The sequence below is a fragment of the Rutilus rutilus genome (genome assembly GCF_951802725.1).
Source record: "Rutilus rutilus genome assembly, chromosome: 15".
NCBI classification, from domain to species: Eukaryota; Metazoa; Chordata; class Actinopteri; order Cypriniformes; family Leuciscidae; genus Rutilus; species Rutilus rutilus.
Window position 1 is genome coordinate 7,074,503 of NC_140220.1, and position 144,179 is coordinate 7,218,681.

A 144,179-nucleotide genomic window follows, 5' to 3' on the forward strand; every position below is an offset into this window, starting at 1 on the left:
ACGCAACTACCACTTTCAAACTGCAGAAAAGTAGGAACATTCATTCAACATATAACAAATAGTTTACTCAACAGCCAAGAGGTCATGCCGTGATGTATCGATCTTCTACTAGTCGCACGTCTTCACGTGATGCAAATACGATCCCAAAAACTATGGGACACAGTCAAATGCGAAACTTTCTGACGCATTCACATGCGTATGAATGGAAGTCAAGGGAATGAAAAGTGAAGTGTGACCGGAAAAAGCCATTATATTCCCTGCTTTCCATAATGATCAATTCAGACCAATCAACAAATTTGCAGTTTTTACTCCAGGATATCAACCAATAAAACACATGAATTCACACCTGGGAACATTGCAAATTCATTTGAATGTAGTTCATGTACAGTATATTACAGTAACTCTAACTCTGAATATCCTTTCTTTTTAAATCCCAGACATGATCAGTTCAGTGCTATGTCGAAATAAACTAAATGTCAAGTAATGAGCTTTAATATTCATGTAATACCCTGATACCCTGTCTTGTTTTTTCACAGTAACATTTGATGCCCTTTCATTTTGGTTCAGATGAAGCTTTTTTATTTTTATTTAATCAAGGTATGTTAAGGACACATTTAAATGTTTTGACACCAAATATTCTGTCCTTTCTCTCCTCCTTTAATCTCTGAAAGGCTGTCCGTCTTTAACAATGACGTTTCGTATGAGTGTGAGCAGTGGCTTGTTGGATTGATCCGGAAAGGGCCTCGTGAAGCCTCCGTAGCGCTTGTCAGGTGGTGCGTTCCAGCGGAAGTGGGTCATGCGATACTTCATAACAGGGAGGTTTACAAACATTGACTGAGATTCAATTTACATTCACATTCTATACATAAATACATAAAAAAAAAAAAAAAAAAAAAGTAGGCCTAGTTGTAGGGGAGTAGGATGTTATATTATGAAACCAAAATCTTCTAATAAAATATACAAAAATCTTGCTTTAGGACTTTATCACTCTTAACATCTCTAAATATATTACAAATTCCTCTTTAAACACCACTAATCTTGGGGGAGTTTTGAAAAATGTACATTTATGAATGTAAAATTTGAATAAAAGTAACAAATTATTTAATACGTATGATATCTTTTTGTCTTTAAATAACATGCCAAATTTAACAATTTCCCATGAGAGGATCAGTCTTACAGGTAATCTTTGGTGGATCCAACAAAATGCATCATTCCAGAATGTTTGTACCAAATTACACTGTAAAAACAAGTGTTCAACTGTTTCTATCTCCAGATTGCATAATTGGCAAATATTAGAATAACCAGCATTAAATCTTATTCTTAAAAATTCTTTTGCAGGATAAAAATGATTCATAATTTTAAAATGTACCTCTTTACATTTAGGATTGACAGGGAATGTAAGAAAATTTGTTCTAATTTCAGTCACTTTTTTCTTATCAAAATGACTAAATATATAAGATCTCTTTACTGGTCCTGGATAACAACGTTGTAATAAACAATTTTTATCAGTAAAGTTAACATTTTCTATCATAAGATCAGGCAATTTGGGAGTTATTGTTGAATATTTTACCAAAATGTATCATCTGCAATGGGATACCCTTAATAATTTTATCATACATTTTAGTGGAGCAACTTACAATATATTTACCACGAATATCATCATAACTCAATATATTCCCTAAGTCATTCATAACATGTGTTAGTGACCATATGCCTTTCTTCCACCAATCATCAATAAATATAGATTTTCTATTCACCACAATACACCTGTTGTTCCAGATAGACATGTTATGTGGGCTAAAATTGTGTTTAAAAATCAGTTTCCAGTATAGTAGACCTTGTTGATGGAAAGCAGAAAGTTTTATGGGGAGTTTAGACAATTCAAAATCACATTGTAACAGAAATCTAATACCACCACATTTTTTGAAAATAGCTGTAGGCTATTGTTGTTTGTCAAAGATTGTAACCACTTAAGTTTTATGACCCCATTCATAATATCAAAGTCAATTGAAAAAAGAACTGAACATAGAACAAGAGAACACAAAATTCTGTAACAGGAAAACCTGTATATGGCAATGTAAGTGCCATCTCCAAAACCTGGAGTTTTCAGGGAATTGAGAAAATACAATTCACGCAATTTTGGCTTCATGATCTGAAAAAATGTTTTCACCCTGTGTTGGTTGTTAGGAAACGCATAATATCAAGGAAAATATGCCACTGATTTCAGTTTGCACAACAATTGGTATTGTATGTTTATATATCGCAACATTAAAGCAGACTCACACACAGCATCCAATGCCCTGGCACCCAAGATGGGAAGACCACAGCATCCTTGCTCATAATTTCAGGCTACATGTATATTAAAAAAATATTTTATAGTATGTTTAATGTTTAAAGACATTACAAATGTCAGTGATCCTTACAGGTAAGTGGTCCATGGGATGTGCACAAATTGGTGGCTGGCAACCATGTCACTATGGCATGGCTGTCAACTGGATAGATGTCCACATTCTGTTATGAATTGAACAAAATGAATTTATTTATGCTCTCAAACTTTGAGGTTAAACCTGGGAGAGTGCAATCTGTTGCAGCACACTGTCACGATCCACACACACAGGAAACGAGAGATCCAGTTTGCAGTATTTATTGGGGTAATCCGTACTCACAAAACCAGTCCAGGCAAAAGGTCAAAATCCAAAAAACAAGAACAAAACAGGAACCAGGCAGACACAAACGTCAGAAGTGGTGTGATATGTTACAAGGACTCAGTGACAAACACTGACACAAACAGGATATATATACACAGACACTAACAAGGTGAGGGGAAACAGCTGAGTGCAATGATGATGGGGAACACCTGAGTGCAATGATCAGTGGTAGCCAGACAGGATGACGGGAAACGTAGTTCATGATGTGAGTGACACCGGGGAAGGAGGACATCTAGTGGACACCCGGGGAACACAAACCCAACACTGTGACACACACAGAAGCAGGAATTCAGCACCTGTGTGAAAAATAGCAACATTTAGCTACTTTGAAATGGACATTATTTTATTTATTATGATTTTAAGTTTTGATTCATGTTTTTGTCTGTTTCTTACATTTCCTTCCACCTCACAAAGGTTTGTCAGTGTTATTAAAGGGATAGTTCACTTTGAAATTAATTTTTGGTATGTTTTAGCTTACCTCAAAGGCATCCAAGATGTAGGTGTCTTTTTTTCCGGAGTAGTTTCAATTTTGATATTTTTAGGTCAAACCGTTCTTGTCTGTAAGTCATATAATGCAGGTCTATGGTCACTGTCTCAAAACAGCATGCACAAAGTCCAAATTAAAACAATTCCCCATCGTCCAAATTAAACAATTCCCCATCGTCCAAATTAAACAATTCCCCATCGTAAGTACACATTGATGGCTTAAGACACGAAACGAGCGGTTTGTGTGAGAAAACGAACAGTATTTATATAGTTTTTGTCCTCTTGTAAACACACACACCCAAATGATCAGAGGACGCGGGTGCTTCGGTCTGCGCAAGCGCCGGAAAGCGACGGAAAAGGTCAGAGGGCGCGGGCGCTTCGATCTGCGCAAGCGCCGGAAATTATCTCTCGCGCGTGTACGTCACTCAAGAGCTGTGTCCCAAAAGGTGTGTTCGACATCGCCTGCGGCTGGATGCAACCGATCGGCGAGAGTAGCCACGTGCAGGCGGGGAGGAGCTGCAAACGGAGACGTGAAGTCGGACACTTTCTGGTTCCCGTAGTGACCGCTTACGTGGTGTTTGCATACTTTACCACAGCTACAGTGAAATAAATGCAATATTTGCCAAATAATACACAGATGTTTCAGAGACATTTTCATTCAATACTTTATGTACTGCTTCACAGCGTCTGTTTGAACAAGAATAAAGTTCAACATAAGCTACTGTCAATGAAGTGTAGTCTACGTTTTTTAAGCAGTTTTAATTTGATAAACATGACACAATATAACATGACAATGACATGAAAAGAGTGTTCACTGTTATAATAAACTGATTTGAGAGCTTTAGAGGAACTAAAGGTGTTCGAATAAACACGAAACACACGTGATCATTGTCATGCGGTGAATCCGGCCAATCGTGGAACAGCTGTGTCGTCATCAGCCCTCGTGCAGCCGACAGCTGCTCTTGAGAAGCTGCGCTGGCTGAGTTCTCCGGCTACTCTCGAATTGCTCTCGCGGTACTTTGATGGCATACGTCACAGTCACGTGGCGTCGGCGCTGGATCAAGTCGGACAAAATTTCTAACCGGCATGCACTGCTTTAAGTCAGCTGCCGATCGGTCTGCGCAGAGCTGCATGAAGTCAAACAAGCCTATAGTGAAGGCTGCATCCTTCGAAGTCCGTATTTGAAGGCCGATTGGCCGCGTTTGAAGGCCGATTGCATCATAGCGGCGCGACGAAGACTGTCCCAATTCAAACACTGCACGCTTCGAAGGCCGCATTCGAAGGCAGATTGCGTCACAGCAGTGCTAAGAAGGCTGTCCCAATTCAAACTCTGCACGCTAGGAAGGACGATTGCGTCACCGCGGCGCGACGAAGGCTGCCCCAGTTTGGTATGTCATTCAAATGCGCACTTCATTTCTCTGACAAACGAAGGATACAAAAATGGACACTTCGCGGCCTGCCCTTCCCCAGAATTCATAGCGCGCCGGTGACAACCAGATATAAACGGTGACGACACAAGTTTATTCCAAAAAAATGGCGGGTGTCGGTAGTGTGGTGGCTGAGGAATTCACATATAAATGTAAGTATTGTGTTTTAATTCATTAAAATAGCTAGCGAAACAAGTGTTAAAAACGTGATTATGTACCAAGCACTGAACCCTCTGTGTGAAAACAATCAACTGAGTTAAATGAAGCAAATATTAAATTTAATATTAACAAAATGCTTTTCTTGCTTGTTTTGTTTCTAGTATAAATATATAAAAAAATATTATATTATGAAGCATTTACTAGAGCAAACGTTATTGTATTGTTTTATGTAAAAATAGTGAGTTTTTGCTTAAAATAAGCAAAATAATCTGCCAAATGGGGTAAGAAAAATAATCTTGTTTTCAGTTTGATTTAAGATTATTTTGCTTAACCCATTAGCAGATTATTTTATTGTTTTAAGCAATAACTCGCCTAATTTTAAGTTATTTTCCCCCCAAACAAGAAATGTTTTACTTGTCTAGTAAATGCTTCTTGATTTAAAAATTTTCCGATGTTTGAAATAGAAACAAGACAAAATATTAAGTAAGAAAACCCAGGGGTGTTTCTTAAAAAATCTGAACTTAAACTAAAAAAACTGCAGCTTCATTTATCAGGTGGTCTGAGGCAAAACCTGTTGTAATTCTTTTTGTTTCAGGGACCAAGGAGCAGACAGCTCAGTTCATTAAATTAAGGGCCGAAAATGATCACTTATTTACAGGGGCCAAAAACTCGGCCAGTGTGGCTTGGAGGTAAAACTCATAAAGTCATTAACCATTTGTAATATTTCCACTTGCTGCCTCTTGTATGCAAAAATTAGCCCTCACTCTATACAAAGCCCACAGCAATGAGACAACAACTAGTTAAGGCAATAGTCTTTCACTTAATTGTTTTATGTAGTTTTTTTTGTCTACAAACGTTTTAAGCAAACTTGAGGATCCAGTAATATAATTTCTGGAGTATTTTGTATGTACTGCTGTGTGATTGATTGATTTATTTATTTTTTCTAATGTTAAGATTGCAATCCTGTCTTAATATTTTTCATAAGTCTTTCATTTTTCTCCTTTTTTTAGGAAAATTCTGGAGAAAATGGACCTGCTGGGGAAGGTCACTCCCTTGCAGGCCAAAAGAAAATGGGACAACTTAAAAAAAAAATACAAAGTAAGCAAGTTAATTGACACATCTTTGCTGAAATGTATTGTGGTGTTCTTGTTGTTAACACGTATGGTGTATTTGCTCTGCCTTAGGATTGCAAGTGTCCTGGGACGGGTGAGGGGGAAATCCACTGCTGAAACTTGGCCGTGGTTTGTCCTCATGGATGAGGTTTTGGGACAGAGGCCTTCCAACAACCCCCCTGTCCTAATTGCCTCCCTCCCTGAGGACACACCAGGGCCAAGTTTGGCAGCCCCGGCAGCAGCCCCAGCAGCACCGGCAGCCTCAGCAGCCCCGGCAGCCAGAAAAAGAAGCCATGACGAGCTCATTGAGCTAATGAGGGAGGACATGAGGTTTCAGAGGGAAACGGAGGAGAGGAGAGCACAAGAAAGCAGGGAGAGAATGGACAGACTTTTTTCTCTCCTTGAGAGAATGGTTGAAAAATATTTAAATTTGTTTTAAGCTATTTTGGTATTTATTTTTTGTCACTTATTTTTACATGAATCTATTTATAATTTATGTAATTTATGTACACTGTTTGTGTTAAGTTAAAACCTATATGGAATTTAAGTTATTTGTAAATGAGGCAAGGCAATTTTTGTACATTGTTTATTTTTGTAATACGTTTTACATAGGGAATAAAAAAAAACATTTGGAAATAAAACAATTGTTCTGGGGGGTATTCCAGAAAGCTTGGTTAACTTACCATTTGGTAAATCATAACCTCTGGGTTGATTTACCCCAAACCCGCATACCATGAGTATGTCGGTTCCAAAACACCTGAGAAGAGTTAGTTTAATCAACCTCCTATTGGTAACCCAGAGTTAATGCGCGCACACCGCGAGTACATAAAGACATTTTCAATGGATCACCGATTTCAGGAGTCACCATGGAAACCCAGGGAGAAAAAAAGCGAGCTACATATTTCGGTGAAACTGAGTTGGAGGTTTTAATGCTTGCTTATTAAGACTATAAGCCCATTATAAAAAAAAAATATATAAAAAAAACCAATACTGCTGCATCAGCAAAAGAAAGAGAGTTGGTTTGGCAAAAAATAACGGACTGAGTAAATGCGTGAGCTTATAAAATTATAAATGGGCTATTTCCCCCTTTCATTGTGACGCAAAAATTCTTTGGGGCATGTAGTAAAAATAGACAAGTATTTACTTGGCCTCCATGCATTTCTTAATATTACAGTAGTAATGCACATAATTGGCTAGTATGTTGGCTTCTTGTTTTATCAGGTGTAATCCTTCTGGAGCCAGAAGAAGTGTGAGCTAAGTCAAAATGAAACACAAAAACATTCTCCAGCAATGTAATTTAGTATTTAATGTAGCCTAATTTAGTTTTCTATGTAGCCAATAGAAAGAAGGCTGAGGCCCGTAAAACAGGTGGGGGTCCACCTCCACCTTCCCTCACCCCAGCTGCCCAGGAGCTGGCACTGTCCCTTAATAAAGGGCGACCTGTGGTCGATGGGATTCCAGGGGCAGTTCATCGGACTCAGCTACCAAGACAAGTGGCTTAGTAAAATGTAGGTGTACCATATTAATACTTATGATTTATTGATGTTTTCACTGTTTTTGTCAGTGTTTTAATAAAGAAAATCATCAACATTGTCACCATTTTAAATAGGCATTTTGAATGCATTTTACAGTCATTGATTCACTTGTGCAGTATATGCATGCTGCTTTGACTGCATATGCTGTGTACTGTAATCGTATTACTAGTACTCTTAGATGTTCCTAATGTCCTTCTTTATTAGTTGTATTTGTTTAAGAATATACATTGAGTATTGAATATGCATGATTATGTTATTGGTTTAATTATCTTGCAGTTGCTGATGACCACATTGTATTATTGGATCCTCCTGCAACACCACACTCTGTCACAGTTGTATTGTCTTTAGGTTTCTGTTTGCTAGACCAAGCATTCCTTATTTTCACTGTAGGCTGACGATGAAGAGACCACTTCTGCTGTGACAGAAACAGAAAATGTGGGGAGGCCCATAGAGGTATGATGCATAGAATGCATTCCCCCTTTTTTGCATAAGAGAATAAATAAATCGTCATTGTCATTTTACAGAATATGGCAGGAGATTTTAATACAGATGAGGGTCCATACTTCCACACAGAATCTTAGCAGTGTAAGAAATGTTCCTTCCTCATTTAAATATTTGGTCTGTGTTTGTATTACAGACTTTATCAGTCATGTTTAATTATTCTGTCTTTCTAGTTGCCTGCCAAAGAGCTGTATAAGGTCCACCTTCAAAAGTAAATCAGAAAAAGTGACATGGAGATGGACCTTATACAGCTTCAAATGGAGGAGAAAAGGCTTAACCTAAAAAAGGCCAGACTTGAATTGCTGGAGCACCAGCTTAAGGTGGGAAACAGTATGTAAACATTAATCTGTCATTTGTTGTTGAATGAAATCTAAAGAAATAAATACAAATGTATTTTGTTACAGGAAATAAAGAAACAATGAACAACACTTGACTGTTAACTGGTTTTAATTAAAGTGATTTTGGCAAATCATGTCTCGTACCACCCTGCATCTCTTTGGTCTACTGGGTTCACTGGGGGTTCCTCTTGGCCATCTTCATCAAGAGAAGGGGGGGCCCTCTCACCTCTCAGTGTGGCAATGTTGTGAAGAACAACACAAGCAGCTGTGATGTCACATGCCCTTTCTGGGCTGACCCTGAGCCCACGTAGGCACTGAAACCTTGCCTTCAGGATGCCTATGGTCATTTCCACCTTGACCCGTGTTCTGCTGTGGGCCAGGTTGAATTGTGCCTGTGGTCCAGGCTCAGGTTCAGGGTAGGGTGTCATCATATAGGGCAGACAAGGGTACCCTCTGTCCCCCAGCAAGTAACCATTGAAGTGTCCTATAAAGGTAGTTAAAGTGTATAATTGCATTAAAAAAAAACATTGTGTAAGGCAAAACATACCCTGTTGAAATTTGTGGCACAATGATGACTCCCTAAACATTCTGGCATCATGTACAGACCCTGGCCATTTGGCTTCAACATTAGGGGTTGCATCACATATTATCTAGTTAGTGGGGACCAGTAATGAGGGTGATTTAATGGTTTAAACACCCAAACATTTACCACCCAAAAAATCTATTGTCATCTGCACATTGATGCTATGGATTGACTTCCTATTAGTCTCCTTCATTGACTGAAGGAGCTTTAATGGGAATGTGGGTTCCATCAATGCACCCAATCACATTTGGGAACCCTGAAATTGAAAGTTATATAATTAGAAACATTTAAAATTATTGTGACTGTATACAGTATGAATAGATTAAGTAGTGCTATGTAACTGAAATGGTCTTTCATAGAATATCATAGAATGGACAAACCCACCACTCTGTGGAATTCCTCTTTAATGACCCTCAGTGGTTTATGGCCAGGGAACTGCACAAAAGTGTGTAGGAACCGTTTGAGTGCAATGCATACTGTACGAACAGCCCTACACACAGTTGCCTTTCCCACATGCTCTGCATCGCCTATTGTATACAAAAAACTCCCCGTCGCAAAAAAAGTTAAATAAATGGAGTTAAATATTTAACTCCATTATCTTTGTTTAATAAATTAACGATTCTTTTGAAAAACGGTAAATATTCATTTGGATACGAAAACACATCGATACGTGGTCGTATCACCCTCACGGCGGAAAAGATTTCGTATTATCTGTGCTTCCACATCCACTGGATCGTCTTCAAAAGGGCACGCCATGCTCCGTCACCTCTCTGAAACAAACTAACCCTGGAACATAACCTGCTACCGAGCAGGTTATCTTCAGAGAGTAAGTTCCTATGGTTACATACATACCCAGAAAGTTACCTCTGTTTTTGGAACCGAAAGTTGAGGTTATCCACTAACTTACCCTTAAACTTACCCGGGTATGTCACATAACCTGCTTTCTGGAATACCCCCCTGGACATTGACGACTTGTATACATTTTTTTTATAATTGTAAAATATTTACAACAGGAAAACTATTCAAATTAATGGTACATCAGATCTGAAAAAAAGAAAAGAAAAAAAAAGTACGCTTTCAGCTGAACAGGGAGACCCTGGTAGTGTTGCTGGACCAGGATGGGCTCCACAATAGAGACCCTGGTAAGGCCTCCTGCTGGTGGGACATCATCTGGGATGGTCTCCAGAGTGTTTGACTGCATCTTTCCACTGTCCACTGCATTGTATACCAACAGGTTTGCAGGGTTGACTCAATCGACGGCTGCCATCTCACTGAGATATTTTCAGAAAGAGGGAAGAGTAAAATATAAACTCACATCCTCAAATCAAACCATAAAATATTTCAACATACAACAACATTCAACTTTTTTCCTTATGCATTTTAAGTTTACAATTCTCTTACTTGCCTGTTACAAATAGTCGTGGTCAATTGGTACCTCCTCCAGGGCAGACAGCTGGTCACGCCACGGAGCACCACTGACTGTCTCCAAACCGTGCTCCCCCTCATCCTCCGCATCATCCTCCTCATGCTCATCCTCCGGGGCCATGATGTCACCAACCCCAAGGCAGATGTTATGGAGGATGGCACAGGCTGTGATGACCTGAAATGGAATTAAAGAATTTATTTTTTATTTTTTACAGACTGAGTTTATTATTTTGCAGTATTTTTAATTCACTTACGTGAGGTACAAAGGTGTGGTGCACCTCCAGCGCTTGCAGGAAGATGGCCCTGAACCTGGTCTTCATCATCCCAAAAGCACGCTCTATAATGGAGCGTGCCCTGGAATGATGGAGATTAAAGCGCTGGGCTCCCACACCTCGTACTGGCCTCTTGTAGGGAGTGATGAGGGGGAGTGGGTGTTGGAGACACGGGTACCCTCCGTCTGCGAGGATGAAGTGCCCTGGAGGAGGGTACACTGACCTCCTGTACAGTGGGCTGTACCGGAGCACTCGTGCGTCATGCACTGACCCCGGCCAGCCCACGTAGGTGTCAATGAAGCGGCCCTGATGGTCACAAACAGCCTGCAGGATGATGGACGGGAACAGTTTCCTGTTCCTGTAGCACTGACCATCAGGGCCGCTTGGAGGCTTGATGCGGACATGGCAGCCGTCGATTGCTCCTGCAGCTTTCAAGAAAGCCCTGTGTCTTGCCAGCCCTGCAAACCCACGGCAAACTGCCTCCAGGTCTTCTGGGGTGTTGGGGAGGTGAATGACTCGGTGGCGAATGGCCACCACCTCCTCAGCAACCCGGTGGACAATGCGGTGGACAGTGGAACGAGGCATGTCAAATGCTCTGGAGACGACCCTGTAGGATGTACCACATGCCAGCCAGAAGAGAAACACCAGGGTCTCTATTGTGGAACCCCATCCGTGTTGCCGGTCACTTCTCAACAGGTCCAGCAGCACTCTCAGGGCCTCCCTGCTCAGCCGAAAATCAGGTCGAGTGTCTTCCATCTCATTAAAAAACCTGTTCAGCACTGGAACGTCCAGATTTATTCTGCAGTACAGGGGTCTGGTCTTAATTAGGGAAAGAAGGAAAAGAGAAATGGTGTACCACATTGGGGAAAAACTTCTAGTCATATTTAAAACCTTGCTTAAGTAAATGTGTTATTTTGTATATTCTAATGCATCAAGAGTAAAAGTAAAGGTATGTATTCTGCAGAAGTTTTTTTGTAGTATTGCTGTCCTGTGAGGGGAAAAACGTACTTCAGTATGTGAATGTTTAACAAATGTAGTTCCTTACAGTCCACCATCACATTAATAAACAAATTGTTGCTAACTAACTTATGGAGGTCTTGTTACCTAGCAACTGTGACAGCTGCAAATGACTAGTTGCAGTAATGTGTATCCTACATTTTTTTTTATTGTTGTTTTTTTCAATGTTTAATCTGTGCAAAAACAAAACAGTGTTTAAAATCCTGTCAAAATATGTTCACCATGGTCAAGAGAATAAACTATATAAAATTGAATCTTGGTAAGATTTAAGTCAACATTCAAACCGTTTTGTGTATTTTGTATTTTCATATGTATCATTCGATTATTCAAGTAAGTTGAACCAATAATTAGATAACTAACTTACATTTAAAAGTGTAATCCGTCAATTAAGGACGCAGCAAACCAGTTAAATTTACCTGGCCATGGTCTTGGCAAAGCCTGAGATACATCACCCGGCTGAATGAATCCCCACCATCTCCTCCAGTAACATATAAAAAATAAAAATAAAAATGAGCAATTCTGGCTCCATATTTACTCGTTTCAATTTGAAATTTCACTAATGTCATGTAGGATGGCAGCTCTCCTCTCGCACCGTTTGATAGGCGGTAATTGAGGACACCTGGTGGCTCAATTAGATATCGAATGAAGGCTACATTCGGAGCCTCCTTCGAAGGCCAAGTAGGCTGCATCGTTCGAAGTCTGCAGCCTTCGAACGATGCAGCCTTCACTTTGGGACACAGCTATTGTTTACTATTAGACATTCTCTGGTAGTATGAAGCTGCAGACTCGGAGCCTGCTGCATCTACAGTCCCGCACCCAGAGTCCCGCATTCTCAGACCCCTCGTTTTTCGAGACAGCGCCTCCTATCAAATTAGATCGGATAAACATGTGAAGAACGTGAGTATCGTCAATTTTATTTAGCGAATCATACCTCATTCGGTTTCTTTTTTAATCAAACTACTTTATAGCTCATCGATACACCAACATATGAATAGTCCATTTGATATTTGTAAAGATAGTTTGTAACAAAATTTGAGCCGTTAATGTATGTTTTTTCGCCTCTTTTACTTAAATTAGTTCTTATAAAACGTAAGTATTAAAATGAATCAAGTTGTTGCCAGCCATTTCCTCCGTGGCCCGACTTATTATCACCCTAGATATGCTTGTAATTTGCATTTGCAAAAAAATATTATTTATTATTACACAATATTTTTGACAATGGCATTCATCTCCCAGATAGCAGGCAGACGTCGATTCAACGTTGATTCTTAGTTGTAAAGGTTAGTATCAATCATCAATCAAATTTCAACGTTGGATCAATCTTTACTATTTATTACGTTGAAAATAAAACATTGATTCAATGTTGAAATGCGGTTGAATGGCGTGTCTGACGTTGATTCAACGTTAATTCGATGAGCAAAGTGATGTTGTTTCAATGTCAGGAGAGACGTCGTTTCCATGTTGGTTCAATGTCAGTTTGCTATCTGGGCTTTTATTTTAGTGAAGTCGAGGAATTTGACAGAGTGATTGCAAAAATAATTAAAAAAGAAGGAACATTCGCCTACCAGAAATTATTTTACCTTATTATGCATTTACATTAGCCTACATTTTACATTTATTCATTTAGCAGACGCTTTTATCCAAAGCGACTTATAAATGAGGAGTTATTAATTTATTAAAATTTTATAGAGTTTTTTTTTATGCAATTGAAGAAGAAAAGTAAAGTCACTAACACAATTCTTTCCTTCTTTTTTCTTTGCTTTGTCCTGTTTACAGCAAGATGATGTTTAGGTGATCGTTAAATAAAGTATAGAATTGTTTATTATTGGTGATTTGTCTATTCTTATTTGAGTTTTGCTTCGCATTCAAAATATCAAAAAACAGGTTTTGTAATGTTAGCATGGTATAATGTTAATTACACCATTATAGGTTGAACTGAAAGAAAAATTGGAATTTGAAAAAAAAAAAAAGTGGAACCAATTGCCTGGATTTATAAAAATAAGAAGCAAACCGACAATATAATTATGGAGGCGTCCGAGCGGCACGCATTGCACGTGAACTGGAGCGCGGTGACGTGCAACACAGACGCGTCTCAATGGCAACCGGACACATCTCGCTAACAACAAACGTCAACAAATTAGTTCAGAGTCAGACACAATTATATCGTAATCGTACCATAAACAAAGACATGCCAGCGAACTCCAGCAAAATCGTCGACGGGACTCCCAAGAAGATGAGTAACAAGGATGGTGAGTACATGATATTCTTTATTCTTTTGGCTATGGTACCGCCGTGCGGTGTCGTAGACATGCAAATAATATCTCATTTCGTTATTCATGATTTGTGAGTTTGTGTGACGCGGTCCTCCGGTCTATTTTTTTTTATACTGACTAGTATAGTATAGCTCCAAAAGTCGGTCACTTAGAAGACTGAACCCAGCTTCATCTTGACCTGCTTGATTTGTGAATTTTTTCACGGCAAAGCTCATGTCCATAAGCGGTTTGGTATGTCCACTAGACAGGAAGTTGGAAAATAGCCGTTCTTTCACGTTTAACATCAATTTATAATAAATCAGAATGGGTAATTTAAACACTCAGGGAAGGGTTAACTGACCCAAACTGAACTGTGGAACCTTTCACAAATCAGAGTGGGCCATTTAAACACTCAGGGAAGGTTTAACTGACCCAAACTAAACTGTGAAAGTTTTCACAAATCAGAATGGTTATTTTAAACACTCAGGGAAGGGTTAACTGACCCAAACTAAACTGTGAAAGTTTTCACAAATCAGAATGGTTATTTTAAACACTCAGGGAAGGGTTAACTGACCCAAACTGACCTGTGGAACCTTTCACAAATCAGAATGGTTATTTTAAACACTCAGTGAAGGGTTAACTGACCCAAACTGAACTGTGAAACCTTTCACAAATCAGAATGGTTCATTTAAACACTTGGGGATGGGTTAACTGGCCCAAACTGAACTGGGGAACCTTTCACAAATCAGAATGGGACATCTTAAGACTCAGGGAAGGGTTAACTGGTCCAAACTGACCTGTGGAACCTTTCACAAATCAGAGTGGTTATTTTAAACACTCAGGGAAGGGTTACCTGACCCAAACTGACCTGTGGAACCTTTTACAAATCAGAATGGTTATTTTAAACACCCAGGGAAGGGTTAACTGACCCAAACTGACCTGTGGAACCTTTCACAAATCAGAATGGTTATTTTAAACACTCAGGGAAGGGTTAACTGACCCAAACTGACCTGTGGAACCTTTCACAAATCAGAGTGGGCCATTTAAACACTCAGGGAAGGGTTAACTGACCCAAACTGACATGTGGAACCTTTCACAAATCAGAATGGTTATTTTAAACACTCAGGGAAGGGTTAACTGACCCAAACTGACCTGTTTAACCTTTCACAAATCAGAATGGTTATTTTAAACACCCAGGGAAGGGTTAACTGACCCAAACTGACCTGTGGAACCTTTCACAAATCAGAATGGTTATTTTAAACACTCAGGGAAGGGTTAACTGACCCAAACTGACCTGTGGAACCTTTCACAAATCAGAGTGGGCCATTTAAACACTCAGGGAAGGGTTAACTGACCCAAACTGACATGTGGAACCTTTCACAAATCAGAATGGTTATTTTAAACACTCAGGGAAGGGTTAACTGACCCAAACTGACCTGTTTAACCTTTCACAAATCAGAATGGTTATTTTAAACACCCAGGGAAGGGTTAACTGAGCCAATCTGACCTGTGGAACCTTTCACAAATCAGAATGGTTATTTTAAACACTCAGGGAAGGGTTAACTGACCCAAACTGACCTGTGGAACCTTTCACAAATCAGAATGGTTATTTTAAACACTCAGGGAAGGGTTAACTGACCCAAACTGACCTGTGGAACCTTTCACAAATCAGAGTGGGCCATTTAAACACTAAGGGAAGGGTTAACTGGCCCAAACTGCACTGTAAATGTTTTCACAAATCAAGCTCAATATAAAACAAGTGTTTTTGTAAACCAGCGGTCTGTGTGTTTATTATAAATTGATGTTAAACGTGAAAGAACGGCTATTTTCCAACTTCCTGTCTAGTGTACATACCAAACCACTTATGGACATGAGCTTTGCTGTGAAAAAATTCACAAATCAAGCAGGTCAAGATGAAGCTGGGTTCAGTCTTCTAAGTGACCGACTTTTGGAGCTATACGCAATTTAAAAATAAAAGTCAGTATAAAAAAAAATAGACCGGAGGACCGCGTCACACAAATTCACAAATCATGAATAACGAAATGAGATATTATTTGCATGTCTACGACACCGCACGGCGGTACCATAGACAAAATAATAAAGAATATCAAACCGCAAAACATACCGCCCAGCGTTACTCGTCGTAATTGCATTTTTACTAGTAGGAATTCAATTAACGTTAGAGAGCTCTACAAATCAATTCTTACTAGTAGCAATTACAATTAGAGAGCTCTGCAATTATACATATCTTTAATTCGTTTTTTACTAGTTTATTTAGAAATAACTTTTATATTGATTCAATGGATTAATTGCATTTTGAAAGACAGACGTTCCTGTAATTTATAGATAGATGTTGTGGACAATCAAGAGTGCATAGATAAATGTCTTGATAAATGAAATGTCAAGTTGTAAGAGGAAGCGATTGTTGGCTTTGTTAAAATGGAATTGTGCTCCTTAACAGCTAGCAAGAAGAGGAACCGTGTGAAGGTGGAGGGAAAAAAAGAAGAGAAGGCGAAGCAGTGCCGGACACAGCAACAGCAACTGAGAGGGAGGCGAGCACAGGTAAAACTTCACATCTCTGTCATTAAGTTATAGGCCTATCTCTGCCTTGTCTCTAAGCTTCTAATTGTAATGTGTTTCTCAGGTTTGACATAGATTATTTCACCTGTTGGTGTTCCTATTGTGAATGTAGGCAGCTGATACCAGCTCTCAGTGATGAGTTGGGTCCCTGCTGTGATAACAGTGACTTTCTCAAATGTTTACAGAACAAGTGGGAACCCAGTGTGCCTGTATATTTCTCTATTGCTGTTCTATTACAAGATAGAAAGTCTAAGGCCTTAAATAACAGTACAGCAAACCCAACTAATCTAGTGCCTATTACACGTCAAACTAAGATTGCTGTGGGGACAAAAAGTGTGTCTAGTATGAGTGCGTGTGATGGTAAGACTGTTAAGTTTTAGTTAGCACTTTTAAACATTCGCTCACTTAAAAATAAATCACTTCTAGTCAACGACTTAATAACCACAAACAACTTTCTTCTCAAATATTATAAACTGCAATTTAAAGGAGACATATCATGCTTTTAAATCGTTCCTTTTTACATATAAATCATACATTTGTGGTCTATATAAAGCGGAACTGCAATGCTTGGGTCTGAATTCCTCATTATTATAGCTCCACAGGCCCCTTTTCTACCCCTTTTCTGATGTGCGTCTGAGAGCAACTCGTTTTGGTGCGGTCTTTTTAAATGCAAATGAGACACTTCATACCCCGCCCCCTCTCCAGGTTGCAGAGGTGACACTCGGTTCAACTCCACCCCATTCGGCCATTTTTGTAGTTTGATAGCAGGGATTCTGAGCAGAACCAGGAAATATGAACATATCACACCAGTCCTCAGGTCTTTACACTGGCTCCCACTCCCAGTTAGATTTAGAATTGATTTTAAAGTATTATTACTGGTATATAAATCACACAATGGCCTAGGACCTCAATACATTGCAGATATGCTCACTGAATATAAACCCAACAGATCACTCAGATCATTAGGATCATATCAGCTAGAAATACCAAGGGTTCACTCTAAGCATGGTGAGTCTGCTTTTAGCTATTATGCCAGCCGCAACTGGAACCAGCTTCCAGAAGGGATCAGATGTGCTCCTACAGTAGTCACATTCAAATCCAGACTGTTTTAATTATTCTTATTTCTTTTTATTATTTTAATTTCTTCTATGTAAAGCACTTTGAATTGCCATTGTGTATGAAATGTGCTATATAAATAAACCTTAACTTGCCTTGAATTGTGGTTTTGTTTTGAAGGAGATTGATACAACGGTTCCAAACTATGAAAAACTTAAGATGATCACAGATTTCAGAGCAAGTTTGGACTTTCAACCACTAACCACGACAGATTTGGTAGGTAATTAATAGGTTCTATTAATAAAGAAATATCTGGGTAATATTTAATAAAAAAAAAATTTTGGAGCTTATATGAAATTTTCTTTAAAAAAACAAAACAAACATTACCATCTTATATTTTTCCATATTTTCTTTATGATGGTAATTGTTATTTAATTTATTATTCATTGTTTTATTTTTATTATGATGATTATTTATTCCTCAAATTTTCTCTATTTTTACAGCCGGACAAGCTGTATTTGAGATTCACATTTTAATGATGATGATGATAATAACAGTAATCCTGAAAACAAAATTACAATGTTTCATATTATTATAAAAATCTATTAATAAGAAAAAAAGATAACCTTCAATATTTTATAATTCAGTCTTGGGTTTGTTCGTTTGTTTGTCTTTTCTACTTTGTAAAACGTAATTCATGTTTCGACAGACTGAAGATCACAGAATATCTGTTAGTGTTAGGAAACGACCCTTCAATACAAAAGGTAATTCCTCAGAAAGGACTATTGGTGTTCTTTAATTTTTTTTAAATAAGATATACCTTTTTTAAATTTTTTGATTGACTTATGTATTTTGTCATTTATTTCTCATTTGTGCTGTAGAGCTGAAATTAAAGGACATAGATGTGATCACTATTCCAAGAAAAGATTATGTCATGGTTCATGAACCGAAACACAAGGTGGACCTGACTCCGTTCTTAGAGAACCATACATTCCACTTCGATTATGCCTTTGATGAAAGTGCAACGAATGAAATGGTTTACAGGTACAGGATCATTTATTGCTCATTGAACAAGAATATTTCTCAATTTAATTGATCATTGTCAGAGGAAATTAACTTTTATCTGCTCTCTCCAAAGGTCTACTGCAAGACCTCTAGTGGAAACCATATTTGAAGGAGGAATGGCCACATGCTTTGCTTACGGGCAAACAGGGAGTGGAAAGACATTTGTAAGAAGTGTTTATTTAATATAATTGAGGCCCTGTTTACACGAGAACGCTCCCGGGTGAAAACGTAAAAATATTTTATCAGATGTGCCTTTCGTTTAGACGCCGACGGCGTTTTTGGGGCTTAAAAACGCAAAAAAGTGAAACCACCCTCCAGAGTGGAAATCTTAAAAACGCTCCACCGTCGCGTTTCCGTCTAAACGGTAAAAACGCAAAAGTCTGCTAGACAGTGAAGGCACCGATCAGTGCTTCACATTGCCACCTAGCCGCCTGGAGTGCATACTACATTGAATTTCACACACTTTTGCGTCACCGTATGCACGCAGATTTCCCCCACATAACGCTCGTCTAAACGCAGAATAAAAAGTGATCACTTTTGCGTTTTCTCTTCAGATCGTTTCCGTGTAAACGTAGCCTGAGATTTAAAAAAAACCTGTTTGGATAGTTGCTATAGAAAATACCACAAATACCTGTACTGCTCATTTTATATATATTGCTTTTTGTTTTAGACCATGGCTGGAGATTTATCAGGAAAGAACCAGGATTGCTCTAAAGGAATCTATGCATTAGCTGGTAATTGATGTTTATTTGGTCCTGTAATTTATTTATCTTGTAAGTTCATTCAAACAACTCATTTATATTTGTGTTGTGCACACAGCTGAAGATGTTTTTCTAATGCTGAAGACACCAAAATATGAGAAGCTGGATCTTCAGGTTTACGCAACGTTCTCTGAAATTTACAATGAAAAGGCAAGTGGCTCTGAGTTACATTCGCTTTCCGTTAATTGAAAATGTGTACCATTTTAGGAATTGTATGCATTTGCTAGATAGATAGCAGAAAACTGATGACTCATGGCTGTGATGTGAACTAAAGCCTATTTTTTATAAAGGACAATTAGTTTAAAGTCTTTGTCTTCTTAGGCATTTGATCTGTTGAATCGGAGGATTATGCTGAGTGTGCTAGAAGATAAAAAGAAGCAGGTGCACGTTGTTGGGCTTAAGGAATGTGAGGTCAAATGCACTGAGGACATCCTCAAACTCATTAAAATGGGAAACAGCTGCAGGTAATACTCGCTGGGTAAAGCAATTAACATGTACACTGAATTCTAAAATATGAATATCTCTAAATCGTTTCCAAAATACAATTCATGATCTTTGGTGTGTAATTGGTCCTGAATTTCTTTCCTATTTACCATTTCAGGGCAACAGGTCAAAACGCAGCAAATGCCCACTCGTCCCGGAGCCACGCGGTCTTTCAAATAATTCTACGAAGGAAGGGCAAGATGCATGGCAAATTCTCTCTCATTGATCTGGCGGGTAATGAGCGTGCAGCGGACACGTCCACCGCTAATCAGCAGACTCAGAGGGAGGGAGCCAAAATCAACCAGAGTCTGTTGGCTCTAAAGGTCAGCGCCTTAAAAATACCACACCAGAGCAAACTCTAGAGCAGCCTTTCTCAAAGTGGGTGCCGCGGCACACTGGGGTGCCCCCTGACTGTGTCAGGGGTGCCGCCAAAAAAATTCGTAGGTAAAAAAAAAAAAAAAAAAAAAATTATTCGGACATTTCATATATAAATATATTTGAATTTACATAAATACATTCTTCTTCTTTTTAACCCTTTCGCACGTACGACCACACCGGTGTGATCAGTCTAGGCTGGTCCCTGGAGCACCGGTGTGATTAGAACGGTCAGTGCATGACGTGATCAACTGCTAAATTCAAATGTGCTTTCGCGCGTTGGCTGGCGCTGAGCCAGAGACAGGCGCGCTCAGCTGTCATATATCACAACTTTTCAGTGTTTTCATCCACATAATGTTTGTTTTAGGTTTCAGACATAAGTACTAAAAAACAATACATTTAGAGTTTGTAAAATACACACTGATGTCAAAGGAAGAGGCAATAATAATCCTTTCCATTATAATTAGTTTTATTCATATCAGATACACATTGTGTAAGTAACTTTAAAGTTTACTCTGTTCTTCTCCCAGTTCACCTGCCACTTACTTTTATGTATTTCGGGAGAAGTGGATGAATTCACTTGTTGTAAATCCAACAGATCCGATTCTCTGAACTGCATCTGCGGCACAAACTAACATGGCGGCGCCCATCGCGCATACAGCTCAACTAACGTGATCGTTATAAAGGTGTTCAAAAAACAAAACACTTCCACTTGCATATATTTGACAATCGGAATATCAGATATTTCATGCCATATCTAACAAATTTGTGAATATTTTGAATAAAAAAGGAAAAATGACATAAAAGCAGATCATCATTCATTCAGCTCTGTTGTTGCTGCGGTGTGTCACGTGACAGGCAATGACGCGTCACCATGGAAACCATAAAGTGACGCATTCTGAATAACGGTCACCTTGAAAAACTCACGCTGGGGGGTCAGCCAGAATATTTTAAATTTACGTGTGAAAGGGTTAAACATATGAACGGATTAATAAAATTGTAAATTCATTTTATATATATATATATATATATATATATATATATATATATATATATATATTTGCATTACATTTAGGTTATGCAGTGTTTTTAAATTATATTTTACACTGGGGTGCCTTGAGATTTTATGCACTTTTGAAAGGTGCCCTGACGGAAAAAAGTTTGAGAAAGGCTGTTCTAATACATTAAGTATCCTTTTCAAGACAGTTTAGATGTCTTTAGAGCTTTTCGATTGTTTTGTATTGAAGTTAGAGAGTCATAAAAAATCTTCAGATCAGTGGAAAATAGTCTTACATTTGGTACAGTCGATATACATTTTCTTTTATGTATATGATATTTTCCAAATAGAATAAGAAGTTTAATTATATTATCCATTTCCAATAAACCAGAATCACAATCCATAAACAAGACCATTACATCAGTTATTGTGACAAACTTATAAAATAACTCAAAAAGAAACCAAGAAACTTGGGACCAAAATAATTTAGTATAATTACAACTGAAAAATAAGTGTACAATTGTTTCATTTTCTTCTTTACAGAAACTGCATAATGGCAAAAACCCTTCTTTAAACGTACTAATAAAATCATTACATGGATAGTATCTGTTTATTATTTTAAAGTGAGTTTCTTTGACTATTACACTCTTAACCCGAATTAGTTGACTTTACTCGCAAATCGCGTGGAAACCCGTTGCCCTATACCACTTTAGTTTTTACACAAGCTGAAACTAAACATGTTGAGTGGTATTAACATTCATATCAATCATATGGAAAGACCCAGACAATAAGAGATTAAACAGATGAAATGAGGTGCTGATGACTAGTGGTCGACCGATATATCGGCCTCTGCGATATATCGGCCGATATTTGGAATTTTTTAGATATCGGCATTGGCCGATAAATCTTTCCGTTTGGCCGATATATTTCAAAACAGTTTGTGACTGCATTAGCGCTTTTTTCCACTGACACAAACAGAGCTAGCGTGAATGAACTGAATACACTCGCTCTGCTCCGCCCAGCACCATTAGACAAGCCACTCAGAAGTGAAGCAGACGTCTGACAGACACAGTAAATGACCAATCAGCATTCGCTTTCTAACCTGACGCTACACTGTGTTCACAAAAACAATCCGGCGTGCAGCAGAGTCTATTCAAACAGTACTGTGATATGTCAGATCCGCAGCCCAGCGGTAGCTCCAGTGGGGGTCACAGATGTGATATAAACGAATTCAAACAAAACTGAAAATATTTGACCTCGCAAACAGTCAAAAATCCTGTGACTGGCTGTTCCTCAGATATGCGCGTTGTTCTCGGGTTACGTTTAAACTAGACGCTGTTTTCCAACTGACTCGCGTGCACGGAAAAGCTGGGTCACGTGCACGGAAAAGCTGGGTCGCGTGCACTACAGATCAGTGGTCACGTGAGGTGGATGAGAGGAGTACTAGTATCTTTAAAAAGGTACTAGTACCTAAAGAATAAGCATCTAAAGAATATGCACTAGTATCTAAAGAATAAGCACTTGTAGCTAATGAATAAGTACTAGTACTTAATGGAATAGATACTAGTGTCTAAAAAATAAGTACTAGTAGCATGAAAATAGAGACTAGTCGGTTTAAATGATTAAATGTTAAAACGGCTTGCCATATTTTGACTAGGCAAAACTGAATTACAGATATCTGCAACACATATCCAGTCTAGCTGTTAAATGTTAAAATGGCTTGCCATATAGAACCAGAGCCCATCTACGGAGAGCCTTGGCACTTCCTATTAGCCCCATTGTATCGATCTTGGTTGCAGTTCCATTAGAATTCCACTGGAGGTGATCGCGGGCGAGTGCAGAATGAATGGGAGTCAATGGGGCTAGACGACTAAATGTGTCTCTTTCACCCGATTGCCGTTGAGAAATCTCAGATTTGATTGTAGGTTTTGCAAGTTCAACATGGGTTATAGGTCGAAAGTTGAATGAACGAGTACTTATGTCCTTTCGATTTCTTACAGAGTGGTTGTTGCCCATAACACGCTAGCATTCTGCTAATGACGTCAGCATTCTGACGTCATTGACATTTTAAAAGACTTTTTAAACCAAATAAGAGACTCTAAAAAATCTAACACCCAGCAATGTGTAATTTCTTTGCATCTCCTTTCGAATACAACATTCAAATTACTAGACAAAAAATTATATCCTGAGAAAAGTGGATTTTGAGGGTTTTTCGCCATAGACCTCCATTCATTCTGCACTCGCCTGCGAGCGCCCCCGCATGGACAGAGACGTGTTACTGCAGCCAGTCCAGAAACTGGAAGTAAGCAGAGAGTGCCAATTCTCTTCCTATTAGACATTCTCTGATAGAACGCAAGCAGAGCCCGTCTACGGAGAGCCTGTCCACTCCCTATTAAGCCCTATTGTACCGAATTTTGGTTGTAGTACCACCAGAGTTCCACTGGGGGGCGCTCGCCATGAGTGCAAAATGAATGGGAGTTAATGGGGCTAGACGGCTAAATTTGTCTCTTTCACCCGATTGCCGTTGAGAAATCTCAGATGTGATTGTAGATTTTGCAAGTTCAACATGGGTTTTAGGTCGAAAGTTGAATGAACGACTCGAAGTACTTATGTCGTTTTGATTTCTTACAGGTTGAGTTGTTGTTGCCCATAACACGCTAGCATTCTGCTAATGACGTCAGCATTCTGACGTCATTGACATTTTGAAAGACTTTTTTAAAGCAAATAAGTGACTCTAAAAAATCTAACACCCAGCAATGTGTAATTTCTTTGCATCTCCTTTCGAATACAACATTCAAATTACTAGACAAAAAATTATATCCTGAGAAAAGTGGATTTTGAGGGGTATACCGCCATTGACCTCCATTCATTCTGCACTCGTCCTGTGAGCGCCCTCATATGGAATCAGAGTGGAACTGCAACCAGTTCAGAAGCCGGAAGTGTAGTGAGAGTGAAACTTCTCGCCATATTAGACATTCTCTGACGCAAGTTTATTTCGTCTTCTTCCTCGTCGAATTTCTCTCGCTCTACATACGTCGTCTGGTTTGAATTGAAACGATTGGCTATGAGCTACGTACAGGCGCATTTGATAGACATTCGTAGCGTCCAATAAACGGCTCTGGGCATTCGTAAACCACGCTTCAAATACGAGAAAATGAACATGTGGTTCCCAGACCACGTCTCAATGAGAAAGAGGTCTGACGTTAGCCAGGCTAGTAGTCAGTAGTGTCTTTCTTTACCCCAGAAGTAGACTGCTGCCGTCCTTAGTATTAGTATGCATTTGCTATACGAGTATTCCCTTGAAATGAATCTGAATTGTAGCTCTTGCCCCGATTATATCACTGTAAACGCTCAGTAGTTCTGTAAATACATCTCACATTTCTTCAGCAATGAATTTAATGTCTGTGAGAATGTTAATTTTTGGGCTGTGACGTGTCAAAGTTAGTCATTTGTTATAATACCTCTGCAGTTTATGTCTCATTTCTGGTGTAACTGTAGTCAAATATCAGTCACAATGTATGTTTCTTTTTCTAATGAATTAAAGTTTTCCTTATGAAATGTTTGTGGTTAAACTGCAAATAGACAATAAAACGTTTTCGATAGATTGCAGTGTGCTCATTGGAAATGTTTTCCCACAAAACTCGAGTTGTTTTAAACTGACTGTTATAAACTGTTATTTTACACTGTTTTTAGCATCTGAAGTTAGGGGTGCTGAAACTTTGGAGTTTGCCAGTGACCTTGCGCTGCGCCTTGTTTTCTTGCTCAAAGGATTTCCTTTCATCGTTCAGCAAACGCAATCATATAATTCATTTCGAGCTCAAATCGAGATTTCTTATTTTAGATTACAGGATTTTTTTTTCTCAGGAGAAACAACAGAGAACCAGAAAATATAAGTAAAAGTCTCCATTTGCTGTCCAGGAGAAACCAGATATGATTTTTGATCATATAAAATGTCATTTGTGATTCATTATCTGTTTTATAAGAAACTCTGTCTTTATTTAAAGGGGTACTTCACCGCTGGCAAAATGAGCTTTCAATAGAGCTTAACTGAATATACAGTAGAAAGGCAGAATTATTTTTTTTAAATCAGTGCTACCTGTTTAGAGAAATGGAGAAAAAAAGTCTGTAGTCTTCCCTTTTGCCAGATAGGTAGGAAAACTTCAACACCCATAATGCACAGGGCCACTCCCGCCAGTCTGCTATGGATACACTTACCAGTCAAATACCACCTTGCTTTCACCCAAAGATTGTGTCATTAATTACTCTCCCTCATGTCGTTCCAAACCAGTAAGACTTTCATTCATCTTCAGAACTCAGATGAAGATCTTTTTGATGAAATCTGAAAGCTTTCTGATCCCTCCATTGACAGCTACGCAACTACCACTTTCAAACTGCAGAAAAGTAGGAACATGAATTCAACATATAACAAATAGTTTACTCAACAGCCAAGAGGTCATGCCGTGATGTATCGATCTTCTACTAGTCGCACGTCTTCACGTGATGCAAATACGCATTTCAGAGTTCTCCCAAATTTGAACTTTTCATAGCTTGCGTTTGCGGTCTGACACATTCATATGCGTATGAATGGAAGTCAAGGGAATGAAAAGTTAAGTGTGACTGTCCCTTTGTGACCGGAAAAAGCCATTATATTCCCTGCTTTCCATAATGATCAATTCAGACCAATCAATAAATTTGCAGTTTTTACTCCAGGATATTAACCAATAAAACACATGAATTCACAGCTGGGAACATTGCAAATTCATTTTAATGTAGTTCATGTACAGTATATTACAGTAAAACTAACTAACCAGCATTTCTGAATATCCTTTCTTTTTAAATCCCAGACATGATCAGTTCAGTGCTATGTCGAAATAAACTAAATGTCAAGTAATGAGCTTTAATTTTCCTGTGAAATACCCTGATTTAAATATCTAAGTGATTTCGCCAGTCTTGTTTCTCTTCATTTTGTTTTTTTCACAGTAACATTTGATGCGCTTTCATTTTGGTTCAGATGAATCTTTTTTAATTTATTTAATCAAGGTATGTTAAGGACACATTTAAATGTTTTGACACCAAATATTCTGTCCTTTCTCTCCTCCTTTAATCTCTGAAAGGCTGTCCGTCTTTAACAATGACGTTTCGTATGAGTGTGAGCAGTGGCTTGTTGGATTGATCCGGAAAGGGCCTCGTGAAGCCTCCGTAGCGCTTGTCAGGTGGTGCGTTCCAGCGGAAGTGGGTCATGCGATACTTCCCGTTGTTCTTTACATTGTTCCTGTTTTGAACATTGAGCGTGCCGCCCTGCCCTCGCTCCACCCGGACGCTTTCCACCAACTCCTCTGGTTCCACCGCCTCCTCCTCCAGAGCGCTGTTAGTAAAGACTTTGACGGGTCGACGCTTGCGGCCCATGGGTTTGCCCCAGCGGAAATGCTCCATGGAGTAAGACCTCCTCTCGTCATTGTGAGGGGTTTCTCCATTGGGGTCTTGAAGCGCGATAGAGTCAGGAGACAGAGCAGAAAAGAGCAGGCCCAAACTGAGACTCTCTTCCTCAACCTCTTCTTCACTGTTCGGCTGTTCAGATGAAGACACTCTTCCGTAATTGGAGGACTCTTTCGCAGATCTGCACTGCCTGACACACTGCTGCACAGTACAAGAGGACATACACACATTAAACATGGATGCAGATTTTGTTAAAGGGATAGTTCACCAAAAAAAATTTAAATTAGCCCATGATTTACTCACCCTCAAGCCATCCTAGATGTATATGACTTTCTTCTTTCAGACGAATACAATCAGAGTTATATTAAAAAATGTCCTGGCTCTTCCAAGCTTTATAATGGCAGTGAATGGCTGTTTCTGTCCATAAAAGTGCATCTATCCATCATAAAAGAACTCCACACGGCTCCGGGGGTTAATAAAGGCCTTCTGAAGCGATGCGTTTGTGTAAGAAAAATATTCATATTTAAAACTTTATGAAGTAAAATAACTAGCTTCGGGCCACATGAACATACGGATTCGACTATGCTGATATTTACGCTACAACGCTACTTCTGACGTCAAGTAGATTGCGTATGGCCGTTTGGCCGAAAGCTAGAATTTTACATTGTAACGTGTTAAATATGAATATTTATCTTACACAAACGCATCGGTTCGCTTCAGAAGGCCTATATTAACCCCCTGGAGCTGTGTGGGGCACTTTTATGTTGGATAGATGCACTTTTATGGACTTCAAAACAGAAGTCATTCACTGCCATTATAAAGCTTGTAAGAGCCAGGGCATTTTTTAAATAACTCTGATTGTATTTGTCTGAAAGAAGAATGTCATACACACAGGATGACTTGAGGGTGAGTAAATCATGAGCTAATTTTAATTTTTGGGTGAAATATTCCTTTAACAAACATTTCTACATTGTACAAAGCTTAACAGGTTATTAGTTCATTTGCATTCAAATAGTTTCTTTTGAATCTTTTTGTATGTATTCATCATACCATATTTGGGTGAATCTCATAAAACTTAAGACTCTATTGGGAAAAAAAATAAAGTAAGTCTCATTACCCTACTGTTTAAAAAAATATGATTTTTAATTTGTGTTCATTCATTCATTATTTAAAGTATACCTTTTATGCTGATTTATTTAAAATATATTGTGTTTATTTAGTTTGTACTGTAAAAGTATAAAAGTAAAAATATGAGAATCACCATTGAGAATAATCACAAAAAAAATTACACAAACACGCATATGCATATTTATATATTTCTTGAGCAGCAAATCAGCATATTAGAATGAATTCTGAAGGATCATGTGACTGAAGACTGGAGTAATTATGCTGAAAATTCAGCTTTGCATCACAGGAATAAATTGCATTTTAAAATACATTGAAACAGAAAACAGTTATTTCACAAAGTTTTACTGTATTTTGAATCAAAGCAGCCTTGGTTAGCATAAGAGTAACCGCTCCAAACAGTGAGTGTCTATCTTTAAAGTCGTGTTATTAATGCCTTTAACTGCATCTTACCAATTTTTGCTCATTAGATTTAAGGCCCACGCAGTCTGTCAAATCCAGGCAGCGGCCGTCTACATACGGGCTGTGAAAACACAAGACCGCTGCAGCCAAAAGCCAGGAAGGACAGAGCATCTGAAAACGAGGAGCAAGACAAGATCTCATCAGTTCTTCCATCCCTCAGGTATCATTCGCATGACTCAGAATGGAAAGCTGAAAAGAAAATGGCTGAGACTGAGATAGATAGATATATAAAGTCAAGGACGAGTTTCATTGCTCAGGTATTTATCTTGAATGTCCTTTGATTTGATTGTGCTGAATGGATCACATGGCCTCCCCATCATCTGTGCACTGAAGAGTCACTGAATCACAATGATGGCGTGTGGGCAGGTCGCATATACGCTTACGAGAAACGGATGTCTAATTTATATATGTCCAAAATGTTCTGTGATTGCCGACATTGACTTTGACTGTTCAGGGTGCTTAAAAGAAAGAAGAGAAATGAACTTACAGACTTTTATCTATTCATTTGTACCTGGTCTTTTATGGCTAACCATAGAGCTGAAGAGCTTTTTGTGATGACGTCACGGCTGTGAGAAAGTGGTCCATTAATATCACACTACAACGTCAACAGCAGTGTTGGGTCAAGGAAAGGAAAGTGCTGAAATAAACCAGCTTCAGTTGGCAGACTCTTGCCATTTTTGAGACTCATTGCTAAGATTGTCCATGAAAGTCCACAAAATATTTTTTTGGAAAGGATGATGACTCAGTTTTTGTCTGAAAACACTCCAGAATTAGAGTTTAAAAGCCTCTCATGATCCTGTTATATATTACATTATTTCACAGGGGAAGAAAAAGGTCTATGAATATTCTCTAGAAACCAGAAAAGTGGATCAAGCTATCAAATACTTATTTTTATTTATTTTTTATTACATTATTAGATATTGCTTGATGATTCACCCTGGTCAACCACATCCTCACTTGCATGGGATCCACATCAAATTAATTTGTATCATTATATATAGAATGATTAAATGTAATATATTACTCGTGTTATATATACATTTCTTTCAAAATTGTGTGTAAAAACAATTAGATTTAAGCAGATTTTTTTTTCTTGAAACATTTTTTGTCAATGAAATTCAACTGAGGAATACTAATAACTAAAAAATAATCTTAAAACATAATGTTAACACTTTACAATAATGTTTCATAAGTTAACATTATTAACTACATTAGTTAACATGAACTGCTCTTCTACAGCATTTATTAATCTTCGTTCATTTCAACATTTACTAATACATTGTTAAAATCAAAAGTTGCATTTATTAACATAATATTAATGTTCTATTACTAACATGAACAAACTATGATGAGCTGTGTTTTTATTAACTAACATTACCAAAGATTAACAAATACAGTAACAAATGTATTGCTCATGGTTAGTTCATGTTAGTTAATACATTAACTAATGTTAACCAATGAAATCTTATTGTAAAGTCTTACCAATAATAATAAAATGAATGAAGTTATTTCCAATAAAATAAGTCATTCTCAAGATCATCAAATATTCAATAGTTGTTGTCTTTAATTTGAATCCCCAGTCATGCATACTGTTTCATTTACTTTGAATCACATTCCTCAAAAAAATGTGGATTATGTTATTTAACATTTAAAAAGATGTAGTTCATAAATAATAGCTTTATAAGCAGATGCAGTAGTAATCAATGATTTAATCATACTAATTCCATATTCTTACCTTTCTAAATGTGTAGATGAGTTGAAGCTCTGAATCTTCTCTTTTGACTCTTCTTTGGGTCTCCAGCCCTTATCGCGCTCACCTCCACTGCTCTCGGTTTGCACTTTTTCCCTGGCGTCTGTGAATGACTCTCTCTCTCTCTCCCTATCTCTCTCGTTGTCTTATTTTCTGAATGAGCTCTGTTCTCTTATATACTCTCAGGTGCATGGCAAGCCCTGAAGGCTGGAAGATGATCAGGTGGGACTCTGCTGAGGTGAGTGAGGGGGTGGATGCACTGGGGAAATTACGTATAATAAAAACCTTTCCTACTTTTTGTTCATCTTTATACCTCTGTTTTTGACACATTAGAACATCCGCAGGAAGTGGCATGTGTTTTATGGATGCTGCGGTTCTGTGTATGTGTGCCATTTGAGACACCTGGAGACTAATGGGACACTGTTTTAGTCAAAATGAACTCTCAGATTGGACAGGAAATTAAGGCAAATGACGTCATTTCAGATCAAAAGATTCCTTGTCAGCGTCTAAGCAGCGTGCAAATCGATCAGGCTGACCAGATGTGCATTATCCAAGACCAACCATTTTTCTAACTTAATTTCTCATCTCTTTGTTGTTTCTTTTCTCAATGAAGCCTATTTATGCCCCAAGGTTCATTAGCAGCAAATGTAATTACTATTGGAGGAAAGGTAATGTTGTGTTGTCGTGGTAACGCATGATAAATCAATTACTCCCTTTTCACTCTAACATTAGTACTCCGAAAGAGGAGGAGGAGAAATAAAAACAGCATCTTAGCATTTTTCAAGGAAATACTCGACATTTAATAAATGAAGGATGATAATAAAGAGCTTTTAAGTACAAATGTAAACACAAACTTTGAAACAAAAGAAATGTTAACTAATATCAAAATACGAAAAATAGTTCAGTCAAGTACTTAAATAACAAAACAAACAAAAAAACTAAATAATTTAATTGTTAATAATAAACAATTATAAAAATATACAGACAAATTCTAAAAAAAGAATACAAATAACAAAAAAGTATACATAAAATAAAATGTAATTCAAAATATTAACAATAGTAATGTAATAGTATATATGAATCTGAAATTACACTGACATGTAGAGAATGTTTTGAATTTGAAATTTAATTATAAAACTTAATAGTCAAAAACACATACATATATAGTTATATATAATAGCCTATATTGTGTGCGTGTGTGTGTGTGTGTGTGGTTTAAAAAAATGAATAAAAAAATTCTGTGAAATTTATTGAGTTCAGAAATTCAGTAAAATTGTACTTATATTGCATACAATTCATGTACAATAATATTATGTATTATTGCACTTATTATGTTCATTGTTGTAAAGTCATTTTCATGCGACATCAGTAGCTGTATTAGTATCAGTGATACTGGCCTTCATTCATAAAAAGATGCCATTAAACAAGTATATACTGTCTTTGTGTTGTTTCAACATTCATTTGAAGATTAATGTGTTTTTTTAATCATTAAACGTTTTACAGCAAAAAGTCCACAACCCGTAGGTCGTTTTTACAATTATAAATTAAATGGCCGTCTACATCCTAAAAAAGTCTAAACTATCAATCAGAGGACAAAGGATCATCATGTTGATCATTTAGATGCCTTATAAGTGTTATTAAATATGATACAGTAGGCTTTATATGGTTAAGTATACTGATGGTGTACATTGAGTGTATGTATATTAATTGTGTATGTGTATTAATATTTTGAATACACAATACCATCTAAATGCTTTTTCCTAGTAAAAAATAATTTGCCGTATTAATTGTTTGTCCGTCTGAGGTGATTTTTCAGACCTCAGCATATAGAGTAAGGATAGTGTGAGTTGCTGTTGTTCAGTGCCTGGATTGTCTCTCCTCCCTTTATTCTAAACAGGAATCCAATTACACCGGATTACAAGGATAAGATGCCAACTCTGTAACACATAGGGTGTAGAGAGAGAGAGGATGGCAGCATACGTCTATATTTCCTCAGAAGACAAACAAAACATCTCCAACTATTGAAGCAGGTAAAGATGAAGTCTTGTAACCGTTTCCCTGTAGAGCTAGCTTGCATAATCTCTTCCGATGACATCTTTTGTAAAATGTTGCCGCTGCACGTAGCTGATCGTAACTGTGTCAGCAGAGCTTTAACAGCTCTCTAAATAGTTTGAGAAATCTCTCATGTGAGATGGTGTGAATCATGAGTCGTGGTGCCATGATAAATCAAATGCCCTCCAAACAAACATTTACTCTTTTTAGAATTTACACTTGTAATCAAAATGTCAGTTCAGAGACGTATGATGCTTTATCAATATGATTCATTCTCAGTGTTATTCTTTTATTTATACTGCAGGACATGAGTTTAGTGGCTCTCAGGCATTGCTCTGTAATATGGTTTGGCATATTCAGCATTTCTGTGTTGGATCTAGTGCACTAGGCTTGGGTCAGAGCCACAAGGTGCTTTGGTAGACGTGATACTTTAACATTAAAAGGTCTGCTTAAGGTGTTGGTAAAGTATGGGTCAGCTCAAGTCATGAGCTTACCTCCTGTGGTAGTATGACAGGAAAGATTGAATACATGTATGCATTGATTTTGTTTTTGTATATAGATTATATATGACTGTGCAACTAAGTTCCTTAGTGAAACAAAAGATTGTTTTCTACATTTAGCATATACAGTAGCCCCATAATGTATTTGTATACTTAAAGCCACACTAAAAAATGGGGGAATTGTATTGCATATATAACAAAACATAAAATACAGCCTATATATACACACTACCCTTCGAAAGTTTTTTAATGTTTTTAAAAGAAGTCTTTTATGCTCACCAGGGCTGCATTTATTTGATTAAAAATACAGTAAAAACTTTTATTGTGGAATATTGTGAAAAATTATTACAATTTAAAATAATGATTTTCTTATTTGAATATTATACAAAATGTAATTTATTCCTGTGATGCAAAGCTGAATTTTCAGCATCATTACTCCAGTCTTAAGTGTCACATGATCCTTCAGAAATAAGAAATGTTTCTTGAGCAGCAAATCAGCATATTTGTATGATTTCTAAAATCATGTGACACTGAAGACTGCAGTAATGATGCTAAAAATTCAGCTTAGCTTTTATAAGTTAAACATTATAAAATAAGGTACAGGAAAGAATAAGGAAACCGTATATTAAAAACTGACTTACAGTATGTAACGTCATTATATGGTACACCTGAACTTATATTTTAATAGAGTGTTGGTCCTTGCTGACATCTTCCACTCTTCGAGGAAAGGTTTAGATGTTGAACATGGCTGTTAGGATTTTCTCTCATTCAGACTCGAGGTCAGGCGCTAATGTGGACTGATAGGTGATTTGAGAATTCAAAGTTCAGCCCTGCGGCTTTGTGCAGTCAACTTATTCCACCCATTGTACATGTTTAAGCTGTTTTTATTAAGAGTTTGACATATTTCTCTAACCGTAATAGATAAGGGTGTTATAGTTTGAAACCAGACGCCTACTTCACCTATTTTTAGCGTGCCCATCCTCTTCGAGGTTAAATACTTTCACTGCTGCTGTGTTCTTGAAGCACATAAAAAAGTGACATGAAAGCACCATAACCTGTGCTTTATTCAGGACAACCAGGCTGACCTCTTATAAGAGCAAGGACATGTTTAAAGATGTGTTTGTGGGATTTAAATTTTATTTCAAATACCACATTGAGATTTTATGACAGATCATGTGCTTTTTTCTCCCTTAAGCCCAAACCCAAGATGGCATCTTCAATACAGTGTGATTTTTGACAGCTGACCTATAGTTCTCTGACAGGGGTGCACTGAGATGTCACACCGTCAAGTGCTTAATGACCTACTGATGTTAAAACAATATAAATGAATGCTTACAAATCTAAGCTTATAACCCAAAGTTATATTTCTTTGAACCCCAGAAGTGGTGAATCACTGTATCTTTATGCAATATAAAAAAGTTAATAAAAAAGTTTGAATAAGAAAGTGGCTGCTAATAATAATTAGATTTTTAAGTTCAAAAGAAATTGTAACTGGTGCTTGCACATGGATTTGCTGCCATAAAACTGAAGTTGACCTGATGATTATTGCAAGATTTCCATGTCTGTGATATTCTTGTCTTTAACTTTATTGATACATAATAAGCAGCCTTCAAATTTGTACAGTGCATGTCAGTTTATCTTGTTGCAGGTTATTTCAAACTTATTTTTTCACTATATATATATATATATATATATATATATATATAATTTTTTTTTTTTTTTTTTTTTTTTTTTTGCTAATAATACAGAAAAAAAAAAAAAAAAAAAATTTTCAGTTAGTTAGTTAATTAGTTACACTCACCGGCCACTTTATTAGGTACATCTTGCTAGTACTGGGTTAGAAACCCTTTTATCTTCTGAACTGCCTTAATTCTTCATGGCACAGATTCAACAAGGTGCTGGAAACTTTCCTCAGAGATTTTGGTCCATATTGAGCCTGAACCGTTGATACAAGACAGGATGGATCCATGCTTTCATGTTGTTTACACCAAATTCTGACCCTCCCATCTGATTGACGCAGTAGAAATCGAGACTCATCAGATCAAGCAATGTTTTTCCAGTCTTCTATTTTCCAATATTGGTGAGCCGGTGTGAATTGTATCCTCAGTGTTCTGTTCACAGCTGACAGGAGTGACACCGGTGTGTGTCTTCTGCTGCTCTAGCTCCTCTGCTTCAAGGTTCAATGTGTTGTGCATTCAGAGATGCTCTTCTGCAGACCTCGGTTGTAACAATAGTTTATTTGAGTTACTGTTCCCTTTCTATCAGCTCAATCCAGTCTGGCCATTCTCCTCTGGCATCAACAAGGCATTTTCACCCACAGAACTTCTGGATATTTTCTCTTTTTTGGACCATTCTCTGTAAACCCTAGAGATGGTTGTGCGTGAAAATCCCTGTAGATCAGCAGTTTATGAAGCACTCAGACCAGCCTATCTGGCACCAACAACCATACCACGTTTAAAGTCACTTAAATCACATTTCGTCCCCATTCTGATGCTTAAACTTCAACAGATCGTCTTGACCATGTCTACATGCCTAAATGAATTGGGTTGCTGCCATGTGATTGGCTGATTAGATATTTGCGTTAACAAGCAGTTGAACAAGTGTAATAAAGTGGCTGGTGAGTGTAGTTTAATGTTTCTGGTTTTGTTTTCAGGTGAATTGCATTGGAAAAGTTGACAACCGAGTCCTAGATCGTGTTCCTGTGTGACAAGCTCTTCCCAAGACTTGAGACTGGAGGTCAGAGAGCTTGTACCCTGGCCTTCTCCCCCAGGGTCCTTCCAACAAGGTGGGAAGGGGGGTCAGCCGAACCGATCACATGGAGGACAGGCTTCTCTCGCCCCTCTTGCTGGCCATGTTGTTTTTGGCAACATGTGGGAGCGATGATGATCACTCAGTGCACATACATCAGGTCAGTACGGCTCAGTGTGGCGAATACAGCAACCAGGTCCTGGAGGACGGCATGTGCCAACTCATGGCCACATTGCCCCAAATGGACGACCAGCGCTGCCCAGACATGTTCCGCTGTACGGATGAGGTTTCATACTGGCTTCATGAGAATGAGGAACGCAAACAGCAGATTCTGGCCCTGCGGGAGACAGTGTCCGAACTTCAGGAGGAGCTTCGCAACCACCGTCATCGTGTCAAAGTGTTAGAACTACAAGTGAGTTCAAGGAACTTTTTATATATATATATATATATATATATATATGTTATGTTTAAAATCATTTAATTATCATTGGGACTGACTGATTCATCATAAGCTGTTGGAGAAATATTATAATTAGAAGAATAAGATGTTTAGAATTATAAACCAGTAATATTTATAATAAGAACAGTTATAAATTACAATATAATTTACTTCTAAATTATAAAATAATTATTTAATTATCCTTAATTATAATTTAGTTTTTTTTTCGTCCTTCTGACTGTTCTTCATCAGAATTCATGGGTACAGCAAAGGAATACAAAGATCAGTATGACCTGTACCTGACTCAGTGCCCTTAATAACCTGTGGGTCAAGCTTTTTCTGATTCACTGATTAAATTCGGAAGCATTTGGTTACATGTGGCCTGACCTGTTCTCGCTTATTCTATTTAAAGGACTTCCCATCTAGACAGTAAGGCAGAGGTGTAAAGAGTATATCTAAAAAACATATTTGAGAAAAAGCAGCGAGAACTTACAGTGAAAATGACTCCATTACAAGTCACCAATTCCAATATCACTTCAGTAAAAGTAATATAGTATCTTATTATAACAATACTTATTTTACTTGTACTAAATGTGCTCAAAATATGCATAAGTTCTCCACACCTAAAGAGCATGCCAGTGAAAAACAAGAAACAGTTTATCTGTGTGAAGAGCAATCACTTATTTATTTTCTAAAATTGAAATAAAACTGAACACCTCAATACTGCAATAAATCAGTATTTTATATAAGAATACAATATATAAGCTCAATACAACAGCCTCTTAAACGTCTACAGACACTCAAGTCTCAGTTAAAGTAAAATGAGGACAGCCATGTCCTCGTCTCATATATGAAAGACCTGCGATTCAGCAACTACCTGTTAATGCACTCACTTTCCGTTAAGTTTTTTGGGTAAGTAAAGGCAAAATGCACGATATAGTACCTTCAATGCCCTGTAGATGGCGATATTGCTTATTTTGTAGCAGAAACAAAAAAGTTAGGTACCATGCAAAATGTAACGAGTAATTGCATTAGTAGTCAGGACATGCAGAGAGTAAAAGTTGCTAACATCTTTGATATCTTAAAGTACAAAGCAGCAAAAAAAGATACTTAAAGGTATACAATGTAACTTTTGGCCCCCTAGAGGTTAAATAACAAAACTGCATGCATTGTAGTTTAAGATTATTGTTTTGGTTGTGCTGCGGCTCTGCGTGACTGTGCGGATGAATAAAACCTTCAGTACTCGGCTTAAGAGATATAACCAGTTTATATGGAAATGATTTCGAGCTGACTAGCTGAAGACGTTACTGTAGCTTTACCCATTAATAGACACGGTACTTCCTAGAACAACAGCAACCATAATGAAATGAACCTTCACAATAGATAATGCTTTACAGTCAACTCTGTTAGAGAGCTACATATGGCAGTTTATAAAATACCTCTCTCACCTGTTGAATAATAACGCCATCTGCTCTTGGATTTTACTACATTTTAAATCCCTCAGTCTTTGCCATCTCGGAAACGCCAAACCAATGTTGATTCTTGTTTTATTACGAGCTCTGTCATGTTCTCTTTTTGCCAGCAGACTCTCCTCTGTTTGACGTTTGTTTAAAACATGTGATTCCCCAGAGGTTTGAGATTTAGCTTTCTCGCTCGATGTGACAACTAACTAACCTATACCGCTCCCACACCATACACACATCAGAGTAGCCGAGCAACTTTTCTCTATTTACGGATATGACGAGACACACACGGGCGAGTGACGCATGTACACAATTTCCCACGAGAACCATCCTGACAGGTCTAAAATATAAACACTTATAATAGCCTTACCATAGTGAATCAGGATAAGACTAAAACACGTTTTGGAAGAAGGATTGATGACTCATTGAATAAAAAAAGTTACAGTGTATCCTTAAGTACAGTAACTAATAACATTTACTCAAGTACTTCACACCACTGCAGTAAGGTACTTTCTAACTGACTTTTACGTGAAAGTTAAATCGAAAATGAATCATGCCACAACTATCGAACAGCATGCAACAAATGGTAGATTATACAAAAAATGACAACAAAAGAAATCGGTCAAAAATGTAGTGTAGTCCAAAATACAGATTATTTTACTGACAAAACTCTGTGTGAAAAAGTTTGTGACTGTGTTTAGGAGTTAAACTAACAAAACGTAGCGATGATACAGCTTAACTTTTTCATTAGTAGCTCAGCTGATTTCAAAACATTGATTTTGCAGTAATTTCCCCGAAGATTCACACATTTTTGAATGTCCTGTTGTACTGCGGATACATCTTTACTGCCTAGCGAGCTGCGGTAATCACACAAACTTAACTTCCGGCTCTCTCATGTTTTCATGCTCTCTTCAATTCATGTCTCATTGAATCAGAGAACCATGGAGTGCCATGTTAATACATGTACATGGATTTCAGTATATTTCAAAGTATCATATATATAAAGCTTTATTGCAGACACAGGTCCATATAGCTTATACCACATAGTACATACCACATAGTAGTACCATGGTACTATACAGTACTTTTTGTAATTCTTTGAAGTTCTTTGGACTACTATGTAAATACCATATTTACATTATGGTATATCATAACTATTCAGTACCATGGTATACTTTAAACTACCATGGTATTACCATCTGATACCTTTATGTGCTTCTGTCGCTCCGGCCAACTCGGCTTGACGTTTTCAGCCTATAGTCTCCTTGACCCGAAGGCTAATGAGATTAACACAGGAGACCTTACCTCTCTCCACGTGCCTTCATTAGTATGCACCCTTAAGCTCTTCATGCTGTTTAAATGAGGGAATGATTCACAGCTCACACCCACACGGCCTGATCCTGTCAGCCTCTCCCTCTCTGCTTTTCACTCCTGGCCTTTCATGCAAACACACACAATACGCTGCAGCCACTTGAGAAGGTCTAATTCTAATGGGAATTGGTCTTCACATCACTTTTTTTGATTGTGAGTCGTGATGTTTGTCTGTTTGGCCTCTCACAGAGTGAAGAGAAGAACCGCAATAGTTCATCTATTGAGCAGCGCCTGCATGAGCTGGAAGATCATTACGCCGAGGCCACGACCCTGTTGCACATCCAGGGCTCCTTGATCTACGACCTCCAGGCCCAGATCCAAAACCTTTCCCTGCTGGTGGAAAAAGTCAGACGTAACCCTGGCTGCATGATCAACATAGTCCGCACCAGCCCTCTGCTCAGCGCTCAGGAAGCCCTGCATCCCGGTAAGCCACATCTGGGAATTTGGAAAAGCTAAATTTTTAAGCTGTATGGTTATCTTATAAAGTTTCAGATAGTTCACCCAAAAAAAAAAATTCTGTCATGATTTACTCACCGTCATGTCATTTCAAACCCATAAGACTTTAATTAATCTTCGGAAAACAAAAAAATATTTGTATATATAATATAATAGATTTCTGTCCCTCCATTGGAAATCTATTGACCCAAAACTCTGGCAGTTCAAAACATTTATAAAGAGATTGTAAGTTTTTGACATTTTCAATCCAAGTCTTCTGAAGAGACATGATGAACAGATTAAATGTAGGCTTTTATTCACAAATAAACATTGATCATTGATCATGCAGAGAGAGCAATGCTTCCCAATATGAAGGCTGCGTCCTAGTAAGGCTGCATATCACGTCATCAAGCTCCCTCAAAGGACGTCTCAATTTGAAGGATCCTTTAAAGGCAGTCTTCGTTTCGCGTCCTTCATTTGGCTTATTTTGAAGGATGCATCAAGTGTATCCCTTGCGTCCTCCAATCACCCACAATCCTTTGCACATATTACAATAAAAAAAAAGAAAAGAATTATCGGAAAATAAAATTACCCTGAGCTTGTCTAGTTTTTAGGTCATAAAGGCGGCATAAGGGCCATTCCGCCAAATGGGTGCCATTTACTTGTATCCATCCATCCATCCATCTTCTTCCGCTTATCCGGGGCCGGGTCGCGGGGGCAGCAGTCTAAGCAGAGATGCCCAGACTTCCCTCTCCCTGGACACTTCCTCCAGCTCTTCCGGGGGGGACACCGAGGCGTTCCCAGGCCAGCCGGGAGACATAGTCTCTCCAGCGTGTTCTAGGTCTTCCCCGGGGTCTCCTCCCAGTGGGACGCGCCCGGAACACCTTCCCGGGAAGGCGTCCAGGAGGCATCCGGAAAAGATGCCCGAGCCACCTTAGCTGACCCCTCTCGATGTGGAGGAGCAGCGGCTCTACTCTGAGCTCCTCCTGAGTGACCGAGCTTCAGTGGCGGTCTTAACATAGAGGCATAGGTAGGCGGCGGCTTGGGGCCCCCTGCCAGCAGTCGTAGTAGGGGGGCCCCCAACCAACCTCAAAAAAAAAAAAAAAGCATCTTATCATCATGAACGCTTCAAAAGCATGGTAAATTGTATTAATATTCTTAAGAAATACGTTGAAAAGTTGAAGTAGTAGTTAAAAAAGCGAAAGATAAACACGCAGTGACAGGAGGACTGGGACGTACAGAAACAGAGACGATATAAAACGAGTCTAAACGTGAAGATGAAACGAAGTTACCCAAGCGGCTCAAATAAAAGAAAAAAGCGAAAAGACGCAGATAAGTATTTGGCAACGCTGCCAAAGATGACAATTTTTTTACGGCTACTGTTGGGGATACAGACAGGAACAACAACGTCCAAAGCGTTGAACATGCCTCTACAGCAGCAGCATCTAACTTAACGTTAGCTGTGAAGTGGCGCTAGGTGAGAATAATGTTAACACACTCACATGGATATACGTGGATTTGCTTGGAGCAAAATGCAACATCACCTCTCCCAAGTTCGCCCCTCTTACGTTACCCCCTTACTATAAATACCGTTTTGGCGCTTGTAAATGTGACGTGACAGATCACTAGCAGCAGGTGAACCGAATCGATCCTCTCTACTAGCTAATAGTGAATAAACACGAATGAACAATGTTGAAAGATATAGTACAACTTACCGAAATGTATATTTCTTATATATCGATCAATCAGTGTTTTTCAACCTTGGAAAGACGTCAATAAAACAGCTGGAGAACAATTATGTCACTTAACGTTACGTTACCTCAGGAAAGCTGTAATATATGTTATAGCATGTTAGTTGGCTAGAAAAAATATTATTTTGCTAAATATGTGTAATATATTACATATTTAGTATATTTTTTTACTTATATTATTAAAATTGTTATTATAATAAAAACACGTTTCATTTGAGTTTAATATATGTTTACAGCATTATGTGAGTTTTTTTTTTTCTTTGGAAAAATTAACGCCTATCTTGCGTACCTAATATTTATCCAAATGAGTCAATATTGAATCAAATCACAAGAATTTAATTGAAATCGTGACATTTGTGTCAAGCAATAAAAAAAACCCCGTAGCTTACCAGAAATTGTACCATGTAAACATTGTAACATGTTTCTGTTTAGTTACTAAAATGTTTTGATATCACAAAACACTTATTGTGATGCTAGATTGTTCTGGTGTTATCTGAAACCGTATTCTCTGTTGGGTGCCATTGTGACTATTAGTTTGTGTAGTGCTACACTTTGTGTGTTCTCTGCTTTTTGGATTAAAGAAAATGTATGCAGGATTTAAAGGGAAAGTTTTTTTTTTTTCCTCTCCAACCTTTACTTCCCTGTAGATTAGCTTTACCTGCCTATCCACCATTCAGTCTGTAAAAAAAAATTTCGTTCTCTTTTAAAGATCGAATGGGGGGGCCCCATACATACTTTCGCCTTGGGCCCCCAATTTGCTAAATCCGCCACTGCCGAGCTTCTCACCCTATCTCTAAGGGATCGCCCAGCCACCCTGCGGAGAAAGCTCATTTCGGCCGCCTGTATCCGGGATCTTGTCCTTTCGGTCATGACCCAAAGCTCATGATCATAGGTGAGAATAGGAACGTAGATTGACCGGTAAATCGAGAGCTTCGCCTTGCGGCTCAGCTCTTTCTTCACCACGACAGACCGGTACATCGACCGCATTACTGCAGAAGCTGCACCGATCCGTCTGTCAATCTCCTGTTCCATCCTTCCCTCACTCGTGAACAAAACCCCAAGATACTTAAACTCCTCCACTTGAGGCAGGAACTCTCCACCAACCTGAAGCGAGCAAGCCACCCTTTTCCGACTGAGGACCATGGCCTTGGATTTGGAGGTGCTGATTCTCATCCCAGCCGCTTCACACTCGGCTGCAAACCGTCCCAGTGCATGCTGAAGGTCCTGGCTTGATGAGGCCAACACGACAACATCATCTGCAAAGAGGAGAGACGAAATCGTGTTGTCACCAAACCTGACACCCCTGGCTGCGCCTAGAAATTCTGTCCATAAAAATTATGAACAGAACCGGCGACCAGAGGCGGACAGAGTACACAGCTTCATTACTTGAGTAAAAGTACAGATACCCCTTGCTAAATTTTAGTACAAGTAAAAGTACAAAGTACAAGTAAAAGTACTAAAAGAACACACCCTCCGATCCCCCTTCTTAAAAAGAGGGACCACCACCCCGGTCTGCCATCCCAGAGGCACTGTCCCCGACCGCCACGCGATGCTGCAGAGGCGTGTCAGCCAAGACAGCCCCACAACATCCAGAGACTTGAGGTACTCAGGGCGGATCTCATCCACCCCCGGTGCCTTGCCACTGAGGAGTTTCTTGACTACCTCGGTGACTTCAGCTTGGGTGATGGACGAGTCCACCTCTGAGCCCTCAGCCTCTGCTTCTTCAATGGAAGACGTGACGGCGGGATTGAGGAGATCCTCGAAGTATTCCTTCCACCGTCCAACAACATCCCCAGTTGAGGTCAACAGCTCCCCACCTCTACTGTAGACAGCGTTGGTAGGGCACTGCTTCCCTCTCCTGAGGCGCCGGACGGTTTGCCAGAATCTCTTCGAGGCCAGCCGATAGTCCTTCTCCATGGCCTCACCGAACTCCTCCCAGGCCCGAGTTTTTGCCTCCACAACCACCCGGGCTGCAGTTCGCTTGGCCTGCCGGTACCCGTCAGCTGCCTCAGGAGTCCCACAAGCCAACCAGGCCCGATAGGACTCCTTCTTCAGCTTGACGGCATCCCTTACTTCCGGTGTCCACCACCGGCTTCGGGGATTGCCGCCTTGACAGGCACCGGAGACCTTACGGCCACAGCTCCGAGCGGCCGCTTCGACAATGGAGGTGGAGAACATGGTCTACTCGGACTCAATATCTCCAGCTTCCCTCGGGATCCGGTCGAATCTCCGCCGGAGGTGGGAGTTGAAGATCTCTCTGACTGGAGACTCGGCCAAACGTTCCCAGCAGACCCTCACAGTACGCTTGGGTCTGCCGAGTCTGTCCAGCTTCGTCCCCCGCCATCGGATCCAACTCACCACCAGGTGGTGATCAGTTGACATCTCCACCCCTCTCTTTACCCGAGTGTCCAAGACATACAGCCGCAGGTCAGATGAAACGACCACAAAATCGATCATCGATACGGCCCTACGGCCTAGGGTGTCCTGGAGCCATGTGCACTGATGGACACCCTTATGCTTGAACATGGTGTTCGTTATGGACAAACTGTAACTAGCACAGAAGTCCAATAACTGAACACCACTCGGGTTCAGATCAGGGGGGCCGTTCCTCCCAATCACGCCCCTCCAGGTGTCACTGTCGCTGCCCACGTGGGCATTGAAGTCCCCCAGTAGAACGATGGAGTCCCCAGTTGGAGCACTTTCCAGCACCCCTCCCAGAGACCCCAAGAAGGCCGGGTACTCTGCACTGCCATTTGGCCCGTAGGCACACACGACAGTGAGAGACCTATCCCCGACCCGTAGGCGCAGGGAAACGACCCTCTAGTTCACCGGGGTGAACTCCAACACATGGCGGCTGAGCTGGGGGGCTATGAGCAAACCCACACCAGCCCGCCGCCTCTCACCATGGACAACTCCAGAGTGGTGAAGAGTCCATCCTCTCTCGAGGAGTGTGGTTCCAGAGCCCAAGCCGTGCGTAGAGGTGATCCCGACTATCTCTAGTCGGAACCTCTCAACCTCACGCACAATCTCAGGCTCCTTCCCCGCCAGCGAGGTGACGTTCCACGTCCCTAGAGCTAGCTTCCGTGTCCAGGGATCGGGTTGTCGAGGCCCCCGCCTTCGACTGCCGCCCAATCCTCTCAGCACCGCCCCCTTATGGTCCCTCCTGCAGGTGGTGAGCCCACGGGAAGGCGGCCCCACGTCGCTCCTTCGGGCTGAGCCCGGCCGGACCCCGTGGGGGGAGGCCCAGCCACCAGGTGCTCGCATACGAGCCCCAACCCCGAGCCTGGCTCCAGGGTGGGGCCCCGGCTGCGCCATACCGGGCGACGTCACGGTCCTCGGTTTAATTTCTCTCATAAGGGGTTTTTGAACCGCTCTTAGTCTGACCCATCGCCTAGGACCTGTTTGCCTTGGGAGACCCTACCAGGGGCATATAGCCCCGGACAACATAGCTCCTAGGGTCATTCGGGTACTCAAACCCCTCCACCACGTTAAGGTGGCAGTTCAAGGAGGGGCCATTTACTTGTAACTCTACCAAATAATTGTATCTTTTTTAAAACTGAATCTAATAACACATATGTTTAACTATTCAAAATATGTATTAGTCCATCTCAGGTAACTTTATTTCAGTTTTTACAAGGTTTTTAAGTGAAGATGCATTTTTCTCAGTCCTGTTACCAAAAAATACCAAAAAGCATGTTTAAAAACATGTCAACTAATTCCTTTGTTTTCCCCTCAAGGACAAGTTTATTTTAAAGAAATTGTTGGTGTCATGTTCAAGAAATTGATATCTGTCATTAAAAAAATCAGTATATGTTTTTTTTTTCCCTTTTAAAGGCGACTCAAACCTCAAGTTTATCTCTTTTTTTTTTTTATAACGCAGTTACTAAATGGGATAAATGATGGACCAAGTGTTTATAGTGGGTTTTGAAAAAAAAAAACTATTAAGTAACAGGAATGAAATTAGGTAACAGGAATGTGTATCCATATGTTTACAGGTTTGACTACACAATGTCCACACTAATATTGTGAAACCTGTTGACCACTGACTAGTGAGCCACACTTCACTGAAAAAAAGTCGATCTAAATGTAGTGTTTTGCACGTTTCTGTGAGGGTTATGTTTAGGGGGTAGGGTTATGAGATAATGAGATATCAACAACCAGAAATAATAATAATACTGAGAAAATATCATTAACCCTCACTAATATAGTGAAACACGTGTGTTTTATGTGTTTTGCAGTGTGAGTTTGTACCTACTTAACTAAATTTTGGGGACAAATTTGCCGGTGTTTGCCGAAACATCGATCAACAAGAACGGTGGGGCTGCTCACTACGCAGTCTTTTTTTGACACTTAGTTCTGTTGTGGGTTTCATTTTGGGCTATGGTCTTAAACTTTTGATGAACAGGCTGTTTGAGTTTAAATGCAGTTTTCAATAAATTGCCAGCTCTCTATTTTTTGTCTCTTGCTGCTGTTTCTTCTTTTGGCATTTCGAAGTAGAAATTACAACCCGGTTACGATCCACCAGCGCAAAATGTTTCCCCCAGTCTTAAGATTTTGTTCAGGAGTGTATCTCTATTTGTGTTTTGGAGATTAACCAATGTCTAATGGGTTTGGATCGACATGAGGGTGAGTAAATGATGACATTTTTGTCCTTTTTTGGGTGAACTATCAAGTTTTTGGCTAGTATAGAATCATGGTGAGTTACTGGCATGAACCAACAGATGGTGACAAATCATAGCACAGTTTATCAGACAGAATCCGAAGTTTAATAAGAACTGAAATCGCTCACATATATCATTGTTTTTGCTTATATTAATGTGTTGTATGTGTTTTTCACTCCAGAGGTGCAGCATGTCAGGAACTGCCCCATTGACTGCGCTTCCATCTACTATAATGGAGTGCGTCGTTCTGGGATCTACACTGTTGTGCCCTCACTGGGGGCCATGCCTGTGGAAGTCTACTGTGATATGGACACAGACAGTACGAAACCACACAACACGGGCAATCATGACTGTCCAGGACTCAACAATAAGGATGAGCCCAGTGCTTTGTGCCAGTTGATGCCATTGGGCCAGTTTTTATGCCTTAATGCAAACCTATTTGAATTTCTGTGGCACATTGACAGTTCTGCAAAAAAAGTATAAAGTGAATGCATTTTGATGATTATGCATAACTTTATATATAGCTATATTATATATATATAGTTTTTTAATGTTAACGAAATTACTAAAAGCTTTTAGTATTTGTTTTTATTTATTTCCAGTAAAAATTTTTTATTGCTTCAACTTAAACTTATTTCAATTCATTATTTCCAAGACAGTTTTTCTAATATCCATTTAGTTTAAAGGACAAGTTCGGTATTTTACACTTAAAGCCCTGTTTACAGATCGTATCTGATGAAATAGAACGGTTAAGATTAAAATTTGGACACATGCTCCTGTCCCGAGAATTTTAGGTTTATTTCGCTTCCCCCCCCACCCCCACAATGGTTGTCTAGGTGCACTGGAACATTCCTTCCTAAAACACATTAAACTTTCGTTTACAAAGACGTGAAACTCACCGAGTGGTCAGGGGTGTTCACTGGTATGCTCACTCAAAAATCGCTGAAAAAGATGCATTCCAATAGGTGTTTTACCATTAGTTATAAAACTGTGGACCTATTTTTCCAAACGTCTCACACCCGTAGATTCTTCCGTTGAGAGCTTGAATAATAGACACTCCAGCCCAGTTGGTGGCGATAATGCACCTTTGCCAATTGCAAGCAAACCACTGGCATTTCATTGAATACACAGAAGAAGCAGAAGAAGAAGCGGCGGAGTAATACCAGAGAATGTCTAATATGGCGAGAAGTTTCACTCTCACTACACTTCCGGCTTCTGAACTGGTTGCAGTTCCACTCTGATTCCATATGAGGGCGCTCACAGGACGAGTGCAGAATGAATGGAGGTCAATGGCGGTATACCCCTCAAAATCCACTTTTCTCAGGATATAATTTTTTGTCTAGTAATTTGAATGTTGTATTCGAAAGGAGATGCAAAGAAATTACACATTGCTGGGTGTTAGATTTTTTAGAGTCACTTATTTGCTTTAAAAAAGTCTTTCAAAATGTCAATGACGTCAGAATGCTGACGTCATTAGCAGAATGCTAGCGTGTTATGGGCAACAACAACTCAACCTGTAAGAAATCAAAACGACATAAGTACTCGTTCATTCAACTTTCGACCTAAAACACATGTTGAACTTGCAAAATCTACAATCACATCTGAGATTTCTCAACGGCAATCGGGTGAAAGAGACAAATTTAGCCGTCTAGCCCCATTGACTCCCATTCATTTTGCACTCATGGCGAGCGCCCCCAGTGGAACTCTGGTGGTACTACAACCAAAATTCGGTACAATAGGGCTTAATAGGGAGTGGACAGGCTCTCCGTAGACGGGCTCTGGTAATACCGTACCTCACACAGCTCTTTCAATACAACTCAATGGAGTTGGACAAAAACTACGATAAAACCTGTTGGAATGCATCTTTTTCAGCGATTTTTGAGTGAGCATACCAGTGAACACCCCTGACCACTCGGTGAGTTTCACGTCTTTGTAAACGAAAGTTTAATGTGTTTTAGGAAGGAATGTTCCAGTGCACCTAGACAACCATTGTGGGGGTGGGGGGGAAAGCGAAATAAACCTAAAATTCTCGGGACAGCAGCATTTGTCCAAAATTTAATCTTAACCGTTCTATTTCATCAGATACGATCTGTAAACAGGGCTTTAAGTGTAAAATACCGAACTTGTCCTTTAAGTTTTCAAATAATATTTAAATTGTATTTTATTAATTTTTTTCAGCTTTATTTCAATTAACAGTTTTTAGTAGTTTTAGTTAACGATAACCGACCTGAGAGATACATTTGTTTTTTGTGCTCGGACCAGTGAAAAAGTTCAAATCTGAACGTTTGCAGTTCACACCCACTAGACTATTAGACCATTTTTTTTTTTGCTAGAAATCTACTGTGGATGAATCATTGTTTTATTTTGACATTGTTTATTGGAAAATTTTGTGACTTACCGCAGCAAATGAAATTCCGGTAATGAACATCTAAATGATTTCCCTTTATATGTCTAATGAGTTTTGTGCTGAAATTGCACCAGTGGGGCATATGAGGAACCTCTCAGAGGCTTAAAATAGCGTGTGCAATCTTTTTTTGATGACCTGCAAAGCACTGTAGTATAATTTCTGTGGTCATAAGATGAAACCTAAATGACCTGGTGTGTCCATTAAACTCATTAAAAAAAAGATTTGATTGTTGAATGCTTGAACTTATACTCATTTTACATTTTCTCCCCAATAAAAGCATTCATTTGATCATTCAAGCACATGCATAATGTATGTCTCAGGTGGCGGTTGGACTGTGATCCAGCGTAGGCAAGATGGCTCCGTGAACTTTGACCGCAGCTGGAAGGAGTATAAGGAAGGCTTTGGAGACCTGCACACCGAATACTGGCTGGGAAATGAGCACATACATGACCTGACCAGCCAGGGAGACTATACGCTCCGTATAGACCTGGAGGACTGGAGCGGGAAACACAAGCACGCTGTTTATCAGAAATTCAGGTGAGGCACATCAATCGCTGACTGACTGGAAGGACTTCAAATGGATGTTCAATAGTGACTAAACATCTGGCCTGGTTACTAGAAACCCTTCAAACCCTCGATGAATATCAGCATTGTGCTTGGGAGCAATCCACATTTTTTCTGTGCGTTTGCAGTGTGGAGGACGAGGCCACTCAGTACCGTGTGCATGTGACGGGCTTCAGCGGGACAGTGGAGGACTCCTTCAGCTGGTACCACGACAAGCAGGGCTTCAGCACACCCGACACGGGCAACATCTGTGCCGAGATCTCCCACGCCGGCTGGTGGTATAACCAGTGTTTCTACGCAAACCTCAATGGCATCTACTACAAGGTATGATGTGGCCTATTGGATATAGACCTGTTGTAGGCTGTTAACCCAGAGGTTGCAGGTTTAAGCCCCAGAAGTGTTAAATCATGAGCTGCTGCTGTTGTCTTTGAGCAAGACAATCGAATGCAATTGCGTTTAAGACCTTGTTTTGATTATGAATAACATTTTTATGCCTCTGTTATGAAATTGTGGAACACTTTTTATGTGTTTTGGCCATTCATTTACACGACAACAGCATTTTGGAGGCCTGAAAACTGAAAAGATTTGCGAATTCGTGAAAACTGTGACGTCAAGCGGATGTGTATTACGTGTTCAATCTTTTGGCGCGGATCTGTGACAACTTTGTCTTCTGTAAGTGAAAAACCGGAGGAAAGGAAAAACTTTTCAGATATACAATAAATATATTACTTTGCTAGAACATACATATCCAGATCATTATTTTCAAAAACATTTCAAACTTGTCGAAACTTGTTTTTCTTTTCTTTTGTGTGTGTGCAAATTTTCAACAAGCTGACATAAAGTCATGATAGTCCACAAAAGTCTGCTCTGTGATATAATTTCCTATTTTATGAAATTCTTGTCACACACACACACACACACACAAAAAAAGAGATAAATAATACAAGATTCTTATGCCAAATATATCAGCATACAAACTCAGGACAATTAAACCAACTTTTTTATCTAAAAAAAATCCCACAATAAATTTTAATTAAGAAATTAATCATCATAAAAGATGTGCATTTAAGTGATTGTCACTTTTTAAATCTATGCATTTATTCAGACAAAGTATTTAGATATCCTCACATTTGAAGCTAAAGGATCTTTGATGATGTCTAAGTGGTGTTTCTGTCATCCTGATCGACAGGGCGGCCGCTACTCTCCGAAGGCGAAGAACCCTCTTGGTCCGGACGGTATCGTTTGGTACACCTGGAAAGATTCTGATTATTACTCTCTGAGGAAGGTCAGCATGATGATCCGACCCAGAACCTTCAGACAGCATCTGTCACCCTGAATCAGGCCCGACCAATGAGCTCGGGCTCATGACGTCAACCAGCCAATCACAGTTCTCAGAGCCACAGCGATGTAGGGATGCATGGATTCTTTCATGGTTATACTGTGAAAAATGTGTGTATGGACTGGTTCATTTCTCTGAATGTACTCATTGTTTACAGCAGGTTTATACCAAAGAGTAAACACTAGTGAAGGACTGCTGCTGAAACAGTAAAGTCAGTGTTTGCCATTCAGTGAGTCTGTGTTACATGCCTATATTTTATATACCCATGGTTTTAACATTTTGTTGACTTATTTTATAAATGTGTATTAAAGTAGATTTCATTTCTGTAGAGTACAATGGGACAAAAGGCCCCTTTTTCTCTCAAAACACTAGATAGCAACAAACACCCCACTGCAGTTTCTTAAACAACTGGGATCACCTTAATGACCCCAAACTTTTTAGTCATTTTGTTTTGAAATATAAAAATATGTTTAAAATATTGCATAATTATGTAGACTCCCCTACATTATCACATTTACTTTGATTGGGGAAAAAAGACTTCATAAAAGGATAAGTTTTTGGGTGAAAAAACAAAAAGCCAGCTCCTAATTGAAGGGGCTGTCAGCTAAAAAAAAAAAAAGCCAAAGACCGAAGCCAAAATCACTGATTTCATTTGTGAAATATAGCCTACCTGCAATAATAATGTAAGTTCCTGATGTACACTCAAACGTACCAAAAGCAAGAAATTATATAGTTATAGTAAAAATTATTGAGTTTATGAAATGCCAAAAGTGATTGCAATAAACGGAAAATTATAACCTTTGTTGGAGTGATTATTTTGAATATGTAGGACTTTTTTATTTATTTCTCTGGTATTATACATTTACATTGCAAAATGATTTCTGTTCTAATGTGAGATTAATAAACCACAAAATCACACAAAAAGGTCTCATTGGTGTGTAAAGCACATTCAGACAAACAGCACATGTTTAGAGACGGCCTCATTCATATTCTCCATAAACACTCAGCTGACTCGCAAGTCTCGGTCTCCAAATAGTCCAGTCATTTTATGAAAAAAGGTTGAACAAATTGCAACAGGAGCAAACTCAACTGATTTTATATCCTCAATATGTCCTGAGTAAGGAAAAAAAAAAAGTCCCGAAGAATCCCATTAGGGGAAAGTTTCGAAAAAGACCCAAATATAGCCTATTCATACGCCTATTCATTCTTTTTCTTACGTGAATTAGGTAAAAATTGTAACCTTTAGATATCACCATGAAAATTACTGAGTTGATTACTTGCATCAAGACAAACAAAAATTGTATTACAAGTTTTTTTTAATTGTTTGTTAACATGGACAAACGGTGCATAATCGAATTATGTATGTGCTAATTTGCATAAATACCACAACAGATCTAAACATTGGGTATAGCCAGGTGAAAATGTCTTGTTGAATCTTGTTGACACATAAATACTTAACGTTAATGTCTGAATGGAACCCATTTAGGCTACCCATGAGCATTAATACATAGAGGCAGGAAGAAGTACTTTAGAAACCAGCCTTTTTATTAATTATTATTGCAGAGATGGGGTTTGGGGATGGGTCCGTGGGACTGTTTCTGGGGATTCACTTTTTATTTTACTTACCTTTTGCCTTCTGCATTCTCCTTACCATTGTCTCCTGTTCTTCCCTCAGACTCGTCCCCCAAAAACAGTCCCACGGACAGCAGCCCCAAACCCCATCTCTTAAAAATGAATAACGGCTGGTTTCTAAAGTACTTCTTCCTGCCTCTATGTATTAATGCTCATGGGTAGCCTAAATGGGTTCCAATAGGACCTTAACATCAAGTATTTTACTCTTATATGTCAACAAGATTCAACAAGACATTTTCACCTGGCTATACCCAATGTTTAGATCTGTTGTGGTATTTATGCAAATTAGCACATACATAATTAGATTATGCACAGTTTGTCCATGTTAACAAACAATTAAAAAAAAATTGTAATACATTTTTTGTTTGTCTTGATGTAAGTAATCAACTCAGTCATTTTCATGGTGATATCTAAAGGTTAACATTTTTACCCTATTCACGTAAGAAAAAGAATGAATAGGTGTATGAATAGGCTATATTTGGGTCTTTTTCGAAACTTTCCCCTAATGGGATTCTTCAGGACTTTTTATTCTTTTTCTTACTCAGGACATATTGAGGATACAAAATCAGTTGAGTTTGCTTCTGTTGCAATTTGTTCAAGGTTGACCCCCATTTTGGCTTAAAATGACTGGACTAAAACCTTGAGAGCCGATTCGCTGTTAACCAACAGCGTTATTAAAGCGTCACTTCGCCGATTTTCAACCCGCTTTGTAATGTTACAATGTCGGTAGTATATGTAAATGAACAATGTTTACTTTCTCTCCGTGTTTCGCCAAGACACCGGAGGACTTTTGGCAGCTTCAGGTCTTTTGTGAAAACTGATTTTTGTACCTGCGCCCACGGACGTCAGATCGACAGAGGGTTATTAATTACGGCGCCCCTAATGGACATGTTGGTGAAAAAAGTGCATTTTGGGTACTCTCTAGCCGTTGAGCGTACACCAGTTGTACACTCGTTATGGCAGTGCATTATGGGATTGAATGAGTGCACTCGATAATGTCCACTATGTTCGGACACCGCTACAAATGCCTGTCCCCTCAAATAATGCCCTATTTAAGGTATAGGTGGCAATTTCGGACTCTGTATGAGTGAGTGTCTCTAAAAATGAATGCTGTGTAAGTAACAAAGACAAAACAACTGCATTGCATAGCATACAAATCAGTATTTATTAAATCATAATCTCAATTGTTTTGTCATTCTGTGTGCAAAAGACTTGCAAACACTGCTATACATATAAAATATACGAACATCTGGAAAACATGCGGAGTATAATTTCACTTTTACAGGATAAGTAATTGGTGATAATTGCACTGAGGTGGAAGCATCAAACGGAGCACCATCTCTGTTTGTAATTTGGCTTTGGGGGAGAGGGAAAAAGAACTAATGGCAATGTCTCTTATGGGGAAAAAGGACCAGCCCTCCTGAAATCACCTCCAGGACCATCTAGTGAAAACGATTGGGTTGTTTTTGGCCAAATACAAACAGGATGATGCATCTCAAAGGCCATAGTAAAGTGCAGTGGATAAAAAGCATGTTGTTTTGAAGGGTCTATACAAAAGAAGGCACAATGAAACAAGGCTTAGCCTCATAGTTCAAACGATGGCACCAGTATATGTTCAGATCACTTGTATAAAAGTAGTACATTACATTATGTCTCTTTCAATGCATGTTCATATTTATCTTATATCAAAACTACAAGGGTCATAACAAAATGTGGAACATCCAAATTAACAACCAGACAACTATAATAATTAAAGCCCCCATATAATATGATTCTTTAGACAATCTGCAGCTGCTGTTTAAAAACACTTGAGCTTGGCCAGTTTTCACGCAGGAACATGCTTTCTGAGACACTATCTTTGGCCTGAGATGGACAGGATATTTTTATGGCACTTATATCACGACACAATTAACAGGAATAGAAAAAACAGAGCAAGAATAATCGTGTAAGAGGAACAGAAAATGAAGGGAGAACGAGGCAGCTTCCGAACGGCCGCTTCACCGTTACATAGTTGTGAACCGACTGTGAGCGTGTCGTAGTTTCTCTGCAATCTGCCAAAACACACACCATATTAATGGCTTTAACATATCCAAACATTATGGACGTTCTGTAACTTTTACTGTCATTTAGACACTTTACCATCTCATAGAATTTGACTTGCTCCTCCAGGTACTGCTGCATCACCCTGTTGTAGTCATAGATACGGTTGTTATGGAAGTGGTTCATCTCCGCTGCAGAGAGGACAGATGTGTTAAAGTCATCATGTAAAAGTTTCCAGCTGTGTGTATAAAGGCTTGATCAAAGACACAACAGATGCCTACAAACACCAGATTGTGTGTTGTGTTGTGTTGGGTTAACACACTTTCTGTCCAATGAATTCACAGGATTTTCTTTCTTTTTAAATAAATTATTATTTGTAGAAAAATACTAAAACATATATCCAGACTGAGATTCACACAAACCCCAAATTACAATAGGGCTAAAAAAAACAAAAACAAAAAGACATTAGAGAAGTAAAGAGAGAAATAATAATAATAATAATAATAATAATAATAATAATAATAATAATAAACAATACTGTTCAAATGTTTTGGGTCATTAATATTTTTTGGAAAGAAAATGAATACATACTAAATTATGGAAGCTTGTTTCCGCCACTGAATAATAAATAAATAATAATTATTGCGACTTTTTATCTCACAATTCTGACTTTTTTTCTCACAATTGCGAGATATGAAGTCAGAATTGTGAGAAATAAAGTCGCAATTGCGAGATATAAAGTCGCAATTCTGAGAAATAAAGTCGCAGTCGGGAGATATAAAGTCAGAATTGCATGATATAAAGTCGCAATTGCGTGTTATAAAGTCAGAATTGTGAGATATAAACTCTTTTTTTCCCTTAGAATTGGACTTTATATCTCACAATTCAGAGAAAAGATGTCAGAATTGCGAGATATAAACTCGCAATTATGTGTTATAAAGTCAGAATTGCGAGATATAAAGTCGCAATTGCGGGAAAAAAACTCGCAACTTTATTTTATTTCTTTTTGCGACTTTATTTCACACAATTCTGACTTTACATCTCGCAATTCTGAGATAAAAAGTCGCAATTATCTTTTAAAATGTTTTATTTTGTGGCGGAAACAAGCTTCCATACTAAATTGAAGTGTGACAGTAAAACATTTATGATTTTACAAAAGATTTCTATTTCAAATAAATGATGTTCTTTTGAACTTTTTATTCATCAAAGAATCCTGAAAGTTTTTTATTACGATTCCCCAAAAAATCGTAAATATTTTTCAACACTGATAATAATAATAATAATTTTTTCTTGAGCAGTAAATCAGCATATTAGAATAATTACTGAAGGGTCATGTGACACTGAAGACTGATGGCAAAACTGAATATTCAGCATCATTACTTACTACTTACTAAATTATATTTGACTACATATACAAACAGAAAATAGTTATTTTACATTGTAATAATATTTCTGTTTTTACTGTATTATTGATCAGATAAATGCAGCCTTGGTGAGCATAAGAGTTTTACAGGATTTATTAAAATATAGGATTTTGTACTGCATTTAACTGTGTATATAAAATATGTAATGCATTCATACAGTAAAATACAGTATAACAATCCATCCACCCATTTTCCACAATTGCAGGTAGTATAATAAAATACAATATACAATAAAAATGTTAAATGTCTGCAATTTTTCCATACATTTGAACTGAGCATATACAGAAAAATGTATATTGAATAAAGAAAAATGTCCTGGTCTGAAAATCACACTGCAGAAATTCCAATATTTCCAGGTTTCCAGGCCCGTGGGAACCCTGTAATTAACTATTAACTCTAGTTTATCTCTATTGAGACTGTTGAAAATTATAGTTTTGTTTCCAGCGTTCTAATATCATTAGAGTAATTATGACTCTCCAACTTGTGAAAACCATTCAGATCACACTTGTTATTAGTTACGTGATTAACTACACCTCAGTTACTATATATACACACACATTTAAAGGTGGTTAGTGTCTAAATGATTTTTGGGATCAGTGCAAGTAAGTCACAATACCTTGCAGAGCGTATGACATGGTGCTGGCACGTTTAGACATGGTGGTCTTATCTGAGGGGCTGATTTTACCGGCGGCCACTAGTTTATCGCCTTCCTTGACCTTCTCTATGGCAGCCTGTGCAAGAGAAAGACGCCCCAAAATGCAGTAAGCCGAATTAATTCTCCAATTTTCTGTGCTCCCATCCTCTTTTCATAGATTCAATGACTGTTCAAACGCCTAGTGAGCTTTCTAAAAGGTCACTTACGCGGTTCTATGATGGTCAGGATGCTCACTAGGTTTTAAAACAGTGTGTCTATAAGAATGAAAAGAGACATGGTGAGCGTAGCAGTTCTTTCATTTACCTTGTGAACTCCAATAGTGTCAGGAAAGCATCCCAGCAGACCTTTGTACTCATTGTTGGTTTCCATGAGGAAGTGAAGGTCTTTCCTAGGCTAGAAAGAGACAGACAAAACTAAATGATTAAAGCAGACAGCGCACAAACACACCCAGGGTCACTTCATTCAACAGCTCACGAAAGGTTTACGTCACTCGAACACGTGTGTATGCGCACACACGGATGCGCTCTTACCGACACGAATTGGAATTCAACTGGAGAAAAACAACCATTACCTGTGAGAGAAAATAGCTAACTAAAACAGTTAATTCCCTTAAAACTAGACTGTAAGTTAACTCAGCATTAAATACAGTTGTAAAAAAGTTCACATTCAGAGGAAGTCAGAAACGCATATAACATTGCATTTGTAGTGTGAACACTAATACACTACAGGTAGTATCTGTCTGTTATTCAGCTGTATTTTTAAACTTCATATCTTTATAGACGTTCCTTAGATCACATGAAGGGTTAAGAGAGCTCTAAAAATATTCAATGTTACACTGGCGCCGCAGGACCACTTACCAGACGAGTCCTTCCAACAATCACAGTTTGGAGGCCAAACAACAACCAAGTATTCATTCATTGCATTTTTCATTCATTGATACAGATGAAGATGAATAGCACAAGGCTAAATGACTGTGGACGGGCCTGAGGCAGAGGCTGAACACTCACACAACTACGGCTTTCTTCACCTATATAGCAGCTTTTAGGGTCCTGATCAACCTGTCTGGGTTTATTTTGAAATGACCATACATATACTACTGTTCAAGAGTTTGGGGTCAGCAAAAAATGTGTTATATATAAAAGATTTGTACTTTTATTCAGCAAGCATGCATTAAAGGGTTAGTTCACACCAAAATTTTTATTCTGTCATCTTTTACTCTCCTTCATGCCGTTGAAAACCCGTAAGACTTTCATTCATCTTCGAAACACAAATGAAGATATTTAATCAAATCTGAGATTGTTGTCCCTCCATTGACAGTCCACAAACTACCACTTTGACACTTCAAAAAGTTAATAAAGAGATCGTAAAAACTAATCCATATGAGTCGAGTGGTTTAGTCCAAATTTTCTGAAGAGACAATCGCTTTATGTGATGAACAGATTGAATTTAGACTTTTATTCACATATAAACATTCATTAATCAACTCATACATCAGTTGTGGTAAACGGAAGCTCAAGCATGTTTGCTTGATGTGCGAGAACCAATGAGGTTCATTCTCATGTTACGCAGCACGTTTGAGCTTCAGCAAGAACCAATGAGGTTCATTCTCGTGTTACGCAGCACATTTGAGCTTCAGCAAGAACCAATGAGGTTCATTCTCGTGTTACGCGGCAGGTTTGAGCTTCAGCAAGAACCAATGAGGTTCATTCTCGTGTTACGCAGCACGTTTGAGCTTCAGCAAGAACCAATGAGGTTCATTCTCGTTACGCGGCACGTTTGAGCTTCCACAAGAACCAATGAGGTTCATTCTCGTGTTACGCGGCACGTTTGAGCTTTAGCAAGAACCAATGAGGTTCATTCTCGTGTTACGCGGCACGTTTGAGCTTCAGCAAGAACCAATGAGGTTCATTCTCGTGTTACGCGGCACGTTTGAGCTTCAGCAAGAACCAATGAGGTTCATTCTCGTGTTACGCAGCACGTTTGAGCTTCAGCAAGAACCAATGAGGTTCATTCTCGTGTTACGCAGCACGTTTGAGCTTTAGCAAGAACCAATGAGGTTCATTCTCGTGTTACGCGGCACGTTTGAGCTTCAGCAAGAACCAATGAGGTTCATTCTCGTGTTACGCGGCACATTTGAGCTTCTGTTTATGTACACTGATCAATGTTTATATGTGAATAAAAGCTTAAATTAAATCTGTTCATCATAAAAAGCGATCAAGTCTCTTCAGAAAATGTGGTCTAACCGCTTGATTCATATCAGTTTTACGATCTCTTTATCTACTATTTGAAGCGACAGTGTCAGTTGCTTAGGCTCTTCATTCTCAAGCAAGATCTTAATTTTTGTTCAGAAGATGAACAAAAGTCTTATAGGTTTGGAACGAAGGTGAGTAAATAATGACAATTAAAATTTTTTGGATGAACTAACCCTTTAAATTGATCCAATGTGATAAAGTCATATAAGTAACAAAATATTTATATTTCAAATAAATGCTGTTCTTTTAAAACTTTCTATTCATCAAAGGATCCTGAAAAAATGTATTGGTTTCCTCAGAAATATTAAGAAGCGCAAATGTTTTCATATTAGAATGATTTCTGAAGGATCATGTGACACTGAAGACTGGAGTAATGATGCTGAAAATTCAGCTTTGACATCACAGGAATACATGACATTTGAATATATATTGAAATAGAAAAGTTATATTAAATTGTAACAATATTTTAAAAAATGTTTTTAGAAATATCACAACCCCAAACTTCTGAACGGTAGTGTAATTTCTTGGTTGCCAAGAATGTTTTGATACATAGACACCAGACAGCTACGTTTCCCCTATCACGTAAGAGGTTAAGATACATAACTTCCTGATAAAAGAGCGAACTGAGACGTTCTACAGTGTTCTATTCAAGGGTTTCAATACCTGCTCCGCCACCATCTGAGCGATCTCTTCGTAGGTCTTTCCTGCAGCCGTCAGCGCGTCTGTGAGCGCAGCCTCTCCTGTGGGTCAAACACAACCACACATTCAGGATAATAAAAACAGATTAAAAGTTGAACATCTAGACTGTAACACAAAGACTGCTGGTTGAATCTCAAGCGAGCTGACGATCCTGCTTCATCACCATAGTGCCCTTGTCTAATCTATCAGGGAGGCAAATTCCTGCAAATAATATACCACTTCTACAAAGTTGCTTGGTACAGGGGGAAAAAAGAAGCTAAATAACATTAACAGGGAACAAGAAGGTGTTTCTCAGAGCTAGACCAGATGGTAAACAGAGAAAAATGTTTACCTCATTGACTATCTTTAGTAAGAGGAACCGAATAGTTTCTGATACCTTCATATCCACTGCTGATGAACACGGAGGACAGGTTTTGGAAAGCTTTGCCAATGCGTTGATATTCCTTTGGAAGGGCTGAGAAAAACAAGCACAACCGGAAATAAGACTAATCAGCCTGAGTATGATATTTCATTTTTGTAAAATCACAATACACTCCATCAGAATATAGTTTGGACAGTAACTATGAAGCATGAACAAAGTACAAAATATCAGAAACTGTCACTTTGTTGAAAAAGAGCCAAATTTCCCTGTTAAATGAAATGTGGAACCATATATATATATATACACACACATTATACAATTAGGGGTGTAATGGTACACAAACATGACGTACCTCGGTTTTTAAGTCACGGTTCGGTACAGCAGGGGGGAGAAAACTAAACAAAATTGCTTCTTTTTTAATTAAACAGTTTTTTTGTTTTTAACAAATGTGTTTATGTGTTTAAATAAATAGCTTAGTTAATTAATAAATTCTATTATAATTCATTTTCTTAAAGATAAAAAAAAAACTATCTTAGCTAATGCTGAAAAATATATGGGGAACCCTTAATTACACATTACTATAATATTAAAGGTTACAATTAACAACAACACCCAAATTATTAAATTCAGTTGCTATTTATTTTTAGATTTAATAATCAACACTCAAATAAAAAAACACGTACTGTAAATTGCACATAAGGCGGGTTTTATATTAACTTCTAAATCTAATTATAGTTAATTTTCTACTGCAATTCATTTTTGAAATATAACCATTTATACAGTGGCTGTCATAACTTGCTTTCATGACAAATGTATTTAAACATACATTAAATAATAAAGACATTACTAACGGATTAAGTAAATATAATGAATAGGCTAATATAGTGCAAATACAAAATGCGTCCGTCTAGAGTTAATTTCTCTAGCGAACTAATCTGCTGTCGACACTAAATGCCTGAGGTAAATGTAATGATACATGAGATAATATTCTCACGCTGTTTTATTGATATCTTTCCGCAATTGAAACACTGGTTGAGAGATGTAAACATACATACATCATCGTCTCTTCTTTTTCTGCGCTTTTTACTGGTAGCAAACAGTGTTGCATTAATGCACACGTCCCATCTGGATTGGAGTGTGGATCGCCTGTGACCGAAAGTATTCGTCCGTGACATCCTTACCGTATGGTTCGGGACGAATACATGTACCACTACACCCCTAATATATATACTAATTTAAAGCATCCTTGCTGAATAAAAGTATTAATTTCTTTAAGAAAAAAATCATAATCTTTCATATACAGAGTGCAACTTTAAAGGTGCTGTATGTAACTTTTTTTATAAAATGAATCCTTTTTTTATTGCCCGTCTGTGAAGGGGTTGTAATCACACATTACAATGATCCACTTTTCGCGTTTTGCTATTACCTCTGAAGGCCAGTATTCCTATTTTTATGTGAAGTCTCCGGGTCGGATTTTCTGCGAAATCCACCGGATGTGACGTGCATGCGCGCTCCCGAGCCTCTCCGTTTTATATATACAGTCTATTGCGACGGCACTGCAGCTAACAACATGGAGTCTGATAACACCAAAAAACGACCTGCCTCCAGCACAACACAGACTCCAACACAAACTCCAAAAAAAAAAAAAAAAAAATTTTTTTATCTGCTGAAGCTCGTCAGGACAAACGTCAATCGGATCGACTCGGGACGAAAACACGGATCAACATTGGCAGAGCGTTTGAATTATGGAGAGTCCTCCGCTTTGTTTTAGGTATAAAAACAGACCCTGAGTTGGCTTTCATCCTTTTGGACAGGTAAGCTAACAATACTTCAAAGCATGTAAAATATATTGTGATTTTGTGCTTTAGTTGGCTCAAGTTAGACATCATTAGTTCGCCAGCTAACGCCGACCATTTGCTAACGTTATCTGATGTGAAAGACTACAGTTGTAACTTTATTGCTTTTCACGAGCACGAGCGCTGTTGTTGCAATCTGAAACATCACCGCTAGAGGCCGCTGGATCCTACATACAGCACCTTTAAGTGTCATAACGAGTTATACTCACGGCCTGTGCAGCGTTTCCAGTGTTCATTTCCTATGTTCAGCAAGTCTTTCACACCGTCGTCCATCGTCTTGGTGAAACGGTTGAACTGCTCACATTTCTGCTCTCTGAAGGCAACAAGACAACATAGATGAACATCACCATCAAGAGGTTGCTCATTATTAGTAGGAAGGCAATCTCAGACAAGCACCAAATCAGCTTCTGGTTGATCATATCAGCTTGAGTTTGTCAAACTTACTACAGATCAAGCTAATAACCCTCTTGGACCGGCTAGAAGCCATCTTAAGCTGGATTTTTCCATCAGTGAAGTGATCCTAAGTTGGGCTGTAAGACTTACACTTCAGTCATGTCAAGGTCTGGCAGTCCCTCAGGCTCTATCGTGGAGAAAACCATGACTCCGACAGTCTCGTCTTTTTCTGCTTTTCTCTTTCCCGTTTTCCAGTCCTGTAATACAGATGTGTAATAAAATACGGCAACAACAACAGCTTTGTCTCAAAACCTACTAAGCAACACATTCAGATTAAAGATGGAAACACACTTACCTTCTCATCTTTGTAGGAGAGAAACAGCTGGAAGACGTCACTGCAGGAGACAACCGGATGCCGGCACATACGCGACATCCAAGCCTGAAGCCTCTCCATACGCATTTTTATAAACTCTTCCTCAAATCGACCTAAAAAAGGGGGCATTAATCAACCTCATTTTAATTTCAAACTTCTTTACAGGGAACAATGGGTAATGAAAAGTGCTCACCTGTCACCTGTTTATCAGGCAAGCAGGGGATTGGAATCGCCGACCCAAATTTATCCAAAAGCCTTTCATATAACCAATCGAAGTGCTTGTATCTGTGATTGACAGGCTTGTTTGTGGTCTGCAAAAGGATGGCATGAGAAAACATCAGCTGGAATGAAGCTATTGATTTAAACATGATTGTTTCTGTACTTACGGTAGGCGTGACTTGGTACTCAATGTAACTCTTGAGGCCGTACATTTTGGTGCCCTTTTTAGGGTCAGCGACAACACAGTCCAGCTGATAGTCTGGATACGCCCACACTGGCCCAACTTCTCCAATCTGAAATACAGTATATACACATATTCATGTCAGATAAGTACTTTAAAGAATACGATACAGTATATACAAGCCTTGATGAAGATATGAATACCATTTTAGAACCATTTTAGTAGCAAGTAAAAAAAAAAAAAGCATTATCAGTCAAAGAAACAATACAATAAATGGCACATTAAATGAGTGACTTACATAAATGGGCAACTTGGTTCCTTTAGCGGCCTGTTTGGACAGCAGGTACAGCTCAGGACCTGATTTGGAGAAGCCAGGGAATCTGCAAAGAGAATATGCGGCTTACCAAGGACAAAGCATGAAATGATCAAAAAATAAAATTGCTAAATTAATAAACCAGTTATTGGAATCCAGAAAGCATACAAGAAAACTGTGAAAAAGCACATCAACTGGAAAACATGTTATACAGTACGATTTTTAAATAAAATAGCAGTGAAAAGTGTTGGGAGTAACACATTACAAGTAATATGCATAATATAATCAGATTACTTTTTGATGTGTTGAGTAAGGTAACTCGTTACATTATAAAGTTTACACATTCATATTGAGTTACTTTTTTTTTATAAAGGACTGCACGTTACTTTACAGTTTGTTTAATTTGCTTAAACATCTTTTAAACTACTTAATTAAAAAGTCTCTTCATAATGTAGTCAGTAATCACTTAGACATGCACTCATGCGTGTGCAGGAACAGACAAAAAGTACAAAAGTAACCAAACACATTACTTTGAACAAAGTAACAGAATTAGTAACTTTTTTAGGTTGTACCGCAATATTGTAAAGCATTACTTTTAAAAGTAACTTTCCCCAACACTGGTAGTCATAGATAGCCTGGAAATCCAGACCTAAATCTAAAAGATTAATGGTCTGGCGTCGACTAATGAAAATCGGCCAGCTCGAGGGGCGGCACCAAGCATGCATTTGAAAATCTCACTGCACGCAATTGGATAACACTACGACCAATCACAACAAGCCCCATACCTTAGCTACCAGCGGAGCTAACTGGTAGATTAGACTCTTGCCGTATCCGGTCGGCAAAACAGCAAAAACGCACTTCTTACAAAGGAACGATTCGAGAGCTGTCTTCTGTTCCTCTTTTAGATAAAAAGCCAAGTCTCGTTCATTGTAGCGGCCAAAGCCGTTTTAAACAACTGGTGTTCATCCATAGCCATCTTGCAATGTTTACTAATGACTTCGACGTCACAGCGCTGTCGTCATCTGTTTAGCTCGCCTCTATATCAGATAACCCGATGTGATTGGTGCAGCTCGGATACAAGGGCATATTTAATGAGCATCATTACTCGACGCCAGAGTAAACTCGCCGAGCAAATTTACCTTGTGCTCTCGCGAGAACTCTGGATTTCCAGAGTAAGTCATAGACAGATATATTGTTCAGGTTGTATTATTGAATGAAATGTGGCTGTTTTGAGATTTTTAGCAATGGGTGATAAACATGCACAAAAACTAAGTTAATTTGAGCAGTTTTGTGTGCATCTTGTTTGCTTTATTATGTGTATTATTATGTGACTCTTGGATGTGTGTCCAATCTATGTGGTGCAATCATCTGACTTACTTATTGAGGGCAATTTTCATGGATGAACCATGAGCTCCGCCTCTGTTCATAGCGCCACCGTCTCCAGCCTCAGATTCAGCATAGCCACCCGATGACTTTACGTCATCCCACTCCTCGTCCCATTCATCGTCTTCTGCACCTATAAACAGTCATTAGACACACTTCAAACATAATTCAAACTAAAAAGCACTGTGAGAACCAGGTGTTAGTAAGCCAAACCCAAGAGTCAGGACAAATCAGACATGCTAACTAACCTTTGACAAAGCTTTATTGGTCTAGTAGTGGAGAAATGATGCCACAGCTGTAAATAATATTCAACAATATTATTGATCTGACTGTACTGACACTGTTGTATGAGAACTGAACTGAGCTGGATGATGACATTTTTTCCAGAATTGCTTTATAGATGAAATTAACTAATCTAATAATTGATGATCTTTACGACGGAACTGAATCAACACTGAACTGACTTTAGCTGACCAACAGCCGAAATGCATAATTGTTCCTGTTTATCACTGTAAAGTCATCATAAACTTTTTATATGATGGATATTCAATATCATAAGATTGAAAGTGTGGGTTTCTGACAACAGTAAAATCTATACACTAAATTAATTTGAAAAGTTTCTAAGTCAGTTTTAATGTGACTATTTAACAACAAAATGTTTCAATATGTTAGTTAGCCACACTGGGGTCTCTAGTTAAAGAATACACAACAAAATTCACAGCAAGAAAAACCCTTAAAAACAAACACTCATACACATACACAAGTGTTGAGCTCATGCAGCTTGTTATTAAAACCCACATCAAAGTCCTTACATGAATTTCATGATTTACCTGAGAGGTCAATAAGACATGGGTAGGGGTATATGTCTTCAGAAAAGAAGGAAAAGATGATTTGTTATGATAAAATAAATCTTTTAAGTTTGTTTTTCATAATAAATATCAGCTCTACATATTCTAAAGTGAACTAATGTGCACTCCATTTAAAACTATTAACCGGATTGTGCAAGCACTGAGGGTAAAAATCAAACCATATTTAATTCCAAGAAAATTTGTTAAGTAATTCGGTGAAAGAGTCATCTTGCTTGTGGTAATAAATCAGTGTTCATGGGGAAACCTCTCCAAAATAAATCTACACACTCTGTTTGTCTTGAAGAAAGTTGAAAAAGCTTCATTTTACAGCCTGGAAAAGTTGAATTTCAGCTCCTTATGACTCCAAAATGAAACAATTGATCTTCCAGAGATGACATCACTGGCAAACTTTAGCCTAACACATGACTCAAAGTCATAAATGAAATCACGAAACAACGCCCACATTTTCCACAACTAGTTGTAAACAACTTTCATATAAAACAATGCGTACTGAATACTAGCTACATATACCACAAAGCAACTTGGCTTCTTGTCGCATGAACCTAAACCTCTGCGATTTTTTTCATCTTTTCTGCCTCTTTATATGATCTGACTGCCCAGAGTTAAGGTTTTGCACAAAACGTTTTGTTCATTAGTGCATTTTATGCAACTTAAACATAATAATACACAGTAAATTCTGCACAGTATGTTAAAGTTCCATTAATGCATTCTTCTTCACTTGTAAGTTGTTTGGGTAATAAAGAATCAGCCAAGAACATCCATGTAACACAATATACAGCACTTTGGCTAGAGCCTTCCTGTTTTCTAAATATGCTGGACTGAAACCCTTTAAGAGGAATGTAACAGCTCCCAGGGAGGAATAAACATTATGGTGAGTATTTGTGCCTCGTGACTGTGGTGTTCAGTTTTCCATTTAGGATATAATCAACAGGACAAAAATCATAGAAAATCATTGCAAATTATTACTTGCAATATATAATATCCATTAAGACATATTTGTGAACCAGTTCAACTGGTTCATTGCCATGAACCCATTCAAGCAAATGATTCAGACATCACTGCAGCTTGTGCTTGCAACTTTAATCTTCACAAGAGCGAAATTTTGGATAGATCATAGCTAGAAAAATGTGAACCCTGAACATCACAGGCTAGCTGAACAGATCATATCTTTTGGATACTTTGGACTTTTTTTTCCTTATTTTTGTCATTTTCAGGTTGGAGCTGTGGCCTAACAGTTGTCCGGGCATGTTGTTGAGTATTGGCACTCTTGCAGGACACACAGGTTCAATTCTCTCCTTAATTTTATGTCCTCCTGTCTGTACTGTCTCCAGAATCCCCCAAATACACAGGAAAAGAATCACATTCTGCTTATGTTCTAGTTTCAGTTGTTTAGACCAGTGGTAGGTCTTAACCACTAAGGGGTCTAAGCAAACTTCCAAGTACGACTTGATTTAAAATAAGAAAAAAACAACGTTTTTGAAAACAATACAATTATCGTGTCCGTGATGATGCAGAGATGCATTATTTACACATGCCAAATTCTAACATCACCAATCCCAATTCTAACCTCGTCTGGCATGCATAATACAGTATTTTTAGTAGTTTTTGCGGATCCGTGAGAACGGGGATCGCTTTGACAACGTTGTCGTCTGTATGCAAAGTAATTTTTGTTTTCCTTTTTGAGTACACTGTTGTTGTGTAACTGTAGCCTAACTCTTATCCACGAAATCACGAACGACTGGGCAAGTCATGTAAATTCATTGGTTTAAAAGAGTTTAACAGAGATGGGACCAAGTCATACATATGCAAGTCTCAAGTAAGTCTCAAGTCTTAACCTTCAAGTCTCAAGTAAGTCCCAAGTATTTTTTTCTTGGGCAAGTCAAGTCAAGTCAAGTCACAGGCTATGTCAAGTCAAGTCAAGTCAAGTCCTGTAGTAGGTCAAGTCAAGTCCAAGTCAAGTCACCTTATTATTGTAATTTTACCTGCAGAATCTGATCTTAATAAAGTGAAAAGACAAGATATCAGTTACTGTCAATAAATTACAATAATTTGGATTTGCATTGTAAATACTCATGTTCAGTAAAATACATCATGGAATCAAGCAAAATTGTAACTTCATAAAATTATTTATTTTTCACTTCTGCCAACAGTGTTTAAAATGTAACAAAGTTTAATGTTGTACGTAAACTGTGTTTACAATAAGTGTATTGTGATTGTCAAAACATTTTAGTAACTAAACTGAATTGTATTCGGTTTAGTGACAACATGTTACAATGTTTACATGGTACAATTTCTGGTAAGCTACGCTTTTTTATTATTTCAATTCAATTCAATTATTGTGATCTGACTTAATATTGACTCATTTGGATAAATAGACTACACAAGATAGGCACTAATTTTTCTCAAGAAAAAAACAACTCCCCTAATGCTGTAAACATACAGAGAGATATAATAAGTTTTTTATTATAATAACAACTTTATTTAATGATAAGTAAAAATATAATAAATATGTAATATAGTACACATATTAAGCAAAATACTTTTTCTAGCCAACTAACGTGCTATAGCCTATATGGTCATCAAATGGCTTTCCTGAGGTAAATGTTATGTGACATAATTGTTCTCCAGCTGTTTTATTGACCCATTTGTTTGATTGATTGGTCGATATTATGTATGAGGAATATACATTTCGGTAAGTTCAGTTGTAGGCTACTGTATCTTTCAACATTGTTCATTCGTGTTTATTTACTAGCTAGAGATGATCGGTTCACGTGCCGCGCTAGGGATCTGCGTCACATTTACAAGCGCCAAAACTGTATTTATTGTTTGAATTTCGTAATAAAAATGACAGAACCTGAGAGCTGAGATTTTTTTATATCGTAACCTGCTCTTGTGTCACGATTTTTCTGTGCGTGAGAAAATGAATGAGAGCGTGTGAAAAGTCAGTGTCGCCGTCGCGTGTGTCTCACGGTGAATGCGTGAGAGTTGGCCGCGATGTTAATGGTGCATGTCTTGCAAAGCGCTGTTCGTCTTTTGCCATCTTGTGAATAATTCTCGAAGCCGAAAGCGATGACCCTCAGTACCCCTCCGGCTGACATGTTGATGTGATATCTGATCTAAGTGGGCGTGGTGTGCAAGGTACGAGAGGGCGCGACTGATGATAGTGTAGTGATCCAGTCATGACAACGATATTCTCAGCCTGCGCTCCAGCTGGGTAATCAACTTTATTTTTTAAAATAATTTATATATTTTATATTCAAACTGAAAAAATTATGTGATTAACACTCAAGTCATTCAAGTCATCGTGTCTCAAGTCAAGTCAAGTCCCGAGTCTTTAACTTCCAAGTCCGAGTCAAGTCTCAAGTATTTTATTTTTTGTCAAGTCAAGTCACAAGTCATAAAAATAGCGACTCGAGTCGACTCGAGTCCAAGTCATCAAGTCACAAGTCCCCATGTCTGGAGTTTAACATTTAGCTCTTAATACTTCAGTAATCCTGAAGTTACATTTTATTACTCATAGGTACAACAGATTGAAATTGATCTGAAAACAAAACTAGGGCTAGGGGGCTTTCAAATTTTGTTGTGGACAACAGAGCACCTTGGAGTCAAAACGTTTGAGAACCAATGGTTTAGACTGAATAATCAAACATGGGTTAATTCGAGTTGTTACCTGGACCCTGGTAAGCCTGCGGGTGCCCGTGTCCTCCAGAATTCCACGCATTGCTGCTGGTTTTCCCCGTCTCTGTGCCCTCAGGCTGAGCTGGCCAGTTATTAGAAACACCCCCAGAGGCATTATTGTCAAACGCTGCCCATGGGTCATTACCATTACTTGTCTGAAAGAAGGAAAAAGAACAACAATTTTACAATTCCTAAAAAAACTAAACACATTAAATAGGAGCATTTTCACTAATGGCCTAAGACCAAAACTCTTAAATTCTTTTCTACAGCATAGCAGAAGTCTGTCACAAACATAAGGAAAAGCAGCTTAGTGATTCTGTTCATTTAAATCATGTTCAGCTGGTTGAGGTACATTATAAATGCACATGCACACAATCTTTCATAACACAAGCCTTGTTTGCCTTTATGTTAAACATGCATTTTTGACCATTCCCTGCCTACCAGTGAAAATATCTTTTTATCTGTAAAACTTTCCAAAGAAAAAAGAAATGGAAAAAAAGCCCACTCACATCCAATGATAAGTGCTCTTATAACCTTTGGTTGTTACTATTAGCCTGAAAAACACTATTTGGGCAGCTATTTTCAGATGTCGGTCGATACAAGGACTAGAAAGAAAGCCCACGGAATGGGAATATACGTACATAGATGGACATGTTGAATAGAAAATGATGTTTACCTTCCTGATGGATGCTTTGACTAGTCAACACTGAACAATTGACTCTCAATGGACCTCTGGCTGGCCATGACACAAAAGCCCAGAGGCACAGAGAAAGAAACCATAAGCTCTGTGTTTCCGAATCATCATCTGGTCGCCCACACATACACACATCATCCAGACCTCATTCATGTTATCATCCTGTCATAATCAATACCGCATTTGAGGAACTCTAAGCACAACAAGTGATTTCTGACAAATGCATGTCAAATGATAGCTGCAAATATCATTATTTTACCCGAGACGACAACAGAAATGCATCAGACAAAGTCCAACACTATCTGTTTGGTTTCTACTTATTTGCTCATGCAAAAACCCCGTCATGCATCGAGAATGTAGCACCATGCTGCGAAAGACTAGAAAGTGTTAGGTGTGTTTATGTGGATTGGATTCATCTGTGCCTAGAATTAGGAAATTATCTTATCTGTAAGTTGCTTTGGATAAAAGTGTCTGCTAATGTAAATGAAAAATGTAATAAAGAGTATTTGCTTATTTGAGAAACTTAATTCAATAGAGGGCATGTTTTGAGCTCATGAATACGGTTTATAATTTAGTTAGAAGTCAGTACAAGTAGCTCAAAAATCAGTCTAGAGATAATTTAAAAACTTGATAACAGAACAGCTTTTAGTTCAGTTCAACAAACACATGAAAAATTTAACTGTGACAAACAGAAAATAATTCAATATTCCTGTAAGCAAATTCTTCAACATAAATCAGAAGCAGTTATCCAACATATGACTAAATCACTGCATTTGTGTTTTAAAAGCTGGCAAACTGTGATGTGACCATTACGCTGAAACCGTGCTGATCATTTTGATTGATGTGTGATTTGTAGTGAGATCAATGGGGTCTGATTCAATCTGAATGCATTCAGACCCCAAGAACAGGGTGTTTATGTTTTGGTCTTGTTAGTGAGGGCTCCAGGATTGAACCTCTGAGTCCATCATGCCAAATTAATTTTGGGTACCTCATCAGGTGAGGTGGAAGAGAAGCCTGGGGTAACTGGGGCGACTGGGGTTTCCGGCTGAGCTACATCCACCTTAGGGGAAAGACGTGACATCATCATAAAGCGCCTGAAAGGGAAGGGTTACCCTCATATGACACTAAAGTCAAGATCTTCCCCATCAAACCACTGATTTTCTCAATAGCAGAGGCACGACTGAGACCTTCACGCATACACTGAAGGGTATAAAATAGAGACAGTTCGAGATATATATTATTAATCAAACAGTTTTGAAAGCCGAGTGCTGACTACTACACAATCATGCAACTTCACCATCAGCGTCCACTTGATTTATGACACATTTCAGACAAATGCTTGTCCCATCAAAATTTAACCACAACTTCAGCAATTACTATATATATATATATACACACAATATACACACACACACACATATATATACCGGTATGTGTGTGTATGTGTGTGTGTGTGTGTGTGTGTGTGTGTGTGTGTGTGTGTGTGTGTGTGTGTGTGTGTGTGTGTGTGTGTGTGTGTGTGTGTGTGTGTGTGTGTGTACACAATAAAAAATGTCTCTTGAGAGAGCTGACTACTAATTATGCCTACAGATCACAGGGACGTTTGTGGTTAACAATGCCACACTTTTAACTATGACTCATAAATATCTTGCATTTCTGCTGGTTTCACATCTCTTATCAGTGATCATCAGACACATGCAGACTACAGATAGGTTAAAGTCTGTCCCTTGACTAGTCATTCAGCTTCAGGCTTTGAGATAACACCATAAGCACCTATTTATCATCAGGCGGTGGTTTTACACGATCAGTTCCGATTAATCATGATTATATAAACGCTATACACTTAAAGGTACTAAAAGGTATATATTTTACAAGCTTTTGAAACTTAAAGACAACATGAACTCAACATTGATCCTAAATACGGACTTTGTTTGTTTTCATACACTTTAATCAAAATATAATAACTTTCTATGCCTCTGAGGCTGATGGTTAATATTTCACCAACTAAATGCTTACATTAACAAGAAATGTGAAAAGTGCTTCCCTGACCTTAAGTGCACTTAATTGTTTTTAATGAGAACTTTTAGTGTACTTAAATAACTTGAAGATAAAATATTACTGAAATAAAAGGGTGTATTTAAGAGTACACTTTCATGATACACTTGCACTTTGTAATAATATCAAAATAAACATTTTATTTATTTTTTACAAGGGTGCAAAACTCATCGTCACAAGGCTATGATGTGTTGGGAAGCTGCCAGGGCTTTGCTATACAGTTTCTCTAAGTGTTCTAATACATTTCACCATAATCAAATCATGATATTATTTCCTGCTGAATGTTCTAAAATGTGTCACTTTAAATGGAAGCTTAATGAAAGCTGTTTCATGTTGTCTTTAATACTGCTAAAAACTATAAAAACTGAGCCAGTGGAGACAAAATTTGTGCAACTGAAAGCGACGGTTGTCAAACAGCTTCCCACTCCTCAAAATACTGCTGATCAGATCATGGTTCCTCAGAAAAACAAAGCAGCATATGAAAAGACTTCAGCCCACTCACTGAAATCCTCTGTCTCAGCACTGAAAGCAAACCCACAGTACCTCAACTAGTCCAAACACTTCGTCTTGTACTTTAATTAAAAATCATCATCCTTCACATTTGGCCCCTCGCTGATCCTCTGAATAAGCAACACAGGATGTTTTATCCTCAGTCTAAGAGTTTGCTTGCACACACATTTTTACATTCTGAGTAAGACATTTTATGCTTCGGCACTGGAATCTCCCTTCCTGCTCACTTCCTCTCAGGATGTTAAACAGCGGGAGAAATGCACCGAGAAGGAACGTTACACAGAGAATGAACAGAACAGCGCGATCTGGAAACGATAAATAAAACCGAATGCTTTACGTGCAGCATCAGTCAACAGACTCACTCAACCATTCACATGGGAAATTTCCCATCATGCCCGTTGCTTACCGGAGCGGTGCTGGCTGCAATGGCTGGGGTCGGCACGTGACTGTCGAAGAACGAGAGATCGAAGGCGGCTGCATTTCCTCCAGAGGTAAAAGGTTGAGCCGGGTTAACCTAGAAGAACATGAAGAGACAAAGAGTCAAATAAGATGGGTTCATGCTTTGTGTTATTTCAGACTGAATGTAAGTCCAAATTGGTAATAAATACATTTTTGTTTCTAATAATAGTTTGTAGTATAATATAATTTAAGATAAATGATAATAATGATTGTTATTAAATGTTTTACTTTTCTCTGACCCCTGAAATTTCCTCCCCAAAGAACATTTAATCTGGTAAGCAATGTTTAGGATGTAATATCTCATGCATTTCGATTGCTGGTATCATATGAATCGGTAGATCGGCATAGACAAACTTGTTCCCTTCAAGTCCAAATAGTGCAAAATCTTCATAAATGGCTGCTGAAGTTGAAGAAAAAGTGAAACATTTCGAGACACAGGTGTTACTGAGGCCTTAGATGTATCCATAACAAGGCCAAGGATATACTAAATGTCTTATCTTCATATCTTCATATAGGATATCTTGAAAAGTGGCTTGCCCCTTGATGACTTGATATGAAAGTTTGGTCAAGGCCATTTTCCCCCTCTACTTTTCATTTATAAAAGTAGCAACCCATTTTACTTCAATTTTAAGTTCAATTTAACTTCAGAATCCAGCAATGAAAAACAGCTTTTGGTTCCCAAAGAATGTGAATTTGGAGAAGTGTGAACATGTGGTCATTTGTTTGGCTCTGAGAAAAGAGAAATGAAGGAAGCACTCGTGTTTGTACGATAGTGCAGCTGTGAGTTGAGGTCAGGAGGGAAATCTAAATGTATGTCTGTGGCCAACAACAGGCAGAATCACTCCACAGCTTATTTATACAGAGAGTAAACGGTTTACCAGGTCTCCATGTGCATTGCTGCCTCAGGATGGCTTTATAATGTGATTTTTTTTGTGGCTTAATTTTCAAATATTATTTATTATTAATATATATTAATTAAATATTATGTTAATGTTACATTTTCCACACTAGTAAAACTAGCACATTCATTCAGCCTTAAAGGGTTAGTTCACCCTAAAATCAAAATGAAGTCATTATTTACTCACCCTGGTGTTGTTCTAATCATGCTCTATGCCTTCTTTCTTTTATGGACCACAAAAGGAGGAATAAAAAAAAAATGAATAGGGACCAGCATAAAGCTTTTTTAAAAGATGCAATAATATTACAGAATGATCCCATGTATGATCATGATTACAGTATATCCCAAGTTGTCTGGGGGTATACAATACGAAATAAAAAATATTATGGAGAAAAAATCCTGACCTTGGCCATTGGTCTGTGCACGGCTACAAGACATGCGCGTTCGTGTGACTCTGTCAGCATCGCAGTTCACTCTTTCTTTCCCAGAAAAATCACAAAAGTTGTGAGAAATCAAGATTAACCAAAACACGACATGAAATACAATGCCTAGTGAAGAAGTTACATGGATACATATTGGGATTTCTGAGTTAAATATCTTCAGACCAGAACTCTGATGACAGTCAGAATGACAGTTGACAGATGCGAACACGATAACTTCTTGTTACGAAGAACACAGCAGATATATTCACCTCAGACAAGAAGGTACACGAATCATATTTCATGTTGCGTTTTTGTTAATCATGATTTCTCACAACTTTTTCTGGGCAAGACGGAGTGAAATTGCGGTGCTAACAGAGTCGCATGTCGCATAGCCTAGAGCCGAATACCAACGGCCAAGGTCTGGATTTTAGTTCAATAATAGATTCAATTTCATATCGTACATCCCCAGAACACTTGGGATATACAACATGTCGCATGGGATCAATCTGTGATACTATTGTGTCTTTTTTAAAAAAACCTTGATCCTGGTCGCTATTCACTGCCATTATATGGACAAGTGCGGGCGGGACTTTTTTTATTCTCCTTTCGTGGTCCATAAAGGAAAGAGGGGCAAACGGGATTAAAACAACACCAGATTGAGTAGTTTATGACTTAATTTTCATTTTAGAGTGAACTACCCCTTTAAGCCTGGAATTGAACACTATACTAACACACTTTAACTCTGGCTGGCCACAGGAAAAGAAAACACTTCCTGTTGATCAAACAGGTCACATTCCAGCAGCGATAGTTTCTCTGTCCTTTTGGTCATAAAACACTGCAATATGTGTATTTGTCCATGAGAGAGACAATCATAATAAAATTATATTATATACTTTATCAAATATAGTGAAAGCCTAATACATTGCCCAGGCAATTAATCTGCTAATATTTTGCTAATATTTTGAATATTAGTTGATAAAGAGAAACCTGAACTTTGAAATTATAATAATTTTCAATAATTTTTTTGTTGATTTTTAGTATTTATTGTGTAAAATAAATGTTATCTTATCTTATTATAGCCCCTACCGTCAGAAAGACTTTTAAAATGTTTTAAAAAGAAGTCTCCTGTGCTCACCAAGTTTGCATTTATCATAAATACAGAAAAAAACTGAAATATAAATTACAATAAACTTTTTTTTAAAAATAAACTTTTCTAAACATATGTTAAATTGTCATTTATTCCTGTGATAGCAAAGATAAATTTTAGCATCATTACTCTAGTCTTTAGTGTCACATGATCCTTCAGAAATCATTTTAATATGCTGATTTGCCGCTCAAGACACATTTCTTATTACTAACGGTGTTGAAAACAGTTGTGCTGCTTAATATTTTTTATGAAAACAGTGATTTTTTTTCCCCAAGGATTCTTTGATGAATAGAAACTTCAAAAGAACAGCATTTATTTGAATTAGAAATCTTTTGTTATTTATTTAATGCCTCCTTGCTGAATAAAACTTAATTTCTTTCCAAAACAGGCCAAACTTTTCGAGAGTAGTGTATTTACACATGATGAAGCCTTTTGGATGAACACTGCTTACCTCTAAATAGTCCTCTGGTACTAATCCGACTTCTCCTCTAGAGTTCCTTGCCTCGATCCATCCTCCTCCAATGTTCTGGGAACAGAAGGGAACGGATCAGCTTTACAGAGAAGGTTCTGATCCACCCATTCACATGCAACATCTCAGAGCAGACATGGAGAGCCAGGTGTTATGAAACATTATGCAAGAGAAATAAACTCACCTGATTGGTTATTGTGATTGTCTCACCCTCTCGGACCGACAGCTCATTATTCCCAGGCTCTGCCGAGAAATCATATAAAACCTGTGCCTGTGTGGAGGTAGAACAGTAAAAGTAAAGCACATGGTTATACAGACACCAAATGTGTTAGGACATGTTAGCAATCATTAATGGAAAAGAACCAGCTAGACTTGTTCGGTTGGATTTCTTTGGACCAAATTAAAAGCAAAGGACCTCAGCATTAACCTGATTAATGTTTAACTCACACTGTTTCTGGAACCAATGAATGATCATTGCAAATTAAGAGTGAATTAAATGAAAACGGTCAAGAAATCCATGGTCCATTTAGTACAAATTCATATATACACTCACCTAAAGGATTATTAGGAACACCATACTAATACTGTGTTTGACCCCCTTTCGCCTTCAGAACTGCCTTAATTCTACGTGGCATTGATTCAACAAGGTGCTGAAAGCATTCTTTAGAAATGTTGGCCCATATTGATAGGATAGCATCTTGCAGTTGATGGAGATTTGTGGGATGCACATCCAGGGCACGAAGCTCCCGTTCCACCACATCCCAAAGATGCTCTATTGGGTTGAGATCTGGTGACTGTGGGGGCCATTTTAGTACAGTGAACTCATTGTCATGTTCAAGAAACCAATTTGAAATGATTCGAGCTTTGTGACATGGTGCATTATCCTGCTGGAAGTAGCCATCAGAGGATGGGTACATGGTGATCATAAAGGGATGGACATGGTCAGAAACAATGCTCAGGTAGACCGTGGCATTTAAACGATGCCCAATTGGCACTAAGGGGCCTAAAGTGTGCCAAGAAAACATCCCCCACACCATTACACCACCACCACCAGCCTGCACAGTGGTAAACAAGGCATGATGGATCCATGTTCTCATTCTGTTTACGCCAAATTCTGACTCTACCATCTGAATGTCTCAACAGAAATCGAGACTCATCAGACCAGGCAACATTTTTCCAGTCTTCAACTGTCCAATTTTGGTGAGCTCGTGCAAATTGTAGCCTCTTTTTCCTATTTGTAGTGGAGATGAGTGGTACCCGGTGGGGTCTTCTGCTGTTGTAGCCCATCCGCCTCAAGGTTGTGCGTGTTGTGGCTTCACAAATGCTTTGCTGCGTACCTCGGTTGTAACGAGTGGTTATTTCAGTCAAAGTTGCTCTTCTATCAGCTTGAATCAGTCGGCCCATTCTCCTCTGACCTCTAGCATCAACAAGGCATTTTCGCCCACAGGACTGCCGCATACTGGATGTTTTTCCCTTTTCACACCATTCTTTGTAAACCCTAGAAATGGTTGTGCGTGAAAATCCCAGTAACTGAGCAGATTGTGAAATACTCAGACCGGCCCGTCTGGCACCAACAACCATGCCACGCTCAAAATTGCTTAAATCACCTTTCTTTCCCATTCTGACATTCAGTTTGGAGTTCAGGAGATTGTCTTGACCAGGACCACACCCCTAAATGCATTGAAGCAACTGCCATGTGATTGGTTGATTAGATAATTGCATTAATGAGAAATTGAACAGGTGTTCCTAATAATCCTTTAGGTGAGTGTATATATATATATATATATATATATATATATATAGATATATATATAAAAATATACATTTTAATTATAAATTATAAATCATTCAAAGAAACTGAGGCTTATTTTAGGACAATTTCTGATTCTGATTTGCAAGACAATCAATCATAGTTTCCCCACAATCTAAATGTATACAATGCCAAAAACACTCTCTCATCACTATAATGGAAAAAAAAATGTAATAAAATAAAAATATATTAATTAAATTTGAAGTGATTATTATACATCACTGTAGTATTTGTTATACTCAATTTAATTTATGCTGAGTTTAAATCATTTTGTTGGGGGTAAACGTTCTTAAATGTCATGAAAATAAAGTCACTTTATTCTGCAATGAATTTCCCTGAGGGTGTTTGCACAGCAGCTCGATTCTGTTAACACTAAGTGAAAATAGCATATTTTCCTAGCGATAGATGCTATTTACACAGTTTAAATAGCAATAGATTCTATTTACACCAAGTAAAAATAGCAGCATTTTCTATAGCGATATGCAATATAAGTGAAAATGGTGATAGATTCTATTTACACTATACAAAAATAGCAATATTTTCTTTGTAATAAGTGTAAAAATAGTTTTTCTGCTATTTATAGCCTTCTTATGAATAGTAGCAGATAATATTTACACATCGGTGTTGTACATTAAACGGTATGCAATAATAACAGAGTGTAAATTATTACATTTATTAAAATTATTAAATGGAAGCCACCTTATTAGGGCAATAAAATAAGTCTCTATTGTCCCCAGAGTGTGTATGTGAAGTTTTAGCTCAAAATACCCCACAGATATTTTTATATAGCATGTTAAAATTGTCACTTTTTGAGGGTGAGCAAAAACGCACCGTTTTCGTGTCTGTCCCTTTAAATGCAAATGAGCTGCTGCTCCCAGCACAGGGGGCGGAGCTTCAACAGCTTGTGTCCTTTTACCTCACACAGACATGCACTGAAAATGTCAATGTTTATGTTCAAACCAGAGTTAGACAAGGAGAGACTCAAGAAGTGACATGTAGAAGCAACAGGACATTTCTGAATGGTTAGCCTAGTTGATGAATGTATGTAGTTTATGTGTAGTTATCTTCTAGTCATTGATTAGCATATTCTGTCATGATAATCTATAAAATCACGTTCCCGGGGGAGGGGTTTATGTATATTTTAGGGTTAGTGATGTCACTAACCCAGGAGGAATGTCGTGTAGTCCCAGCCGTTTGTTGTAGTCCTTAAAGGGGCATTCCACCCATTTGAACATTGTTTTTTATTTAAAGTGGGTCATATGTGTAGTCGAAATGTAAAATAAATTTTGAATTTGGTGCCTTCGTGACCGAGAAAAGACAAAAAATAACTTCAGGACGCATTTGTATGAAAGAAAACAACTCCCACAATGCACCACATTGCACAGCTCCGCAAGCCACTCCCACTAATCCAGAAAGCGCATATCTGCCTATAATAGAAATCACTCTTCCGTCTACAAGGCTAGCTACCACCAGAGCTTGAAATTCATTTCACATTCACACAAAATGTCTAGTTAGTTGGCGAACTCATTACTCCTCGTTTGTATTTCTTTCGAAAAGGTGAATTATTGCATGGTACCTGGATGTTCAGTCAGAACATATGCGGTGCGAAACTAGGATAGTTCTCAACACAAACGTCCGTGTCCTCGTCTGATTCAGAGATTTCGTCCAGGAGAAATCGTTATCGTTGAAATTCTTTGCCGCAGACGGACTCTATCTCTGTGTTCGTAGTTGCATCTTACAGTCTATGAGTTGCATAGTGAGATCACCGGTGCCACCAGTCCGCCCTAACTCGAGCCAGTCCGGGCTCCTCGTCCGCGGCAGGCAGGTCTTCTGCCTCGGCGGCTCTTCGCTATAATGCGGCTTGTAAAGGTAGCCACAAACACCTGATTCAAGCATCAGACTTCCGAAATCCTCTTCTTCTATATCATATTGAGCACTCTCCTCCGCTATTGTCATAACTTTACATCTGTCTCCACAGCGCCTGTTAGCTTAGCTTCAAACAAGATGGAGGATATTGCTTTCAGTTTCAGAGAGTAAAGTCCCACCCACTGATCTGTAATAGGTCTGTAGCGTGAGCGGGTCCCGCCCCCTGGGAAAGATGAGGAACTAGTGCTTGTAGTCTCAACAGAAATCCCCCCCTCTTACACTTCCTCCTACAATGACGCAAAATGACGATTTTTGCGTCATTGTAGGAGGAAGTGTAAAAGGTAAATAACGGATTTCTCCCGTCTCAGGGGAAAATGAGAGAGTGTTGCACGACCATTCAATAGTATGACTGGGTTTCTAACAATGCAAAGCTTAATGCAAATGGGTGAAGTGTCCCTTTAAAAAACGATTTCTGTAAAAGAAAATATCTCCCTTTGCTTTGAACTTTGAGCGTTGTAACTTTGCAGATGTTGTTTATGCTCAAACAGCAACATTACACACTAACTAAAGTTAAAAAAGTGAAATCATCATAATCAACCACCCCTTTAACCGCGGAAAGACATCAGTACACACCGTTTTTCAAGTTTAAATCCTCCAACGTTAATCTACTAACTCTCCTGACTGCTTTGTCGGACAAAAATGGCGGATTTGGCGGATTATGATTGGTCAGATCGCCTGTCAATCAAACTCCCTGCGAAGGGTCAATTGTGTCTGACCCAACCAGACGTCAGTGGGTGGAGTTAGTGTAAATAGCCTCTGCCAACAAGTCAGGCTATTTGCACTTAGTGCATGCAAAATGATATATCCCATTTTTTCTTTCGTTTTCTTTTGGTGTGAACCTGATTCATCCATAAAAGATGTTGGAATTTAAAACAGAATTATATAGGCCTAGAGCATGTTTTTGTGATTAAACTAAGCATACAAATGATCACAAAACAGAATCATTCCACCATACATAGAGGGGGAAAAAACACTTTCCACAAAGCTCCCGTTATTCTAACACACACATCCTGAAGCTAACGAAACAGCAAACAGTGAGGTCTGTATGAACAGTTAGACAGGGTCTCTCTCTGTAGGGATTCACAAGCCACGACTCAGACACAGAGAGTCTGTGTGTGGGAAACTTCACTTCTGATTCAAATGAAATGCATCACTTAAAAAAAAAAAAGCTGGCCAGTGATGGATGGACCACTAACTGTCTGATGTCAAATGTCCATGACCATTTTCACAACAAGTAAAACTAAGCGATGATGAATAGAAATTATGACGTGCAAGACAAAAGGAGGAAGTAACATGAGGAATAGAGATCAAATTACAGAGAAATTCATAAAGGTGGGATTGATAAATCAGCCTTGCAGCAGAAGTGTGCTCATGACAGCATGTGTCTGAATCCCTCCATCATTAGAAACATCCTCATATAGACAGTCAAGAGAGCAGGGCTAAATTAAGGACTAAACTAGGGTTATTATATTACAACTAAAAGAAAAGGCGAAACTAAAAGATAAAAGACAAAGCTATGAAAAACTGGAACAACTTATGTGTAAATGCATCTCATGTAGAATGCAGTCATTTGATTTAGGTGACATTTAGGTGAATAATAAAGACAGTCCTACATTTAAGTGACCTTTGACATTTTGATTTCAGTATTGTTGGCAAAACATGTTTTTTTTTTTTTTTTACTTCATTGTTTTTCCAGGAAATGGTCTGAATTTTTAAACAGAATTTCCCTTTTTTTATGCCTGTAGTTTTACAGATATTTGGTGTAATTTAAAGTTTTACCATTAAAATTGGAGGTAATTAATCAACATAAAAAGATAATATGATAATAAATATTATGATTTTAAAGACAATTTATAGTATTTTTGCATAATAAAATTATGTATTTGTTTATGACTATTTGTTTTAGATCTTTTTCCTGGTTGTGAATAAGGACATTAACGTAATTAATCTAAAAACAAAAACAATACAATATAATATAATATGATATAATATATATATATGCCTATGTGTGAATATATTGTACTGTATGTGTGTGTGTTTGTATATATATATACACATTCATTTCATGAAAAATTTACACTAAGAAAGCTGTAAGCTCTCACTTATATAGGTTACTAGTTAGTGTGTTGGTTATGATTAACTAATTTTGGTGAATGATTTACATTTTAACTACATATCCCAGCATGCATCCCAAATGACGTCATGACCCCACTAAAAATGTCACAAGACTCTTAATGATCCATATTTTCCAACGTTCACCAGAAAGCCCATAAACGCCGTTAAAATAACAAAAAGAGAACATTTCAGACCCATTTCGGAGTGTTAAACAGGTCGGTTATGATGTTTGAGACAGTTCTAAACACTTAAGAGTACATTTATCGGCGTGTGTTTGAAAATACGTTGGCAGTTCAAACCCAGTGTGATCTCAGTGCAAAGAAATTAGACAGATCAGCCACAAACTTTAACCAAAAACACGCCAAACAAGTCCTTACCTTCGACTCCATTATATAAACATTAACCAGTCATCACAGAAACCTGTAGTTTAATGGCGATAAACTCTCTTCTTCTTCATCCAGACATTTCTCTTCTGCCAGAAACGATCCTTCTCAAACTAGTTTATTTACATCGCCAATAACACTTAATCCTCTTGTTCGATCCTAATAGACTCAAATCAAGCGGGTCAGTAATGTGTGTAAATCCAAACTCGCCGTTTGTCCAGCAGTCATGAGCTGTTCAACTTCACTGCAGCTGAGTGTGTGTTACACACACATAAAAGACACAACCGGAAACTGATCAAACCCCTTGAAGAAAAAAAGCCACACAGATGTTGTATGCGTGTGTAGGGGCAAACAAAAAAAGTGTTATTAAAAATAATAGTACAAATAATATTTACATGTTATCTATAGTACATAAAATACAACATATATATCATGCTATGGTTATCATACAGTATATAAAATATACTATATTCACTTTACATATCGTATATAGGTTAATTCATATAATGTCTAGTCTAGGAATGTTAAACTAACATTAAACATGTGCTAATGTTAAATAAACAACATAAATACATAAACAAAACAAAGTCTGTTTTGTTCAAGTAGGTAGTTTTATTTTTTTTATTAAATGCTTGTAGAAGAAGAAACAAAACCCCACAAACATTAACAACAATTATTGTCATTGTCATGACATAATACAACAATACTCCAGAGTCCTTCAGTCCAGGTGAAGTTCCTTCAGTCTTTCAATCCAGATTAAGTGCCAAATCCACTTAAACACAGCCACTATTCTTATAGCTTTTAAGTTTTTAGAGAACTCAAAAGATTCAAAACACATTTTAATTTCAAGTTTAAATCTTAAAAAAAGAGGATTGCATTTAGAAAATGTAAGTAGTTTGGTCCACAGATGTTTTAAGTAATGATTACGTCAGCTTTTGTCAAGTTCAAACTAAGAGTGGCGGCCGGGCCGAGTGTTACAGCGGCCTCTAGTGGAAATGAGTTATATTTCAAAAACACACGACAGCGAGAGTGTTTACAAAGCCAGCACAAAGTCGTTTTCTTAAAATGGGCATTGCTTATATTTCGGTATTTATTTGTAATTAATGATTTAGTTTATATCTAACTTTTTTTAATATATATTTATTTACTTTCCTTTATTTCAATGCATGCTGATTGAATGCGAATGTATTGCGTTTGTGTTACAATGATAATGTTAGTTATTTGAAGAAGTTTAATAAAGGGTTTTATAGATAGATTCTCCACATAGCCACATTTACCACCCGATTTCGCAAGTGGAGAACATTCAGGCTACATTATTCATAAATAAACTTTAGATATGTGCATAGAGCCGTCTAGTGGAAAACAGAGGTATTTCTTCTGCACTTCTTGGCCAATGATGCACACAAAAGCAGAAGAGTCATCAGCAAAAGTAGACTTAATATAGCAGAAAAGGAGCTGCATACTTTTTTAAGGCAGTAATATTTTATATTAATGTGTAATGCATTCTGTAACCCTGTCCAAACTGTAAGTGACTGATTTCATGATACATTATGGCCATGCACTCTTACTGTTTTCAAATAATATATAATATTATATATAAGATTACAACAAAAAAAAGGTAATTGGTCCATAAGCAATTGCAAATTAAAAAAAACTTTACAATAATTTATGTTTTAATTAAATTAATTAAATTTTAATCAAATGTTTCATCTACAAAATATTTATTTACTTATGTATATATTTATTCATATTAATCCATCTCTTTGATGCTTTTTATTGTTTCGTTAGTTTAACCAAACGATCCCTCTTATCCATTTTGTGTAGCTTAACGATTTTAAAGCTTAATTTATCTTAATTTTTTCATTTGTCCGAGGGAAAATTGTGCCAAGCAGGAAGTTAATGCTTATTCCATTCAGTTATGTGAACTTATTTACTGTCCCGCAATATAGAGATGTGAAAAAAAGACAATACACACACCCTGAATTATTCCCTAAAACATTCTTTCTATTCTTTTCATTTTTATGAGAGCCTATTTTTTTTTTACAGTTCTGACCGCTGCTCCTTTGCTTTGACAAGAGGATACTGAAAGGGCAAAACCGAAAAACAAATATTTACTTTAGCTTATGTAACATTATTAATGAATCTCTGCCATAGACAGGAATTACTAATTGCTACAATTCTATGCTGGCTGTCTCCAAAATAAATAGTAATTTTTGTATGTAATGTTCACTTCTAAAGAACATGAAAGGTGCTTTTGGTAGTGGATGGCAACCTCTCTTGTACTACTTGTAGCCTTTATGCTTCCCCGATAATAGAGTAAAATCAGGTGATGTGGAACCTGATTCACCAGACCAGAGTGAGAGGAGGAGGACTGTGACTCAGGTGAGGCGGGGGGGTTACAGACCGCTCACAAAGAGTGCTGTTGAAGTGCACTACTGAGCAGTTTCATGTACACTGTCTTCTCAAACATCTTACACAAAGACTTGAAAAGGTAACATGGGCCCATTATCTCTTGTCCTGCTCTTGCTTTCAGCCCAGTGGTCCTGCGCTCAGGAAGACCCTCTTCTGCCTTTCTCTGAACACCTGGACCCCGAGCACAATGTGCGGCTGAAGTGGGGCTTTGATGAGATCCAGGGCACCATCTTGTTCGAGCTCACCGTCAACACCAGCGGCTGGGTCGGGTTTGGCTTCAGCCCTAAAGGAGGAATGACTGCAGCCGATATCGTCATTGGAGGAGTTGGACCGAAAGGCAGTTACTTCACGGTAAAGTAAAAAAAAAAAACCTGACACTCATAACTGTCAAAGTCACTTAGTAGATACTTTTATATTCTTTGATTCTGATTCATATATGTATTTCAAATTTAGTTAGAGTATCTCTTATATAAATTATTTTAGTCTTTCACATTATCAAGATTCAAGACTGATGATAACTGTCAATAACTCACTTTAAGTGGAGTTACAAGCTCTTCTTTATATTCTTGATTTTGATTCATACTGAGTGATATGTAATTAATATGTAGTTCATTAAACAGACAAAATCTACTTTTGTATTAGATGAATAAGTTGAATTATATTAGTTTCCAAACCAGATGTTCTAAGTAGATGTAAATGTTGGTAAATTAACCTGATATTTTTGAAAGTCAATCTATTAAACTAGTTTGAACTGGATTGGAAACTGTACATCTATAAACTTAAAGACAAACACCTGTTGCTATGCGTACATACATATATGTTTTCCTGTTGTTCAGGACCGTCATGCTGGGGGGAATTCAATACCTGTGGTTGACCAGCAACAGAACTACAAACTCCTGTCTCTAACCGAGTCTGATGGGAAAACTGTCATGAAGTTTCAGAGATCCATTGAGTCTTGTGATGAAAATGATTTATCCATCACTGTGAGCATAAACATTGAACGTGTTTCTTCCCTCTATACCACTACAAAGGAAAAGTAGTTTAACAACACCATGTAACCCTTCTCTTTCTTCTATGTAATATGTATTCTGCAGTTTTATTCAGAAAACAATGATGGTGAAACTATGGCATTGTTGACTAAACAAAAGCAGCAATGTAAGGGAATCCGCATGTCCTCAGGGATCAGGGTGTTTCTGAGAACGCCTTCAACTGGCTTTCAATTGTCCTTCTAAAAACCCTCCTTAACTCAGAAACCTTGCATTTCTATATCAAACAAATAGCTGTTATTAGTGGCCATATGCACACTGCAAACTTTTGTAAGTGACAACCACATTTGGCTGCATTGTGTAGGTGGCCAAAGAGCTTCTTATTTTCCATTTAGAAATCACATTAAAAGTTTATTTTATTTTATTTTATTATTGCATGATCAGAATCTTCCCATGAAGTTGATCTATGCGTACGGACAGAGTGATGATGTCGCGTACCATAATAACCGAAGGGGAACTAAGGAGGTGAACCTGTTGAAGTACATGCCTCGTGTCACTCCTCCAAACAGCAAGTATTTCGACATGACTATGGTCAATGTAAGAGATTTACTTTTTCTTTCTGCCTGAAATTTCATGAGTAACATGTAACACTTATTGTAATTTCATAATAAAAAATTATGCCAATAATTTTGATTAAAAAGAAGAAAGTACTGGTTGTTTAAGTCATTTCAACTTAAAGGTATAGCGGAGTATTTTCCCGAATTTTAGAAAAGAACCGCCCTCTCCACTTTTTGAAAAAATGCACACGCGCAACACTCTACCTGCTCCCGAGAGGGAACGCCTATTAAACGTGTGCACGAGAGAGCATGCACGAGCTAATCATAGCTTACATTAACTTTTACTAGCAGTGATTTTAAATGGATTTCTCCAAATAGCATGCCAAACTTTACCTGTCAAGTAGAAACTTCGCGACTGAGGCATCAGTGGGAAGCCCAACCTGTGTTTTGAGCGCACGCCATCGTGTGAATCATGTGCACGAGCACGTACGATGGCCATACGTAAACATCTCACCAGAATGATTGACACTTAGGAGGACCAATAGTCTTGATGATCCACCCGGAAAAAGAAAATCCTCCGCTATACCTTTAAATTTTACGTTAAACCGACTTAATCTTAATCCTTAAATGCATACATTTTTTGCCAATCATATTTGGGTATAGCGACCCGGATCTATAGATCTAACACAAAGCTGTATTTTCAGCAGCATTACTCTAGTCTTCAGTGTCACGTGATCCTTCAAATCATTAAATATGCTGATATGTATTAAATATGCTGAATAAAAGTAGGCTATTAATTTCTTCTTCTTTTTTTTTTATATAAATCATACTGACCCACAAACTTTTGAATGGTAGCCTATAGGCTACTGTAAATGCATGTTGATCTCAAAACTCGGCACCAATCATGCAAGAAAAAAAAAGTGAGTGTGAACTTTCACTTTACTTAATAGGCTGCTTACATTTAAAATCATTTCAGTTCTCTGTACCAGCCAATCAAACCTACTATCACTGCAAGATCATGAGAGCCCCGACTTTTGATCGCAAACAACACATTTATCGTGTAAGTGAGTCTATGAATTAACACACATGATCTATCCACCGATCTGTCGATCATCTTCATCTCTGACTTACTTTCCTCATGTCCAGATTGAGCCGTTCATCACAAACTTCGACCTCGTGCATCATCTGCTGCTGTACCGCTGCCCGCCGACTGTGACGGAGCCATTTGAAGTGCATTGTTACACGGGCAGCGGGGAAGAGTGTATGGAGACCGTTGCTGTGTGGGGAGTTGGCGGAGGGGTTAGTCTCTCCTGTGAATGTGGTTTTAAAACATTTCCATGTGAGAAACAACCAAATTTAAGCAATTACTCACAGAACTTATTCAGCTGGTGCACTGAAAAGATCTGCTTTTCAATTTTTATAAATAATATTACTTTATTATTGAAATAGCCAACTATTCATGTATTAATATGCAAAACTTGAGGTAAAATTACTCACTGAAGCTCTATCATGTAACCTTTGAATTAAATGATGTTTTTCAAGGCTTTTGAACTCCCTGAGATGGCAGGACTTCCAATTGGAGGAAATGTTGGAGATTTTTTCTACAGGCTTGAAGTGCATTACAACAACCCAAATAGAAGTGCAGGTCAGTCAGCCGTGGTTTACAATGTAAAATATCACACTGTGATGAATATTTAAAGTCAGCATGAAACAGAAGTTGCGATAGTCTTTTCTTCCCTATTGTGATTTTGTGACATATCCGAGTGAAATGGCTTCTCGAATGTAAGTGGTGTGTAGAGTGTAACAGTCATGTTCCTGAAGGAAAAAATCCATTTAATTTCTCCATAGGGAAATAGATTTTTTTTAACGATAACTTATAAATCTTTAAACAGGCTTTCTGTAAGCTACACAAATACTTCCGGAACCAGCGCCGCTGAAAAAGTTAGTGGGGACTGTTGCACTCTATTGCAGGGTTCTCAAGTTTTATCAAAAGCTTGGAGTGAGATCACATGCGGTTAGGGGAGGAGCCCTAATGGAGTCCCGCCCCCGCTCGTCCCCGCCCCCCAATTTTACCCATTGTTCATAATTAACCAGCACAAATTGAAATTATAACAATTGGTAAATCTGATAAATGACAGAGCAATTCATCACATCAAATATACTCTTTAATGTTATATTTCAAAATTACAAATATACAAAAATTACAAAAATATAACAAATTGCTCCAAACAGTTTGGAAAAACAAATGTATTAAAACATATTATATAAACACAAACTTTTATGTTAGATGCGATTAATCGATTTGACAGCACTAGTTTAAACATACTTTTTTTTTTTTTAAATGTTTGTTGTAGTATATATTTTATTATAGTGTTTTTTTTTTCTAATATACATTTTTGAGTCATGAATAATATTATCATTTTCTTGAACTTATAAAAACTCTGGTACAATGCTAATTATTATCTCAAATGGTAAAATATATTTTTGCTTTTTCCCTGACATCTTTGAAAAATACAAATGCAATGGCAATGATTAATGTATGTTTTGACAGGATATAAAATATTACCCACTCTGCTTTAATACATGTAGCCTTAATGTAACTAGAAAGACTATTAATACAGTATAATATATAATTTAAAAGAAAATTAAGAAATACATCTTCATTCCTTCCCATACCCACTAAGATTTCCCTTAGTTTCAGATAACATAAGCTAGCCAAACTGAGCCAAAGCTTCTGGCCTGGTTGCAAAGTAGTTGTAGAGTTTTTGATTAATAATAATGTATACGATGATGGGCTATATATTAAATGTTCTAGCCTAAAAATGTTAGACGAGCTTTCTTCCAACTTACCTTCTCCGACGTGTGTTCGCACGATGTTCTTGGTTACCTAGTAATGAACGTACGGTGGCCGAGAATGTTCCGTCAACTTCCGTGTGTTCGCGCATCTAACGCAATCTGGCCGAGATACGTGCTGGCGGCAGGAAACTTCACTTTGTGTGCCCGCGCCTCGTATACAACGTTATATATAAAGCTTGCAGGACAACTTGGTTGGCATTGCCTTTTCAGCGTGAGAAATACACGGTGTGGCGTGTGAGCGTGTAAACTGGTTGAATTGCGTGTGTCTCACGGCCAATGCGTGAGACTTGAGAACCCTGCTATTGCTGTGATCTCATGTGAGTGACAGGTTGTCCCGTCCTCTTTTGATTTCATGATGACAAAGTAAAACAATATTCCCCTCTACACAGGTCGAGTTGATAACTCAGGTCTGCGATTCTATTACACATCTGAACTCCGTCAGCATGATGCAGCTATTCTGATGACAGGACTTGCCGTGGCCCCTGGGTACGCCATCCCACCCAAAGCCAAATCCTTCCTCACGTACGGCCTGTGTGACACTGCCTATATTCCAAAGGTATGTATGAATTAGCTACTCACATTCTCACAGTCAAAGGCAGACTCATCAGATGACTGGATGATCTGTTGTGTTCTGTGATCTACAGGTTCTGGAGTCGCCACATGATCTTCAGGTGTTTTCTGTGATGATGCACACACACTTGGCTGGACGGAAGGTGCGAGTCGGACACTTCAGGTAAACGTTTTTTGACTAATGACTGAATTGAAGTTCACCTGAAAATAATGTGTGCCTTTCTTTCTTCTGTGTTGCATAGCCTAAAGTTACTGTAACAAATTTGTATTTTTGTAAATTCTTATCCTCTTCAGAGGGGGAAAACAGATTGATCTTCTAGCCGTGGATGAAAACTACGATTTTGAATATCAGGAAGTGACAAACTTGGGCAAAACTAAGACAGTGAAGTTGGTAAGTGCGAAAAGGTTTAAACTAATATATATATTTAAATGTTTTGTCAGGAAGTGAAATAAAGCTACTTTTTTTGTCTTGCAGGGTGACAAATTGCTGGTGGAGTGCACATATAACACTGAAACCCGTGCCACACTCACATGGGTTAGTGCATTTACATAGAGGCTCATATTGTCTTTTATTCAGCAGCATGTAGTTTCAGTGTTGGGGAAAATTAACTAATTGTGTAACTAATTATTAATTAAAAGTAACAAATTACTTTTCATGGAAAGTAATGTGTTACGTTATTTTGCATTACTCTTTCTCAACTGGGCTGGGCTGGGCTTCCTTGTTTGTATTTTAATAACAAAAAAAGTTCTATTTTTGGCAAATGTAATGGCCCTTTCACACTAAAAGTGAAATGAATAAACCTCAGGCTGAAGGAAATGCCATTCTGGATTGTAGAAGAATAGGATACTTACTTCAGCAATAAAACCCCCCCAAAAAAAGAAAAAAAAAGTGATGTTTATCTAAAGTCCTTTTTGCTTAGTATGGTTGAATTGGATCATCAAAGGTCAGCAGCAAAGACATTGGTCCATAAAGTGAGATTAAATACATAACGTATATTTGTGTTATTTAACATATTTAATTATTGCAGGTTTGTGTATTATTCTGAGAATGCATTTCACTGTTTTTATTTATTTTGAGGAATTCTGAATCTGTTTTTGTGCAAGTGAGATGAGTAAATGCTCACATTTAGAAATACACTAAGCATCATGTTCACACAGCGCACACAACGCCTCTGCAATTACTCACGATTTCTCTCAAGAGGTGTCAGTTAATACATGGGGAAATAAAGTAACCTGCATTACTTATTGTAAAAAAGTAACTTGGATATTTTGTTGTAAATTTAAAAGTAATGCGTTACTTTACTATTTACTTGACAAAAGTAATCTGATTACTGGGGGGAATATGGATGTGTAACTCTCTTTTTCTGCCCTCAGGGGGGGCTCTCGACTTCAGAAGAGATGTGTTTGGCTTTCCTCTTCTACTATCCAGCTATGAATCTGAGCAGTTGTGTGAGCTTCCCTAATTTACAGACATTAGGATCTGCAATGGGAGCAACAGATACAGCGTAATCTAATTTAAAACATTGTTTTAATAAATTTAGCTCTCAATATTTGCCCTAATGATAATGTGGCTTTTATTTGATAACTTTGCAGTATCTGGGTCAATATGATGAACACGAACACTTGGAATGACACGTCTATCAATCAATACCAGCAAACACTGAAGAGAATTGATCAGCTAGTCATAGTCGTTGATTCATTTGTAAGTGTCCACACCTCTACAACATGAATGAAGCCTTTAAACATGTTTCTGTTCTGACCTCAGCTGTTACCTGACACCCTTTTCCATGTGTATTTCCAGACCAACGGGTCATTCAACCCAGGGATGATTCCTGATCTCAAAGCCATCCCGCCTGCACCCTGCATGAGCGGTTGTGCCATCAAAAGTCTTGCTTTGATATCGCTGCTCCTCTGTTTGGCAGTGCATTGGGCTTCTTTATGAAACGTTCATGCAAAATACTAAACCTGATGTAACCTGATGTTCTTTCAGTGTCTGTGATGAATAAATAAATCAATTTAACAAGCAACGACTCCTGGCTCACAACAGGGACATACTTGACAGCAACCTAAAAACCAGAATAACAGAAAATTGAGATAAATAATATGATATATAACTTTTTTATATTGATTTTTTTAGCAAATTATATCAGGATGGAAATGGACTTTACTTCCATTGGTTTACTTTCAGATCATATTCCAACCATCATTTCCAACCTTGAATTGTAATTAAAAACAACAAAAATGGCAATAATAATTGTGAATTTTTTTATTTTTTTATACAAAATACCTGTTTACTTAGCCAATAGATTGAGTGTTTATGCAGTGGTAATGCATATAAAATGAGACGTATCCAGCTGCAGACCCGCAGCACCACCAGTTTCAGAACCCCAGCCACAGAACCGGAAGTGAGGGCGGAGTTATAATTGACAACGACGACACAAGCATGGCGGAAAGCACGGTGAGGAGTTGTCTAATGTTTTATTGTATTAAACTTCTCTTCTACGGATGGTTCGATTAATTTTTGCGTGTTGTAAATGGCAGGCTTTGCGGTGACGTTTTAACCCTTGTATGGTGTTTTCATTTTTTATCAAAAGAAACATTATACGATTAATTATTTTTTCATTGGCCTTGGCTTATTTTCTGTGAAGAATATATATCAGAACACATTTTCAATGACCACGCCCTTCACATTTACATTACACACAGGATGTTTTGTGTTTGTGTTCATGTATATGAAACTGGTGGTGCTGCGGGTCTGCAGCTGGATACTATTGATTGAAAACGTACTCGGTTACCTAACGTAACCTCTGTTCTCTCTAGAGAGGGAACGAGTATTGCGTAAGTTTAGCTTACGCTACGGGTAAAGTCATCTTTTCTCGAGATATGAAGCCAAAAATTATCCTTAATTTTTATATCTTGTCAACGCAGTGCAGCAGCAAGCAGACCTAGAGCAGGCATTCTAGTGTGCTCATTGGCTGTCCTGCGGCAACTGCAGCAGCCTATCGCTGAGCCCTTGGCGTGACGTCACGCCCAATGAGCGCGATCAGCGCGCTCACGCGTCACGGCCCGTCAGAAGGGGCGTGGCTGAGTGTATAAATATGGGCTGAAAGGCTGCTTTCACTGGTTTTTGTCGCTAGAAGCGAATGAGCTCGTGGCGCGAGCACGGCGGGTTACGCAATACTCGTTCCCTCTCTAGAGAGAACAGAGGTTACGTTAGGTAACCGAGTACGTTCTCTTACGAGAGGTTCTCTCGTATTGCGTAAGTTTAGCTTACGCTACGGGAACTCCCTTGTCAACGCCGTGCGCGCCCAGCATTCACTGAATGAGTCCCAGGGAAAGCCCGGGGAACACAAGAGTGTGAGCCAGGCGGCCAATGGTATGGCTAGCGCAAGTACATAAGCACATAGTAGGGGGTTCAGAGCGGTGCGGCCGGTCTGACTAACCAACCCTATATTGTACAGCTCGACCAGGAGAGCTAAATCAAACAGCAGTAGCCCGCGCACAGAAGTGGGCCGGCCTACGCGAGATTTAGACTGATAAAAGTTTAGGCTGCAGGGCGGGAACTTCTAGGTTGTAAAATCTAACAAATGTAGACGGGGAGGCCCAGCCCGCCGCCGTACAGATGTCATGAATAGAAATTCCGCTAGACCAAGCCCATGACGAGGCCATGCCTCTAGTGGAATGGGCTCTGATGCCCAACGGGCACTGCAGGTCTTTAGACGCGTAAGCAGCTGCAATAGCGTCCACTATCCATCTGGACAGACTGTGTTTCGAGGCGGCGAGACCCTTGGTGCGCCCACCAAACGAAACAAAAAGCTGCTCCGAGTGCCTCACGGCGGCGGAGTGCGTAATATAATTTCTCAGCGCTCTGACAGGGCAAAGGAGATTACTGTCAACCTCGCTGCCGGTTGCCGGCAAAGCTGAGAGAGAAATGACCTGTGCTCTGAAGGGTGTGCCCAACACTTTGGGAACATAGCCGTGTCTCGGTTTGAGAATGACTTTAGAATCATTAGGTCCGAACTCAAGACATGCAGCGTTAACTGATAACGCATGTAGGTCACCCACACGTTTGACTGAAGACAGGGCTATCAGAAAAACGGTTTTGAGCGTGAGGTATTTCATATCCACAGTTTCCATGGGTTCGAAGGGATGCGCTTTCATGGCCTCTAAGACCAGGGAAAGATCCCAAATAGGAACCGAAGGGGGTCGCGGGGGGTTCATCCTCCTAGCTCCTCTAAGGAAGCGGATAATGAACTCGTTCCTCCCTAATGCGCGGCCCAGCGCCGAGTCGGCAAAAGCTGAGATGGCCGCAACATATACTTTGAGCGTGGAGGGGGACCTGCCCATGTCCAACAGCTCTTGGAGGAAACAAAGCACACGCGACACCTCACATGTTTGTGGATCCAGCCCTTGGGCGGTGCACCATTTATTAAACACAGACCATTAAGATGTGTAGAGCCGTCTCGTAGAGGGAGCTCTAGACTGTGTGATCGTGTTCACAACCCCTATTGGCAAGTCAACGGGTATCCGTTGATTATCCATACATGCAGAGACCAGCGCTCTGGATGAGGATGCCATATCGAGCCGCGGGCTTGAGAGAGAAGGTCTCTTCTCACCGGTATCGGCCAGGGGGGTGTGTCTGCCAGCCGTATTAGATCTGGGAACCACGTCTGATTCTCCCAATACGGGGCTATGAGGAGCACCGTGTGGCGCGCTTCCCTGATTCTCCCGATGACTTGTGGCAACAGAGAGACCGGGGGAAAAGCGTAAAGCGGGCCGCTGGGCCAGGCTTGGGCCAGCGCGTCCTCGCTCTTGGAAAAGAACCGTGGGCAGTGTGTGTTGTCTTTTGACGCAAAGAGGTCGACTTTCGCTCTGCCGAAACGGCGCCACAGTGACTGGACTGTTTGGGGATACAAAGACCACTCCCCCAGGGGAACATTGTCCCTGGACAGTCTGTCTGGACCTTCGTTCAGGCGACCCGGCACATGCGCGGCTCTCAGCGAGCGCAGTGAGTGCTGAGCCCACAAAAGGAGGCGTTCCGCCAGGGTGCAGAGCGTTTTGGATCTGACACCGCCTTGACGGTTCACATAGGCCACCACTGACATATTGTCCGTGCGGACTAGTACATGGTGGCCCTGTAGGTATGGGAGGAAGTGCTTGAGCGCTTTCTCGACCGCCAGCATCTCTAGACAGTTTATATGAAGGTGACTCTCCTGGTCTGACCAGAGGCCATAGACCGGTCTGCCCTCTAATAGCGCTCCCCAACCTAGGTTGGACGCGTCTGTCGAGACAACCTTCCGGTGCGAGACAACTCCCATCGTCACTCCTGTGCGATACCATTCGGCTGCCAGCCAAGGCTGCAGGGCTGAAACACAGCCATGATTCACCCTGACTCGTAAGTCGCCGGCCGTCCAGGCTCGGTGAGGCACTCGCGCTTTCAGCCAGCGTTGAAGCGGGCGCATGCGCAGTAAGCCCAGCTGGAGCACCGCTGCAGCTGAAGCCATATGCCCCAGGACTCGCTGGAATGTCCTCAGCGGAACCTGACTGCCCGTCTGGAAAGACGCGGCGAGATGTCGAATGCGGCGCGCGCGCTGCTCTGACAATCTGGCCGTCATAGCCACCGAGTCCAGTTCTATTCCGAGAAAGGAAGTTGACTGGCGGGGCAATAATGAGCTCTTGGTCCAGTTGACCGAGAGACCCAAGCATTCCAGATTGCTGAGAAGCGCTGTTCTGTGAGACAAAAGCTCTGCCTCTGACTGCGCGAGAACTAGCCAGTCGTCCAGATAGTTCAGTATCCGCATCCCCTGTCTTTTCAGGGGAGCGAGAGCCGCGTCCATGCACTTCGTAAATGTACGGGGTGCCAAAGATAGACCGAACGGCAGGACGGTGTACTGATATACCCGACCGTCGAAGGCGAATCTCAAGAATGGCCTGTGACGGGGTATTATCTGGATCTGAAAATATGCGTCTTTCAGATCGAGAGAGATGAACCAGTCTCCCGGGCGAATTTGCGCGAGGGTTTGTCTGGTTGTGATCATTTTGAACGGCCGTCTCATGAGAGCTTTGTTCAAATGTCTCAGATCTAAAATAGGTCTTAGCGCTCCGTCCTTCTTGGGTACGAGGAAATAACGGCTGTAAAAGCCCGACTCGCTCAGAGAAGGATGCACCTGTTCTATAGCCCCCTTGTGCAGCAGCTTTGCTATTTCTGCCTGAAGCAGATGCGCCACTTCTGTATTCACTCTCGTCTCGGTCCGTGCTAGAAAGCGCGGGGGACGGCGAGCGAATTGAAGCGAATAGCCGTGCATTATAGTATTCAGCACCCATTCTGACACGCCCTGGATAGCTTCCCATGCTTTCGCACACATAGCTAGGGGTCGAATGGTCTCTGGGTTCGGATCGCCGCGCTGAGCGGGATGGGGAACCTGTATCAGAGAGGACGGGGCGGCGCGCGCTGCCGGTGCTCGAATACGGGGGCTCGCAGACAATGGTGACTGGCTGTACAGCACGTAACGGCTTGCGCAGTAAGGACGGAACACATTTTGATGCTAGACACCCGTGGCGCGAGAGCGGCATGGGGTTTAACGTGTTTGTTAGTAAGTGCGCGCGCTCGTGAGCGGACACAGGGCTTACATCTGCAACACGGCCAGTGTTTAGGAGCTTTAGAGGATCTGCATCCCGGGATAACAGATCTGTGTGACAGAGCGGGCAGTGGGTAGGTGTGGGCACGGAATGGTGGGCACATTCTCTACCTTTAGCACTCGAGCGGCGCGTGCCCGCTTTATGAGAGTGCGCTCTGTGAGCGTTACCGGGGAGATCGTGTTTGTGTGTAGTGGTGAGCACAGGGGTGTGGGCACATATTCTACACTCATGACACCTTCGGCGTGAGCCGGAAAACCCGAAACAATACTCTTTCTGAGATTTCTCTGGGTCGCCGTGAAAACGGCGTTTGTGTGCAGGCGAGCGAGTTGCGTTACTGGCTCGTTGGCTGCGATGTAAGCTGCTGCAGTAGCCTTTTCTAAGGGGACTGACAGAGCTGGGCGCTTTGATGGCGGTCCGGCCGCAGCGGGACTCAGCCATCTTCTCCTCCTTGCAGCCGCTAGGAGGACTTCGCGGGCTCAGGCTTGAGCGTCACCTTGGGCCGGGGTCCCCGGGGGGAGGCGGTCTGTGACGGCTGGTTGAGCGCGATCTAGGGCGGCCGCCCTGTCGTCGCTGCGAAGACGGAGGCTGAGCAGGGCGCTGAGAGGAGCTTCGTGCAGGAGACTGCTGAGAGCGGCCTGCAGAGGAGCCCGAGCGGCGGGGCAGGAAGAGATTCATAGCCTGCGACGCCTTCTGCACCTCCGAGAAGCGATCCACAATCCCGGCGACCGCTGGGCCAAACAGGCCGTTGGGAGAGAGCGGGGCGTTTAGGAACACGGAGCGCTCAGTTTCGCTCATATCCGCCAGCGTCAACCAGAGGTGCCTTTCGGTGACGGTGACCGAGGCCATAGATCTCCCGATGGCTTGTGCAGCGGACTTAGTGGCGCGAAGCGAGAGGTCCGTCGCGCTGCGCAGGTCCGTCAGAACAGCTTGATCCGGGCCTTTCTCATCCAGTTCGCGGAGGAGATCGGCTTGGAGGATCTGGAGCACAGCCATAGAATGCAGGGCGGAAGCAGCCTGGCCGGCGGCAGCAAAGGCGCGGCCGACGAGTGCTGATGTGGTCCTGCAGGCCTTGGAAGGCAGGGCAGACTTTGAGCGCCATCTCGCGGATGGCGGGCAAAGGTGCGTTGCCACAGCATGTTCAACCGGGGGGATTTGAGTGTATCCCTTCTCGACGGCCCCGTCCACTTGGGAGAGGGTCGAGGAGACCGGAGAGCGGAGTCTAGCGGAGAATGGGGCGTTCCACGACTTTGAGAGCTCAGCGTGGAGCTCAGGCAGGAAGAGTGCTGACCTAGAGGCAGGCGCTGGGCGGCGGCTAGGCAGAAAACACCCGTCGAGTCGGTTAGGCGCGGGCGCCCTCGGTGGGGACCAATCGAGTCCCAATTGGTCAACCACTTTAGTGAGGAGACGGAGAAGTTCCGTGTCGACATTGGCGCGGGACCGGCTAGACTCCTGTGCAGAGGAGGTGGAGCGGAGAGATCCAGACCACTCCTCGCTGTCCGAGGCCAAGAGAGAGCAGCTGTCTGTAATAGCAGCGTCGTCCGCTTCATCCCTCGAGGCGACGGCAGTGCGGGCCAAGGCCGGCCGCTGCGCGTCGGAAAACGGGGGAGGAGAAGGAGATAGCGAGGCTCGCGGAAGGGGCTCCGGCGAGCGCTCAGCTACTGCTGCAGGTTCCGGTGGCCTCTGAGAGCGGCGTTTCTTCTTACGCGGCCCGGTGGAGGCAGACGGAGAGACAGCGGGAGCGTCGAACAAGGCGAGTCGAGCCCGTAGGGTCGACATCAGCAGTTGTTCGCACAGTTCACAACCGCCCGCCGTGAGAGCGAGGGCGGCGTGGTCCGGACCCAGGCAGAGAGTGCAAATCACATGGCGGTCTCTGTTGCTGAGCGGAGCTTTACAAGAAATGCAAGGCATAGTAATGAAAGGATATAATCGCCGGATAGCGAAGCAGGCAGGGATGGCTGAAGGCGGCGAAGATGACGGGCTTCCTCAGGCAGAATCCTCGGCTTGCAAGACGCTTGATTCGACGGCAGCTTCCTCAGAGTCAGCGATGCGAAGAGCTTCGCTGAAGAGACAAAAATCAGTGAAAGCAGCCTTTCAGCCCATATTTATACACTCAGCCACGCCCCTTCTGACGGGCCGTGACGCGTGAGCGCGCTGATCGCGCTCATTGGGCGTGACGTCACGCCAAGGGCTCAGCGATAGGCTGCTGCAGTTGCCGCAGGACAGCCAATGAGCACGCTAGAATGCCTGCTCTAGGTCTGCTTGCTGCTGCACTGCGTTGACAAGATATAAAAATTAAGGATAATTTTTGGCTTCATATCTCGAGAAAAGATGACTTTACCCGTAGCGTAAGCTAAACTTACGCAATACGAGAGAACCTCTCGTAAGAGAACGCTAGTTACGTAGCTGCTACGTAACTGTGGTTCTGTGAATTCCGGATGACCACCAGAGGCAGTGCAAAGCATAGATATCATATAAAGGCCTTTATATGATATCTACGGTGCAAAGCACTAGTGGATAATCGCTGCGCCAGCTAGATAGATCGAGAAGAATAACAACAAAGTCACGTCATGACGCAGACCGAGCTTAGGTTGCGTTCACCGCAAACCTATAACGTTATATCTGTTATATATAAATATATATTATATTATCATCTTGGATTCATTGCATACTCGCCGTAGTGCTAGTCATTGAATGCCTCGCGGTTCTATCCGAAGGCAGATTTGACTTTTACGTTTATTGTGAGAGCGTTTCATGTAGAATTTTCAGTTCTATCCGAAGATTTTTTCGAACTGCTCAGTGGGTGCTATTACAGTTTAAGTGCCTACAGTGCTAACCGAGGACGTGTTATTGACGGAGTCATGGATCATAGCTCTCTCATCTCCGTTTCAAGTTGCAAATTGTGTCCGAATACGTTTCTTCCCGACGACGGACACGATCGATGCCCATCATGTTTAGGCGCTCAACATCTGAAGGAGGCCCTGACTGATCCGTGTTTGCATTGTAGTATGCTACCGATGTCAGAGAGACAGCTTCGCCTTGCTGAGTTAGACATTAACTCGCCTGTTACCCTCGCACAACAGCCGCGATGCGCTCAAAAGCATCGCGCGTCAGCAGCTGCTGGCGCTCCGCTTAGCAAGAAGAAATCTGTATCACACAAAGATAGTTCAGAACACTTGTTATCGAAGACTGTAGCTTCTCTCTCTTCAGAAATTATGGAGATGAAACGTCTTCTTCAGTCTCTACAACCCCCAGTGTCGGCCCCACATACTGAGAACACACCAGTGGATGAGAGTGATTTCCAACCCCCACATGATATGGATTTTGACGCTCTCTCCATGAGCGCGTCTAATTCTCATTTTCTTGGTGAAGAATCGGTGGAACCTGCCATACAACCCACCCTCCCAAACGATGTTTTTTCTAACCTATATGCTACAGGTGGTTCAAGCGGTGGGTCTGTACATTCATCGGGTGCAGGCCCATCTGCTCCAGACGATGTGTTATTGGTTCTGCAGATGGCGGTGGCTCGTTTGGGTCTTGACAAGTCACCTGTCTAACCCATTCAAACCAATGTGTTCTTCAGACAAGCTGCTGATAGTAATGTTTTCACAATGCCACCGTGTAAGGATTTTGTGACAGAATTCTCCAGTGCAATTACCAGTCCCAATGTGCCTAGGTCGGAGGAGGTCAAAGACAGCCCGCACTCTTGCAGCAATGGCTGAGGCTGACTCCATTGGGGTAGGACGGACGCCTGAAATTGAACAGCCGGTTGCAGCTTTGGTGGTATCACCAGATGAGGCTCTAAGAGGCAATGTACACTGCCCGAGTGCACAATGTGGACATACTGACACTTTCTTGAAGAAGGCATACGAGTCGGTAGCCTATATAACTCGAGCTGAGAATATCTGCCAGCTGCTTCTTGCCTGCAATAACACATTAGAGTCAGCGAGCGTTGACGCTTCTGCATCTCAGTTCTTACAGACGGCTCTATAGAAAAGGCTAAAGGGGCCTTCATTAGATCTAGGGCCAAATGCCTAGAAGCCGGCGAAAAAAAACTCTGCATACTTTTTCAATTTGGAAAAAAAACTAACAAAAAAAAAATCCTCTTTGTATATTGATAACACAAAATAATTTCAAAATTTGTTTCAGATTTTTACCAAAAATGATATACATCATCTTTTAATCCTGATTCAAGTGATTTATTTTTTAACAAGATACAACCTTACATTCCTAGTATAAGTATAAACAGCAAAAACCTTTGTGAAGAGGAGATGTCATTGAAAGAATTAGATGATATCATTAAAAAAACACCTTTTAACAAAAGCCCAGGACCCGATGGTTTACCGTTTGAGTTTTACAGATGTTTTTGGGAAGAAATTAGAGAGTTTATTTTGAATGTGTTCAATGAGTGTGCAGCAAATGGAGAATTTACAGAATCTATGAAACAGGGAGTAATAACTCTAGTTCCAAAACCAAATAAAGACGTTTTGCATTTAGATAACTGGCGCCCAATCACACTGCTTAACTCGGATTACAAATTGTTAGCATCTCTATACGCCAATAGGTTAAAACCATGCTTGGAGGAAATCATATCTGTCACACAGTCTGGATTTATGAAGGGAAGAAATATTTCAAACAATATTAGACTGGTCTTAGACCTTAGATTATTCAGATTTGGTAAATGAGGAAGCTCTTATTTTGTTTTTAGATTTTTGTAAGGCTTTCGATACAGTAGAGCACAATTTCATGTATCAAGCACTTAATCATTTGGGTTTTGGCCCAACTTTTACAAATATGATGCACACATTCTATAATAATATCTCAAGTAGTGTTTCTTTATCCAGTGGTATGTCTTCTCGGTTTGGTATCCAAAGAGGCATTAGACAGGGATGCCCTATTTCCCCATTTTTATTTTTATTAGTAGCCGAAACGTTGAATCTTTACACTCTGCATTGCTCTCAAATCAAAGGTGTTGAGATAGGAGATTTCACTTTAACTATTAGTCAACTTGCTGATGACACTTATTTATTTTTGAAAAACAAAGATCAGGTCCCTGTTATTTTGGAGGCACTTAAATTGTTCTCTGATGCCTCAGGTCTATCTGTGAATCAGTCTAAGAGTGAGATTATGGCTGTACACTAACTTGAAGACTCAAGTATATCTGGAATACAGGTTAAACAATTAGTCAGATAGTATTGTAATCAGTAAATCAGACACAGAGAGACTAACAGAGAATTTTTTGCAAAGATTACAAAAAAAAACAAGAAATATCTTTAACTGTTGGCTCCAAAGAAATGTATCTATTCAAGGTCGTGTATTGATTTCAAAGGCTGAAGGGATCTCCAGAATTGTATATCCAGCGTTATCTCTTTATGTAGATTCTAAAATGTGTGCCGCGGTTGATAAAATCTTATTTAAATTTAATTTTAGAGGTAAAACAGAATATATTCAAAGGAAAACCATAATCAGAAGTGTATCAGAAGGAGGTCTTTGTGAAAATAACCTTCCATGGTTTTTCATTCCCAATTTAATCTTCAAAGAATGTGGTGGTCTTAATTTTCTACTTGCTTGTGATTTTTAAATGTACTAAACTCCCAATTAATTTGTCTAACTTTCACAAACAAGCTTTGAATGCATGGAAATTAGTTTATAAACACAATTTCTCTCCCCATTCCTGTGTTATTTGGAATAATCAATATATATTATTCAAAAACAAAACCATTTTTTGGAACGATTGGTTTAACAAAGGTTTAATTTTTGTTACAGAATTGATAAATCAATCAGGTGACCTACTTAATTATAATGAATTTGTTAATTATCTTGGGACAAATGTATCTTCTAAAGAATACTTTAAACTCATTCATTGTATCTCCCCGAAACTACTTTATCTTATAAAAAACGAAAAGATGTATAATCCTGCAATTGGTTATCTTCCTGACTGTTGGGGTCCTTTCCATCAGAGATAAAAAATGTAATAATATATATATCAGAAGAATTTTAACCAAAGAAAAAAGTTCTTCACCTAAGGCAATAGTGAAGTGGAAACAGGATTACCACTTCCTTGTTTTTAAGAATATGTGGTCTGATATAAATAAATATGTAATTCCTAATAAAGTCAAAGAAACTCACTTTAAAATAATAAACAGATACTATCCATGTAATGATTTTATTAGTAAGTTTAAAGAAGGGTTTTCGCCATTATGCAGTTTCTGTAAAGAAGAAAATGAAACAATTTTACACTTATTTTTCAGTTGTAATTATACTAAATTACAAGTTTCTTGGTTTCTTTTTTAGTTATTTTATAAGTTTGTCACAATAACTGATGTAATGGTCTTGTTTATGGATTGTGATTCTGGTTTATTGGAAATGGATAATATAATTAAACTTCTTATTCTATTTGGAAAATATCATATACATAAAGCAAAATGTATATCGACTGTACCAAATGTTAGACTATTTTCCACTGATCTGAAGATTTTTTATGACTCTCTAACTTCAATACCAAACAATCGAAAAGCTCTAAAGACATCTAAACTGTCTTGAAAAGGATACTTAATGTATTAGAAACATGATTGATATGTGATATAGGATGCAGAATTTTGATCTTTTTGTTTTACGGATTCAAATGTCTCTGTATTCCCCTTTTTTGTTATCTCAATAAAAAATAATAATAAAAAAAGTCAGATCTGCTTCCATATTTGCTTCATGGGAATTTACCTATGGAATTTACAGCAGATAGACCGTTTGTACCATAATACAGTTGTTATAATTTTTTGATCTAGAAAAAATTATGATGAAATAATTGAAAATGAATCATTAACAGTGCTGTCATTAAAAAGCATTACGAAAAAGCATTCAAACTAATTACCACTATTAATATAATTGATTGTGATACAGTATCATTTTTACACAAATTAACATAGATTATAGAAAACTTATAGCTAGCATATCTCAAGAAATATGCGCAATAATTCCGATTATTTGTAGCACAAACCATATAAATATATTTTTTTCATTATTATTACTGAACTTTATATATATATATTTTAGCTTATAAAGACACATTATAGGCCTTTATTATACATATTTCCATGGCATTAAGATGCTGAAGCTAAATGAAAGGTTTAAGTTTTAAAATGTGTACGTAATAGTTTTGACCAATAGTCTAAAATATAAAAAATGTATGCATTTTAGGTTTTAAAGCTTTGTTTTGTCAAGTTAATATCACTGAATGCAACAATATGGAATGTATAAATTAACAGAATAGGATGTAAATAGTTTATTCAGTAAGTTTCTTATTTGCAAACAGGTAGGACGATATATGGCTGATATGTTAGTTCCTTGCCGGTGTCAAATTTTGTTTTCTAAGCAAGATAATGATCTCAGCCATTGTTAGCCCATTGTATCGATCTTGGTTGCAGTTCCATTAGAATTCCACTGGAGGTGATCGCGGGCGAGTGCAGACTGAATGGGAGTCTATGGGGCTAGACGGCTAAATGTGTCTCTTTCACCCGATTGCCGTTGAGAAATCTCAGATTTTATTGTAGGTTTTGCAAGTTCAACATGGGTTATAGGTCGAAAGTTGAATGAACGAGTACTTATTTCTTTTCGATTTCTTACAGGTTGAGTTGTTGTTGCCCATAACACGCTAGCATTCTGCTAATGACGTCAGCATTCTGACGTCATTGACATTTTAAAAGACTTTTTAAACCAAATAAGTGACTCTAAAAAATATAACACCCAGCAATGTGTAATTTCTTTGCATCTCCTTTCGAATACAACATTCAAATTACTAGACAAAAAATTATATCCTGAGAAAAGTGGATTTTGAGGGTTTTTCGCCATAGACCTCCATTCATTCTGCACTCGCCTGCGAGTGCCCCCGCATGGACAGAAACGTGTTACTGCAGCCAGTCCAGAAACCGGAAGTAAGCAGAGAGTGCCAATTCTCTTCCTATTAGACATTTTCTGCTTGTACACACATTACTATGAGATTCGTGAATGGATTATTATGGCTTTGTCAAAAATTAGAAAAGTGGACTCTGAAAACCGCATCTTTCGAGATGAGTGGACTGAAGCGTACGCGTTCATTTTGCCGTCATCGAGCTCTACGAGGCCCGTGTGTCTTATTTGTTCTTATTTGAGTCTGTTGCTCTTGTTAAAAGTGGAAACATCAAGCGACATTTCGAGACAAGACACAAAACTTTCAATGAAAATTACCCGCCAGGATCACCCACGAGGACGAGGAAAATTGGTGAACTGAAAGGACAGTATGAGCGTGCAACACGGGTGATAACACAGTCCCTTACAGCACAGCAACGAGCCTACGAGTGCTCACTTCGAGTACAGTGGATTTTGGGCAAACATAAAAAGCCTTTTACTGACTCCGGAATGGTGAAAGAATGTATGGAGGCGTTGGCAGACACACTGTTTGAGGGTAAAGAAGGACAGCAGCTAAAACAAAAGGTTCGTCAGATTCCTTTATCATCCACAACAACAACAACAACAACAACAAGAAGAGCTGAGGTACTGTCGGAAGATGTGCAGTCCCAGCTTGACAACGCCATCCAAAGTGCCCCGTGCATTGTGTTAGCTGCTGATGAATCAACTGACGTGAGTGACAACGCGGAGTTGTCCAATGAGGAGACTAAAACATTTGTAGAGGACATTTTAGGCGTCACAGCTTTAAAAACGCATACCAGGGGAGAGGACATATATTTGGCCATAAAGGAAATGCTGACACAGAGGAGAATCGATGTAAAAAATGTTGTCTCCATCACCACTGACGGGGCACCGTCTATGATGGGAAGAGAAAAGGGTGCAGTCAGTCGACTGAAAGAGGACAACCCAGAGCTCTTGTCATATCACTGCATTATCCACATGTCTGTTCTCTGCTCCACACTTTCAGAGCACCACGCAGAAGTTATGAACACCATCACCAAACTAGTTAACTTTCTCAGGGCTTCATCAGCTCACTAGCATCGTCTGCTCAGGGAGTTCTTAGCAGAAGTAGATGGCCCTGCCAATGACCTGCTCTTGCACTCCAATGTCAGATGGTTGAGTAAAGGAAAAGTGCTGGCTCGCTTTTGGAAGATAAGAAATGAAATTAAAGATTTCCTTGCACACCAAAAGAGTCACAAGGCTCAGGTGTTTTTGCACTTTTTAGAAGAGGAAAGTAACAAGGACACACTGGCCTTTCTGGTTGACATCACAGGGCATTTAAATGACCTCAATCTGAAGCTTCAGAGGAAAGACAATTCTGTGTGTGACTTGGTGGCTGCAGTCCAGTCTTTTCAGAGGAAACTGGACATTCTGAAAATGTATCTTGAGCAGGACTGTACACATTTTCCTTCAATGAAGGAGATACAGGAGAGCAATGTCACTGCTCATTCTGACTTCGCTCGCTTTGATGGCTTTACATTGGGAGATCAGCTGATGCTCTTTGTTAGGAGTCCATTTTTTGTTAAGAATGTTATTTCTTTCTCAAAGGAGGCAGTACATATGTACAAATGGGCTAATGCACAGGACCTTCAAATGGAGCTATTAGATTTACAGGCTGATGTAGTGTTAAGAGAGCAATGTGAATCCTCTGACCCTGTCACATTTTGGCTGCAGACTGTGCCAAAGGCAAAGTTTCCTGTACTTAACAAAGTGGCAGTGTACACATTAACAATGTTTGGCTCTACCTATAGCTGTGAGTCAGCCTTCTCTACGCTAAACATCAGAATAAGTACCGCTCACAACTGACCAATGACCATGTGCAGGGCTGGACTGGGACAAAAAATCGGCCCGGGCATTTTGGCCCAGACCGGCCCACTATATGATCATAAACACCACCCATCTTTGCACGCCCTTAATTATATGCATACCAACTCCTATTCATTAAAACCACTAATGCCATGTAATGAGTGAGTATAGGAACGAGTGAGAGTTTACAGATGAAATAAGTACAAATTTGACATTTATTAATAAACAAGCTATAAGCGGCTCTGGCATAGCAATACAAGTGTTTCTTACAGGATTTTTTGGTAAAACTGTGGTGGGTGGACCTTGGTTTTTCTAGGGGGGTTCGGGGGCATGCCCCCCCGTGAGAAAATTTTGTGCATTTTAATGTTAAATTCATCAATCTGGTGCACTTTGAGAGTTCAAAATTAAAAGCTCCAACCCATATTCAGTGTGCAAATTAAACAAAGAAAAATTCAAACCTCTTTTAGTTACAGTGTCTATTTACATTACACCTACTATATAATAGTTATAATATTAATCCAATGACCGTAATAGCCATATTTTGTAAAACAAATCCACTAAAAAATAAAGGACACTTTCATAATTAGTTTTGTAACAATTTCTATACTTGAAAGAGATAAGCACATGATCTTTTATTTTGACGCAAACTGCATCAAGCTTTTATTTTGGCGGAAAACATGGTTTACAAACGCCTGTCATTAAATTTCTAGTGAATTGCGGTAATCGTCAACTATGCAGATGTGGAAATAATCTGTAACTGGGTTATGGGTTCCTACACTCCATCATGACATAACCTAAGTGTTTTGAAAGTAGTTCTGCTTACCGCAGGCTCTACACTCTCTCATCTCTCTCCTGATCCTCCGTCCTCACTATCATCATCTGCCACAGCCACAGGAGCTGACGAAGGTCAGAAAACATATATTTTGACACATAAAGCGTCTGCTTTAAGGGCCTGGTTCTATTTTTTCACGCTATTTATCTGCACATTCCTTGCGTTTCTTCTCCATCTCGCAGACTATTCTGGCAGATATTACACACTGACACTGCTGCACGCTCGCTCACTCGTTTAAAGTTGTGATTGGGCCAGCCCAGTGTCAATCAAGGAAAGAACCAATGGGCCGCTGATCTACGTGTTTCATGGGCTGGTCTGTCAGAAAAAAAACTAACACTGACTTTTTTTGACCAATGCATTACACCGGCACAAACCCAAAACGCAAGCAAAACAAAACAAAACGAATGGCCCGCCGATGTACACATTTTATGGGCCGTTAAAAAAAAAATAAAAAATAAAAAAATAAAATATATATATATATATATATATATATATATATATATATATATATATATATATATATATATATATTTAGCCTATGAGATGTATCGGCCCAACGTCGGCCCACCGGGCATTTGCCCGGTATGCCCAATGGCCAGTCCAGCCGTGACCATGTGCATGCATGTCTGAGAATGGCTTTGACTCCATTCCTACCCAGATTTAAGAGATTGGCTGCCAGTGCCAATGCAAATTTCTCACACTGAGCTAAGTTTACAAACTTGCTTGTTTACAAAAATGTTTACTTTATTTTTTGTTGCACTAATAGAAGTATTGTTTAACAATTTTTTATATAATGCATTATGAGGTGCATTATTTGTTCCCTTTTTGCACTTTTGAAATACAATGTTTGCAAGTTTATGTGCAATAGCAGCTGTTCACAACACTGAATGTATTTTTCTTTGAGTGGTTATGAAGGTAAATCATTTGCACCTAATATATTAAGATTGTGACTTTCAGTATTTATTTTTATGCTTCCTGTTGCTGTTATTGATGTTGAAAGGTTTGACATTTGAATATTTGCACTAAAATGAAATAACATACTTGAATGAATTTCAACAAAAACAGTTGAATACATTTAAAGATAAAGGTTTTATTTTCAAAGGTTTTATTGTCAATTTGTTGACATTATTACAATTAATAAAAGGAAAGAAAACTGAAATTGCCGGGTGTTTTTGCATGTCCGGACCCTCGTTTACTGGGCTGATCGGGTTAGTGGACCTCTTGCCAATTTAGTTGGGAACCCCTGCTATAGACCTTATGCGCCAGAGAAACGAGGGCGCCGCCATCTTTTGAATATTGTCTTTGAACTTCCGTTTTTGCGGTCGCTCTGTATATTTCAATGGCGCTGCTGTCCAGGAGTAATTAGCTTTTTAAGTGGGTTTACTTAATGTTAAGTTAACGAAAGTTATCACGAGGACTGTAATGTTTAAAGCAGATGACTTAACAAATGTCAGTCAACCGGGAAGATTTTAAAACGAGCCGTTCATTAATAAACGCAAAATCGCTGCGAAAATACAGACCGGAAGTCAAAAGACAACGAGCGCAGCGCTGAAAAGGGGCGGGGCCACATAAGGTCTGTCCTATAATAATAAAAGGCAAAAACATATATTCTTTAAACTGATGCAAGTTAAGCTCCATACACACAAAAATAAAATCAGCATATTTTAAGCCATTACATCAACACCTCTCATAATGGGAGAGGGGGAACGGATTTCGACAGCTGAACTATTTGCCGTCGGATTCTGTTTCCTCTGTTTCTTACATATCTTGCATTTCTGATTCTCCAGGTATCCATACAACAAATTATTATGGGCCCATAAAAGTTGTGTGAAACAAATGCTGTTTTGAAACAATCTGTATTGTAAAAAGCACAATATAAATAAAGGGTATAAAATAAATAAATAATCAAAAAGTCTGGAACAATGTAGACATCCTCCCCGCGGACACTCTCACCGATCTCCACACACGTCTCTTAGTTGCTAAACTTTTTCGTCATCACTTCATTGTACAGCATACTTGTATGCCCCTCCTGTCAATTCCTTTAACCAAACTCAATCAGTCATTCAGCTGCCTATATCATTAGGTGAGTTCATTTGGCATCAGGCCTGCATTAATTTGGCCAGAAATACAGGACATCTTTTGTCACACTATACACTATCATTCAAAAGTTTGGGTTGAGTCACTGTTTTAAATCTTTTTTGGAATAAATTAATGAAAAGAATGCAATTAAACAATGCGTTAAGGGACATTTTATTCCAGGAACAAGAAAGAACTATATACAGTAAAGCACAGCATAAAAATGAACAATAAATAAAATGTCAACAAGAACAAAACTTTTTTTTTTTTTTGGCCCGCCACCACCCCCCCTCTTCGGAGGACAACTTTATTTTTTAATAAAGCAAAGTATATACACAATATGTTACAATACAGACAATAGATACAGTGCGTAAGAACAAAACTGATGAACTGGCAGAGACTATGAAAAAGAAAGAAGAAGTGGAATGAGTAAGAGGAGAAATTAAAATAGCAGCAGTTAAAAGAACATGTCAACTACAGAGCCTTAAACAAGAACACACAAATTAAGCACTGAAGACGGGGGCGGTCTGTCCAAATGCTGCAGTCTACGCCTACACCCTGGGAAACGTCTGTGTGCTCGTCTTCACTTTCCTCACCAACCTGCTCATCATCATCCTCACTTGTGCCAGACACAGATAAAACTTACACAAACAATATAACAAATCTCTGTTGTACTAATTGCATTTTCATGTTTTTAAGACATTTAAAAATCTTTGCACTTTCAATATTAAATATAAACGCCGATATCCATCTCACCATCATCTGCTTCATTCTTGCTCTGCACTCCAGCGGGTTGCACTGCACAAACATATTTGTGTTCTGTAGAGGTTTTTGCCCTAAGCCACAAAAAACAAAAAAACAACAACAACTGTAATCACATATCACACTGACTTTGCTATAATAATGTTTTGAAATATTGGACTCCTCTTGACACAGGTGCCAGACTGTAATGCATCAAATGATCAAGTGCTGGGCAGCATGCGGCTTTGGGCTCTTTCTTCTGGAGCTGATGCACAGAGAACCAGAAGACACTTTTAGCATCTCAAAAAAGCTCTTTGCCACTTTCATCATCAGAACTTTGAGTCAGAATGAGCTGGTGAGTAAAAAAAACAACTCTTTTAACATTAAGAACTCAGAAACAGCTATGTACAGCCAAAACATACATTGTGGAGGTGTGTGTGACCTTATCTGGTTGCGTGTGTCCGTACAGCATGTCTGTCCTCCTCTGGTCCAGCATCTCAGCAGGTCAAATCACTGGAAAACAGAAATAAGTCAGTGGCCTCTGCTTCTTATTCAAGAAATATTCTGCTTCATATTCAAGACATGATTTTAAGATCTACATCTGTAAAACAAAAACATGGATGTGACATTTTATACAGATGCAAAAAAAAAGACTCATCTCATCTGGGACGGCGCCAAGTTGACCCGGTTATAGGCTTCCAGTCTAAACATCCATGGTGTACCCGTGGCAATGATATTGGGGTAAATGTATGTCAAGTCCAAGTCGAAGCCATCTTCCTGGTTCCTGTTTTTAATTTGCAACAACATTTTTTATTATTCAATTATAATTAATCAGCCATGCGTAATGTCGCTGTGTTCGTCAGTAACAATAACACTCACCAGCCACTTATGGATTTGTGTTTTGAATCAAGGAATCTCACCACATTATCAATGTTGTTTCTGTAGACACCCTCCAGTCGCCTGGAACACGTGCTTCTGTACGCATTATACGTGCATGTTGGATTAATTATTGACAGATATATTGAAAATTAATTATTGACAAATAAGTCAGCAGGGGATGCTGCAAATTATTTTTATTAAACTACATGTCAAAAATTAAGAACTCAAACAAAAACACTGCATTTTTAATGACCATTCCTGTTGTTGCCTAGTTTTATGTTACCTGGCTGTTGTATGCACACCTCCACAGGTTCTGATTGGACTGGAAGGTGAAAATCCAGACTTAAACTTCCATAGATTTTAGATTCAGGGCCCACTTTTTTTTCTTTTTTTTTTGGTGGATTTGAATATATATTTAAACAATCTCAAAAACTATTTCTTATCAAGTTTTGGATATATATTTTTTTAGAAATAGTGATTTAAAGTGTTAGTTTTTGCATTATGATTACAGTCAAACCTAAACATTGTGTTAGAAAGAGAAGCTTGTTCTTTTTTTTTCTTTTTTTTTTTAATTCAGAATTTGTAACAAAAAATGCAATTCATTCAATTATAACACTTTATGTGAAATAATATTTAATGAACATGTCTATTTGTGTATTCATTTTCATTAATTCATGCTCGGATCATTACCCCAATTTATTTTTGTATTCACATACCTAATGCCATAAAAGTCACCAAGTTTCATAACATTCTGATGAAGCTGTGATTTTTAGAAATTCAAAACAGAATTTTTTTCGGTCAGAAATGACCGAAGACCTTCTGAGGGTTGTGTGAACTATCCCTAATGATTTAGTTCCCAAAACTGTAAGTAATTCAGACAAAATTCAAAAGGTAACAAAAGTGAGTGAATTTTGAAAACTTTAGTCTCCACAAGGACTAACTGCATGGAGAAGAGCATTAAGTACAATTCTCATTTTGTTTTCTATAGAAGATGGGAGTGACTAAATAATGACCAAATCTTTATTTTTGAGGGAACAATAATTTTGTAAAATAAAAAATGTTTAAATGTAGTATATTTGTCTCCTGGTCCTTATTTTAAATAGGTCATAAAAATATCACTAATTATTGATATCGACCGATATGAAACACTTATATCGTGATACAGTTTTCATCCATATCGCCCAGCCCTACCTTGAGTCAAATAGAACACTGAATAACAGCAGAACTGGTGTATTTAGAAAAACCACTTGCGCGCTCTCACCGCGTCCACTAACCGACCGCTTGTTGTTCCTCTTCTTGGGGCGTAGTAGGGCATGAATTCAATCTATCTGATGATACAAACATACACACATCCATTAATACTCCATTCCATCAGAAAAACATCGAACTCTTCTGATTAAAGGAAAAACAAAAAATTAATTCGAGGTAAATGCGTTACCTTGGAGCTCAGTAACGCTCTTGAACATTTCTCATCACAGCCATCCACAATCTGCTTCACCATCTCCTCCAGCTGAGCCAATACCTTATTGAACGTGAAGAGCTGAGGGGAGACTTCCTCTTCCTCTTCCTGTCAATATTCAAACACAAGCTTTCATCACACCTATAATAAGAAGGTGTATGATCCACAGCATCTAAAAGGAGACTGAGGCAACCAATCGGCAAACCAATTGCCTGTCTAATTTTTTATCAATATTTATCTTTATAAAGCATGAATACGTTGATGACAAATACAGCCTTTATAAACACATAAAAAAATATTCTAAAATTAAAATTATTTGAGGTGTAATTTAATTTTTTTAGTTGAGATGGGAGGGTTTATCACCTATATACCTATAGCCCCACCCCCTTTCTGTGCTCGTTGTGTTCTGTCTTCCGGTTTGAGTTTCCACAGCATGTAGATAAGATCTTACGGATTTATGAATGAACAGCTCGTTTTAAAATCTTCCCGGTCAACTGACATTTGTTATGACATCTGCTTTTTTTTTACATTATAGTGCTCATGATAACTTTCTGTAACTCTACAATAAGTAAATCCACTTCACCAGCTAATTACTCTTGGACAGCAATTCCATAGAAATATAGCCTACATCAAGATGTTAGGTCTGGCAACTCACCATAGACACGGCTCAATCCGAGGGGCGGGATAAACGTCTGTCTTTCAAATTCCCTCTGCACGCAATAGGACAGCGCTTCAACCAACCAGAGCGTTATCCCAACAGCAGAGCTAGTTGATAGATTCAACTTTTGCCATATCTGGCCGGCAAAACTACGAACACGTTTTCCTTTTTTTAAGAATGACTTAAGTGCTGTTCTTTTCTCTTTTCTCAAAGAAAAACTTAACTCTAAGTCCTCCAGAGTCGCGGACAAAGCCGATTCGACAGACTGTTCTCCAGCAGCAGTTTTGCCATTCTTTGTTTTTTTTAAAGTAGCAGGGAACCGTCGCAACTCTGTCGTCATTATGTTAAGCCCGCCCCGCCTACTCTATACACGACGTGATTGGCCTGACCCAATTTAGGTTTTTGCAGCTGGAAAGTCAATGGAGAGTTGCTAGACTACCCTGGCTGCAAAATACATTTTGCTGCCGCTAGGGTGCGTCTAGATTTCTAGGCTAATAGAAATATTAGTTCAAAGAAAAAATTCTAAACATGGCTGCGCACTTGTTTCTCTGCACATAAGCTCTATTCTGCAGCCAGCCACAGACTGGGGGATCAAAATGTTTGGGCTTTTTTTTTAGGACGTGTGCAGCACACTTGTAAGTAGACAGATGGTCACAAAATATACTTCTAAAAAGTATAACACTGAAGTAAAATGACATAATAATTAATATTATTAATATAGTAATAATTAATTATTATATTAATTAACAATTACCATCATAAAGAAAATATGGAAAAATATAAGATGGTAATATTTGTTTTGTTTTTTAAAATAAAATTTCATATAAGCTCCAAAAAAAAAGTTTAATTAAATATTACCCAGATATTCCTTTATTAATAGAACCTATTAATTACCTACCAAATCTGTCGTGGTTAGTGGTTGCTGTATCCTGCGCCGCTCCTCCTCCTCCTGCAATTTTTCCACTTCCTTCACACAGTTCCACTTCCTCCTTGCTGTTAGAGAGCACAATTCCATTTTAACAAAGCCAACAATCGCTTCCTCTCTTACAACCCGCCCCCTCCCACTGTATCTCCCTCTAAAAAAAAGTGTGTATTTGTGTAGACAGAGTGGCTATAGAGGCAAGCCAGAGCCTCTGGCAGCTGGCACATGTTAGCGCCAACAGCCCTCTCCATCTTAAAAAAGCTCTATTCTATGAGCAAGCCTTTTCCAAAGTCATTTATCTATTGCAACACTCATATTGCAACACTAAGGCTCAATCCCAATTCACCCCTTGCCCCTACCCCTCCGTTTTGCGCGTTCCCGTGAAGGGGTAGGGTTGTCTCGATTCTCTTTTGGTTGGAGGGGTAGGGGTAGGGGGAAGGGCCAGATAGCCCTTGAAATCTGTAAGTCAGCTATGCTGTTTACCTCTGGATATTATATTTCATTCTGGTGCGCTTAACGTTATAGCTACTGTGTAATAGTAGCCTATGCTATTCACCAACTAAACATATCCTATTCAATGTGTTCACAGTCTCTTTCATGGGCATCATTTGTAGTTGCCTATTCACAAACTGTTTGCTCAAGCATAGCGTTTTCTCAGAGTTCACTGTGTGAAGTGCTGGATTAAGTGCTTGTGGAGTGTGCAATCTTTGAAAACTACACAGCCTCAGACTGAGCACACTGAGCCTGACACATGCATGTCCCCCCTTCATTTTGAAGCACCCAGAATGCTTCAAAATGATAATATGCACACTACATATTTATTTAATGAAATCAGTCTTTAGCAGATTATTATTCAGATATACTATTCAGAAATTATTCTGATTTATTGTGCAGCCCTAATCATGAGTCATATAAGAGCAAATATACCTCCTTTGTCTCTGCATGGGATTTCACTTCTTCCCGGTGCAATAGTTCTACGATTCTGCACACAAACAAAAGCGTACAAAAAGGTTCAAAAGATGCGAACAATTAGAGTGCAAACTCAACTTTTAACTGTGATCTTGTACAAACCTTAGGGATTTTGTTGACTTTCACAGAGCTGGGTGTAGCAACCTCTGGAGCAACATCTGGATTTAGTGAGAATATGCACTCCAAATCAATCTGTTACAAAAAAAAAGTGAAAATTACAATAAAAAAAAACTTCTATCCAAAACAGGGTTATTGTAGTTAACTAAAACTGAAACTAAAACCCTAAAAACACATTTTTGAAATAAAAACTTCAACTTAAAAAATAACTACATTTTTAACTAAAATGGAAAATATAAAAATAAAAACTGATTCAAAAATAGTAATAAAAACTATAATAGCATCTCTAAACTAAAATAACACTGCTCATACCAAAGCATACAGAATGTCCTAATATTAACAGCAGAGAGGCTACTAGACTTACCTCTTCATTTTCTAACCATTCCACAGTAACACTGTGATTATCTTCATTCAAAGTTTTCACAGTGGCCTGGCGTATTTGCCCTGTAAGAAATTCAAAAGCTCTAAGTGAGAAAGACAATTGAAAAACATTCATTCATATTTCCTTCCCAAGTTATTGCATGTCAAACAAGAGAGATGTGTAAAATCTCTAAAAATGCCTTACCGTTGCTGCGTTCTATGTTCAGAAAAGTCCCCACGACGATCTTGCCAAAGGTAGCTGCCATGTCTAATTTATTGGACGATGAGTCAAATATACGTGCTAACAGTATAGCAACTAAAAACAGTGTATGAATTCTTCGCGTTTGTTGGTCAAAACGTCTCCGGTTACTATAGAGATTGGGATCGTAACGTCAGCCGATCACAGTAACGCAAGGCATTGTGGGATTTTAGGACACGGAGGTTACGGGAGAAACGTAGGCTGCGTCCGAAACCGCGTACTCAATGAGTAGGTACTTATTTTCAATGAGTACTTACTTAAAGAGCGCTAAAAGAGTAGGTACTTTATACATAGATATCATAAACGCTAGATGTCTTATGGCGCAGTCACTTCCGGCATCATCGTTCGGCCATCTTGTCACAATGCTCTGTGCATTAAGGTGAATGATCAGCACGCACACAAATCCTCTTATCTCGCTGAAATCTTGACGGATTTACAAACGGTTTGGTTTCTTACAAACGTTATTAACGTGGCTATAATTCCGAATGCTTGAACATGTATGTTATAATTTTTCATATGTATGCAGTGTATGTATGCAGTGTCATAACTACATCTCTGACGTTTATAACAAACCAAATCGGTAGAAAAATGAGCAAGTTATGGTTATTTAAAAGTACATGCACCATTGAAGTAGTGAGCGAGTACACTGTGGCAAGATGGCCGCCACGTGCGGACGTCGACCTCCATTGGCCAGCAGTGCGCACGAGACATCTAGCCTTTATATATGATATCAATAGGCTTGTTTGAGATGAGCAAAATCTGCGCAGAATCGATCACCGGTGATCAGCGCGAGATGCATGCCGGTTAGAAATGTGTCCAAGTGCGGTCCGCCTTGCTCTGATGTCATGCTGACGTATGTCAAAAATATCTCGCGAGCGCAAGGCACACCTGTCGGATTCTGCAGTCGAGCGCAGTTGCTCACCACCATAGATATCAGGTGTGTTCGACATCGGCTGCGGCTGGATGCAACCGATCGGCGAGAGTAGCCGCGTGCAGGCGGGGAGGAGCTGCAAACGGAGACGTGAAGTCGGACACTTTCTGGTTCCCGTTGTGACCGCTCTGTCCGCTCACGTGGTGTTTGCATACTTTACCACAGCTGAAGTCAAATATTTGCCAAATAATACACAGATGTTTCAGAGACATTTTCATTCAATACTTTATGTACAGCTTTATACAGCGTCTGTTGAACAAGAATAAAGTTCAACATAAGCTACTATCAATGAAGTAACGTTAGAGTCTACGTTTTTTAAGCAGTTTTAATTTGATAAACATGACACAATATAACATGACAACGACATGAAAAGAGTTTTCACTGTTATAATAAACTGATTTGAGAGCTTTAGAGGAACTAAAGGTGTTCGAAATAAACACGAAACACACGTGATCGTTGTCATGCGGTGAATCCGGCCAATCGTGGAACAGCAGTGTCGTCATCAGAGCTCCTGCAGCCCAGTGCAGCCGCTCTTGAGAAGCTGCGCTGGCTGAGTTCCCTTTCAAGGCGGTCACTTCGACATTACGTCACTGACGTATATGGGAACTCCTTCCTTCTCCATTTTCACTGAAATCTTATAGGCTAACGCCAGCTGGAGACAGCTGGCCAATTGACGCGAACATGCAAATGCTGACCGGTCCGCGGGCAGTATAAATAGCATGGGCGCGACAATACGTCAGAATCTCTTTCTTCACGCTAGAAGTCTTATCTGAAGTCATCGTGGAAGTTGCAATAGAGGTTACTCACCATGTTTCCTCCCCGCATCCGATGGCTGCTAACCTATATGCCAGATATGTGCGGGTCCTATTGACTCGCTCTACCCTAACAAGGATCAACCGAGGCCGCACTCACGGACGACAAAGGCTGTGCCGGACAGTGTGCGTCCTCAGAGGAATAAACTCGGGCATCAGCGGGGATGAGGCCCACTGCCGCCAGCAGGCCGCTGGTGGGCCCTCTCCCGCCCTAGTTGACGCTGCCCGTCGCCACTCCGGTCCTCTTCGCGGGCTCGCTAGAAGGACTCGACGCGATAGGCTCTGTTGATAATACTTCAAGAAAGACTCCGTCTTCCACGACGTCCTTGGTAAACTCAGTCGTGCGCAAGACGCGCGTCTAGATAGACGAGGCAAAGGCCATGGCTCCGTGTCTAAAAGAGAAAGTGCGGATGCTATGAGTCTCTAGACGCCCCGCTCTGACAATGGAAAGTGCACAGCCGCAATCCGGTGAGTGTTTACCCCCCTTCTAGTCAGTTTTGACTACGGGGTTGCGCAGTCGTTACCGCTTATGCTGTTGACGCTGGGCCTACATAACATTACATATTGATGTGCTTACAGCTTATGTTGTCAGGCTGCCCTGTATCCTTCAGTGCAACTGGCCATGCTGATTTAACTAACGTTACGTATTCACAGTTGTTGTCGCTACGCCACTGACGCTGTGTTTATGTACACACTGCACACTATTATGTGCTATGATTTGTGCCGTTATATATTGCCCTGTATCCTTCAGTGCAACTGGCCATTCTGATTAACTTCGTATTCACAGTTGTTGTCGCTACGCCACTGACGCTGTGTTTATGTACACACTGCACACTATTATGTGCTATGATTTGTGCCGTTATATATTGCCCTGTATCCTTCAGTGCAACTGGCCATTCTGATTAACTTCGTATTCACAGTTGTTGTCGCTACGCCACTGACGCTGTGTTTATGTACACACTGCACACTAATATGTGCTATGATTTGTGCCGTTATATATTGCCCTGTATCCTTCAGTGCAACTGGCCATTCAACTACGTATTCACAGTTGTTGTCGCTACGCCACTGACGCTGTGTTTATGTACACACTGAACACTGTGCTATGATTTGTGCCGTTATATATTGCCCTGTATCCTTCAGTGCAACCGGCCATTCTGATTTAACCACAGTTGTTGTGCAGCGCAAATGACGCTGTGTTTACGTACACACTGCACTCTGTTATGTGTTCGTGATTTATGCCGCTATAAATTGCCCTGTATCCTTCAGTGCAACTGGCTATTCTGATTCAACTATGTATTTACAGTTGCTGTGCGATGCCACTGACGCTGTGTTTATGTACACTGATATGTGTGTGTTATGCTTATGCCACGATATTGCCCTGTATCCTTCAGTGCGACTGGCTATTCTGATTACTACGTAGTCACAGTTGTTGTGTGATGCAACTATGCTGTGTTACGTACACACTACACACTTATGTGTTAGGATTTATGCCACTATATATTGCCCTGTATTTTTCAGTGCAAATGGCTATTCTGATTACTACGCAGTACGTATTCACAGTTGTTGCGAACTGACACTGTGTTACGTACACAATACACACTGATGTGTTATGAATTTTGCCATTGCCCTGTATCCTTCAGTGCAAATGGCTATTCTGACTACTACGTATTCACAGTTGTTGCGCGATGCAAGTGATGCTGTTACGTACACAATACACACTGATATGTGTTATGAATTTTGCCGTTGTATATTGCCCTGTATCCTTCAGTGCAAATGGCTATTCTGACTACTACGTATTCACAGTTGTTGCGCGATGCAACTGACGCTGTTACGTACACAATACACACTGATATGTGTTATGAATTTTGCCGTTGTATATTGCCCTGTATCCTTCAGTGCAATGGCTATTCTGATTACTACGCAGTGCGTATTCACAGTTGTTACGTGGTGCAACTGACGCTTTGTTACGTACACACTGCACACTGATATGTGTTATGAATTTTGCCGTTGTATATTGCCCTGTATCCTTCAGTGCAAATGGCTATTCTGACTACTACGTATTCTACGCAGTGCGTATTCACAGTTGTCGTGCGATGCAACTGACGCTGTGTTTATGTACACACTACACACTGATATGTGTTATGATTTTTGCCGTTATATATTGCCCTGTATCCTTCAGTGCAAATGGCTATTCTGGATTACTATGTATTCACAGTTGTTGTGCGATGCAACTGACGCTGTGTACACACTACGCACTGATATGTGTTACGATTACGCCGCTATATATTGCCCTGTTTCCTCAGTGCAACTGGCTACTCTGATTACTGTGTATTCACAGTTGTTGTGCGATGCCACTGACGCTGTGTTATGTACATTGATATGTGTCTATGATTTATGCCGTTATATATTGCCCTGTATCCTCAGTGCAACCGGCTATTCTGATTAACTACGTATTCACAGTCGATGTCACTATGCCTCTGACGCTGTGTTTTGTACACATTAATGTAACTATGCTATCACATTGCCCTGTTTCCTCAGTGCAACTAGCTATCCTATCTAACTGTGCATAGTCACAGTTGTCGCTATGGCGACTTGCGCTGCATCTGTGTACACACTAAAGCGTTATGCTGTTATGTTGCCCTTCAACAACTGACTATTATGTTTGAACTGCGCATATTCATGCAGTTTCGGTCGCTTCGACGACTTGCGCTGCATTATACACACATGTTTTAAATGTGCGCACTGATGTGTTATGCTGTTATGTTGCCCTCTATCCTTCAGTGCAACAACCAGCTGTCCTATCTAACTGTGCATATTCACAGTTCTGTCGCTACGGCGACTACACTGCACTTATGTACGTACAAGGACGTGTTTTTGCTATTTTGTTGCCCTGTTTCCTTCAGTGCAAAACTAGCTATCCTAATCTAACCGTGCATATTCACAGTTTCTGGATGTATGTACGTACACGGATGTGTTATGCTGTAATGCTGCCCCGTTTCCTTCAGTGCAGCTAGCCATCCTGATCTAACTGTGCATCTCAGTTTCTGTCTCTACACAGTTTCTGTCGCTATGGCGACTTACGCTGCATTTTATGTACATACATGGATGCGCTATTCTTACGCACTTGTGTTATGCTGTCATGTTGCCCTGTATATTAGTGCAACTAGCTATCCCAGTCGAACTGTGCATATTCACAGTGTCCGTCGATACGGCAACCTGCGCTGCTTTTATTTGCACACGGATGTGTTCATGCTGCGGTGTTGCCCCGTATCCTTCAGTGCCTATACTGAGCTACTGCGTATATTAAGTTGGCGCTACAGCGACCGATGCTGTTACCTACATGTGCTACGCTGTTATGTTGCCCCGTTTCCTTCAGTGCAACTGGCTATTCTGTACTAACTCGTATACTCATAGTTCTAGCTACGGCTACGACTGTGTTTGTGTACTTACTGAGGTGCTATGCTGTTATGGGGCTATTATCTAACTGCGTATATTCACAGTTGTTGTCGCTACGGCCACTAGCACTGTGTTTATGTACATTCAGTTATGTTAATTTGCACTTCTGTACGTCGGCTACAGAACATCGGCTATGTTCTACAAGGGAGTGTCAGTTTCCTCGTGACCCCCTTACTGGCCTATCATCCCCGGTTCATGGACCTGAGAGAGTTATGGGGCCCCCCATGACAATCCCCCTCAGGAAGGTCCTGCTTCTACAGGCGATCGGCACGATTGGCACCCCAGCCCCAAGCTGTGGAACCTTCTTGTGTGTCCGCTGCTGGGTCCATAGTTGAGCAAGACACTTCACACTAATAAGTGCTGAGAGCTCTCCTTGAGATGGCCTTTCCACCTGCTCTCGCCCCAGCGAAGCACTTTGGAGACCTACGCTCATTCTAAGTGAAAGATTTTGCATTGTCTCGGACCTGGTGACTGCAGTGTCACTCTCAGTCCGATACCAAGCTGCATTCCGAAGTCGCTTACACCGTTCAGAGCACAGATTGATCCCTGCCCGCCTTCTGCTGAGCCGTCAGCCTCACGTGATGCTGATGCTCAGAGTGCTGTTGGCCCTGTAAGGGCTTTGCAGATGTGCGTGGATCACAAGGCAGCAGTCTGACTAGCTGTTTGTGTGCTTGGTGGATGGTACTAGGGACGTGCTGTTTTATACTGAGACTTTCTCACTGAATTCGACGCTTGCAATGCTGGCTTAATGCCTACGGGATTTAGGTATGCTGGCTGTCTTCTCAGAACACGTTCGCCAGGGTTTCAAGTTTGATGCACTGCCTATAGCGTCGTGGGTTCGGTGAGTTTTATTCATGTACTCATGAACTGTTAACCACCAGCTGTGCAGTAGTCTGCATTATGCAGAGTTACCATTACTGCTAACTCTGTGTTATGACTGTTACATAGCTGTTCCGCATTACGCAGTAGTTTTCAATGTCTGTTAACTCTGTGTATGGCTATAAGGTTATGCAGCTGTCACCGCTATTGCCGTCGACACTGTGTTAACTCGTGCTTGAGTGCTTATGGTATTGTGCTGCCCTGTCCAGTGCAGCCTTCGCTTCATTGCATTGGATATGCAACTTGGTAAGGTCGGAACAGACGTTTCTTGGTCTAGTTTTGCCTATCAGTTCGAGTGCTCCTAGCGGCGCTGCTGGCTTAGAACTGTTGTCTCGTGGGAGTGTAGCTTGACCCCGTTCAGGGCTTATCTTCACTGCGCTCACGGCGGGATTCTATACAGTTCCCATATACGTCAGTGACGTAATGTCGAAGTGACCGCCTTGAAAGGGAACGTCTCCGGTTACTATCGTAACCTCGGTTCCCTGAGAGGCGGGAACGAGACATTACGTCAGCCGCCGTGCTCGCCGTTTGATCAGCTGTGCTAGCGTTCAGTCTTGATTCTGACGTATTGTCGCGCCCATGCTATTTATACTGCCCGCGGACCGGTCAGCATTTGCATGTTCGCGTCAATTGGCCAGCTGTCTCCAGCTGGCGTTAGCCTATAAGATTTCAGTGAAAATGGAGAAGGAAGGAGTTCCCATATACGTCAGTGACGTAATGTCTCGTTCCCGCCTCTCAGGGAACCGAGGTTACGATAGTAACCGGAGACGTTCTCCGGCTACTCTCGAATTGCTCGCGCGGTACTTTGATGGCATACGTCACAGTCACGTGGCGTCGGCGCTGTATCAAGTCGGACAAAATTTCTAACCGGCATGCACTGCTTCAAGTCAGCCGCCGATCGGTCTGCGCAGAGCTGCATGAAGTCGAACAAGCCTATCATATAAAGGCTAGAGCTGTGTCTGAAACCGCTCACTCGTTCACTCATTCACTAATCCCTACATAGTGAATGGCAGTTGAGTGTGTTATGTCTTCATGACAAGAAGCACAAGCAAGTCGAATTCTCTCAGGAAACTTTTTAATAACGTCTGCACAAGCAGGATAACATGCAAGCACATGTTCAGCATTTACTCTCACTCTCACTCTCTTACTTCACATGTATCTTATACCTAAGGAGCTTGAGTGCCATCTAGTGGAGTATTAATGTAAGGACATCACATTTTCCCCTCTTAGTTAAATGAATTCTTTCTGTAGCCAACAATTGACATGAAATAGAAATAAAGAACATAAAATCCTTAACATATCAACAATTTCACATGTATAAGAATACACTAAGCAACATATTACATGAATGCAAAGGAGCATCTAAAACAATCAACAAAACTACTCAATGCAATTCAGTACTGGAATGTTTATGTGAAAGTGTATGCAAAAGTCCATGTCAGTTTCTGTGACTAATAAACATAGTCCTTTAGCCAACCTGGCTCACGTCTTTGACGTGTCTCACGTGAACGAGCATCAGGAGACACAGAATTTCCAGACAGTGAAACTTGAGAGGGAATCAGGTTTTCTGCATTTGTGGTCAGTCTATTATCCATTGCATTAGTCGGCACAGATGCGAGACACGATGCATGCCACTTATTTCCATCGTCTAAGAGGTAAGTGTAAGGGCCAACTTTTTCTCTCACCTCAACTGGAGGAGTGAATTTTGGGTGTCCTTTTGGTACATGTACTGACTTTTTTATGCGCACTTTATCCCCTTTTCGGAAAGAAGAATGGCGCACTCGATGCTTGTTATCAAAGCGAGATTTCATGACATCCTGACGTGCTGAAACACGCTTCTGCAGTTGGTTAGGTTCATGACCAGAAGGTGAGGGTTTTAGGACATTGAGGCGTGTACGCATTTTCCTCCCATGAAGCAATTCGAAGGGGGAAACACCTGTCACAGCATGAGGTGTAGCACGATAGATCTGCAGGAAGTCAGTTACTGTTGCTTTCCATGGTGCTGATTGTAGGATTGCAGATTGAATTGTACTTTTCAGTACTCTGTGGAAGCGTTCAATAGCTCCATTTGCAGCCGGATGATACACTGATGTGCGAATGTGCTTAATGTCTCTGTCTTTCAGGAAAGCAGCGAACTCTGGTGAAGTAAACTGAGGCCCATTATCACTCACCAGAGTGGTCGGGTTGCCATGTCTACTGAAGACGGAGGTAAGAAAAGCAGTCACCTGTTTTGTTGCAATAGATGCAGTAAAGGCTACCTCGGGCCATTTACTATAGTAGTCAGTGAGTGTTAGAGCGTATCGACAGTCCCAGACAGCAGTCTCGAAAGGGCCCACAATGTCTATTGCCAGTTTTTCCCAAGGTGCAGATGGTAAAGGAACAGGCTGGAGTGGCACAGCAGAGATTTTCGCAGTTTTGTCCAGAGAAAGGCATAACTGACAGGCGGTAATCTTTTGTTCCACAAGTGTGTCCATTCTGGGCCACCAATACATTTCACGCAGGCGTTGCTTTGTTCTGACAATCCCCTGATGGCCCTCATGTGCAATGCGGATCAGTGACTCACGCAGTTCTCCAGGTACCACCAGTCTAGACCCTCTAAACACAAAATCAGCTTGCACACTGAACTCATGTCTCAGTTTGTAATATGGGCGTAGAACAGGATCCAGAGCAGCAGGAGATGGAGGCCATCCACGGACAATTTGTGTGCGAAGTGCAGAGAGTTCAGAACAACTAGCAGAGGCAGCAGCGAATTCATCCTGAGATATGGCAGTCGGACCAGTGGACAGTAAAGCAACAAATTCGGGCTCTGTATCTGACTCAGCATCCGAAGTCAGAGGTAGGGGCAGGCGGGACAAACAGTCTGCAGTGTAATTTTGAGATCCAGCACGATACTCAACAGTGTAATTAAAACAGAGCAACCGAGCAGCCCACCGAGCTATGCGCATACCAGCTCTATCAGTCCCTTTTGTGGTCAGCAGCGTCGTCAAGGCTTGATGGTCAGTCCGCAGAGTAAATCTGCGACCCCACAAGTATGTCCTCCACTTCTCCACTGCCCAAACGCACGCCAGAGCCTCTTTTTCGACAGTGGAGTATTTTTGTTCAGCTGGGGTGAGTGTTCTGGATGCGAAAGCGACAGTACATTCTTGACCATCAGTGCTTATTTGTGCGAAGACAGCACCTAGTCCGTAAGCAGACGCATCAGTAGAAATTACCACTGGCAGCTCCGGGTCAAATAGTGCAAGAGCAGGACTGTTAACAAGTAGCTTTTTGACTTCAGCTAAGCTTTGTTGAGCTTCATCGGACCAGTGAAATCCACTCTCATCTCTCAGGCACGCACGCAGAGGCATCACTACGGAAGCGAAATTAGGAATAAATTTGTTATACCATGAGAGGAGACCCAGCAGAGAACGTAGCTGAACAGCATCCGATGGCGCAGGTGCATTGATTATTGCAGAGAGATGTTCCTGATCCAGCTGAATACCCTGTGATGTCACCATGTGTCCTAAGAACTTCAAGCTCTGCTTTCTGAATTGACATTTAGACTCATTCAACACCAACCCAGCATCTTTGAGACGTTGCAGCACATTCTCTAGCGCTTGATCATGCTCCTGTAGTGAGCGTCCCCACACGATGATGTCGTCTAGATAGTTTGCAACATTCTGGAGTCCTTTTAGAATGACAACCATCATCTTTTGGAATGCAGATGGAGCAGATGCCAAGCCATAAGGTACCCTGCGGAACCTGAAGAGGCCCTCGTGTGTAATGAATGCAGTTAGGTCCCGACTGTCGTCATGAAGAGGTACCTGATGATATGCACTTTCTAAGTCTATAGTTGAAAATACAGTTGCACCTTGAAGTAATGTCATCATCTCCTCCATGTGTGGCAATGGGTAGCTGTCTACTATAACTGCCTTGTTGGGCCCTCGCAGATCCACACACATGCGGATCCCCCCTGTTTTCTTTTGGACCACAACAATTGGGGAAACCCATGGAGAGGAGTCAATTCTTTCAATGACACCAGCATGCAAGAGTCGTTCCAGTTCGGCGGAAACAGCATCTCTGACAGAAAAAGGTAAGCGACGCAATTTGTGTCTTACAGGAGGTACAGAGTCAGAAATGTTAACCTTGTGTGTAAAATTTTTTACACAGCCCAAAGCAGTACGCTGTGATGGAGGAGTGGAGAGGGCACAAACTGAAGCGGATTGTGGCGGCGGCAGCACAGTGTTTCCATCAAATCGAAGCTGGAGTCCCTTAATCAGGTCCATGCCTAACAAAGCTGTGCCATTGTCAACAATGAAGAAGTGTGCAGGACAGGTAAGGCCATATTTAGACACAGTTGCAGGTAAACATCCAAGCACTGAAATTGGCTCTTGCAAGTAAGTGACTAAACGGGCAGATGGAGCTTGTAACGGCACAGTGTGAAAGTGCTGCTCATACACTTGTTTTGGCAGAATGGACACTGATGAACCAGAGTCGACTGTGAGTTGAAGAGACACAGGTGTAACAGCAGACGTAGCACTTATAGTCACATCACACATCAAACGATCAGATGTTCCAGGTAGATAGAGAATACAAACCTCTGGTAATTCAACTGAATGCACTGAACGAGTAGGAGCAGAACGGCAGACTCGTGCAAAATGTCCAGTCTTATTACAATTTTTACATTTAGCAGATGCAGCAGGGCAGTTCTGTGCGTTTGCAAGATGTCCAGTGGAGCCACAGCGAAAGCATGTCCGAGCTGAAGAAGCAGAATGAGGTTTTGATGAGGTACGTGCTTTGAATTTGGCCTTAGGATGCTGTCGTCCAGTCGCAGGAGTGGCATGTACGGCTTGTACTGGAGCAGAACTGCTTGTAGTCATAGATTTTGCCTGTGCATCAGCGGCCTCTAGCTGCGTGGAAATTGTAATTGCAGTCTCTAGTGTCAATTTAGATTCCACTAATAATCTTTCACGAATGCGAGGGTTAGAAATATTTTCCACTAGCTGGTCACGCAGCATATCATCAAGATTGTCATTAAATTCACAAGTAGTCGCCAAATCTCTCAATGCAGCAATGTATTGCAGTACCGTTTCATCTGTCCTCTGCACTCGTTTCCTGAAGGCATGTCTTTCCACGACCACATTTCGTTTTGGAATGAAATGCTCCTCCAAAGCTTTAACAGCAGCTGCAAGATTGTCACCGGTATCGGGCAATGTATAAAATAGTCTCTGACCTTCAGTTCCGAGGCAGTGAAGAAGTAAAGCCCGTTTTCTGGCTTCTGGCCAGGAATCTCCAGTAGCATTGATGACGAGCATGTAATTCTCAAACATTCTCAGCCATGTTACAAGCGGTATAGCGGGCTCACCGGGACAAGGCAAAAATGGACTGGGAAACGGGGCACTTACTGATGCCATCCTCAGGAAATCTTGTGAAAAAAAAATCGTCCTCGTCGCCAATTTTGTTATGTCTTCATGACAAGAAGCACAAGCAAGTCGAATTCTCTCAGGAAACTTTTTAATAACGTCTGCACAAGCAGGATAACATGCAAGCACATGTTCAGCATTTACTCTCACTCTCACTCTCTTACTTCACATGTATCTTATACCTAAGGAGCTTGAGTGCCATCTAGTGGAGTATTAATGTAAGGACATCACAGAGTGCACTACATCAGCAAAGAGTGAACGAAAATGAGTGAGCGAATTCGGACGCTGACATAATTATCACGCGCCAGAGAGCTCGGACAATTTCGTCATAAACATTACCTACCCATCTTTAATATTTCCTTTTTTGGCTGTATGAATTGTATGTAACAATTGTATGTATGTATTTTTCGCGTTTATTGCGTTATTTGATAAAAAAAGATAATAAAAACACAATTTATTTACTTTTTACATTTATATGTGAAAATAAAAGAGAACAAAACACTACACAACACATTTGTTTATTCAAATATAGATATAACGGTATATATATATAAATAAATAACCAGGTGTCCGGTCTTATAAATGATTGTTTTCTATCTCGCGTGCGCCGTTGCCATGGTGACATTTTTGTTTATTTTTCATTCGCGCTCTATCGCCTTATCGTGTTGGATTGTGGGAAATAGTGTCTCAGCAAGTGTACATCGGATGTACACTCGAATTCAGAGAGGATTGTGGGTAAAAGTAGTGAACGAATATAGGGAATGATGTCGTTCACTCAGAATTCGGACACCACTACAAAATGTCCGACACCCTAAATAGTGCACTATATAGTGGATAGGGAGCGATTTCAGACACAGCTTAGATGTCTTAAGGCGGAGTCACTTCCGGCATCACCGGCGGCCATCTTAGGACAGGGCTCTGTGAATTAAGGTGAGTGAGCAGCACGCACACAAATCCTCTTATCTCGCTGAAATCTGGACGGATTTACAAACGGTTTGGTTTCTTACAAACGTTATTAACGTGGCTATAATTCTGAATGCTTAAACATTTTGAACATAATTATTCATATGTATGCAGTATAATAGCTACATCTCTGACGTTTATAACAAACCAAACCGTTTGAAAATCGGTAGAAAATTGAGTAAGTTATGGTTATTTAAAAGTACATGCACCATGTTATGAGTGAGCGAGCACCCTGTCGTAAGATGGCCGCCGTGTGTGGATGTCGAGCTCCATTGGCCAGCAGCGCGGCAGAGACATCTAGCCTTTATATGATATCTATGCTCACCACCGACTGCGCTGATCAAAAGCATGATGGGAAACGACTTGCTGACGACACAGCTTAATGTTCATTGGTTTAAACGACCGTGATGTATTGTTCTCTTTTAAAATGTTTGATTTTAAAACTCTGATATCATGTTTTATGTGTATACGTTATGTGTGAATATTCCCAAAGTATCTAACAGTGCGATCTCTATGGGTTATGCAATTTAATTTTTATAAAAAATAAATAAATAAAAACACATTAGATTAGATTAGATTAGATTCAACTTTATTGTCATTACACAAGTACAGGTACAAGGCAACGAAATGCAGTGTACATGTCTGTATTAAAGAAAAAAAAATATTGATAAACATGTATTTGGAATGGAATTAAATAACAAGTACTTCGGGTGTCTTGTTCATTTTATTTATTTTCATATAAAAGCAACATAAATTGAATTACATCCAGTTTATTAGCAACACTGTGCACGAGCGTGAATCCCGCGATATCCATCTTTGATCTCACAGGTGTCAGATCCACTACGAGAAGAGAGAACTGTCCGGCTTGCCTGCGCTTTTTTCACTCCTCCTCTCACTGCAGCCGCCTACTCTCGACTACATTTCAGGCGAGGCAAGGCGCATCTCAAACAAGCCTTATGACTTTATAGCCAAATCTCGTTGAGTAGGCTATGAATGCGAACCGGACATCTGCCATGTTGACGTTATCATGTGACCTACGACGCATTATCACACGCGCAACAACTTAAAAGATTTGAACGACACGTTTAATTCATCTATCTGTAAATATTGATATTGATTAAACTTGCTCATTTTGAAGAAACTGCTGCCCATTTATTTTGTGAATACATTTAGGGTTGATTAAAGTTCTTATATTTAACCCTACTAATGTGACCCACCGTTTTATCCTTACAATATTATTTATTTTTATTACGAAATCCCAAAATGGTCATCTCTTGAATGTTGTTAATTTCTTTATTTTATATCCAAACATTTTATCCACAAGCAAAAGTGGCTAACTGCTTTATGTTTTCCTCTTTTTCTTGTTGAATTTAACTCTCGTTTCATCCCGCAGGCCTAGGCCTATAAATATTTTTTTTCACAGAGAGCTTCCGATGCTGGTGCTTCGCTGAGCTCACAGGCCCAGTGCGTTTGGGAAACGAATCCTTGCTTAGAATAGATGACAGAGAAACAATCGGGAGTTATTTCGCAATAAACCAACCAAAAGTGTACATAACGGTTCAAAATGTTGACGTCAGTAAGATGTTTTTAATGAAATTAATATTTTTATTCAACAAGGATCGATGCATTGATCAAAAGTGACAGTCAAGGGTTTTACACTGTTAAAAAAAAAAAAAACTACTTCATATAAATGCTGTTCTCTCAACTTTGTTCATCAAATAATTCTGCATAAAATGTATCATGGTTTCCACAAAAATATGAAACTGTTTTCAACATTGATAATAATAAGAAATGTTTCCTGAGCAGCAAATCAGCATATTAAATGAATTATCATCATGACTGGAGTAATGATGCCGAAAATTCAGCTTTGATCACATGAATAAATTACAGTTTACTATGACATAGAAAACCTATGTTAAATTATAATATTACAGTTTTTACTGTATTTTTTGATCAAATTGATTGATTGATTGATTGATTATGTTTATTTCATTCATGGATATTTTCCAACAAAACTTACTTCATCATCCTCATATATATAATTTATAAAACCATGATGAAAATAAATAAATAAATGCAGAAGAGAATAAAAAATCTTACAGACCCCAAACTTTTGAACAGTAGGCTAGTACTATAATTAGGGTCATTTTGTAAAAGTCACTGACTAACTACAGGCGAGTTGAGGGCACAAATCACAAAATATTTAGTAGTCATGAAAACGTATTCAGATTTAGCATATTAATGATGCATTCACCTCATAAATCATGACACACTGCTCTAGCACAGGAAAGTGCATACAAGTTCAAGTGCATGCTTTTAAAATTAAAAAGTATTGGTATCGATATCGGCGATACTGGCCCTGTATTTACTTGGTATCGGATCGATACCCAAATTTGCAGTATCGCCCACCACTACCAGGCGATAGACCGCTGTCTGATGGAGATAGGCGCGCATGGGCGCGGGCGGGCGCGCACAGTTTGGGGCGCTAACAGAATCGTCCATAGCTGACTAGATTTGAGCTCGCTGATTGGCTACAGTTTATGTCAAACATTTATATCTTAAATCAGCAATAGAGGGTTTTCACCTACGTCACGATTTGGTCAGTTACCCGGATGCGCGGCCATATTGGAGGTACTCAGATGTAAACAACGGCATGGATTGCACTGTTTATGTACTATTGAACACATTGTTACACTAATTTCTGATGTCTAAACCACGGGAAAAACACATGGAAGCTGCGAAATCATATAGAGAAGGACTTGGTAAGCAGGAAAGAGCTCAAAATTTTGACAAACTTAAGGTAATATGTGGTAAAGATCTGAACGAGCTAGCTTCTCTAGTCCTTACTTCTTTTTCGTATCCCGACATTGGCTACGTTCAGATTGTCAGTCCAAAAAAAAAAGCACATGAAATCAGTTTCAAGCTACATCCATATGTGGTTTAATATCCTATTCAAATCACATATCAGGAAATCCACCAGTCTGAACGCTCTTTCTCGTGGTTTATGTGACTTTCTCACGCCACGTAAAATATAAACATCAGACGTTGTTATAGGGAACATGCTGAAAGTCGCTGCCGAAACAAGGTTGTGTTGATGCAAAGTGCCGGACGAGCAGAAAATTATTATTTTTGAAAAGTATTTTGAAACCGGCGCGGATGAAAAAGAGTTGTGCATACAGTAACCTACCAGCCTCCTACAGTTCTGCAGCTCGAGACGCAGTAGTCCAGCGCGGCGGCTATACATTTCCATATTGTAAAATGTAAATAAGAAAACATTTATATTGCAAATGCAAACCTCTCCATCAACGCAACATCATTGCCGTATTGTCAAAGAGCTGCGTGGACACACAAATCGGTTCTGAACAGTTGCAATACAGTGTGGAGTGTGGACATCATTTAAATCGGATACAAAGATAATCGGATTGACAGTGTGTATGTACCCATAGTTAACTATTATACGTCAAAATTTTTGCCATAGTTAACGCTGCATTTACACATGTGGCTGATGCTGTGCCTCTCTCAACCACAAACGCCATCTTTCATCAGTTTTTTGCACTCTTCTCTTTAACTTTCGGCAGTCTATAGAACTAGAAATGTTTTTTCTCGGTGCGACCGATGAGTACAGACCAAAACTTGACCATTTTTCAGAAGCAATAATCAGCCAAATTTGCGAGTCCGTTCAGTTCAATGGCACTGTTTACGTTCAGTACCTCCAAAATGGCCAACTTCCGGATTGATGACGCGTCGTGAAAACCCTCTATTGGCTAAGCTACTCCACAGACCCTCCTCTTTGGGGCGATCTCTCCAGCGCCCCAGAGCTGATGAGATGTGCACGCAGGTGGAGGAGACATGTTGAAAAAGCAGACATTTTTCATTTCTATCATATTTTTCACATATACTGGGTGCATTTAAAATATTCCAATGTCTAAAAAGACATAAAAAAGTATATAAACCTTTCAGTGGCACTATAGTAGAAGACATTTCCAAGCACTTAACACAAATATATTTCATAAATTGTTCAGTATATAGGTTAAAAAAAAGAACATGAATGCAGTGATATCCTAACCTGTTCTTATTCTTCTATGTACTGTTTTACAGTCACATACCCTCCGGTTGAGTGCTCTCTGTCATCCAGTGTGGAGGTTCCACTTACTGTACTGTCAGGGTTCTGTCACTTCTGTCTGGGTTATATTCTGGTTGGTGACAGAGCTCTGACATTCCCAGTTTGACCTGTGTTTATGTTTAGTTTGGTTTATTGTGAGCACATGGCTTGTCTTGTATTCCTTGTGCCATGTGCTCTCCTGTCAATTGTCTAGCCCCCCCCATCTCGTTACCTGATAATTGATTAATCTTCCCCACCTGCTTTGTTCATTACCCTTGTAAGCTCGTGCTAAATCGGCCCAAAGTCCGGATCCGACCAGCGCGGAAGGTCTTAACGTGTTACTGTCCTTTTCTCGAGGCAAAGTATTTTTTGATTAAATGCAATACATTTAAATATGTATTCTCTCGTCATTTCATCTGACTCCATAAATGAAAAGGTCAGTTAGAATAATCAAATGTAACAATTTATTATGTCAGGTAAATGTATCATGCCAATTTCATAATCAATTCAAATATAATCGATATAAAACATCAAATACTCTGGAATAAAGAAAAGAGATGCATACCCAACATTAAGAAATACATGAGGCTGAGAGATCTCTCTCTCAGCCTCACGGACCAATCTGAAGTACAGAAAAGGCCTCGAACTCCCTGCTGCATTTCATTATATGACAAACCTTTCACATGGAAACATGTACTAACAAAAGAAATTTGCATTCAGAGGTTGCACCTTTTGGGGGTGTGTGACCATTTGTCATGGTCTTAAAACCCTTTTTACCTTTTGTTTTACTTATTTGGAAATGAGACGTTTGTACCAGTCGCACTGAGACATTTTAAATGATACCAAACATGAAAAATAATCTGTGATAATCATTCACATTAAGCTATACATTTTTCTTGGGTGAATTCAGGTGATCATCTGAGCATGAGAGAGAGGGGGTGAGGGGAGAGGGAAGGAGATGTAGATTAGGATGACTCTTTCGTCTTGATGGTGCACGAGGGCCAGTTCAAATGGTAATCTCCAGAGAGGTCATTTTGTCCTCTCAGGGTCTGGTCACCCCTGAAACAGACTGTCCGGCATTTTGTAATTTCTCAATTCTTACACCCTCTTTTGTTTGCTCCCTATTTAGTGTCCCTGTGTTTGCAGTCCTTTGCTGGTTCGTTGTCCATGTTTCCCCCGTGTTTCCTGTTCCCGTCTGAGCTCTCTCTTGTTTTCCCCCACGGGGTAGTTTTGGTTTTGTCTTTTATTTACTTAATAAACATCCTTATTTCTGCACTTGTATCCTCGCTTCACTTTTGACCATTCCGTGACATGTACCCTCAGCAAAACTAAATCCTCAAGAGGAATTTGGTAAATAACAGTGATGAATTTAAGTACAAATCTAAAAATCCATGTGTCATTAAAGTAATTAAAGAAAAACCCCTTAGACTAAACTGACAGGGCAATAGATAAAGAATACAATTTAAAGATTTGGTCCAGTTTGATACTAAATCATGAAATGGTGTTTTTATTCTAAATATGGATTAGTTGACTTTTAATCTCATCTAAACGGTCCCTTACAGCTTTATTTCATATTTTCTTTACAGAAAAAAATATGGAGAGGCTCTTTGATATTTTGGCGTCATGTCCTTCTGCTGGGCCTCAAAGAAGCTCAATCATTTAATCATTTACATTCAACTTTAATTATCCAGGGTAGGTTTGCGGAGAATTAATGCTCAGTGCCCTGCTTTATAGGCTAAGATGTATGTCTTTTGGGATGGGAGGAAACTTGGATACCTGGGGCCGTATTCACAAAGCATTTTATCTTACCACTAGGCCTATATATATGGGCAATTTATATACACAATACTTACTAAAATATAATTAATATCATTTTATTGCATTTGTATTAGTTATTTGAAGAGTAAAAAATAAATAAAAAATCAGTCAGTCTTAACGCAAGTTTACAACCGGCAAGTCGGTCGGACTAAAACGGGGACTAAATTGTCAGGGTCGGCTGGGTTACTCTCACGCTCAATGAGACGGAAGCAATAATGCAAGTAAAACTCTTTATTGAGGAAAATGATGTACAGGTCTCTATCAGGCTGGTGACGCAGGGACAAGATGGTCAGCAATCCGGTGATGTAGTGATGTGATGATGAATCGTGATGAAATCCAGACGACAAACGAAAACCAGTTGAACACCGAACAGGAAACCAAGACAGGAACTGAAACTCCGACGGGGACTGGATACACACACACGGGAGACATCAAAACAACGATCTGACAAAGAGAGACAAGTACGGTGAGATTTTATAGGTGAATGGATAGACTGCAGCTGGTGATGAGAGTGAGATCAGCTGGATCGCTGATGCACTGATCAGAGCGGTAACGCCCACTCGCACACACACATAACAACAAGTACACGAGACAAGAAGGAAACAGTGAATTCATGAACCGTGACAGTTACGGCAAACAAAAATATTTGAAGGATGGCCTGACTAAAACACATATTTGCGTATGTGTAATAGTAATTTAGACATACAAATATTGCACATATTTTTCATCCGCTACCCGCCCGCATCCCCGGCCCGCCCTATTCACTATATCAATATCCTTTTGAGTTTTACATTAATCCTATAACATGTACTAATCAAATTATAATCATAATGTGATCCATATGTAGTGTTAATCCTATTTTGCTGTCAGCAGTTCTGCCTATATTTTGCTATATTTTTAAGACATAACTATGTGTGACAAATTTTTATGGCCCTGGATGAGGATCTTGAGAACAGGTTCTTTGTATTGGGGAAAACAGCTAATTATTAAAAGAAGACCGCACGCCGGAAGACTTATTAGATGGCTCTGTGTCTTCCTTTGTTGACCAAATTAATGTTACAGGGGTCAACCCTTTATGTGACTTACATGATCTAGTCCACAGCTAGTTCACAGAATTGTATTTCTTTCATGTGTCTTTCTCTAGAGAATAAAGTGAAGATTATCTGTACTACTTCTGAGTAGGGAAGGTGTTATCAGTATGTTTCGGGTATTCTGACCTGATAATAATGAGCTCAGGCTCCTTACAACCTTGGTGGAATTGTTATTCTCTTTGTGCTTTTGTGTATGCTTTGCATGTTCTGTGCAGGTCTCGTGGTATGTACAAGCAGATCTCGGGACCCTTTCAACGACCTCCGAGGTCATCATGGGACCCTCAGGGACTCTGACGACAAATTATCTTGATTAATGTCAACGTACCCTACTGTCTATCTATAAGTGTATCATTGTTTAGACTTTATGTTCTCTCAGCCAATCAGAAGTGAACGTTTATGTAATGCATGTCCTTGTATAATTGGTGTAAGATTTCTGTGTAAGGTAGAGTTAGCTTGCGACCTCCTCGTGAGACTTTGACGCTGGCTCTACCAATTGAACTGCAAACTATTCTTCAGTAAATTTTACCGACTCCTGGTCTTCTTTCATCATATCTGGTCATGGGTCTGATAACTGTACCCCCCTTACACACCCCATCAAGGTTGGTCAGAAATCTTGGAGTGATATTGGATGGCCAGCTGACCTTCACAGATCACATTTCAAAGACAGCTTGATCATGCAGGTTTGCACTGCACAACATCAGGAAGATCAGGCCTTTCCTAACTGAGCATGCAACACAACTTCTCGTCCAGGCCCTGGTCATCTCTAGGCTTGATTACTGCAATGCTCTTCTGGCTAGATTTCCATCATGTGCAACTAAACCTCTACAAATGATTCAGAATGCTGCAGCTCGTCTTGTCTTCAACGAGCCCAAAAGGGCCCACGTCACTCCTCTGTTCATCACTTTGCATTGGCTACCTCTCGCTGCTCGCATCAAGTTCAAGGCATTGACGCTTGCTTACAGATCTATCACAGGCTCAGCTCCCTCCTACTTTCACTCACTCCTACAAGTCTACATCCCTACCAGAAGCCTACGATCGGTCAACGAGCAACGTCTTGTGGTTCCATTACAGAGAGCCACAAAATCACTTTCCAGAACATTCTCATTCACAGTTCCATGCTGGTGGAATGCTCTCCCCACCCTCATCCGGAATGCAGAATCCTTGGCAACATTCAAAAGACAACTGAAAACCCTTTTCTTCTGTGAGCAATTAACCTCATAAAAAATAAATAAAAAAAAAACGTTCCTTTTCCTTTATATCCTCACTTATCGGGCTTATGCTACTCTGAACAATGCCTGAACTTCGTATTTTGAGCACTTCTTGCGTTGTTTTTTGCCTCTTCACGATGACTCGCTTAATTTAGTCCTAATTTGTAAGTCCCTTTGGACAAAAGCGTCTGCTAAATGACTAAATGTAAATGTATTCTTCTTTTGATCTTGATGTGTGAGGTGTCCCTGCTAGCTTAGTCTATAGACTTTGGGCCTTGAAACAAAGGGATAGTGATTTGAACACGAGTAACAAGAGTCAAAGCTCCTCGAGGCTTTGAATCAAAGGAGTCAAATGCATCACAAATGATTCTTTGTTTTGAAGCGCCCTCGCTGGTGACCCCTGCTGGTCAGAACAGTGTAAGTGTAGAGAAAACAACTCAATGAAACACCTTTCACAAACCAACAATGCACAAACTATTTAATACCTTTTAATATGAGGTGTCTTTTAAGGCACAATAACTTAGTAAACTGTAGGGCTCGTTTTATGAAAGCTTGGTCAATCAGACCAATAAGAGACTATTAAATTCGCCTCTTCCTTTTATCAATTGCGTCATTAAATGTGTACGAATCTATTAAAGTGATACAAGATCACATATAAATCAAATACACACTGGTTAACGAACCGTTGAAATTTAGAATAATTTTGAAACAGCTATGACACGCAACGAAGCCCGTTTACTGAAATCCCGTGACTTTAGCAGTCTGATACACGATCAGAATCACTGATTTGAGACAAATGATTCACACTAGTTTAAGAGCTTCACGAAGCATGTCTCATAGGCGGTTTAAACTACACCGTCCTCTCTCTCTCTCTCGACCCCTTCCTATTAGTTTCTCTTTTTAGTTGAAACCCAGATAGTTAGTTGAAACCCAGGCTGATGTGAGCCAAACCCTCGGCTTAACATTCACCCACCAGTGTCCTGAGAGCCTCTGCAGCCGCAGAGGAAAAGGTTTAATTCAGACAAACCTTGAAACGGCACATGAAGTGATACTCAAAGATCTCAAGCGAATGGTCAGAAACATCCCTGCCTTTACACCAGAGCTTGCAGGAGACCACAACGTCCCTGCCAATCTATGAGACATTGATTTTCACCTGCAGTCTTTGACCGGTGTGACACACCAAGACAGACTCCATCTGCTCTGGATCACATCCAACCCAGAGTGGCACCGCGTTCTGGCTTTGGCTGTGGCACTACCAGCAGCTGGAACAAGCCATCATAACAGGATTCTCAGACTTAAGAGTCTGAATGCAGACTGGGCACTGCCCAGACACCAAACAGACCTAAAAGTGCCTGTGCTACTACCACAGACTCCGAACGAGCTTACAACGAACCTGTGACAGAGGAAGACACCAGCTCCAAGAACCTTTTCCTCCAAAACCAGTTAGTCAAACATTTCTGGCCGCTCCACGCAATGCCCACTCAACGATGTGTGACCTGACGCAGAAGGCCTTTAACACACAAGGCCTCCTCAGAAAGGTACAGTACAGAAAGGCAAAGTACATCGAAACTATTATCTGTGACCATTTCATTTACAATAACCGCCTTAGGTGTGAGCGATCTAATGTTTAGAAGACCTAGCTTTATAAATTGTTTTTGTTCACTAATATTGAGATTTTCTGGTTTAATCACAATTAGATTTTTCCTAGATCCTACAGTAGATTTAATGTTTGACCTCACTAAACGAGGAATAGACACAGTTTCTATATAATGTTCTACATTGGTACTTACAGTATATCAATTAAGTTGGGACAGCAAAGACTGTGATTTGGACTTTGACTTACTAGTCATATGGTGTGTAACGCCTTGGAGATGTTGTCCGACAGAAGAGCCGCTCCGATTCTGCTGGGGTGAAGGCCATCAGCACGGAAGAGCCTAGGTCGCTCCCAGAACAGATTCCAATTATTTACATTCATTACACCATGTCATTAGCCATTCATTTAGAGCAAATAATCTACTGAACCTTTCATGTCCTAGTCGGTACGTGGGAAGCGGTCCAGACACAATGATCGTTGTTTCAGGCGATGTGCTGCGTACCGTCTCGATCAGGCTCCTGTAGTCCTTCTTCAGAACCTCCGTCTGCCGCAGCCTGATGTCGTTCGTTCCCACGTGCAGCACGACAGCTCCGACGCGCTCGTCACCGCTTAGGATCTTGGGAACCTGCGCAGCTGTATCGAGAACACGAGCACCAGGAAAGCAGTGAGTGTGCACCTTACCTTTACCTGAGGTAGCGTGGACATGCCGGACGATGGAACTGCCGATGATCACAGCGTCGCGTTCCGTCTCGCGTAGAGGGGAGAAGCGGTTCCGGGTGGAGATCTCAAAGGCCGGGAGGGGCGGAGAGGTCCTTGCTCTGGTCCTGGCTCGCGTCTTCCGCTGTGGAATCACCCAGAGTCCGTGGTGTTGTGTCGGGGCCGGAGTGAATGAAACCAGGGATGATCGCGTCCTGGGTGCTCGGGTCCTGTGCGCTCGGGTCCTGTGCAGAGAAACACATGGAGTAGACGAGGTCGGAGTAAAAAATTACTAACCACTGACTTGTGAGCATCGGCGCGTGATGTTTCAAGCACGGATTGCCGATCTCGCAGCTTGGCCTGCCTCTCTAGTAGGTTGCAGATCTGCTTCTCGACGGACTCAAGCTCTAACTGCACAGAATGCAGATCGAACGTGTCCTCACCTGCACTCAAAGGTAACGTTAGACACACATCCGATATATTCGCCATTATAGCAGATGTGTTATAATGGCGAATTATAGCTTTCAATGATACGGGTGTAAATAAGACGATCGATAGGCGAGACCACGCATGCAATGCTAGCGGGCTAAGGCTAGTAGCGGAAGTTCGGAAAGTTGGATATAAGTAGCGATATCAAAGCAATCTGATTGTTTTTTATAAAGAGTAGTATCGGAGATATGTTCACACGCTTGTAAAATTAGAAAATTTTGGTTTATAAATAAATGTGAAAGAAGAAAATCAAGGATTAGGAATCAATTCGACGGAGCTCCAAACACAGACCATATATATAGGTCTGTAACACACTCCACTGGCGGAAAAGCGCCAATAGAGACTGTGTCTGTTCCCCGAATTAGGACATACAAAAAACTCCTAAACCCATTGAAGGGTAACATTTTTATTGATGTTCAACAAATAAAAACAGATATAATACGGATGAACAAATGATAAAGCTTGGATTGCTGAATATTCAATCCCTTACTTCAAAAGCACTTATTGTTAATGATATGATTACAGACTAAAACCTAGATGTGCTATGTTTGACAGAAACCTGGCTAAAACCAGACAATTATATTACTTTAAATGAGTCCACCCCGCAAGATTGCTGTTATAAACATGAACCTCGTCTGAAAGGCAAAGGGGGATGTGTTGCTGTAATTTATAGTAACATCTTAAGAATTACTGCAAAGTCTTGTTTTAAATATAATTCTTTTGAAGTGTTGTTGCTAAATGTAATACTATCTAGTGTAAATGATAAATCACGTTTAACATTTGTGCTGGCTACTGTATACAGGCCACCAGGGCACCATACAGACTTTATCTGCTGCCAGTACTAACTCTGATAGAAAATCAGCAAATTCTTTGATAAAGTCCTAATTGTTGGTGATTTTAATATACATGTGGATAACAAAAAAGATGCATTAGGATTGGCATTTAAAGACATTCTGAACTCAACTGGAGTTAGACAACACGTGTCAGGACCATGGTCAGGACCTAGTCATTCTCGTAATCATACTCTAGATCTAATATTATCACATGGAAAAAATGTTGATGCCGTTGAAATTCTGCAGCAGAGCGATGACATCTCAGATCATTATCTAATCTCATGTAAATTATATTTAGCCAAGGCTGCAAAGCCGACTCTGTGTTACAAATATGTTAGACCTTTCACTTCTGCCACTAAAGATTGCTTTATTAATGATCTTCCTGATCAGTTTCATCATCTCAGCATCCCGGATAGCTTAGAAGAACTAGATATTGCGACAGAAACTCTTAACTCTCTACTGTATTTTCCAGCACTTTAGACACAGTTGCTCCTGTGCGCTTAAAGAAGATTAAAGAAAATAGTCCAACGCCGTGGTACAACGAGCACACTCAGGCCCTTAAGAGAGCAGCCAGAAAAATGGAGCGCAACTGGAAGAAAACAAAACTAGAGGTATTTCGCATTTCATGGAAAGACAGTTCGATTGCATACAGAGAGGCCTTAAAAGCTGCTAGATCTGCTTTTTTTCAACCCTATTAGAAGAAAATAAACAAAACCCTAGGTATTTATTTGAAATTGTGGCTAAACTAATGAAAAATAAATCTTCAACCCCAGACATTTCCAAGCAGCACAGCAGTAATGACTTAATGAACTTCTTTACTAACAAGATTGATCATATCAGGGATAAAATTATAACTATGCAACCGTCTACTACAGTATCGCATCAGGCCGTGCATTGTAGTCTCCTTGAAGAAATTTTTTATTAATTCGTTGCTATAGGAGAGGAAGAATTTACTAAACTCGTTAAATCATCTAAATCGACAACATGTATGTTAGACCCTATACTGACTAAGCTACTGAAAGAGATGCTTCCAGAGGTCATAGATCCTCTTCTTAATATCATTAATTCATCTTTGTCACTAGGATATGTACCGAAAACTTTTAAGCTGGCTATGATTAAACCGCTTGTTAAAAAAACGCAACTTGAGCCTACAGAATTAGTCAATTACAGGCCTATCTCGAATCTACCTTTTCTGTCAAAGATACTAGAAAAGGCAGTATCCTCACAACTATGTTCCTTTTTAGAAAGAAATGATATCTGTGAGGATTTTCAATCAGGATTTTTTAGACCATACCATAGTACTGAGACAGCTCTCAGAGTCACAAATGATTTGCTCCTATCATCCGATCGTGGTTGTATCTCGCTATTAGTGTTACTCGATCTAAGTGCTGCATTTGACACTATCAACCATAACATTCTTTTAAATAGACCCGAAAATTATGTTGGCATTAGTGGAATTGCACTAGCAAGTTTTAAATCATACACAAAGTTCCCAAATCCTCTCAAACTGTACGACTGCTCTTTATGAGAAAACATATTTTGAATGTTCACAGGTAATAAATAGTGATACGCTTTGAACATGAACTGTGCATTTTATAATTTTACAAGATCCTGCATTTTTAATAACTTTGATTTGAGAAAGAGAGGATTTGTGTGTTCAAAATAGGCGGCCTTGTGTATAATTCGTACAGCCCTTTTCTGTAGCAAAAAAAGTGACTATTACATGTTTGTAATTATTGCCTCATACTTCTACACAGTAGGTTAGATATGGCTGTATTAAAGAACAATACAAGGTATGGAGTGCATTATAATCAAGGATATGTTTAACTCTACTAATTATAGCAAGGCTTTTGAAGACTTAAGTAGTTATATGTCTGATGTGGGCATTCCGACCTCAAGGCTAGATTATTGTAATGCTCTACTGGGTGGTTGCCCTGCACGCTTAATAAACAAATTACAGCTGGTCCAAAATGCAGCAGCTCGAATTCTTACCAGAACCAGGAAGTATGACCATAATTAGCCCGGTTCTGTCAACACTGCATTGGCTGCCTATTAAACATCGCACAAATTAAAAAATATTGCTGATTACTTACAAAGCACTAAATGGTTTAGCTCCGCAGTACTTGAGCGAGCTCTTAACGCATTATAGTCCTTCACGTCTATTGCGATCTCAAAATTCCGGCCAGTTAATAATACCTAGAATATCAAAATCGACTGCTGGCGGTAGATCCTTTTCCTATTTAGCACCAAAACTTTGGAACAGTCTTCCTACCATTGTCCGGGAAGCAGACACACTCTGTCAGTTCAAAGCTAGATTAAAGACACATCTCTTTGACCTAGAAGTCACATAATACATTATAGACTTCTATAATTCAATGTTAGGCTGCATAGATTAGGTCAGCTGGAACCGGGAACACTTCCCATAAATCCTGATGTACTCGTTACATCATAAGAAGAATGACATCTACGCTAATTTTAGTGTCTTTGTTTATCCTGAGGTTTTCCCGCAGCCTGCCGGATCCAGGCCGTTTCCAGATCTGATGAAGGACCTTCGCCTGGACCCGATGTCAACGCAGTGCTGAAGAGCCAACTAGTCTCTCTCTATGGAGGATCCCTTTACCACTCTACAGATAAAGCGTTGCCGGAAAATTCGTTTCGCGTACCTACCCCGAAGTGACAAAAAAAAAAAAAATCTGTATCAAAATTTATATGGAAAAACCAGTACTTTGTTTAGGCTTGGTCTGTAGGGAATTCCAAACCTGCGCACATATTTTCAAACGCACATAACTATAGAACCAATTCTTAATGCGCATGTGAACGCCATCAGCGTTTCTCACAGGTTCGCATTGATAGTCTATGTAGAGAGAATGGTATTGTCTTAGCGGCTCCTAATTTAATAACAAATGATCGTTGCGACGGAAGCGAATCAATCAAAACTAACTTTAGCTGGAAAATAACTTTATAAAAGAACCGCTATAAAGCCAAAACAATCTCTGTTACCCTAAATTATACGTTTATCTCTGTAAAGCTGCTTTGAACCAATCTACATTGTTAAAAGCGCTATATAAATTAGGATGACTTGACTTGAAGGTAAACAACCTCACATAACAGATCACAGCGTCCCACAAGGAGCGGACCTGTGCTCAAAGCCTCACACACCAGCTAGAGACTGAGGTTCAAACCAGATTCAACGCAGCTGGACTGAGCATGCTTACGACCAGCACAGAACTGTCACCATGGCAACAACCCAGGTACCAGCCAAGCCCCTTGGAGAAGCCATGGAGGACAACACCCTCAACCTGCAAAAAACCACAGGATGACCAATGGCAGTCAACGACAACATCCTCCTTCACACCATTCACACAGGGGCCAATCGGAGGCTCCACAAGGACAGCTGGACGCACCTGATTCAGAGCTACAGGAGCTGCTGACACACGCAAACCAGCTCCCTGAACAGGACTCACCCGAGGAGTCCTGTAAAAGTACAAACGTCCGACTCCTTGCCTACCCCAGCTTAGGCAAGCTCACATCGGCACCGCCATAAGGACAGAGCAACACTTCAATCTAGGGCTGAACGATATTCTATTTTAACATCGACATCGCAATGTGCGCATGAGCGATAATCACATCGCTGGAACATGCGATGTGAAGGGTAGTAGCACCCATGGTGTATTAAGAGAACGGTAGCACCAGGGTAGCACACAGTAAACACCATAGACTGTTAAAAAATAGGTAAACACGAGTTTGTTGTATGGCTTGTTGCTGGGGTGACATGCACGTTCCACGTGCCTGCACAGTGATTGGTTCGCTGTGCCACTGCTCACTGCTCACAGCCAACATTCACTGGCAATCCTATAGCTAAAAATGGGCGACGAAGAGGATCCGCCACAAAAAAAATTATGATTTCGTACCAAAAGAAAGTCAAAATCAGCTATGTGGGACTATTTCGGCTACAAAAAGGAGGATGTTGACCAAAAATAGGTACTTAGCATGGAGTATTCTAAAGTTGTGGATGGTTGTCAAAAAAAAAAAGAAAAAGTCTTTTTTTTTTTCGTGTTCGCATTTATGAGGAAAAAAACGTTTTGTATTAACTGTATCTTCATTTTAATCAGTGTTTCATTATCCAATTTCCTGGATTTAATAAATAAAAAGTAAATATAGCAGACAATAGATAATCACGAAACGGAGGCGCCAGCGCCTGAACTGGAGCTTATAAGCTATCATCCATGAACCGAAACTCAGCGTATAAGGTAGCCTACTCGCCTCACATACCTAAAAAAATTAATAAAATAGAAATATATCTATTATCTACAGAAATCTCTACTTTTAAACAGAACCATTCAAAACAAAATAAAACTATGTAATCCGTATGTAATGTGCATTTATCTCCGGCGCGTTCACTACTGCGAAGATCGCGCGAGAGAGAGAGAGAATGAGATTTTTATTTATTTTTATTATAACCTAATGAATGTTCACCGAATTCTGACAGAAATACTGTATGTTCTAATTTTGGAATAAAATATTAAGTGACCTTTTTTGTCACTTGTAATGAAGCTTGCTTATTAGTGAAATTATTAATATCATGGAATGGTAATTATTGACTTCAGCCTGGATTGATGGCTCGCAATATCACAATATATATCGTTGAAAAAAAAAAAAATATCGCAATGCAATTTTTTTCCAATACCGTGCAGCCCTACTTCAATCCTTCAGACTTCTCGTGACTGAGAGGTTAACAACTAACTTCTGACCTCCTGCCACCAGCACTAAGTCGGCCTGAAAACCTCTCTATGCTACATAGAGCCCTAACAACTCCCGGCAACCACAAGTAAACACCTGCCCCAAAACTAATGGACTTCAGAATGACAGGTGACATCCTGTCAAGGCACCTGCTGCCTCGACACCTGCTGCACCAACTCAAAGACCTGGACTTGGCTACTGTCTACATCACCTGATGGAACGACCACCGCTCCAGGAAACAAGCAACCAGAGGCCACAGGGCTCGAAATTAACCTTTTTACCTGGTAGCACTGGTGCTCCCAACTTCAAAAAGTTAGGAGCACCAGCAAAAATTTAGGAGCACCCACCAAAAATTAAGGAGCACCACAACTACAAATTATATATTAACAGATTTCATTTCACTGGGGCTTTACACATTCTGTGGCCAATATTTGAAATTTGGTCTTCTGGCTCTATATCATCTCACCCCGATGATATTGGCACATGATTTGTCATTTGCATACGTCATGTTAATCGCAACTCCTTTTCCATGAGCTGCAACATAGGTTTAAATTTAGTGAAGGCAAGCTCTTCTTTGGCGATGGTGTATGCGGTGTTATATTTAATTAGCTCTGCCAATAGAGCGGAATGACCAGCAGCATCCTGCCGATTAAAAGCCTTAATAATCGAACCTGATTTGTTTGCCACACACCTGTCCCTGCATTTTTTGCTTGGCACTTGGCACTCTATTGCTATTAATATGCTGTATTAATCTTTGTTTTTTTTTTTTGCCAAAATATATTTATTAAGTTGTGCATACACAAACACAGGACAAACAACCACAATGCCTATCTGAAAGACATCTCTGTACAAAGCAACAATCTATAAATATTTATCACTTATCTTTAAATTAAAAATATAAATAAAATAAAATACATGAATTATACAAATCAGGTGGTACAAATTATTGTCCAGAAGTGAACTGCAGAGTCCATACATCTCAGTCATTGTCATATGTTAAATCCAAATCTTTGACATAATCAATAAAAGTATTCCAGATATTCTCAAAAAGTCCCTGTTTGCCTTTTAGCACATATGTAATCCTCTCTAGTGGCAGAGCAGACAGCATCTGCCGTAACCACAAATTGCCTCTTGGTCTACATGTTTTTTTCCAAAATAAAACTATACATCTTTTGGCGTTAAGCAGGCTAAGGTCTATAAATGTACGTTCATTTTTTGTATAGTTATGCTTCTCTGGATATAAGCCCAATAAAAACAATTTTGGTTCTAATATTATTT

The 144,179-nt window shown here is 39.7% G+C and overlaps 7 protein-coding genes across 20 annotated transcripts; 3 read left to right on the plus strand and 4 right to left on the minus strand.

Moving 5' to 3' along the window:
- Positions 1-657: 657 nt before the first annotated feature.
- On the minus strand, positions 658-12,014 carry LOC311304359 (putative nuclease HARBI1; the record flags this gene model as incomplete). The annotated part of the gene is made up of 4 exons (XM_084431317.1): positions 11,980-12,014; positions 10,529-11,365; positions 10,285-10,449; positions 658-804 (listed from the first exon to the last, which is right to left on the minus strand). Exons 1-4 carry the CDS (start codon positions 12,010-12,012, stop codon positions 658-660), a joined length of 1,182 nt encoding a protein of 393 aa, XP_084287443.1. The 5' UTR covers positions 12,013-12,014.
- A 1,465-nt stretch (positions 12,015-13,479) lies between these two features.
- On the plus strand, positions 13,480-18,704 carry LOC311304366 (kinesin-like protein KIF2A; the record flags this gene model as incomplete). Its single annotated transcript, XM_084431321.1, has 6 exons — positions 13,480-13,812; positions 16,277-16,377; positions 17,632-17,727; positions 18,161-18,215; positions 18,333-18,495; positions 18,590-18,704. Exons 1-6 carry the CDS (start codon positions 13,659-13,661, stop codon positions 18,702-18,704), a joined length of 684 nt encoding a protein of 227 aa, XP_084287447.1. The 5' UTR covers positions 13,480-13,658.
- Positions 18,705-19,625: 921 nt separating this feature from the next.
- On the plus strand, positions 19,626-50,554 carry LOC311305209 (angiopoietin-related protein 7). Of its 3 annotated transcripts, XM_084432777.1 has the most exons (11): positions 19,626-19,741; positions 19,879-20,083; positions 28,164-28,315; positions 30,092-30,143; positions 31,803-31,935; positions 35,111-35,617; positions 38,668-38,902; positions 45,507-45,644; positions 48,053-48,269; positions 48,425-48,620; positions 49,486-50,554. In XM_084432777.1, exons 6-11 carry the CDS (start codon positions 35,273-35,275, stop codon positions 49,630-49,632), a joined length of 1,278 nt encoding a protein of 425 aa, XP_084288903.1. In that variant the 5' UTR covers positions 19,626-19,741; positions 19,879-20,083; positions 28,164-28,315; positions 30,092-30,143; positions 31,803-31,935; positions 35,111-35,272; the 3' UTR covers positions 49,633-50,554. The 3 variants fall into 3 exon arrangements, with proteins under 3 accessions (XP_084288903.1, XP_084288905.1, XP_084288904.1); XM_084432779.1 differs by lacking the exons at positions 19,626-19,741; positions 19,879-20,083 and having other exon boundaries at positions 28,002-28,315; XM_084432778.1 differs by lacking the exons at positions 19,626-19,741; positions 19,879-20,083; positions 28,164-28,315; positions 30,092-30,143 and having other exon boundaries at positions 31,320-31,935.
- On the minus strand, positions 25,903-30,899 carry pomcb (proopiomelanocortin b). 2 transcript variants are annotated; one of them, XM_084432781.1, is made up of 3 exons: positions 29,891-30,899; positions 28,147-28,266; positions 25,903-26,769 (listed from the first exon to the last, which is right to left on the minus strand). In XM_084432781.1, exons 2-3 carry the CDS (start codon positions 28,264-28,266, stop codon positions 26,233-26,235), a joined length of 657 nt encoding a protein of 218 aa, XP_084288907.1. In that variant the 5' UTR covers positions 29,891-30,899; the 3' UTR covers positions 25,903-26,232. The 2 variants fall into 2 exon arrangements, with proteins under 2 accessions (XP_084288907.1, XP_084288906.1); XM_084432780.1 differs by lacking the exon at positions 29,891-30,899 and having other exon boundaries at positions 28,147-28,565.
- A 1,859-nt stretch (positions 50,555-52,413) lies between the features above and the next one.
- Positions 52,414-81,155, minus strand: snx9b (sorting nexin 9b). Of its 2 annotated transcripts, XM_084432439.1 has the most exons (19): positions 80,846-81,155; positions 74,802-74,888; positions 74,600-74,674; positions 71,629-71,736; positions 69,646-69,717; positions 67,956-68,118; positions 63,411-63,549; positions 62,019-62,100; positions 61,707-61,832; positions 61,514-61,631; positions 61,303-61,433; positions 61,098-61,204; positions 60,764-60,867; positions 58,714-58,791; positions 58,302-58,378; positions 55,690-55,779; positions 55,348-55,462; positions 53,407-53,498; positions 52,414-53,318 (listed from the first exon to the last, which is right to left on the minus strand). In XM_084432439.1, the coding sequence occupies exons 1-19, from the start codon at positions 80,855-80,857 to the stop codon at positions 53,271-53,273; spliced, it is 1,824 nt and encodes a 607-aa protein (XP_084288565.1). In that variant the 5' UTR covers positions 80,858-81,155; the 3' UTR covers positions 52,414-53,270. The 2 variants fall into 2 exon arrangements, with proteins under 2 accessions (XP_084288565.1, XP_084288566.1); XM_084432440.1 differs by lacking the exon at positions 69,646-69,717 and having other exon boundaries at positions 80,846-81,131.
- A 2,158-nt stretch (positions 81,156-83,313) lies between these two features.
- moxd1l (monooxygenase, DBH-like 1, like) lies at positions 83,314-90,257 on the plus strand. The gene is made up of 13 exons (XM_084432441.1): positions 83,314-83,614; positions 84,100-84,246; positions 84,694-84,846; positions 85,783-85,866; positions 85,953-86,105; positions 86,349-86,451; positions 88,052-88,218; positions 88,307-88,395; positions 88,527-88,623; positions 88,708-88,767; positions 89,607-89,737; positions 89,826-89,934; positions 90,034-90,257. Exons 1-13 carry the CDS (start codon positions 83,348-83,350, stop codon positions 90,172-90,174), a joined length of 1,701 nt encoding a protein of 566 aa, XP_084288567.1. The 5' UTR covers positions 83,314-83,347; the 3' UTR covers positions 90,175-90,257.
- A 17,424-nt stretch (positions 90,258-107,681) lies between these two features.
- Positions 107,682-114,573, minus strand: LOC311304791 (kinesin-like protein KIF2A). Of its 10 annotated transcripts, XM_084432034.1 has the most exons (12): positions 113,834-114,573; positions 113,633-113,712; positions 113,254-113,343; positions 113,110-113,164; positions 112,159-112,253; positions 110,582-110,710; positions 110,405-110,471; positions 109,144-109,239; positions 108,707-109,048; positions 108,280-108,616; positions 108,024-108,164; positions 107,796-107,923 (listed from the first exon to the last, which is right to left on the minus strand). In XM_084432034.1, exons 1-7 carry the CDS (start codon positions 113,892-113,894, stop codon positions 110,463-110,465), a joined length of 519 nt encoding a protein of 172 aa, XP_084288160.1. In that variant the 5' UTR covers positions 113,895-114,573; the 3' UTR covers positions 107,796-107,923; positions 108,024-108,164; positions 108,280-108,616; positions 108,707-109,048; positions 109,144-109,239; positions 110,405-110,462. The 10 variants fall into 10 exon arrangements, with proteins under 10 accessions (XP_084288157.1, XP_084288154.1, XP_084288152.1 ...); XM_084432031.1 differs by having other exon boundaries at positions 107,682-108,142; positions 108,707-108,777; positions 109,185-109,239; XM_084432028.1 differs by having other exon boundaries at positions 107,682-108,142; positions 109,185-109,239.
- Between the last annotated feature and the right edge of the window lie 29,606 nt (positions 114,574-144,179).

Coding starts and splice junctions, on each gene's coding strand:
- LOC311304791 (XM_084432029.1), bottom strand. CDS start 113,894: ATGGCAGCTACCTTTGGCAAGATCGTCGTGGGGACTTTTCTGAACATA. Junction 113,165..113,253: donor AAGTCAACAAAATCCCTAAG/GTTTGTACAAGA, acceptor GTTTGTGTGCAG/AATCGTAGAACTATTGCACC. Junction 112,254..113,109: donor CCCATGCAGAGACAAAGGAG/GTATATTTGCTC, acceptor GCTCTCTAACAG/CAAGGAGGAAGTGGAACTGT.
- moxd1l (XM_084432441.1), top strand. CDS start 83,348: ATGGGCCCATTATCTCTTGTCCTGCTCTTGCTTTCAGCCCAGTGGTCC. Junction 84,247..84,693: donor AAAATGATTTATCCATCACT/GTGAGCATAAAC, acceptor TTGCATGATCAG/AATCTTCCCATGAAGTTGAT. Junction 86,106..86,348: donor TGTGGGGAGTTGGCGGAGGG/GTTAGTCTCTCC, acceptor ATGTTTTTCAAG/GCTTTTGAACTCCCTGAGAT.
- snx9b (XM_084432439.1), bottom strand. Junction 60,868..61,097: donor GACCTTGACATGACTGAAGT/GTAAGTCTTACA, acceptor TGTTGCCTTCAG/AGAGCAGAAATGTGAGCAGT. Junction 53,499..55,347: donor CATGTCATACGCTCTGCAAG/GTATTGTGACTT, acceptor TCCTCTCTGCAG/CGGAGATGAACCACTTCCAT.
- LOC311305209 (XM_084432777.1), top strand. CDS start 35,273: ATGGAGGACAGGCTTCTCTCGCCCCTCTTGCTGGCCATGTTGTTTTTG. Junction 38,903..45,506: donor TCAGGAAGCCCTGCATCCCG/GTAAGCCACATC, acceptor TTTTCACTCCAG/AGGTGCAGCATGTCAGGAAC. Junction 45,645..48,052: donor CTGTGATATGGACACAGACA/GTACGAAACCAC, acceptor TGTATGTCTCAG/GTGGCGGTTGGACTGTGATC.
- pomcb (XM_084432780.1), bottom strand. CDS start 28,308: ATGGAAGAACTGATGAGATCTTGTCTTGCTCCTCGTTTTCAGATGCTC. Junction 26,770..28,146: donor AATCTAATGAGCAAAAATTG/GTAAGATGCAGT, acceptor TGTACTGTGCAG/CAGTGTGTCAGGCAGTGCAG.